At 35.9% G+C, this 144,179-nt stretch overlaps 5 protein-coding genes and 2 pseudogenes across 10 annotated transcripts in view; 6 read left to right on the top strand and 1 right to left on the bottom strand.

Moving 5' to 3' along the window:
- Nucleotides 1–2,166, top strand: part of LOC126715484 (codeine O-demethylase-like) — a 5,771-nt gene extending 3,605 nt beyond the window's left edge. For both annotated transcript variants that reach the window (XM_050416097.1, XM_050416096.1), the window contains exons 2-4: nt 656–903; nt 1,188–1,515; nt 1,761–2,166. In XM_050416097.1, coding sequence (XP_050272054.1) covers nt 656–903; nt 1,188–1,515; nt 1,761–1,997 — 813 coding nt within the window. In that variant the 3' untranslated portion in view covers nt 1,998–2,166. The remainder of the gene's footprint in view (nt 1–655; nt 904–1,187; nt 1,516–1,760) is intronic.
- A 6,278-nt stretch (nt 2,167–8,444) lies between these two features.
- Nucleotides 8,445–12,257, top strand: LOC126715483 (protein SRG1-like; annotated as a pseudogene).
- Nucleotides 12,258–12,924: 667 nt separating this feature from the next.
- LOC126715485 (codeine O-demethylase-like) lies at nt 12,925–40,536 on the top strand. Its single transcript, XM_050416100.1, has 4 exons — nt 12,925–13,335; nt 38,918–39,165; nt 39,558–39,885; nt 40,131–40,536. The coding sequence occupies exons 1-4, from the start codon at nt 13,069–13,071 to the stop codon at nt 40,365–40,367; spliced, it is 1,080 nt and encodes a 359-aa protein (XP_050272057.1). The 5' UTR covers nt 12,925–13,068; the 3' UTR covers nt 40,368–40,536.
- Nucleotides 40,537–65,246: 24,710 nt separating this feature from the next.
- On the top strand, nt 65,247–114,028 carry LOC126715482 (jasmonate-induced oxygenase 4-like). 4 transcript variants are annotated; one of them, XM_050416095.1, is made up of 4 exons: nt 65,247–65,304; nt 111,884–112,131; nt 112,916–113,243; nt 113,486–114,028. In XM_050416095.1, the coding sequence occupies exons 2-4, from the start codon at nt 111,899–111,901 to the stop codon at nt 113,720–113,722; spliced, it is 798 nt and encodes a 265-aa protein (XP_050272052.1). In that variant the 5' UTR covers nt 65,247–65,304; nt 111,884–111,898; the 3' UTR covers nt 113,723–114,028. The 4 variants fall into 4 exon arrangements, with proteins under 4 accessions (XP_050272052.1, XP_050272051.1, XP_050272050.1 ...); XM_050416094.1 differs by lacking the exon at nt 65,247–65,304 and adding an exon at nt 97,260–97,600; XM_050416093.1 differs by lacking the exons at nt 65,247–65,304; nt 111,884–112,131; nt 112,916–113,243; nt 113,486–114,028 and adding exons at nt 97,262–97,600; nt 98,247–98,494; nt 100,187–100,514; nt 100,730–101,121.
- Nucleotides 65,772–67,421, top strand: LOC126704581 (codeine O-demethylase-like; annotated as a pseudogene).
- Nucleotides 88,927–121,074, top strand: LOC126715486 (protein SRG1-like). Of its 2 annotated transcripts, XM_050416102.1 has the most exons (5): nt 88,927–89,298; nt 91,483–91,727; nt 92,576–92,903; nt 93,209–93,370; nt 120,796–121,074. In XM_050416102.1, exons 1-5 carry the CDS (start codon nt 89,059–89,061, stop codon nt 120,868–120,870), a joined length of 1,050 nt encoding a protein of 349 aa, XP_050272059.1. In that variant the 5' UTR covers nt 88,927–89,058; the 3' UTR covers nt 120,871–121,074. The 2 variants fall into 2 exon arrangements, with proteins under 2 accessions (XP_050272059.1, XP_050272058.1); XM_050416101.1 differs by lacking the exons at nt 88,927–89,298; nt 91,483–91,727; nt 92,576–92,903; nt 93,209–93,370 and adding exons at nt 117,970–118,343; nt 118,900–119,144; nt 120,001–120,328 and having other exon boundaries at nt 120,634–121,074.
- Nucleotides 121,075–122,094: 1,020 nt separating this feature from the next.
- Nucleotides 122,095–136,279, bottom strand: LOC126704575 (pyrophosphate-energized vacuolar membrane proton pump-like). Its single transcript, XM_050403578.1, has 10 exons — nt 135,898–136,279; nt 133,596–134,170; nt 133,124–133,503; nt 132,100–132,186; nt 131,677–132,007; nt 130,708–131,118; nt 130,379–130,438; nt 130,071–130,274; nt 124,129–125,315; nt 122,095–123,517 (listed from the first exon to the last, which is right to left on the bottom strand). The coding sequence occupies exons 1-10, from the start codon at nt 136,151–136,153 to the stop codon at nt 122,545–122,547; spliced, it is 4,464 nt and encodes a 1,487-aa protein (XP_050259535.1). The 5' UTR covers nt 136,154–136,279; the 3' UTR covers nt 122,095–122,544.
- Nucleotides 136,280–144,179: the final 7,900 nt, after the last annotated feature.

Below are 144,179 nucleotides of genomic sequence, written 5' to 3'. Positions count from 1 at the left end.
TATTAAAACCATAGTAAAAACCAATATTAGTTATGTTAGACCTTATATCACAAACGTATTCATATGATCAAGAGTCTTGTAACTCAACAATCAAGACTTTATATCATAAACCTATTCATATGTCCAAGAGTCTTGTAGCTCAACTAACATGTTATATTATTTCCAACAAAAGCATTCATGATTCAAATCTCTGCCTCCAACTATTGAATGCAAAAAAAAAAAAAAAAAAAAACACAAAAACTGTGCTTTCATGTACAAGGCCCTTGGACATATAAATAGTTATGTTAGACCTTATATCATAAACGTATTCATATGATCAAGAGCCTTGTAACTCAACAATCAAAACTTTAAACCTATTCATATGTCCAAGAGCATTGTAGCTCAACTAACATGTTATGTTATTTCCAAACAAAAGCATTCATGATTCAAATCTCCGCCTCCAACTATTGAATGCAAAAAACAAAACAAAACAAAAAAACAAAAACCGTGCTTGCATGCACTAGAGTCTAGAAAGAAAACAATTAGAAACTTTTCAGATAGACATTTGAACGTTTATCTGGATTGAATAATATGTTTAGATCCTAAAAGAAATGAATCGAATTTGTGCATTTCTTTTTCTATAAGAACTTGTCTTAAAGTTACCTTTGAGCCTCAGGCAATAGGTCATGGAATTCCAAGTTCACTACTTGACAAGTTACGCGAAGTCGCAAAACAATTTTTTGTACTTCCAGCAGAAGAAAAACATAAGTACTCCCGAGCAGCTAATGAGGTTGAAGGTTATGGGCAAGACCGAGTAGTTTCAGAAAAGCAAATCCTTGACTGGAGCAGTCGCTTATCTCTTAAGGTCTTCCCAGAAGATCAAAGAAGGCTCAATTTTTGGCCAGAAAATCCAAGTGATTTCAAGTATGTTTAATATACTTTTTTTTATTTCTATTCAGTTTATAAAAAAAGTAATTAAAAAAATTCAATTGTTACGTTGTTAATGTGGCACCAATCAGTCAATCACATTTATTATCATGTGAATTTTTAAACAGTTTCTAATAAAACTAGTAGTAGTATTAACATTTCACTTCGTTTTTTTATCCTTTGTCTAGCATTTTCTGACTTAGATTAACATGGTGAAGCATTTCCATAGATATAGTCCTTTTTCATATTGTTGGTGATTAATCCTTTATTTAATTTTACAGAGATATTTTACATGAATATGCTGTGAAGTTGAAGGGTGTGATGGATATACTCTTTAAGGCCATGGAAAAGTCTCTGAATTTGGTAGAGGGCAGCTTCTCAAGCCAGTTTGGAGAGAACTCAATGATAAAAGCAAGATTTAACTTCTATCCACCTTGTTCTAGACCTGATATGGTTCTAGGTGTCAAAGCTCATTCAGATAGATCAGCAACCACAGTTCTCTTGCAAGATGATGAAGTAGGAGGTCTTCAAATTTTCAAAGATGACAAATGGATTAACGTTCCTGTAATTCCTCATGCTCTTGTTGTCAATCTTGGGGATCAAATGCAGGTATGACTTAGCCAGTTGGAGGGTCACTTAGTAGCACTTAAGCAAGTTTTGCATGCAAAGAAATGTCACCTTCATTCAAAGTACTGTGATATTCATTCAATATTTAAAAATATTTAAACTAATAAAGATTCATAATACTGACATGTTATAGTTGCAATCAATTAATATGCACTAACACGCCTAACCTATAAAAGAAATTTACAAGTTTGATATATATGTAGTTTGTTGTATATGAATTCATGCAGATAATGAGCAATGGAATTTTCAAGAGCCCACTGCACAGGGTATTGACTAACACAGACAAGCTGAGGATATCTGTGGCCACGTTTAATGAACCAGAGCCGGATAAAGAGATTGGACCTGTGGAACAATTGATAGACGAGAAAAGGCCAAGGCTATACAGAAATGTGAAAAACTTCGCTGCTTTCAACTATGAATGCTTTCAGAAAGGGAAAGTAGCGCTCGAGGAAGCAAAAATTTAAATTTTCTTCCTGCTTATCTATTCTAGTGTTGAAGCAAGTTGATGGTAAAACTATGGAATTATATGGTATTCTGATACTTTATCTACATTTCTATGAATGTCAGAAGTGGCTTTAATTCACTTTCTGATATGTAGATTGCAACTTATGAATAAAGTGTCTTTCTTGTCTACTTTTTCAACTTTGGGAAATAGTTTAAGTTTTTCTATCCCCCTTTTCATTATTTTACTGGAAACTAGTCACGATGCATGGAAAAATTTAATAATTTATTTTCTTGTTAAGTAAAAAATGAAAATAGCAAAAGAGACTTATAAGTATTAGTCCCAAATCCTTCTTAAAATGATGTGATTATTTTCTAACAAAGTATAATTGATACAATATATTAGATTTTTTAAATTAAGCTATTAGGTTCTAAAGACTTAGGAACTTATGTATTTAGAACTCTAATGTGTATTGTTGGCAAACCATGATCAAAACAAGATATTTAGTCGTGTTTAGACTTGCTCAAAGTTGTGTCATTTATGTAAAGTTGGATCTAAGTTGATGTAGAATTAAAAGTGCAATTCGGCCTGGTTCGATCGATCGAAGCTTAGGCTCGATCATTCGAAATTCGGGCAGAATGCGTTTTTCTACAGAATTCCAACTCAGCCGTAGTTCATCTAAAACGTTTAGGGTTTTGTATTTTTGCTCTAAGTATATAAGGCAAACCCTAACCACGTTTTAAGGTTGCTCATATTGCTGTTTGTGTAAATCTCTTGTGAAATCTGTGAGGAGCTTTCCTTTACACAAGTTTATGATTATCAAGAAAGAGATTCGTTCAAGAACTTGATGATCATTCAGTTGCTGCCATAAGAACTTAAAGAAACACAAGCGGATGTGCTTGTACTTGCTGGAGAATCCAAGAAAGAAGGAGTCCGTGGTCTCGGAGCTTGCATATGGTCGTGTCAGTAAGTTTCTACTAGTGGGTAGCAATAAGATGTTAGTGGTCTAAGTCTTATTGTAAAACTTCGATTATTTCATAGTGGATTCAGGTTTACCATGAGGATAGTTAGATTAAATTTTCCCTAAGTTTTTACCTGTTTGGTTTCCTGAGCGATCATATCATTGTGTTATTTATCTTTCCGCTACTGTGCATGATATGATTGTTTGATTGTGATAACCTAGATTTGGAATTTGGACTAAGTAATAACTTGGCTAATTAACTAGGTTAATACAATTGCGTTTTAAGAGGTCTAAAAATTATCATAAGCTATCTATATTTGTTATTTGAAAATGTTTTAAATTTTGTAAGTTTTTATTTTTTATTTTTTATTTTTTTAAGGAAACATAATGCATTTTACATCAATTATTATATAAAGGTAAAAAAAATTGTAAATAACATAATGTGTGGTTGAAATTTGTTTTTAGTACTCCATATAAACAGTTCATTTTCTATACGTCCTGAATAACCTAAAGATGAAGCGGATATAAGTAAATCTATTATTTATTATATTACCAAAAAAATACAAAACTTTAAAGTTTTGTATTTTTTTAAAATGTTTTTAAATTTAAAAACATTAAAAAAAAATGTAATTTTATCAATGACTTACCAACATTACGTTGAGAATGTGACATAATTGTTAATAAAACATCAATTCTCTTTCTACACAAACCTCTCCTCCCAAAGCATCACTGAAGTGGACCGAAAGGATCAAATTGGACCGAATAGAACACTATGGACCGAAATGGACCGAACTAGACCAAATGTACAGAAATGGACCAAAATAAACTGAAATGTTACGCTATGTGACTCAACATAAGCGTAACAACAATAAATGTTATGTTTCAGTTTTTAAATATTATATGCCAAAGGCCTTATAACTGAATTGGCACCTCCCCATGCACAAAATGCTTGGAGGTCTAGGGGGAAAGAGTTTGAGCTGCGAGGTTAGCAGCATGTTGTAATTATTTCTCAAAAATTAAAAAAAAAAAAAATATATATATATATATATTATATAGATAGATTTAGGGAGAATATTATGGCAATTTAGTATAGGAAAATCCATGGAGTATAATTTTGTTAGATATAGATAGTTCCTTTCAAATTTTAATGAATTATTGATTTGAAGTACAGAAACTTTTTATAAATAATATCAAATCCATGTATTTGATTTATATTTTTAGTTAAAAGATTTTACATCTACTGATAAAAATCCTGATGCCACTGGGCGCAACAGATTGAGACATCAATGCATAATAAAGCGAAGGCATGTTACAAATTAAGAAAAAGGCCAGTCATGTTAAGTTGATATTAACACATTGGCTATTTGGTTTTTTCTTCCAAACGTGGAAACTGAACTGATATTGTGAAGGGAAAATCTGTGGACACAAGCACAACTATCATGAATCCCTGAAACCTAAGGCAGATCTGATTGCTCCAAATTGTTGGATAAGGCCTTTGACTTCTATAATGGCTTCAATGCCACTTGTCCTTCTTTTATGCACAATTACATGGACCAATAAATGCGACATTTGCATTTCATGTTTTTCCATGTTCTAGTACTTTTATATATACTACTATTATTATTTCAGTACATTGACATTCACAATTCATGTTTTTCCATGTTCTAGTACTTTTATATATACTATTATTATTTCCGTGCAATGCACGGCTAGGTGAAAATTCATATGTAAATTAATTTTTTAAAAATAATTAAAATAAAATTATTAAATAAATAGTAACAACAAATTATTAAATGCGTAAATAATTATAATTAAAAAATTGATTTAAGTTCTAATTGTTTAGAGTTTGGACTTTATTTGTGTTAATCTATTTTTATATTTGAAAATTCTCTTTGTACTTTGTGTTAATTTCTTAATATGAGATAATTCATATTTGGGTTATGTTTAATCTATGCTCTAGTTAGCACAAATAATAATAAACAAAATAGTTTCTCAATACAATTTTTTTCCTAGTGATAGTCTAATTACAAAAATCAACACACTCACAAATTAAATATAATAACCAAAACCCAAAATCAAAACATACATAAAAGAGTTCAAAATTTGAGAATATTAAAAAATAATAATAATAACTTACATAAGAGAACCAAAAACTTAAATGGGTGTCCATTGTTTTAGTTTTCTTTTTCTTTTTTTTATTGAAAATTCCTTTGGCATAATAACTAGGCTGTAAAATCAGAAGCAGAGAACAATAAGTAAGATTAATTTATCAAATTAAAACATAATTAAGAGTAAGTTGCATCTTGGGAAAAAAAAGTGAAAAAAAAATAAATAAATGCAACAATGTGGGAGTAGAATTTAAATTTCTAAAACGTATGTAATAAATTTTTATTAAAATTAAATTATTTTTTAAATCTTATCCCTTAGTCAAGAGTCCTATAGGATAATATCCTAATAAAGTACTAAGTTAATAAGATGCAACTTGAGGAAAAAAATTAAAACAAAAAAATGAGTTGTGTGGGATTTAAGCTTAGAAAATTTTGATGATAGACTTTTAGTTTTATTTAAATTAAAAAATTGTTAAATATTATCCCTTAATTTGAGGGAATATATCATAAAAATAATATAAAATTAATTTACTAATTAGTTGTTCTTAAAATGTTGATAGTAGACTTTTAGTTAGAGTAGAAGTCAAAAGGTTTTTTTTTTTTTTTTGAAAAAGAAAACATATGTTGTTATCTGAAATTTAAGTTTAGAATTTTTTATAATATATTTTTAGTTGGAATATAATTTAAATTTTTTAAAATATTTAAGTTTATAGTTTTTTGAAGATATAAACTTTTAGTTTGAATAGAATTTAAATTTTTTGAAATTTAAATGATAAAGTTTTATCTAAATTAAACATTTGTTAAATATTATCTCTTAATTTGAGTAAATATATCTTAACAAATAATATAAAATTAATTTACTGACTAGTGAGAGTAAAAAAATTAAAAACTTACATAAGAGAACCAAGAACTTAAATGGTGTCAATTGTTTTGCTTCTTTATAGTAAACTTCTTTTGGCATAATATCTTGCACGCAAATTAAGAAGCAAAGAAATCACTAAGATGAATTTATTAGATTAAAACATAAGCATTAGTTGTGTAAGGACACGTTTTGAAACCCAAACCCAAAATATAAGAAGATATAGGCCCAGTGAGCCCAACACAATAAATTTGTAGAGAGTGGGTTAGAGAACTAGGGTCTAATGAGTTAGACAACAGATAGAATAGATTTGAAAGATAATCAAACAAAAACCAGAATGATTGACCTAAATAAATTCACTCTTGGCCCGGTCCGAGGAGGTAAGTTCTAGTGTATATTAATTGGAAACAGTTACAAATACGATTTTGCTTGTTACAGTGCTTTCTTCTCCCTTTTTTCGATCCCCTATCCATGGAGGATCTCTTACATTATATAGTTCCCTTTTTCGTTATCTTGATCCTACACTTGTTGATCATTTGAGCCATTACTTAAGTGCTTGTCCCATTAGACACCTTCTCTGGCTCTCTGTGAGTTGCGGTAGCTAAGACAGCACTGTTAGGGGTCTTCTCCACATAAATGTGACCAGAAAGTTAGCTGTAGAGCATTCAATGTGATGGTAGCAGTTTTTCCTTAAATATTTCCTAGCTTCCACTCTTCCAGTACGTTCACGATGCACGTCCCTCTCAACGAAACTTCCTAGAAGGTCACTTTGAGTAATAGAATATATGTTTGACCTGTGCTTTGTTTATCCGAGGAGACACTCCTCCTTGGACCACATTTCCTAACTTTTCTACTTGCATGTTACTTTTAAGACTTTGAACTTAACACCCTCACTATTGTTTATTCATCCTTGGACCAATTAACGTCCTCGTCCAAAGCCCAAGGCCCAATATACAATTTTTGGCCCTTATCCCTACAAGTTGCATTTTGGAGAAAAAAAAAGTGAAAAAAATACAACAATATGGGGTGTATTGTGTGAGATTTAATTATAGGGATGACTTTATTGCTTAGGAGAGATTATATAAAAAAAGTCATGACTTTATATATATATATATATGAAAATTTTGAAAATAGACTATTAGTTTGAGTAGAATTTAAATTTCTAAAACTTAGATGATAAAGTTTTATTTAAATTATTTTTAAATCTTATTCCTTAGTGAAGAGCTAGCCTTGTAGCTTAATATACTAATAAAATATTTATTTAATATGATGCAACTTAAGGAAAAAAAAAAAAAAAAAAAAAAAAAACAAAAACAAAAACAAAAATGTGAGTTGTGTGGGATTTAAGTTTAGAAAATTTTAATGGTAGACTTTTAATTTTATTTAAATTAAATAGTTTTAAATGTTATCCCTTAATTTGAGAAAAATATATTATAACAAATAATATATAAAATTAATTTAGTAATTAGTTGTTCTTAAAATATTGATAATAGAGTTTTAGTTGGAGTAGAAGTCAAAATGATTTTTTTTTTTTTTGTTGAGAAAGAAAATGTAGGTTGTTGTTTGGATTTAAGTTTAGAATTTTTTATAATAGAAATTTTGTTTGAATGGAATTTAAATTTGTTGAAGTTTAAATGTATAAAACTAATTTACTAATTAGTTGTTCTTAAAATATTGATAATAGACTATTAGTTGGAGTAGAAGTCAAAACGTGGGTTTTTTTTTGGAGAAAGAAAACGTGGGTTGTTATTGTTTGAGATTTAAGTTTAAAAATTTTCATAGTAGACTTTTAATTTAAATAGAATTTAAATTTGTTAAAATTTAAATAAAAAAGTCTTAAGTAAATTAAAAAATTGTTAGATATTATCCCTTAATTTGAGAAAATATAGTCTAACAAATAATATAAAATTAATTTACTAAACTATGCTTAGAGTAGCCACTTGGCCCAACTATAACTACTAAGCCCAACTTTTATTATATAGTATATGATATGATATGATGTAACCTCCTTGTTGTGTTGCTTGTCTTGCTCTTAGCAAACCAAGAATTTTTAATTTAATATCAACTATTATTGGAAATTTGGAATTAGAGACCAAATTAAACTCTATCACATAGTTCAAGGATCAACTAAAGCTTTTTATTGCACAATTTAAATTATTAAGTTATATAGCATAGCACTAGAGTAAAACTAATTGAGAACAATTTTGTCAAAATATTGTCGATTATCATTAAATTAACAAAATTAATTATTTTTAATGAAATTGATTCTAAAGAGGGGGAAACAAATCTACCCTACTAGGAAAGTGTTAATACTTTTTTATAAGGCCATGTATGATTCACCTTCACTACAAAAATTTGATGATATTCTAGGCCTTTTTTATAGCTCTTAATAAGAATCGCCCCAAAAAAGTACACCTATAGCAGCAGTAATCAAACTGCCGCAATAAACTGACCGTATACCCTGAGTAATCTATAGCGGCGATTAAGAACCGCCACAAATGTGTATGCGGTACTTTTACTAAAGTTGTATCCTAGTGTTTTATGAGTATCCATGTTGCGTCATGTGCTTATCCTTAGAGATGACATCAACCAAGACTCTGTGTAAGTGTTCCTTAGTTGTATGTATGTATATGGCTGCTTCCAGCAGAGACATGGCTGAATCTCCCACTCCTAATAAGGCTACCAAGGAAGATTTACTATCATAAAGTGTCCAAGAACTGGTCATCAATGATGGACAGCCACCAGATAATTATGTTTATAAAAACAGTACAGGAGGAGTGGCTGATGTTCATACTCCTCTGAATGAAATTCCAGTCATAGACCTTGGTGTCCTCCAATCTTCGGCAACCACAGTAGCAGAAGAGCTAGAGAAGCTTCGGTCTGCTCTCAGTTCATGGGGTTGCTTTCAGGTTTGATTTCATAGCACTTACTGATTAACAACAACCTATATATGTATTGTTCTATAGAGTTATCAGGTTCACATAGTTATATTTGGACATGGAGACTCAAATTTAAATGACAATTTTAGGCTCTCTAACTAAGCTACAAGTACTTCATTGTTTAGAACCGCTAGCTTGTTTGTTTTTTTTGTTTTTTTTTTATTTTTTTTTATTTTTAATATATATATATATACACATATATTGATTATTTATTTTATATATTATGAATTTTGACACTCTAAATCATCTCAAAAATAATCAAGTATATATCTGAATGGAAGGAAATCAGTTCAAAGCTTAAAATTGACCATAATGATACTCGTATGCTATCTTAATTTAAGTAATAAGTTATAGATTATCAAAAAAGAGAGTAATAAGTTATGGATTCTATTTTTTCCACGCGCGTTTCATACTTCTAACTTTTGAAATGGTCTAGTCTCAACCATTGTCATCTTTCAGCCAAAAAATAATATAGACCTTTCATCACTCTTATTGTTTGCTTGTTTAGACCCCTTTAAAAACATTTTTAACCTAATGAATAAGTCAAGTGTTTACTTAGGTTAATTATGAGATCTAGATTAAACAACAAAATATCATATAATGCACAGCAGAAAAGAAAATAACACACAAATATGATCACTCAGGAAAACTAATAAAACAAACCGTCTCAAGGTAAAAACATGAGAATGATTTGACTTAACTATCCTCAAGATAAACAAACCCACTAGAAAGAATTGAAATTTACAAAAGATTTAACCCTAAATCTATTGCTACCACTAGTAGAACTTACTCACACGATCACGTTCAAGCTTTGACTCCAGGGACTCTTCTCTCTCGGATTTGTAGCATACAAGCTCCCATGCTTATGACTTTGAGATCCCACTCAAAGGTTTAGATCACCAGTTGTTGATCTTATAACAGCAACTAAATTCTACTAGCACTTGATTGAAGTTCTTGTTCAAGTTAGAAGGTTACAGAATCTCTTAAATCTCATAAGAGTAACTCAAAGTCTTCCAAGAGTCTTCAAAACGTAGTTAGTGTTTTCATTTTATACTTAGGAGTGTTGGACTGAAACCCTAAACGTTTTCGCGAGTGTGGACCTAATTTAAACTTTGCAAAATCTGATTTATTGCGATTTTTCGATCGGTCAAATTAATTTTCGATCAGTCATGCTTCACTGAACTTGAACTCTCCTTTCTGCAGCTTGAATGTTCTTGAAACTTAATTTGTACAATCTTGAGCAGTGTCTAACACCTCTTAGTTTGCCAACATAAACAAAATAGGAATCTAAACATTTAATCCTAAATCTTTAGAACCTAACATTTATAACATACTCAAGAGTTGGTTTTGGAGTTTCAGGCAATAAATCATGGAATAACAAGTTCATTTCTAGACAAAGTCCATGAAGTTACCAAGCAATTCTTTTCACTTCCAATGGATGAGAAGCGTAAATACTCCAGAGAAGCCAGCAAAATTGAAGGTTATGGAAATGATATTATCTTTTCAGACCACCAAATACTTGATTGGACTGACCGATTGTATCTCATGGTTAACCCAGAAGACCAACGAAAGTTCACATTTTGGCCTGAAAATCCCACAGATTCCAGGTAATCATATTTTGTTTCCTTCTGAATAAAGAATACAACAGCAATTAATGGTCATTCATTACAAATTTCAATGGCATAAATTTTGACACTTACAAAGTTTAAAATTATTATCACCGCACATCCTTAGTGCGATGGTTACTCCATAAATATAAATGCTTGTAAAGTGAGAGAGGCAAAGACCGGGATTCAAACACATATATGTATGAATTGATTAAGAGAGAGTTATATATATATATATATATATATATACATTTAGATTAGGCTAGAGTAGAATTTTTATCTTGTATTAAAATTTTTTTAATTATTTTCATTTTGATTTCTTAAGTTTGAAATTATGCATTTTAGTCCACCAAATTTGATTTCATTTTCAAAATGATTCTTCCATCTATCTCCTGAGTGACTAATATGGCTGTTAAGAGAGAAGAGAAATTTTTTTAAAACAAATAAAGAAAAAAGAAAACATTGTTTTGCTGACACTTATCGCTCTGATGAGTTATCAGGATGGAGGAAAGGAAAATTGTGAAATTGAAATCAACTTAATGGACTAAAATAAAAAAAATAAAAATAAAAATAAAAATCTCAAATTAAAGGACCAAATTGAAAACAACTCAAAATTTCATGGTGAAAAGTATAATTTAATCTTTCTGTTTTATTCTATCAATATTCAATACCACCACAGAGTTTTCACTAGTAATTATTTCCCTACATGTCTGAAAAATGATTTTAACACCTTTAGATCCCTAAAAACAATCATTTTCCCCTTACCTTGATTTTGTGTTCCATAGCATCCAAAAAACACTACAATCATCCATAATAACATATGGTTGGTGCCTTGGTGGCAGCAGTGAATGGCTGGCTCTCCATCCATAGAAAATGCAGGTTGAATACTATAAGTCAAACTGATTAGTTACCCAAAAAAAAAAAAAAACTGCAGGGATATTTTACTCAAGTATGCCATGGAGTTGAGCCTCATAACTGAAGTCATCCTCAAAGCCATGGCAAAGTCACTAAATTTGCAGGATACCTGCTTTTTGGAGCAGATGGGACAACAACCAACAATGTTTGCAAGATTCAACTTATATCCTCCATGTCCAAGGCCCGATCTTGTTCTTGGCCTTAAACCACATGCAGATGGATCAGCAATCACCTTTGTTTTGCAAGACAAAGAGGTGGAAGGTCTCCAATTCCTGAAAGACAACCAGTGGATCAGAGTTCCAGTCATTCCTCAGGCTCTTCTTATAAATATAGGTGATCAAGCAGAGGTAATAGCTACGTACTGAGATTTTCACATGTTCAACATAACCCCCAGTGTCTAGCAACTATATATTCTAAGCTATTCGAAAGTAATCAACATCTACACTCACACCAAGTTCACTTTTGATGACCCAAGTTGTACAATTCAGTTAATTTCAACTAGAAACTTTGCCTATGAGAATATGTAAATTTGTTTTAGAATTGGTTTCGTATGATACAATGGGTGATGCACAGATAATGAGTAATGGAATATTCAAGAGCCCAGTGCACAGAGTAGTGACAAATTCAGAAAGGGAGAGGATTTCGTTGGCAGTGTTCAGTTCTCCAGACTCTGATAAAGAGATTGAACCAATAGGCAGGCTGTTCAATGACTCAAGGCCGAGACTATACAAAAAGGTGAAGAATTATGTTGATACTTATTTCCAGTACTACCAGCAGGGAAAGAGACCAATTGATGCAGTGAGATACTAGTTTTTGTACCTTTGTCTCTTGTGGATTGTATTAGTAAAGATCCGTTCGTCCATTTAAATATTAATGATTGAATAAATGGATATATTTCTAATTATTGTATATTATTTATTTGGATTAAATGGGTTGATAAATGAAAAGATGAGTGAGTTTCAATCTTGGCAGTGGAGAGTTAGCAAATATTCAAATGAAACCTTTGAAATCCGAAGAGGGAAAATGTTTCATGTTTCAGAGTAAGGGTCACAAGAATAACAATCTAGTCCACCCAGCGTGATCAAACCCAAATCCAATCTAAACCCAATCAGGACAAATCATAAACCCATCGATCCGTTTATTAGTTCTATCTATGGGACAAAATGCTTGATCTATGGTCCAAGATTAGGTCCACCTGTGCGCATGACTAGTTTATTATTACCACAATAAGTTCAACTATATTATATTAACTACTTATTTTTCTCATTATTATTCAATTTGAGATTTTACTCATTTTCTCTCATATTTTCCACTCTTTTATTTTTTTCATCCTCCCTAAAACCCACCAAACCAAATATACTCATAGTAAATTTTAACATGAATTTAATGAATAAACTTTATTATAAATATTAAAAATAAAAAGATATTTTCTTTCGTACTTCGAAAGCACTTAAAAATTACTAATTAGGCAAATTATATTACTCCTCTATTATATTAATATTGTTAAAGTAATGATCAAAAGGATTGAATATTATATACATTATCATCTGAATGGGTACCCAATTTTTATCCATAATCATCAAAAGCTTTGAAAGGCATGTGCCTCCTTCTTGGTACTGTACTAATTTTGCTCCTATAGTCTTGTGAGCTGTAACCCCACGGACAGTGTACGTCACTGACAGAGTAGTCCTCCTTTCTGCTAAAATGGATACATTTTCCAAGAGTGTGGAAGAAATGTCCATCAATAGCGAAGAACCACCACAAGAATACATAGTTAAAGATTGCAGCTTTGGATCTATAGAGTCTTCTGATCCACTAGCCTCAATTCCTATAATCGATATCAGCATCTTCTCCCTATCTCCTATAATCGATATCAGCATCTTCTCCCTATCTTCATCACATGATCCTAAAGAAGTAGAGAATGAACTTGAGAAACTAAGATCAGCTCTAAGCTCAGGAGGGTGCTTCCAGGTTAGTACTTAATATTGTTCTCTACTTAATTAGACAGAATAGCTATTCCTATTGTTGCTAGGGATAATATTTCATCAAGGTACTTTAGATTTATTTTAGAACATGCTTGTCTTTTCCTCAAAAAAAGAAAAAAGAAAAGAAGGATTTATCATATCCTGTAAATATAGCATGCGAAAGACAATAGTAAAACAGATTAGTTTATGCCTGAATCAAGAATAATTGTTATCCTTGATTAAGGCATAATAAGGGGTTATGTTCTGGGAGGATAATGTGATAGGTTGCATTTGAGATTACAGTTTTTTTTTTTTTTCGTTCAACCTGTGATGTCCACGATGCTTTGGTGTGTGTGTAATCATTGAATCAATAATGTAATTTTGGTTTGTAGTGTTGTCGGGGATAGAAGACAAAGAAGTGGAAGAAGACTTGAGTTGGTCACCCAAGAGTTTGGATGGGGTCTTTAGATCATTTATTGGTTCAAGTAGGGTACGTGTGCCTTACTTGGGCCCACAATATGTGAGCCCTATTTTTTTGTTTAAGAACTAAAATGATCATCAATTTTTAGGTGTCATCTAACCATGTGTCCAAAATGTCTATTATTCAGGAGGTGGTTGGAATATCTCCCTCCATCTAAACATAGGGTTAGTCTTCTTCCTCTCATTTGTGATCTCTTATTCATCACTTTTCTTTTCCAAATCCATTATCGAGCCCTCACTTATCAATCAACTCTCATATGACCTTTTATTCACCACTTTTCTTTTCGACGAGCCCTCAATTATTTATTAACTCTAGTACAACTTGTTGGGGGTGATAAACATCTTGATTCCGTAAGTAGTTAATATATATAAAGAGGCATACTTAACCTAAAACTAAAAAACTTAAACCCAATGGGTACAAGCTCAACTATGTTATATTAACCACTCATTTTTCTCATTATTATTTGTTAGGATATATATGAATCATGTTAGGAACATATGTCAATATAGAATTGGCTAATCCTTTAACAAAACACATTTTACTTGTAATTTGGTAGATCTAGGATGTATTTAATACTTCAAGAAATAAGGTTTTAAATCCAAGTGTTAAAGTCATGCAAATCTGTCCAAGAATTAAGTGAAGAAGTGCTGGTTTTTAAAGCTGGACAGCTAGCTCAACAGATAGCATCTATCAAGATTTAAAAAGCTATGTAAGCTCAATGCTCGACAGCTGCTCGATAGATAAGCTATCTATTGATATTTATGAAAATCAGTTTTTTAGATCTAATTTCATACCAATACGTGTATACTTGTTTAGGTTTTCTTTTCTCACAACCCTAAACATATATAAAAATTATTTTAAGGGCCGTCAAAGGTTTCGTAAGTGTGAGGCAAAGTTTTGTTCATACAAATTGTGACTAGAGACAGAATTTGCCCTAGTTCATCTTTCTCTTGAAAAAGCTGCTGCGTTTGTAAGCCGTTGGGTTTTGTAACCAAGAAGTTTCGTGATCTTCATCGTGTTGATGAATTGAAGAACTTTGCAGCCAACATCTTTCTCAAATTGGTGAGTAAGTCGTGTATTGGAATCCGTGCATCAATTGATTAGTCACGTACTAGGAGCCGTGCATTGAAAAGAAGAGATTGTCACTACAAAACAAGTCTAATTGGGTATTGAGGTAAGAGTTCAACTGTAGGTTGGTATAAGGTATTATGATTCCTTTACTTGTAACCGCTTATTGTGATAATAGTAAATTCTAGGGAGTAATGATCTTAAAATCACCCAGTGAGGTTTTTGCCTTGGAGGTTTTCCCCATTCATAAATAATTCACCGTGTTAAATTTATTTTTCACTGCATATTAACTTAGTTGGTGATTTGTTTGTACTACCACACGTTTTGCATGTTAATTGAATTAATTAATTAACTAACTTGATTAAATCAATTGGTTAATTTATCACAAGGGGTAAATATATTCTTGGCCTATCAAGTGGTATCAAAGCAGGCACACTTTGATTAGAATTAATCTTTGTTGTGTGATCCATTGACCCCTGTTGTCATGGATAGAGGACAATCATTGATTATACCTCTTTTATTTGACGACACTAACTATGCTTACTGGAAAATATGCATAAAAGATTTCTTACAGTCATTAGATGAAAAGGTGTGGCAAGCTGTGGAGATAGGCTGGACTAAGCCAAAGGAAGCGCCGGCCAATTGGGATAATGCTAATATCAAGACGGCTAACTTCAACAGCAGGATATTGAATGCTTTATTCAATGTAGTCACGAATGAGGAGTTTAAGAAGATATCCTCTACCGAAACTGCACAGGAAGCATGGACCATTCTCCAGACAACGTATGAGGGAACCAAGGCTATCAAGGATTCAAAATTTCAGAGGCTCACTACAAGCTTCAAAGAGATTAAGATAAAGGAGGATGAGTCGTTCAATGAGTTCTATGTCAAGCTTAAGGACATGGTGAACTCAGCCTTTAATCTTGGGGAAATCATTCCTGAACCCAAGATTGTTAGAAAGGTGCTCAGATTTCTACTCGAAAGATTTCATGCCTAGATCATCGCAATTGAGGAATCAAAAGTTATTGACAAAATTCCTTTGACAGAGTTAGTTGGCAATCTGCAGACCTATGAGTTGGGTTTGACAAGGATTGGGAAATCTAGTCAGGGTAAGAGCATGGCATTGAAGGATAAGAGCAGTGACACAGATGAGTCTTCAGACGATGAAGATTCTAAAATAAAATCCTACATTACAAGGTGATTCAAAAAGTTTATGAAGAATGCCAATGTTAATGGATTTGACAAAGACTACAAGTAGTCTAGTTCGTCTCAATTCAAGAGTCAAGACAAAGGGAAGAAGGATGATGGCGATCAGTACAATGTTCCCTCAGGACCTAAGTATTTTGGGTGTCAAGATTTTGGACACATGAAACGAGAATTCCCTATGTATCTTAAGACCATTAGGAAAAGCAAGGCACTTGCTACTACATTGAGCAATATCAAACTTGAGGATGATTTGAAAACTGATGATGATGGAATCCTAAATGCCTTCACTGCCACTGTAAATCCTACTGAGGGGATTGTTGAAGATGTGGATGAAGAAGAAGACATGGTGGAGTCTAAGTTTGAAAAGATGGATGAGCAAGATGACATCCACACAGCCTATGCAAAATTATACAAAGTTTCCGAAAAGTATGAGAAGTTGTATAGGTTGGCCACCAAGAAACTCAGTGATGTGGAGCTTGAGTGAGAAAAAATCTCCACAAAGTTTGATGAAGCTTATCAAACTATTGGAATACTGAGATTTGAGAATAAATTCTTGGCTAACAAGACCACGAAGTTTGAAACGAAGCCATTTCAAGTTAGAGCATAGTTGGAGAGGACTTCAAGTGCAAAACTTGATGAGATGCTCAGCTTACAGAAATCTGCTTCTAATCGAACTAGTTTAGGGTATGATTTCTCTTTTCCTAATATTGCTTCCTCTATACTACTATTTTTGTTTCTCCTGCTAACAATATGAAATCTGAGAACACTGATGTCAAAACTGTTTTAGTTAGTGAAAACATAGATAAGGGTAAATCTATTTTAGGAGTGTGAGAGTGCTTTTTTCTTTAGCACACAGGCCCAAGGATCCTGGGCCAAATAGTTGTGTTTTGGTGGACTGGGCTTGGTTCACCGCAGCTAAATGGGGGCTGATTACGAACCAAGTTGTGCGCAAGTCACATAAATCTCCTCAAGGCAAAAATGCAATTCCTCCTTGGGCGTACTGTCGTGGGATCCCGGGACGTACTGTCGTGGGATCCCGGGCGTATTAGGCCTGTAAGAACCCAGAATCTCTAGTTCTCTGCACTATACAATCTTTCTCCATGCTTGTTATGCAATGGAGTTTTGTCCTTTCCTTTTACCTCTATAGGTCCTACACAAGAACAACCATACAAGGCACATATCTTCAAATAATTGTTAGTTTCTTAGATTAGGATATATATATATATATATATTTATTTATTTATATTAATACATATACATATATGTAAATGAATTTCATAAGGATGATTCAGCCATGAGGATCCTGGCCCCAATTCTCACAAACTTATGCTTTTGCACAAGACTTGTGGGATTTGGAACTCAAGTCTGAGTGGCTTTGCTTGGGTAGGGACTCAGCTTTACAAGCAAGAATATATATGTATTGAGCAGCAAGAAGCAGTAAAGAAATATGCAAAGTAATTGTTAGAAATTCTCAAATCAATATGAGATATTTCACTATTTTTCTTGATTGTGGATTACAAGTGTGCTCACTAAGACGTGATACAAGGTTCAAATAAACTCAAAAATTACAGACTTTGATGGCTATTCAAGCCTCTAAGACTTGCAAAGTTTGAATCCTTTTGAATCCAAGTATGTGCTATAGTGGCTGTTTTTGGGATACCGGGAGACATTCCTCTGTTTTTCTTAAATTTTACAGAGTTCTAAATACTCTGTTTTTGATATTCTTCCTTCCTGAAAATCCTCCCCCTTCAACATGGGTTTTCTCTTTCTTTTATAGCGTGTTTTCTAGGGCTCTGAGGTACTAGTGATTTCTCTCTTTTGCCCCTCAGAGCTCGTGCTGTGACAGTTGCTCAAGGGCTGATCTCTTCCCTTTTTTCTCATAGTTTTCATCTTTTATTGCTGTTTCTCTAAAAGTCATTTGCTGACTTTCCATTCCGGGGCGTCCTCAGCAATTAGCCTTCAATCTCTCTTCTTTCAAGGTTTCTCATTTAGCTGTCGGTGTTATTTCCTTGTTGTCATTATTCCCAAATAGTTGGAATCTTTTACTGCTGGGTTGAAAGTTCTCTTCCAATTGCTTCTACGTATGATTTTCTCATTCTTGATTCCTTGTGGTACAACTCCTTTGTTCATGAATGTTTACTTTATACTTTCTGATTCTTTGCTGCACCACTGGGTACTTGAGAAGGACATCTCTGTTCTTCCTTTCTTGTATTTCGTGGTGCCTCTCTTGAGCTGTTTCAATCCCACAATAACTGTGCTGCATTACCTGAGGATCCCGGGCCTCTAGCAGCCTCTGGGTATCCCGGCCCAGTTCTTTCACTGGACTTTGCTGGACTTTTTGATGACCTTTTTGCTGTAAATCTGAACATAAATTGGGCCTTAATGTTGATTCTTCTTGCTGCTTGAATTGGGCCTTCTTTATTTTTCATGGAATTGGCTTTTTGTAAAATTTTGACCTTCAACATTAGCCCCCCGAGCTCGTGGGTTACCTGTAGCCCACGCGCGAGAAAAAAAAAATTGTTTTTGGACACTTTTCTGGTTTGTAGAACGAATGTGTAGATCAAATAATTCTTGAGGGAAACTCCAAAGGAATTGCTACACTTCCTTCATGGGATGTACTAACATGTTGCGAAAGGTTAGAATTCACCTTCATATTAGTATTAGGCTGTAGATTGGTATTCAATAAATCAACTTTGTCAAACTATCAATAATATATGCAGATATATATGTATAACCAAATTATATTGGTATCGCATTTGATACTAAGAGTATATTTCTAGCACTAACATTTTTTGCTAGCAATTCTAGGATATGCCTTTTTTTGAAAGTAGCATACAAAAATCATGTTGAATGCATATTAAATCTTAATATAAGATAGCACAGCTTTGTCAACAAGATTTTGTTTGTTTTACAAAATAGGTTGAATGAGGGGATCCCCCATGAATTTTGCCAAAGATATTCTATGCATTGTAGTACATGCTTGCTATGGCTAAGGTGAATAACACCAAGATGTTTGCCCCATGAGATTTTTAGTCCATGAATAGTGACTTACCAATGGGACCATGATATCATAAATCATTGAATCATAAAAACATACTGATTTAAAGTCTAATCAAGGTTAGCTATTCTTCTTAAAATGTATTAAGAGATAGAAACTTTCCTGAGGACATGACTTAGAAGGCTTAGGAACATCTCCACGCCTTGCTTTAGCTAAAGACCTTGCTCTTCTGGTGGATGCTCTTGGTCTTTGCCTCATTCTTTTTCCAAATTGTGAGAGATTATCTAATATTTCAGGTTGCAGCAGATTATTCACATACCATGCCACCAATTATATTGTTGTTTGAATTGCTATATTCCATATAGTTCATAAGCCAAAGAAAATAACAGTGGCTAAACTTATGTACAGTAAGGTTCGCACTAGACTTCTTAATTTTCATCAAGTAAAAGATATATCTAAGGAAAATTTATAATCTTGTTTTAGCCCCCAGTGTATGCACTGGAAAAGCCAATTGCCAAATAAGATATGGCAATAAAAATTACTTCATGTATATGAAACCATGTGAGGATCTCAACCACACAAGAATTCCAAATTTGATTTTTGATAATTGGTCAAGTAAGAAGACCAAAATTTTTAGAATTTTCGTTTTAATCTATATGAATAAAATATTAGTGCATGGGTGATGCCTCTTGCACAACATTTTGCAGTGTTTTGATATATTCAAACATGGTAGTAATGAGTGGGCTTACCAAAAGGGTACCTTTCTTTTGTTAAGTCGAAATACCTCCAAGCCTTTGGTGAGTTTGCACCTTGAAGGAGGAGGGAAATGTCGCTAGCTGGTTTGCAATGTCATTGACTAATCTCTTTGTATAGAAACTTGCAAAAGTATCCATGCTTGTGTGGCTTCGAGTGATGTACTCTTAGAATTTTTTTTTTTAAGTTACGCCTTCCTTGCTTCCTTAGGCTCCCTTGAACCAATTCCTTTCAAGGAGGTCAATCTTGTGCACTTTACACACCCACTTTTGGGTTTTCATACCCACTCGAGGCTCTTTCTCTTTGTACCCCTCGTTGGGCCTTGCTTACAATTTGCATCCTTTGCCAGGATGTGCTACGGCTTGTACCTATTGCTGGTACGTGTTACAGTTTGTACCCATTGCTGGTACATGCTAAAGTTGTAGCCATGACTGGGATATGCTTACAATCTGCACTTTTACCTATTGCTGGTACGTGCTACAGCTTGTACCCATAAACTTTTGCTTTTGACCATTTTCTTGGTCGTAGTTGGAAACTTTTGCTCTTGGCCAATTTCTAGGCCATGTATTTAGAAAAATGGTTCTAGGCCAAGTTTTGGACCAGGTACATGGAAAGTTTGCTCTTACCAAGTCCTAGGCCATGTCATTTGGAAAAAATCTGTTTTGGTCAAGTCCTGGGCTAGGTACATGGAAAATTTTCCCTTTCCCAAGTCCTAGGCCATGCCACTTGGAAAATTTTTTTTTTTTTTTTTTTTTTTTTTTTTTTTTTGATCAAGTCCTGGGATAGGTACATGGAAAATTTGCCCTTTCCCAAGTCCTAGGCCATGCCACTTGGAAAAATCTGTTTTGGTCAAGTCTTGGGCTAGGTACATGGAAAATTTTCTCTTTCCCAAGTCCTAGGCCATGTCACTTGGACAATTTCTTTTTTTTGATCAAGTCCTGAGCTAGGTACATGGAAAATTTGCCCTTTCCCAAGTCCTAGACCATGCTACTTGGAAAATTTCTGTTTTGATCAAGTCCTGGGCTAGGTACATGGAAAATTTGCCTTTTCCCAAGTCCTAGGCCATGTCACTTGGAAAATTTCTGTTTTGCTCAAGTCCTGAGCTAGGTACATGGAAAATTTGCCTTTTCCCAAGTCCTAGGCCATGCCACTTGGAAAATTTGTTCATGACCATTGAATTTTTCAATCTTCAGAAAAAGTTTCTTTGTAGCCCTTCATTTTCAAGTGGGCTTACTGAACTAATTTATTTTCTTTTCTTTAAAGGGATGAGGATTTGTTTTCTTCTCCGAAGATTTTCTAAAATATCCTTTCTTGGCTGTGAACAAATTCTTTATGGAAAGAATCTTCTTTTATGAGTCATCTAAGGTTGCTCTCAATGGTAGACTGATGGCCAGAAGCTCCACCAAGATGATTCTGTCATGGTGTTTTCTTCAAGTGGGGGATCTTCGTACGGGGATCCTGGAAGAAGATGACTTCCTCTAGGCATGCTCGTTGAAGGCTTTCTTCACAAACCTCATAGTCTGTTTCTTTACAAGGATCTCTACCGCTACTACTTTTTTAGAGATCTTCTCACTTAATAGGTATTTCTCTTCTTCGGGGAACTGGGTCAGTGAGTTTGTTACAGCTTGGCTCTTGATAGCTCTGGGGGTCCTTCAGACCTATGTTGTATTGTGAAATTAATATTAACCACCTGGCTATTCTTCAAGATTGTAAGGGCTGATTGAGGAGGGTTTTTATTGGATGAGAGCTTGTCACCAACAAGATTTGGTGGGATGAAAAGTAATGATTCAGTTGTTGAGATGCATAACTGCCATACACGCCCTTTCTATGTTGGGATACCTCATTTCAGTGTCCTTCAATGCTTTGTATGCTTGGGATCAAGATCTCAGGTACAACAATAGTGATTTTGCCATGGATAGTACCCATATGGTAGGCAAATGACTCATGATCTGTTGAAGTTTTATGAAAGACATTTGGTTGCTCAACTCCCCATATGAAAACATTCCCCTTTTTCAACAGTTTGGATAGTCCACTAATGACCAAGGTTGGTCTTGGTGTGAACTTCCTAATGTAAGAAACTCTTTCTAAGAAGCTCTTGAGTTCCCTGATCGTGGTATGCCTCTTCATGGTTGATATTATTGTTGCCTTAGTTGGATCTATGAGGAGATTGATGTTTAGGCAAAGGAAATTTATCCTTTGGACGTGCCTTATTTAATTTGAAGGAGTTCACGCCAATAAATCTTCATATTTTTTTCAATAGCTCCACCAGTTGCTCTTTTTTTCTGTATTGACTGCTGATTAGGATGGGCCCTAGGTTCCTTGCGTTAGCCCCCAAGTTCACCTCTTCTAGTTTTTCCTTTGGTAGGATTTATGTCTTCCTTTCCATATCTGTAAGTTTCTCCAGGATCTTCGTAAACAGTATATTAGCCTTCCTCCTTTCTTTTTCTGTCCAAGGGATCCCTCAAACCATGGGCATTGCTTCCTTCTTCTAGGATGGGAACCCCTTGGGATCCTGGAGATGGGAAATTCTGACTCATCGTATCCCCAGGTTCCTCCAGGATCTCTTCCTGGGCTATCATGTAAGATGATGGTCCGAGATCCTCTTGTAGGCTACATTCAGGTCCCGCGTGCCTTCATAAGCAATATTCTGCTTTCCCTCGAGGTTTCTTCTTCTTCTGCGATAGGAACCCTCGGGATCCCAAATATGGGAGCTCCCCGGGATCCTAACAATGAGATATTCTTCAGCTGGAGCCGATTCATCATAAAGTATATTTTCCACAAAGTTTACTTTGTGCTGGATGAAATGACTAAGATTGGCAGTGACTTTTGTGGGCTTCCCATTCAATCCCTCTTTCACGTACTAGTGATACATTGAGAGGATTAGGCAATAGTTGTGATGTCATGGTTGGCCTTTAGAGCTAGTTGTAGGTGTCTTCCAGTGGTCTCTGTATCTCCTCCAAATCTTGTTATTTCCATAGGTGAGCCCAAATATTGAGCTGTAAGAAATGATAGATGTATTGTATAGTTGTTGAGCTTTCAATAATGTTGATTTTGCTACTGACTTGCAATATAGTGTTTCTATTGATTTTCTTCAAAATATATTTAAGGTCCACTATATAATAGGCTTTAGCCCCCAAGACATGAGGCGGTTGTTGAATCATGCTTGATCCACCTTCTCTTGATGCTATTATGGAACTTCTATCCATTTTCTGGATGCCTCCATTTTTTTTTTACAACCATTTTACTTTGCTGGATTCGTGGAAATACTTCGCCTTTGCTGGAACTAACAATCTTTTAGGCTTTGTTGAAATTGAGGGTGTACTTAGCCTTGCTGGAATAAAGGATCTCCTCAGCTTTGTTGGGATCAAGGATCTCCTCAGTTTTGTTGGGATCAAGGATCTCCTAGGCTTTGTTGGGATCAAGGATCTCCTCAGCTTTGTTGGAACCAAGGATTTCTTAGGCTTTGCTGGGATCAAGGATCTCTCAAGCTTTGCTTTCCTGGAGTCAAGGATCTCTTAGACTTTGCTGGAATTAAAAATGTACTCAGCCTTGCTGGAATAAAGGATCTCCTCAGCTTTGTTGGGATCAAGGATCTCCCAGGCTTTGCTTTCCTGGAGTCAAGGATCTCCTAGACTTTGCTGGGATTAAGGATGTACTCAGCCTTGCTGGAATAAAGGATCTCCTCAGCTTTGTTGGGATCAAGGATCTCCCAGGCTTTGCTTTCTTGGAGTCAAGGATCTCCTAGACTTTGCTGGAATTAAGGATGTACTCAGCCTTGCTGGAATAAATGATCTCCTCAGATTTGTTGGGACCAAGGATTTCTTAGGCTTTGCTGGGATCAAGGATCTCCAAGGCTTTGTTGGGATCATGGAACTACTCCATTTTGCTAAACCCGTGGGTAAAGCCAAGGAACTTGTCCATTTTGTTAACCTGCGCCATATGATATTATTATCAAGTTGCTGCAAAATTATTTAGCCCCACAGCGTGAGGAAATTGCTTTGCTATGTAATTTACATTTCATCAAATCTCTTTGATTCACTTATTTCTCTTTCTTCTTTTTCTTTTTAAACAAATGAAACAATATCATGAATTTTTTTTTTAAAAAGAAAGAATATATTAGCCCCCAAATGTGGGGCCATTTCTCTATTATGTAGCTCATACAATCTTCATTTCATCAATATATTTCATTTGTTCACTTCTCTATTTTTCTTTAAAGCAATGAGACAATATTATGATTGTTTAAATATGACTACATGACCCCCTGTTTTTCTTTTAAAAAGCAGGGCAATGATCCATTATGTTCAAATTGTAAAGCAGAGAAAATAATAACGCATAAAACTTATCTTGTGTTGGGAAATTCCCCAAAATTCTATATAGAGTCCCTCGGTAGAACATTTGTTGGAGGAACCCGCATTTTTGGGATCTTGATGTTGAATGCACTAAGAGGAACTTTTCTTCCTCTAGGTGTTTCGTAGCTTTGGAGCCGTGCTTGCGAAGGGACTGCTTTTTCCCTCTCCTTTTTCCCAGTCCCCAGTGGAGTCGCCAAAATGTGAGAGTGCTTTTTTCTTTAGCACACAGGCCCAAGGATCCTGGGCCAAATAGTTGTGTTTTGGTGGACTGGGCTTGGTTCACCGCAGCTAAATGGGGGCTGATTACGAACCAAGTTGTGCGCAAGTCACATAAATCTCCTCAAGGCAAAAATGCGATTCCTCCCCGGGCGTACTGTCGTGGGATCCCGGGGCGTATTAGGCCTGTAAGAACCCAGAATCTCTGGTTCTCTGCACTATACAATCTTTCTCCATGCTTGTTATGCAATGAAGTTTTGTCCTTTCCTTTTACCTCTATAGGTCCTACACAAGAACAACCATACAAGGCACATATCTTCAAATAATTGTTAGTTTCTTAGATTAGGATATATATATATATATTTATTTATATTAATACATATACATATATGTAAATGAATTTCATAAGGATGATTCAGCCACGAGGATCCTGGCCCCAATTCTCACAGACTTATGCTTTTGCACAAGACTTGTGGGATTTGGAACTCAAGTCTGAGTGGCTTTGCTTGGGCAGGGACTCAGCTTTACAAGCAAGAATATATATGTATTGAGCAGCAAGAAGCAGTAAAGAAATATGCAAAGTAATTGTTAGAAATTCTCAAATCAATATGAGATATTTCACTATTTTTCTTGATTGTGGATTACAAGTGTGCTCACTAAGACGTGATACAAGGTTCAAATAAACTCAAAAATTACAGACTTTGATGGCTATTCAAGCCTCTAAGACTTGCAAAGTTTGAATCCTTTTGAATCCAAGTATGTGCTATAGTGGCTGTTTCTGGGATACCGGGAGACATTCCTCTGTTTTTCTTAAATTTTACAGAGTTCTAATGACTCTGTTTTTGATATTCTTCCTTCCTGAAAATCCTCCCCCTTCAACATGGGTTTTCTCTTTCTTTTATAGCGTGTTTTCTAGGGCTCTGAGGTACTAGTGATTTCTCTCTTTTGCCCCTCAGAGCTCGTGCTGTGACAGTTGCTCAAGGGCTGATCTCTTCCCTTTTTTCTCATAGTTTTCATCTTTTATTGCTGTTTCTCTAAAAGTCATTTGCTGACTTTCCATTCCGGGGCGTCCTCAGCAATTAGCCTTCAATCTCTCTTCTTTCAAGGTTTCTCATTTAGCTGTCGGTGTTATTTCCTTATTGTCATTATTCCCTAATAGTTGGAATCTTTTACTGCTGGGTTGAAAGTTCTCTTCCAATTGCTTCTACGTATGATTTTCTCATTCTTGGTTCCTTGTGGTACAACTCCTTTGTTCATGAATGTTTGCTTTATACTTTCTGATTCTTTGTTGCACCACTGGGTACTTGAGAAGGACATCTCTGTTCTTCCTTTCTTGTATTTCGTGGTGCCTCTCTTGAGCTGTTTCAATCCCACAATAACTGTGCTGCATTACCTGAGGATCCCGGGCCTCTGGCAACCTCTGGGTATCCCGGCCCAGTTCTTTCACTGGACTTTGCTGGACTTTTTGATGACCTTTTTGCTGTAAATCTGGACATAAATTGGGCCTTCTTTATTTTTCTTGGAATTGGCTTTTTGTAAAATTTTGGCCTTCAACAAGGAGCACCCCCTAAACTTGATAAAAAATAGACTAAAAACCCTAGGACTAAGAAAGGTAATACCTAAAAGTCTAAATAGAAGAAGCAGCATCTCTATCATCACTATGGAGCAACCGGACATACTCGACCTAATTGCTATAAGTGGTTAGCCACTCAACAGAGCAACAATATGATCTCACTAGGAAACTAGAATCAATTTCCATCCTCTCTTGCTCCTCTTGGAGATCTTCTCAAAGCCCTCATGTTCCTTTCGAACTTGAATGGTTTTAATCCTTCCCCCTCACCGCCAAATCAAGGGTTTGCTAAACGAAAAGGTTCTTCCAAGGTGTGGAATGAAAAAGGCTTGAAGTGATTTTGTCACTTTTCTCTCTCTCCCTCTATTTTTTTATTGCATTACTTGTGTGTTTTGCTTTCTTGTTTTGAGATAGTCTAGTTTTCTGCTTTTCTTTGTTTAACATGTTTTTGTTTGTTTGTTTTCAGTTTTGCCTTATTTTGTTTTTCATAAAAAAAATAAAAAAAAATTGAAAAATCAGAAAAATACAATAGTGTGTGTTTGTGTATATTGGTACTTGTGTACCTTGGATGGCCATTGAAACAAAATTTTCTAAATTTTGTATTTTTTGCAACTTAGATGAGCATCTCTATGCATAACTAAGTAAGTGAGCTTTATGGCTCGTGTTTATGATAAGTAAGATTAACTAATCTCTTGTACTTAACACGCTATCACTCTTTTTGATGAGAATGACTAAAAAATCCTAAGAGAAAGGCATAAATAATCATCTCACTACTGTTGCCCGCTGTCGGAGGCGGTTTTTTGCGTGTAGCCATGTGCCTTTTGGAGGTGTGACTTTGCTAGGCCTGGATTTGTTTTGGGGAGGTCAACCTGGAACTCGACATTGGGCCGCATAGACCAATGGCTATCGATGTATTTTGTAAGCTTACAAAATAGATAAAACCCAAAGTCTTAGAATCATGATAATGGTTGAAATAAATAAATAATATGTTTAGCATGATAGTTTTGATTAAATGGTGAGTTGATACATTATTATTATGTTTGTTAAGTGATGTCCAATATTAGAAAGTGTTTAATTAGGTGTCCAATGTACAATAATGAGATGAGTTCAATAGTCCATGTGTAGTTGCAGTTCATGGTTCATGTTCAACATGATAAGGTATGTCCGGCAATGGTCCATATCCAAATAATAAATGTCCAATGGTAGTTCATGTCCAAAAAAGATATGTGTCCAAGGATGGTTCATGTCCAAATAATATATGTGAGATGATGATAGATTGATTTATTAATATGTATGTTCATTAATGAAGTATTAGTGAGATGATATTAAAATAACTTGCATCCAGTGGTAAAATAATAATGAATTAACATGTACTTAATAATGTAATATTGAAAATAGAGAAAGATTGACTTATCTTGTGTGTTTCTGACTCCAACCGTATAGCATCACTTTGTTCTTTATGTGATTTATGGCCCTAGCCATATAACAATAATAGGTTGATGACATTCCAACAATATAATAACATTAGTTGAGTGGTATAATGATAGTGAATAAAATAAACTTAATAATATAAGTTTGAAGGTAAAATATAATGACTTATCTTCATAATTTGGGGCTCTAGCCGTAACATCAGTGGACTTAGTCATTTCAGCAACCTTCAAACTTTGCAGCTTCAGCCGTACAACACCAGTGGGCTTAACATTTCAGCAGCATGGTGAAGTGAATCCTTTCATGGCGACTTCATGTTTGAAAAGGGAAAAATGGGTGCAACTGGAGGGAGAGAGAGCATATCCAGCCGTGTGCATCGGTTGGTTAGGTTTGTCCCCTTAATCATGCACTTAAATAATTTTCCTCATATAATGCTCTTTTAGTTTTTTAGTCAAGCATGAGTGATATTGCCTTCTATAAGAAGGGCTTTTAGCATTATAAATATATGTCTTCCATGAGAAAGGGCTTTTGTGATGTGTTCTTGGAAGAATATTTTGATACGTTTTAAGATGTGTAGAGATGGTAAGAAATATATATATATATATATATATATTGTGAGATATGGTGTTTGTAATATGTATAGGAATTGTATGTAAATACTTTGTTGGACATGGATCTTGTATGCTATGTGAGGCATGTAATTTAAAGATATATGATGAGTATGTACATGGTTTTAAAAACCGGTACGGTCAAAGAACCGGAATAGAGAGTGGTTCTCGGTTTTATGGTCGGACCGGGGTCGGACCGATGGTCAAACTGATGATGTCATAAATAAATAATTAATAATTATAAAATATAAATAAATAAATAAATAATTTTATAACTAATATTTTAACTAAAAAATTAAATTAAATAACAGTAAAACATTAAACCTTAACTTTAATTTATAAGAAATGATATGTCCACAATATTTTCACAATATTTTTACAACAAATTTTAATTGGCAAATTGTTACTAGTTGTTATTGTAAAAAAAAAAAGTAATCTTAGTATTAAGTTCAAATTTGAATTAATAACAATTAACCACCTATAATTTATTGTAAAAATATTATAAATATAACATCTCTCTTTATTTATATATTAGACAACAAAACTCAAGCTCACTACAAAAATTATTTTAGTTATTCTTTCATTTTTCAAATATTAAAAAGTCACTAATGAGTGACAATATCATTGCCCATTTCTTTTCCACCACATATCCCACCTTTAGTTCTTTACACGTTGATACTCCACCCACCACATATTTTGAAACCTTACATCCCCACCTTGGTTAACTAAAGCTCTATACTAGTTTCTTCTTTTATCTTTTTCTAATTTCTCATCTCTTTGCCTTCAATACTCTCTCTCTCGGTCAATATATGTGCATCAGTGCATGTGCAAGTCTCTAAGAGCAGCAGCAAAATTTTTCTCATTCTTTTTATTCAGCCAAATATATATATATATATATATATATATATATAAGAGCAGCAAGAAAAGCTCTTAAATTGAAGCAGACAGACTGTACTTGCGTGGCTGCATCTCTTTGGTTTGGGTTTCCTCAGTTCTTTTCAACTGTGTCAAGTCATAAATAGTAAATCTAATATTTTTGGTGTCAATGTGGGCATCTGAGGCTTCACAACTTTAGACTTAACAACATTTTCAAAATCAAAACCTCTCTTCTTCTTAAATTTGAAACAAAATCTCTTATTTATTATTATTTTTTTGGTCAGAAACACAGTGGCTGAAGTGTTAGTGAACAAGCTTAAAACCGGCTTAACCGTACTGGTTTCCGGTTTTTCGATTAAACCGGCGATTTTTCCGTTTTTTCCTTCATTTCCGGTTTTTAATCATAACCGGACCAAATTAAGGTCCGGTTCCCCATTGAACCAGTTGAACCGGCTGGTCTGGTCCGGTTTTTAAAACACTGAGTATGTATGGCTATTTTGTGAGGAAGGTGTTTATAAAATATATGGAAGTGTGAGATAGATAATATGAAGGTTGAATATAGTAAATACATGAGATTATTCGTGTTATGGGTTATGTTGCTTTCTAAGAAGGGAGATTTTGTATGGGAAATAAAGAATGAGATGAAGATGTGTTTTGGGCAATAAAAATGAGTGAAATTTCAGAATATTGAAATGTGGGAGAGATGGAAAGTGTGTAATGGTGCTATCTAGGAAGATATATTTTTGTAAGGGAGATGGAGAAGTATAGAAGAGTTTAGAGATCTTTAGAGATATGGTAGCAAAATGAATAGAGTTTCAGAAAATGGAAGATGAAAGAGGGATGAAGAAAGACATGGAGATCTTTTAGAGATATGGCAGCAAGATGAATGGAGTTTCAGAATTATTGAAGATCAAAGAGAGGGTTCAGACAGAGGGGGGGATGGATGATGTCTTTAGTGTGTAGCTTGGTCCTCTTTATATAGAGCCAAGTTATGTAACTAGATCAGAATTTAGTTGAAGGAAAATTAGCAAATAAGGGAAAATCTTTGACAAAGTAAGTGGTCTTTTGTTTTTTAACCAAAAGAAGAAATTTTGAGACTTAAATGTTTCTGACACAGCTGGATGATGTCATGTGGATGACATCCTTTGCTTGGAGAAAAAATATTTGGCATTAAATTCATGATTTAACTAAAGATGGTGAGATGATCTTTAAGGGATCCTCTTATTTCTGGTACCATAGCTGCTGGGATTGGGCATTTATGGGCGAATGACATCATTTTAGAACATGTGTCAACCTGCTGGAGCTGCTACAGATTTGTTGGAGCTGTTTCAGCTTCTACAAAAGCTATTGCAGCTTCCGCTAGAGCTGTTACAGCTTGTGCAGAAGCTGTTGCAGTTTTCGTTGGAGCCGTTTTTGGTGTTTTCGGCTAAGTTTCTTCTTTTGGAAAAATTATATGTTTAGTCCATATATAATTTTGGTAAGTAATAGACTAGTTGGTTGATATTTGATGAAGTTTTAAAGATATAAATATGATCTTTTTGTATTTTAACCAAATCTTGGAAAGTAAAGAGAGCATTTAATGCTAGGTATGAGATATATATTTAGCCATGTGCTTGGAATTGATTTATATGAAAATAATAAACTAATTAATATGGAATGATATGATTATATTTTAAAACTTATATTATATGACGGACATTAATTTTTATGTAAAAAGCATGGGGAGTTTTATCATTTTAAGTGCTTATGTGATATGAGAGGCTTACCCAAATGTTACCTTTTGCACACTGGCCCGTCAGAGTTCAGGGAATTAGGAAAGACATGCCAAGCAACATGCTTTCCTTTATCAACTTTGAATCACTGTAGCTTTACTGAACATACTTCTTGACCCTCTAAACCACGACTCCCAAAATTCCCCCGATGAGACTCATGAGCTTGGATCATGAGCCAAAAATGAGATGTTGTGCCATGAGCACGAACTATGGGCCTTGATGAGATTATATCGCCATGAGTTTTGGACCATGGGCTTCGGCATCATTATTGTGAATAAGGACTCTTTCGGGCTTTAAAATAGATTCTCCCAAAATCTATGATAATATTGATGTGATGCGGGTCGCCAATGAAATGAAGCCATGTGGTGTGAAAAATTTGTCCTCAACACCCACCAATCATGAAATGACATCTGTATGCTTCGGCATAGCAATGTCAAAAACTTAACATTATTGGGTAATTCTTTTCTCTCTCTTATATGCCCATGCATGATATATTTAACAAACAAAAAATGCAAAGAAAAATAAAAGCAAAAAGAATCAAAATGCTTTATTATTGATTGCAAGCGTGTCTTCTAAGAGATGTGGGAGTTATAGGATGTACCTCGAAGGTGATAGTCTCCATCAAGCAGTTATGATTGTGTATGAGTTAAAGTAATTTTCTCATATCTCAAATCGTCATAACGTGTAGAGACTTATACAATCTTGCGATATTTTTCACACACAACATGCAATATTCTTTGCTACTCTTGATACATGTACAAGTACAATGTGATTTGGCCATCACAAGGAATACATGTGTTACTGTATGCTCATTAAACTATTTTGACTTGTTTTTTAAATATAAAATTAGTTAGACTGGTTTAGTGTGTGAGTGTTTTTTGGATCTATATGCTTGACATTTTTCTTGTTGAGAGATGTTTTTAAGGGCTTAAAATGTTTTTTGGATCTTCGGTTGAGTAGCATGCTTGATTACATTCATATCTGTATTTTTCTCTTCTTTGAAAAACTGTTTTTAAGCAATCTCAACAGCTTCTCGATACCTCTCGACAGCTAGGCTATCTATCGAGCCTCTTGAGCTTCCTTTCTCGATAGCTGTTTTCGCATTTTCGATCCATCGAAGTTTTTGAGATTTTATCTCGATAGCTGCTTAACAGCTTCTCGATCTATCGAGGAAGTTTCTGTAAGCTAGATAGATGCTAGATAGCTTCTCAATCCATCGAGGTCACTTTGCTGAGGACTCTTCTCAATAACTTCTCAATAGCTCTATTTTTTGAAATTTAAATCTCAACACCTCTCGATACTTCTCAATCTACCAAGAATTGTGGATTTCTATATAAAGGGTCAGCGCGATTTCTCACTCATTTTTCTTGATCTCTCTCGACTCTTTTAGACTCCTTACCTTCCCAAACACCTCTTTCTCACTCTAAACTTCTTCCCTATTCATTTTTCGGCCTCAAGAGAGATTTCTTCCTCTAGTATGATCTCATTTCTCTCATCTTATCATGCATTTCATCTCTTTTGACCTAATTTTTGGGGTTTTTGAAATATTTTGGGGTTTTCAATATTAATGAAGTTTTTATGAAATTTTTGGGATGAGTTTTGTTTAAATGATTTTAAATGATCATGCATTGCATCACATTTGCATTTTAACAATAATTCTTGCATTTTAGATATGAGCTTACTCTGTTGAAATGATGTGTGCTAGTAGGGTTGGATTGGGTTGAGCCCATGATGTTTTTACTTTTGCACGTCACATGTTCATACATTTTTAATGCATACGTACCAATATTGTTTCTATCTTATTGATATTAAATTATTTGGTGCTTTTCTGCATGTTTCTCTCTCTCTCTCTCTCTCTCTCTCTCTCTCTCTCTCTCTCGGTTAGTTGCTCTATGGCATCTAAACGGAAATCTGCTCCATCCCAGAACCCTCTTCCTTCTGGGGCATCTACTTTTGTTGATCCTACCCCCTCTCATGTCAGGTTCCATGATGATAAAGCCCATAAGGACTTTTCGGAGAAATTTTATCAACGAGGCATTCATTCGAAACGCCAAGTCATCCTATTGGATTTTACCGATACTGACTTTCCCATTGTCATCTACAGTAGGGGTTGGGAGTTACTGTGTGGCATCCCAGTCACTTGTCCCTTCGTGATCATAGAAGAGTTTTACTCCAACATGCATGGATTTGATTATTCTGTACCTCATTTCTTCACTCACGTTTGGGGTACGCGCATTGTAGTCACTTCGGATCTTATATCTAAGGTGCTACACATATCGAGGGCAGCGCATCCTGACTACCCCAACTATGATCTTCTTAGGACTGTGTCTAAAGACGAACTCTTGTCTCTCTTCTGTGAGACACCATCATCTTGGAGTGACCGTCAAAACACCCATTGCATGGGATTTGCAAAAGATCTGCAGTTCCTTAACATGGTGATCGCATTTGTTCTTTATCCCTTGTCTCACTATAACTCCATTACTGAGCCTTGTGCTTAATTTTTGTTGTCCTTCATTAAGAGGATTACCATAGACTTTCCCTCTCACTTCATACTCTCCTTTATAGATGTCTATAGGGATACAACGACCAATGATAAGCTTATCTTTCTTTTGGCTATCACGCAGATCATTTGCCATTTCTCTATCTCCTATCCTGAGTCGAATCACTTCTTCGTTATGGGTGCCATCGATGTGGTAACCATTAGACAAAGCGAGGCCCAGCTTCAACCGAAGTGGCCACGGACCAAGATGGCACTCCTCTGGCCTCTTCTGCTCTTTCTTCTTCTGTGGGTGGTGTGACCCTCGAGGCAGTCATGGCGTAGCTTCAAAGCATGGATGCTCGCCTTGACACACTTAATGATGAGTTGTGTCAGGTGAACACCTGTGTCAGTCGTATTTCATAACAGTAGGCTCGCTTTGTTGGCTTCGTGGCATCTCCCTCTTCTTCTCCAGAGGCTTCAGAGGATAAGGACGATGATGGTGACTCCGACGATAATGAGGATGAGGATGCTATCTCTTCTGGTGATAACGAGATGACTGTTTGAGTTACTTGCCTTTTGTCATTCATGACAAAAAAAAGGAATAGTTTTGGATATGAGAGTAGTCATGTACTTTAGGGGAGAGTTAGTATAGGAGATATTTTTGTTAGGGGGAGTGTTTTCTTTTTGAGAGATGTAGTGAGGACTTTTTGTATCTTTTCTTTTCTTTCCTTTTTAGATACATTATGATAGCAAACCTTGTATTCGTTTTGTTATATATATTGAGGTTGTTATTTTATTCTTTCACCTGTCTCTACATGTGTTGTTTCTTTTCTCTCTCTATGCACATGCTTCTTATTAATTGTATGAAATTTTTTTATTTTTGTTTCACACTAAAATGTCTTGATGAGTTTTGTTTAAAGTATTTCAGAAATACAGGTTGTCAAAGTCTTTCTTGCCATGAACTCTCTTCTTGTAAAGTTTTTCAAGGGTTTATGTTAGGATAGATTTTATTATATTCAACAAGTGAGTATGAGTTGAGTGATTTATGACTTCTCTCATATGTTCATTTGTTTGTTGTGGTTTTGTCACGGATTGTCAAAGGGGGACATTGTTAGGACATATGTGAATCATGTTAGGAACATATGTTAATATAGAATTGGCTAATCTTTTGACAAAACGTGTTTTACTTGTAATTTGGTAGATCTGGGATGTGTTTAATACTTCAAGGAATAAGGTTTCAAGTCCAAGTGTTAAAGTCATGTAAATCTATCCAAGAATCAAGTGAAGAAGTGCTGGTTTTTAAAGCTCGACAGCTAGCTCGACCAATAGCAACTATCGAGATTTAAAAGGCTATGTAAGCTCGATGCTCAACAGTTGCTCGATAGATAAGCTATCTATTGAGATTTATGAAAATCAGTTTTTTAGATCTGATTTCACACCAATACGTGTATACTTGTTTAGGTTATCTTTTCTCACAACCCTAAACATATATAAAGATTATTTTAAGGGCTGTCAAAGGTTACGCAAGTGTGAGGCAAAGTTTTGTTCATACAAATTGTAACCGAAGACAGAATTTACCCTAGTTTATCTTTCTCTTGAAGAAGCTGTTGCGTTTGTATGCTGTTGGGTTTTATAACCAAGGAGCTTTGTGTTCTTCATTGTGTTGATGAACTGAAGAACTTTGCAGCCAACATCTTTCTCAAGTTGGTGAGTAAGTCACGTACTAGGATCCGCACATCGATTAGTTAGTCACATACTGAGAGCTGTGCATTAAAAAGAAGAGATCGTCACTACAAAACAATTCCAATTGAGTATTGGGATAAAGGTTTAACTGTAGGTTGATATAAGGTACTGGGGTTCCTTTACTTGTAACTACTTGTTGTAATAATAGTGAATTCTCGAGAGTGGTGACCTTAAAACGAGGAAGTCAATACCATACCAAAGGTTGTACCAGTTTGGTCATCGATACGATATATTTCGGATACCGGTCAATACCGATGTACCGTTTCGGGTTTACCGTTATTTTATATATTTAATATATGTATATATACACACACACCCACACAAGCACATCCACACAGACAAATCAACACAGAGATACACAAACACACCCAATGTTTTTGTAATTAAGCAAAATTTTGTCATATATTATTTAATAATACTAAAATTATTTATAAGAAAATTTTTATTGCACACACAGTATTACACATAATCGTACACTAACTATCACTATTCTATTTACAAATAAAGCCAAACAATTAAAGTGAGTTTGTAGTTATCTCAATGCTTCATTATAATAATTACACATGTTACTATTATTAAATATAATTTAACATAAACAAACATATAAGTATGATAATAAACAAATACAAATAACAATACATCATTATCAAAACTAATGAAAGTTCAATAAGTGTATAAAACACCTTGAACATTTAGACCTCCAATTTACAAATAACCAATTCAAGCTTAATATCAAACAATTAATGTGTGGAAAATGAATGTAAACTTAATACAAAATTGATAAAGAATCTAAACCAATTAAATTCACATCCACAACAGAAATTAAATGGAAAAGATTAAGAGAAGAGAGATGCAAACACAAGGATAACACTCGATGTGTTATCGAAGAGGAAACTGAAGCCCTCGGCGTAAAACCTCACCGCTGCCTTCCAAGCGGTAAACAATCCACTAAAGAATGTAGTTGGGATACATGAACAACAGAAAACCCTCCAAGCCTAATCTACCCAATGTACCTATGCCCTCCAAGCTCCTACTCTAACGAGGTTACGCCGAACCTATTTCTTCTTTAGCTTACCGGATTCTGCTACTTGACCATAGCATCTACTAATATGAAACTGGTCCCTTCTTAACTGCTTCCCAAACACCAAATGGCCTCCTCACAGATATGGGTATGGTGAGAAAAGATTTTGGTAATGTACTTCTCAAGGATTTAACAATGGAGAGGAAGAGAGTAGAAGAATTTGAAGAGTCTCTATGTGAAGATTGTGGATGAATCGATCTTTTTTTTCTCTAGGGTTTCTCTTTCAAAATTCTCTCTGGAAGCTCTCTCAATATTGTGGGTATAAGGGTATATATATAGTAGGGTGAGAAGGAATGTGAAAAGTCAATTTTTCTCAAACAGGGTGTTCTGGCAACTTGACCTCGCGACTGGGTTGAGTTGCGAGTTCAAGCCGCGAGCTAATGGCCTGGCCAGCCTAGGACTTTTGTCCTATAATGCAACAGCTGGCTTGACTCTTCAACTTCTGGCATGCTTGACACGTGTGCACCTTTTTGGCGGCTTGCAAGCCACGAGCCACCCGCGAGATCCAGTCGCGAGCCCCTGCTTCTTTGCACAATCTTGAGCATTTCTTTACACTCTCTCACACACTACCCTTACATGATTCCCACCTAAATATAGGGTTACTAATTGCTAAAATACAAACAAATTTGGCACGGAATAAAGAAAACAAGATGGTTGATAAAATTCAACCTTACAACTAAAAATAATATAAAATAGTAAAACATTAAAAGTGAAGTATAATAAAATATAAAATAAAATTTATTTTCAAAATAATAAAATAATACTACATGTGAGCTGTAAACCACAAGTATTGTTTGACTTTGTTTTTATTACTCGATTCTTTCAGATATTTCACTTATGAGCAATTGTGTTGTCTCATCAAAAACCAAGCTTTTACGTTTCTTTTACTTTCTTCTTTTACATTTGCTCCTCTCCTTTCTTTCACCCCGTTTGTAGCTTCAATGATTCTTTTTTCTTTTTCTTTTTTTCTTCACATCTATTGCTTTTTCTTTCTTTCTTTCTCTTCTTTTTTCATCTCTTCACACTGATGCTTTTGTGGGTTTTATTGTACTTTTTTATGGGTTTATTTGTTTTTGAATCAGTGGATTTTGTTTGGGCTTATGCAAATGAGGGAGAGACGGCGGCCGGATTTTTATTCATCGGTTGTGTGTTTGTGTAGTGGTTGATTTGTGTGAGTTGGGTTTTTAAGGGTTGGGATCGGTGGGTTTAGGTTGTCGGTAGTGGTAGGAGGCGGAGTGGCTCCGGCTCTGCAGCAGCTTTGGGTAAGTTCTGAAAATTCGTGAGACTTTTTCTTTGGGATTTCTCTATCTTTACCCGATATCCATTTACTGGCCGAAACAGCTGGATTTCGCCGGCACGGCCGGTATTTTTTTGGGTACGAAACAAGAGGGGTATCTATACTGGTGCACTGACTAGTATGGTATATACCGGGCGGTATGGTACGAAATTGACTTCCTTATCTTAAAATCATCAGGTGGAGTTTTTGCCTTAAGGGTTTTCCCCATTCGTAAACAAATCGCCATGTCAACTTTATTTTCCGTTACATATTAACTTAGTTGGTGATTTGTTTGTGCTACCATGCGTTTTGCATGTTAATTGAATTAATTAATCAACTTAGTTAAATCAATTGATTAATTTATCATAAGAGATCAATACATTCTTAGCTTATCATTATTCAATTTGAGATTTTACTCATACATTTATATTCTACAAAATGTGGTAATAGTATAGCTGTTTAAGGAACTGTTGTTGGCCCTAAAGCGGCTGTGTCACTGGTGATATGGGTTTCGACTTATGATTGTACAATGTAGATTGCAATCAACATAGGATTTAGAATAAGTGATGGGGAAGGCCAGTTAAATAATTCTGAGTAGAAAATGACGGTTTTGTCATCTTATTTTCTAAAGCGTTGTGACTGGTAAAGTTGACGTTTCTTTGAACTGCGAGGTGAAAATTGCTAGGTTTGTAATTATGTCAATGGGAATACTGAATGCAAGTTTTTCAATTTCTCACTGTGCTTATGATATGTTCTTTACTCTTCAGCGAGTTGATGGTAAAAGTATGGAATTGTGTGGTATTATGATGCTTGTTTAACAAAGTACATTTAGTAAAAGCTAACTCGCCTCAACTGTAAATGTTAGAAGAGGGGTTTAGTTGAAAATTAACATGGTTAGTAGATGGTAAATTGGTGTTTTTATTCTCAAGCTTTTTCTACTTTATGAGGTAATTCGTTCAGGAGGATGCTTCCAGGTTAGGACTTATATTTAACTTGAAATTTTTTCACCGAAAGTTCTCTGCTACATTAGGCAGAATAGCTATCCTTTTTTTTACTAGGAAAATTATTTCGTCAAGGCATTTTGTACAGAAGGTCTCTATAAATATACAAGAGAAGTTGAGCCCTGATTATACCTAAATAAATAATAATTGATATTTCTTGATTCAAGGCATAATAAGGATTATGTACTTGGGAGGGTAATGTGATTAGAATATTAGATGCATTTGAGCATGAGCCACTGCCAAATCTAGAATATGTAACGGTATTAAAATCATAGTAAAAACCAATATTAGTTATGTTAGACCTTATATCATCAACGTATTCATATGATCAAGAGCCTTGTAACTCAATAGTTAAGACTTTATATCATAAACCTTATATCATAAACCTATTCATATGACCAAGAGTCTTATAGTTCAACTAACATTTTATGTTATTTCCAACAAAAGCATTCATGATTCAAATCTCCACCTCTAACTATTGAATTTGAAATAAAATAAATAAATAAATAAATAACTGTGCTTGCCTGCACTAGAGTCTAGAGAGAAAACAGTTAGAAAATTTTCAAATAGATATTTGAACGTTTATCTGGATTTAATAATATGTTTAGATCCTCAAAGAAATGAATCGAATTTGAGTATTTCTTTTTCTATAATAACTTGTCATAAGCTACCTTTGAGCCTCAGGCAATAGGTCATGGAATTCCAAGTTCACTACTTGACAAGTTACGCGAAGTCGCAAAACAGTTTTTTGCACTTCCAGCAGAAGAAAAGCGTAAGTACTCCCGAGCAGCAAATGAGGTTGAAGGGTATGGGCAAGATCGAGTAGTTTCAGAAAAGCAAATCCTTGACTGGAGCCATCGCCTATGTCTTAAGGTCTTCCCAGAAGATCAAAGAAGGCTCAACTTTTGGCCAGAAAATCCAAGTGATTTCAAGTAAGTTTAATATACTTTTTTTTTATTTCTTTTCAATTTGTAATATCATCATGATGAAGAGATCAAAATAGAATTTACATAATTTTATTTGAGTGATGTTACAAATGTTACAAATTTTACTACATATAGACATTATAAATTGATGTGTCAACTTTTAACCATAACATATAAAAAGTAATTAAAAAATTCAATTGTTATGTTGCTAATGTGGCACCAATCAATCAATCACATTTATTATCATGTTAATTTTTAAATATTTTCTAATAAAACTGGTAGTAGTATTAACATTTCACTTCGATTTTTTATCCTTTGTCTAGCATTTGGTGAAGCATTTCCATAGATAAAGCCCTTTTTCATATTGTTAGTGATTAATCCTTTATTTAATTTTACAGAGATATTCTACATGAATATGTTGTGAAGTTGAAGGGTGTGATGGATATACTCTTTAAGGCCATGGAAAAGTCTCTGAATTTGGTAGAGGGCAGCTTCTCAAGCCAGTTTGGAGACAACTCACTGATCAAAGCAAGATTTAACTTCTATCCACCTTGTTCTAGACCTGATATGGTTCTAGGTCTCAAAGCTCATTCAGATAGATCAGGAACCACAGTTCTCTTGCAAGATGATGAAGTAGTAGGTCTTCAAATTTTCAAAGATGACAAATGGATTAACGTTCCTGTAATTCCTCATGCTCTTGTTGTCAATCTTGGGGATCAAATGCAGGTATGACTTAGTCAGTTGGAGGGTCACTTAGTAGTGCTTAAGCAAGTTTTGCATGCAAAGAAATGTCACCTTCATACAATGTACTGTGATATTCATTCAATATTTAAAAATATTTAAACTAGTAAAGATTCATAATACTGACATGTTATAGATGCAATCAATTAATATGCACTAACATGCCTAACCTATAAAAGAAATTTACAAGATTTATATATATGTAGTTTGCTGTATATGATATCATGCAGATAATGAGCAATGGAATTTTCAAGAGCCCACTGCATAGGGTATTGACCAACACTGACAAGTTGAGGATATCTGTGGCAACCTTTAATACGCCAAAGCCGGATAAAGAGATTGGACCTCTGGGACAATTGATAGATGAGAAAAGGCCAAGGCTATATATAAATGTGAAAAACTTTGCTGCTTTCAACAATGAATGCTTTCAGAAAGGGAAAGTAGCACTCGAGGAAGCAAAAATTTAAATTTTCTTCCTGCTTATCTATTCTGGTGTTGAAGCAAAACTATGGAATTATATTGTATTCTGATGCTTGTGCATAATGCTTTAAAATAAAGCATATGATATGTAGGGGAACTCTATCTTCATTTCTATGAATGTCGAAGTGGCTTTAATAAATGACAACTTAAGAATGAAGTGTGTCTTTCTTGTCTAGTTTTCAACTTTGTGAAATGGTTTAAGTTTTTCTATTCCCCTTTTCATTATTTTACTATAAACTAGTTCCAGACTTGGGCAATGTATGGAAAATTTTAATAATTTGTTTTCTTGTTAAGTAGAAAATGAAAATAGTAAAAAAGACTTATAAGTGTTAGTTCCAAATCCTTTTTAAAATGATGTGATTATTTTCTAACAAAGTATAGTTGATACAATAACATAATGTGTGGTTGAAATTTGTTTCTAGTACTCCTTACAAATAGTTCATTTTCTAACCATCTTGAATAACCTAAAGATGAAGCAGATATAAGTAAATCTATCATTTATTATACTACCCAAAAAAAATACAAAACTTTAAAAACATTATAAAAAAAATGTAATTTAATCAATAACCTACTAACATTACATTGAGAATGTAACATAATTGTTAATAAAGCAGTAATTCTCTTTTTACACAAACCTCTCCTCCCAAGGCATCACTGAAGTGGACCCAAAAGATCAAATTGGACCAAATGGACCATTTAGTATAGGAAAATCCACGGAGTATAATTTTGATAGGTATAGATAGTTCCTTTCAAATTTTAATTAATTATTGATTTGAATTTTGAAGTAGAAACTTTTTATAAATAATATCAAATTCATGTATTTGATTTATATTTTTAGTTAAAAGATGTTACATCTACTGATAAAATCCTGATGCCACTGGGCGCAACAGATCACTGAGACATCAATGTATAATAAAGCGTAGGCATGTTACAAATTAAGAAAAAGGCCAGTCATGTTAAGTTGATATTAACACATTGGCTATTTGGTTTTTTCTTCCAAACGTGGAAACTGAACTGATATTGTGATGGGAATATCTGTGGACACAAGCACAACTATTGTGAAACACTGAAACCAAAGGCTGATCTGATTGTTCCAAATTGTTGGATGAGAACTTAACTTCTATAATGGCTTCAATGCCACTTGTCCTTCTTTTATGCACAATGACATGGACCAATAAGTTGGATTTTTTAAACAGGACAAATAAATTGAGATTAAGAGAGTATATGATATGATAATGTAACCTTCTTGTTGGGCTGCTTGTCTTCATTTAGAAAACCAAGAAATTTTAATTTAATATCAACAATTATTGGAAACTAGTAAGTTGCCCGTGCAATGCACGGATAATGTTATAATGTTTTATGTAATTTTTTTTTTTTTTTGAAAATGTTATTCATATATTATAGCATATTTATCATTAAACTTCGTTACTAATGAGTTTATCATAAAAAGTAACAATTATAAATTGTACACACATATTTATTATAATTATTTTGTTCAACTAATGGGCAACAATTAAAACAACTTTGTTGTAATATTGTATAACAAAAGTTGATCAAAGCATATTAATTCTTTCTATATTATTGATTTTTATTATGTAATGTAATAAAAAGTTTCATTACGATTTTTTTTTTTCTTCAATGCTTTGTTATTGTAGTATGGTGACACTTATAAAGCTTGTTGAGGGGTATTTTTAGCTTTCATCACATTTCCTTTTGTTGCATCATTTGTGTTAATCACTAATGAATTGACACCGGGAGTTTCTTGATTGAATCTTACCAAGTTTGGGCTTTGCTAAGATTTTTCGAAGATATTTGCATTCATATTAAATTCCAATGATGTAACAATTTTTTGTAAATGTTTATATATTTTTTTTTGGTTAATTTTGGAATAGTGTAGCAAAAAGAATTAATATAGCATATTGAATTGTGTATTTTTTTTTTCCATACCTTTTTGTCATTTGAAGTACATCTAGCAACTATGTAATTTTCAAAACCATCCTTTAGATTGAATTCATTCAAATAAAGTAGGAAAATCCTTTTTTTTTTTTCCAAATCATGTGGGATTCCTTCTACAATATCAATATTTTTACAATAATTTAAATAAGTTGTACCTCAGTTTGTTTTTAAGCAAGATCTCCTGTAGATTTATTTAGGATTTTCTCGGCATCTCTATCAAATATCTCAAAAGTTGTTTTGTTAGTTGCATCAAAAACTTCAATTTGAATCTTGTCACTTAAGTAATTTGCAATTGTATATATATAGTAGTTATAGTGAGATGAATATATTATAAATATTTGGAGAGTATGTAGTTAATGTGAGTGCCTCTAACCTTGGGATAGAAAGATTTTTTTTTTTTTTTTTTTTTCACATTTTGCACACTAAGATGATTCTGTTTGTGGTTTGACATTCCTTTTACAAAGCATGCACGAAATGTAATACCAACCTATTTTTGGATCGATGTTATTTATTGTTGCAATACCCTAGCAATTCACATCTTGCAATGAACTTTGAAATTAATATGTATTTTTTTTTAATGTAAATAATATGATGTTTTTTTTTTTTTTTTTATGTAAATGATGAGTATAATTTGAAATGATTAACAAAATTATTTCGTAGGATCTCATTCAATGCATTTTATCTTTACTATTGTCTTCATATTCTTTAAAGATAAATCTTCCTATGAAAACTGTTTTGCATGTATTTTTGGTATTTCTTTATAGGATTATGTTTTTAACTATTCCTATCATTGAGTTCTTTTAAAAGAAAATATTAAGTAAATGACATTTTGTGAGATAGTATATGCTATTTATTACACTTTTTTCTTATTATAAATTATAGAAATATGCACTTGTCAATTATTTCAACAATCAAAGGGATCTCAAGATATATATATATATATATATATATATTTTGCACAGGTTGATGACAAAGAGAATTTGTCAAAATAAATTGTATAGAACATTTTTAATTAAAAAAAAAACATATTGAATTATAAAATTGGGGAAAAATGAAGACATGATTTCATGAGAATGAGAATTTCTAGAAGTATTAGCTATACAAAATGAAGACATAATTTCATGAGAATGAGAAATTCTAGAAGTATCATCTATATGTGGAGGAGGAGGAAGCAAGTTTGTATGTGGGTAAGAGTTTTGACTTTGATTTACATGTGGAAAGGGTCAAACTGGGGTCATAATATGTAAGGTAATAATTGGGCTTCGGTGATAAAAAAGGCTAATTTATATAATAGTAAAAAGTAGTTATTATGATTTATTGGGTAATAATAATAAAAAAAATTAATAAAAAGAGGTAAAAAATGCTAAATTTATATAATAATAAAAAGAAGTTACTATGATCTATTGGGTAACAGTAAAAAAACTTAATGAAAAAAGGTAAAAAATGTTAAATACAACGTTAGAGTGCTGCATGGCAGGACCTCATGCACTCTCATTTGAGGTCTTTGAAAAAAAAAAGTGAAAAAAAATTACCCAGTACTTTATTTCTTGAAAGTAAAGTACTATACAAAAGAAAAAAAATAAAGATAAATCATCCAATAGTTCATAATCTAAGTACTAATAACTATCTTAAATATTTATAATCCACTTAATAATATAAAATTAAAAAAAAAATTACTCAGTACTTGATTTCTTAAAACTAAAGTACCGTACAAAAAAAAAAAAAAAAGATAAATCATTCCACAGTTTACACTTTAAATACTAATAACTATCGTAAATATTTATAATTCACTTAATAATATAAAATTTACAAAAGAAAAAAAAAAGTTTACCTAGTACTTTATTTCTTGAAAGTAAGTGCCATACAATATATATATATATATATATATATATAAATCACTCCACGGTCCATACTCTAAAAATTAATTACTATCTTAAATATTTATAATCTACTTAATAATATAAAATTTACAAAAGAAATTTATCCAGTACTTAATTTTTTAAAAGTAAAGTACCATACAAAAAGAAAAAGAAAAAGAAAAGATAAAGATAAATAATTCCAAAGTCCACACTCTAGATACTAATAAATATCTTAAATATTTATATTTCACTTAATAATATAAAATTTACAAAAGGAAAAAAAAAAAATTCTAATACTTTATTTCTTGAAAGTAAAGTATAATACAAAAGGAAAAAATAAAATAAAATAAAGAAAAATTACTCCATGGTCCACACTCTAATACTAATTACTATTTTAAATATTTATAATACACTTTGTAGGGACACGATTTTAGTTAACCCGGTCCTGGATGGTCAGGCCTTGGCCCAAAAGGTCCCACACAACGAATTTTGTAGAGTATGGGCTGAAGAACTTGGTTCCAAATGGCTTAAACGGTTTGTTGCATGTGCTTAGTAAATATCGAAACAAGAATGAAGAAAGTGGATGTGAAGGGGGAAATTTTATTCATGGGCATGCATTCGTACAATGAACCTTTGCTCCTCTGTCTCTTCTCTCCTCTTTTCTCCGTCCCTTTCTCTTGGGGGACTCTTACATATTATATAGGCCCTCTTTTATCATCTGGGCCTTACACTTGTTGATCATCCAAACCCCTACTTGAGCACCTGTCCCATCAGACACCCATATCAGTTCTTTGTGAGTTGCAGTGACCAAGGTAGCACTGTTCAGGGGTCTTCTCTTCATTAATGCGGCCAGGAGAGTAGCTGTGGTGCATTTAATGTGGTGGTGACAGCTTTTGCTGGGATATTTTTGGGACTCCTTTCTTTTTGCATGCTTGGAAGGAGGACTACAGTAGCTGGAATGCACCTTTGACCAGGATTTTGGAATGTCCGAGGAGGAACTACTCCTCGGACGTGTTCTCTTTGCTCCAATGGGCCTGAGCAAGGATTCTGGGCCGCGACGTCTCCTCGGACAGAATGATCCTCGGACGGGCCTAAGGCCCAGCCAACCTGTTATTCTGGGCTAGTCCCCACAATAGCCCCTCAAAACTCCGGTTTTGATCTCCTTCCGAGGAGAAAAGCGGGGTTTTGACACTGACAAATGATGGAATTAATGAGGTATTGGTCCGCACGTGCGGGCGGTTACTTTTGACTCGCCACAATTTATGAGGCGCAGCCATTTACTCCAGGCAGCTTTATGTCTCCTTTACCCAACGGCGAGGCGTAGATCTGACGGCCAGCATTTTTTCCTTGAATTTTTGAGCGGGAGTGATTTTCTCTCTCCCTCCTGCTATATAAAGCGCGAGAGAGGCTTATTTTTTCTTTTTTATCTGCACATCAGAAGTCTAGAGAACTCCAAAGAGCTCCAGCGCCCAGAAACCTACGAGCACTTCCGTTCTTTGAATTTCCATAATCGTTTCCGCGAAGCGTCCTTCCTAGAACAGATTTTCAAGCATCTCACCAGTCATTTGTGAAGACACCCGTAAGTTCCGTTCGTTTTGTCGCTTCGAATTTCTCCTCGGATTTTACTTTTCTCCTCTGTTTTTATTTCTGTCCCTCCAGTTCGGCCTAGATGGGTAGATTCAAAGACCTAGTAGACACTCCGGCTGCCATAGAGGCCTTTAGGGCAAAATACCATATCCCGCCGGGAGTGGTTCTGCGGTACTATCCCCCAGAAGGAGTACTGTTAGATAGAGACGTGGATGAAGTGGTCATTCCTATGATTGCCTTTATACAAGGGGGAATGACACTTCCCATGCGTACGATTACCCGGGACTACTTGTTCCACCATAGGTTGACACCACACCAGTGCGCTCCAAACATGTTCAGGGTATTAGGCTGCATAGATGTCTTGAACGAGCGAATGGGTCTGGACCTGACCTGGCATGATGTGGTACACATGTACGAGTGCCACTACGTCGAGAAGGGAGGATATTACCTTAAATCTCGATCCGAGGTGGTTAGGCTAATCTCCTGTCTCCCCATATCCAATAAGACTATGAAGGATGACTTCCTCATTGCCTCAGGAGAATGGAGCAATGGTTTTCATTGTCCAACTTGGGCAGGAATTCCAGGTGCGGCGCCTTTAGGACCAATCCTTTAGGGGAGGGGCTTAGCTCCTCGGATTTACTCTCTTTTTTGCTTGAGTCATAAATTTTGTAGTTTAATTCTAATTTCCTTCTTGGTTGTATTGCAGATAGAGCTTTGGTTGCTCCTAGGCTGAGCTACGTGAACGTTCCGGCCTTAAACTACCTTATAAGGTCAGAAATCTACGTTGCCGAGGACGGGCAGCTACGCGCGTGTCATTTGGTTTTGGGCTATCAACCACTAACTCGTGCTTTCTAAGCCATTGGCCACGCCATCAGAGCTGGTAGTCCCAGGTTGGCTAGGATTGACGTATCCAAGCCTAAGTTTCTGGCCCGACAAGATCTTAAGCCAGTCGTGCTACCTGGTGTTCGGGATCCTCCACCGGCCACGCAACTGCCTCCACCAGACAACCTTGAAGTTGCTGCGCCAGTTAAAGGAGAGGCTGAATCATCTCGTCTTTCCCTTGAGGAGGAAATATACGAGTTCTATTTTGAAGAGGAGGTTGATAAAACCCCCCTTAATTGAGCTCTTGGACCCTGAAGGAGAGCAGGATCGAAACTTCGTGGTCGGCGCTTCGATTATTATAGCCTGCTCGGACGACTCTTCGGACGAGGAAATAGACAACATGGCTGGCAAGGGAAAATCCTTACGAGAGTTGATGTCCAGTTGAGGAAAGGGCCAATCCTCGAAAGTGCCTGCTCGGTCGCAGGCCCAGGACCTTCCTCCAGCTGCCCCTCAGGTTCCTTCTGACCTTGGCCTCAAGGTTAACCCGGACTTAAAAAAGAAAAAGTTGGTTGATGTTCCTGAGGAAGGTGAAGTGGCCCCCCGCTCGGCCAAGCAGCAAAAAACCACTCGGGGGCAGAGGAGTAAAAGGGCTAATTCTGTGGAAAGCCGAGATGAGGAGAATCGGGCTGAAGTGCGCGTTAATCCCCGCGTATGGAGTCCGAAGCTGGAGTTAGACGGGGTCGCTATCCCCTATACTGCCTCGGTTCGAGAATACAACAGCGGCAGAGCAGGTTACATAGCTGAGGCCCTGGAGCAGCCAGTGCTCCTTGCTCGGGACATAGAGGCCTACAGGCAATTCTCCCAGCCCGAGCTTTTTCTGTCCCTTAAGAGGGACCTTGCGATGGCAAGTCATTCTTGTACCTTTTCATTAAGTCATCAAACATTGTTGCATTCTAACATAATTTTGGTTTTGTTTTGTTGGCAGATCACTCAGCAGGTGTTTGTGGTTGAGGAGTTCTGTCGCAGCAACCGCAGTTTGGCTGAAGCTGAGGTCCAGTCTCGGACAGAGGTGGAGAAGACCGTGGGTTCCCTCAAGCAAGAGAACCTTGAACTTGCGGAGAAGTTCAAAGAGTCGGAGAAGCAGCGCCGGAGCGCGGAGTCTGGCCTAAAGAGTGCTGAAACCCAAGCGGAGGATCAGCGCCAAAAGTTGTTCGTAACCGAGACCAGTCTTGCTACTGAGAAGCAGGCGGTACTAGATCTTAAGGCCGCTCTACAGAAAGCTGAGGACGAGATACGACGGGTTAAAGAAGAGGCTCAGCTGATCCGGGAGGCTGTAGAGGCTGAAAAGAAGGCTGCTCATCAGCTCGGGATTCAAGAAACGGAGGCCAGGCTCTCCGAGGAAATTCCCGAGGTGTGCAGGGACTACTGCAGCATCTCATGGGCTCATGCCCTTGATGTTGCAGGAATTCCTACAGATTCGGCGCTGAGATTGCCTGAGAAGGTCTTCTACCCTCAGGAGATCCGAGAGAATCCTGACAGCACTCAAGCAGCTTCTGAGCAGGGCTTAGCTGTGCCTGATGCCATCCCTCTGCTTGATAAAGCCAAGGATCCTGCCAAGGACTCCATCCTCGAGGTTCCTCCTCCTCAGCCAGAGCAGAAAAAGGATCCTCCTGCTGAGGCTTAGCTTTTAGGTTTTTAATTTTTGTACTTTTTTTTTTTTGAATGAGAGTTGTCTTATTTTTGTTCTTTTGTAAAGACCTCTCTTTGTATTGACTTCGGAATATTAATATAGAATGTTCTCTTCGTTTTCTATGGATGTTTACTAACACTATCCCTTTATTTAACGTTCGCAATGATATAAATAAATCTAAACGAACAAGAAAGAAGAATGCCGCACAACGAATTTGAATAATGGTTGTAATAATGCTAGACTACGCACGTACCTTGAATTTGCACAAGAGTTCTAAGTAATAATTTCCCCTAAGTCTGTGGTCCGAGGAGCCATGCAGGGCTTAGGCTCTGTTTAAAACTTGGATAAATTGCATAAGTAATAATTTCCCCTAAGTCTGTGGTCCGAGGAGTCATGCAGTACTTAGGTTCTGTTTAAAACTTTGATAAATTGCATAAGTAATAATTTCCCCTAAGTCTGTGGTCCGAGGAGCCATGCAGTACTTAAGTTCTGTTCAAAACTTGGATAAATTGCATAAGTAATAATTTCCCCTAAGTTTGTGGTCCGAGGAGCCATGCAGGACTTAGGTTCTGTTTAAAACTTTGAATAGTTGCCATAAGTAATAATTTCCCCTAAGTCTGTGGTCCGAGGAGCCATGCAGTACTTAGGTTCTATTTAAAACTTTGATAAATTGCATAAGTAATAATTTCCCCTAAGTCTGTGGTCCGAGGAGTCATGCAGTACTTAGGTTCTGTTTAAAACTTTGAATAGTTGCCATAAGTAATAATTTCCCCTAAGTCTGTGGTCCGAGGAGCCATGCAGGACTTAGGTTCTGTTTAAAACTTTGAATAGTTGCCATAAGTAATAATTTCCCAAGTCTGTGGTCCGAGGAGCCATGCAGTACTTAGGTTCTGTTTAAAACTTTGATAAATTGCATAAGTAATAATTTCCCCTAAGTCTGTGGTCCGAGGAGCCATGCAGGACTTAGGTTCTGTTTAAAACTTTGAATAGTTGGAAATGGATCGGTGGGTACATGATGATCACAGAACAAAACACGGGCAAAGCCGTTTTCATTAATAATAATATCTTCTTAGGTTATTTACATTCCACGGGCGAGGTACAGTTTTTTCATCCAAATCTTCTAGATAATATGCACCTATTCCGGCCACAAATGTGATGCGATATGGTCCTTCCCAATTGGGCCCCAACTTGCCCCAAGAGGGGTTTTTTGCGCTGCCGAGAATCTTTCTCATCACGAGATCACCCGGACCTAAAGGTCGCAGTTTAACATTAGCATCAGATCCATGTCTCAGCTTCTGATGATAATAGGCCATATGGATCATTGCCTTTTCCCTTCTTTCCTCGGCTAAGTCTAGACTTCTCCCCAATAACTCGTCGTTATTGTTTGGGGTAAAGGAGCTAGACCTCAGTGTGAGAAAGCTGTTCTCGATTGGGAGCACGGCCTCAGCCCCATAGGTCATCGAAAAGGGGGTTTCACCGGTTGACCGTCGCGGCGTCGTCCAATAGGTCCATAAGACGTGTGGGAGCTCTTCCACCCATCTCTCCTTTGCTTCATCCAGCCTCTTTTTCAGTCCATTCACTATGACCTTGTTCACGGCCTCGGCTTGTCCATTTCCTTGGGGGTAGGCGGGAGTGGAGTATCGGTTAGTGATTCCAAACTCGCAGCAATACTCCCTGAAGTTCTTGCTATCAAATTGGAGTCCGTTGTCCGAGATGAGTATGTGTGGAGTTCCGAAGCGGGTAATAATGTTCTTCCAGATGAATTTCTGGGCATCCACGTCCCTAATGTTGGCCAAAGGTTCAGCCTCTACCCATTTGGTGAAGTAATCGGTTCCAACTATTATGTATCGTTTATTCCCTGCAGCTTTGGGGAAAGGACCGACAATATCAAGACCCCACTGAGCAAACGACCAGGGGCTGGAGAGGGGGTTGAGGACCCCTCCAGGTTGGTGGATATTTGGGGCGAATCTCTGGCACTGATCAGACTTCTTTACGTATTCTTGGGCCTCTCTTTGCATGTTCGGCCACCAGTATCCTTGGGTGAGCTCCCGGTGCGCTAGCGACCTCCCTCCAATGTGACTTCCACAAATCCCCTCATGTAACTCTTCAAGTAAGGACTCAAATTCTTCTGGATGTATACAAAGTAGGTACGGCCCAGAGTAGGAGTGCCGATATAGTTTGTGGTTTTCCGATAACCAGAACCGAGGAGCATTCCTCCGTATCTTCTCGGCCTCCAGTTTTCCCTCTGGTAGGGTGTCGTCTTTGAGGAAGTTCTTTATAGGATCCATCCAGCTGGGATTCTTTCTAATCTGATGGACCTGAGCCGGGTCTCTTCTAATGGGACTCGCCTGGACTAGATCTTCGACAAGGATCATTCACGGCAGATCATGCGCCAAGGACGTGGCGAGAGTGGCCAGCGAGTCCGCATGGGTGTTCGCACTCCTGGAAACGTGCGTCAGATTGAAGGATTCAAAATTCGACTGTAGGCGTTTGACTCGTTCGAGATATTCTTGCATTCTAGCATCTCTAGCTTCCAACTCATCCATCACTTGGCCAACGACCAATTTGGAGTTCGAGAATGCTTCCATTACCCTTCCGCCCAATTTTTGAACCACCGTCATCCCTTGAAGTAAGGCTTCGTATTCGGCCTCGTTGTTTGTAGCTGAGAACCCGAGTCTCAATGATTTCTCGATGGCAATACCGTCGGGCGATATTAAAACTAGCCCAATTCCGGATCCTCTTTGGTTGGCCGCGCCATCCACGTAGACCCTCCAACGCAAGGTTTCCCCTGCTGAAATTGTGCCAACCGATTTTCCATCCATGTCTTTCTTCTCGACTGTTGTTTTTACAGAGGGTTCAGCGAATTCTACGACTAAGTCTGCGAGGACTTGACCTTTGACAGAGGATCTGGGCATATATTTAATATCAAAGGCTCCCAAAAGTGCACTCCACATGGCGATCCTTCCGGTGTAGTCGACACTTCAAAGCACCGCTCGAAGGGGGAGTTGGGTTAGAACGATGTCCGTGTGTGCCTGAAAGTAATGAGGGAGCTTCTTTGTAGCGTGCACTACTGCCAGAATCGCTTTCTCCAATGGTAAGTATTGCACTTCGGCCTCATGTAGTGATTTACTCACGTAGTACACTGGTCGCTGTACCCCGTCGTCATCCCGTATCAATACCAGGCTTACAGCATGAGGGGCTACGGCTATGTATGCAAACAGTACCTCGTCTGCCTCAGGGCTAGACATGATGGGTGGTCACGACAAATATTCCTTAAGTTGCTGGAAGGCCCAGACACAATCCTCCGACCATTCAAACCCCTTCCACTTATTTATCAAGAGGTAGAAAGGTAGACATCAATCTGCAGATCGTGATATGAACTGGCTTAATGTTGCGATCATGCCAGTGAGCTTCTGTACCTCTTTTGGATTCCGAGGAGCCTGTAGGCAGTTAATCGCTTTGATTTGGTCAGGACTCACTTCTATTCCCCTGTGGATTACCATATAGCCTAAGAATTTCCCAGATCCGACCCCGAATGAACACTTGGAAGCATTGAGTCGCAACTTGTGCTCCCTTAAGATAGCAAAGATGAATTCAAGGTCTTTCATGTGGTCGGACACCATTTTACTTTTTACAACCATATCGTCTATGTAAACCTCAATAACTTTGCCAAGTTGTGGCTCGAACATCCTGGTCATTATCCTTTGGTAGGTTGACCCTGCGTTCTTTAGTCCGAATGGCATCACCTTATAGTGATAGTTTCCGACGGGTGTCATGAACGCCGTCTTCTCCTGATCTTCTAATGCAAGGGGTATCTGATGATAGCCCTGGAAGGCATCCAGGAAACTCATTCAAGGGTGGCCTACAGTTGCATCCACCAATCGGTCGATTCGCAGTAAGGGGAATGGATCCTTCAGGCATGCCTTATTCAGGTCTGTGAAGTCTACGCAGACTCGCCACTTCCCCATTTTCTTTCTTACCACCACCGTGTTTGCCAGCCATTCAGGGTAAAAGATCTCTTTAATAGCCCCTGCTCTTTTCAGTTTTGTCACTTCGTCTCTAACAGCACTAGCATGTTCCTTTGAGGAGCGTCGGGGTGGTTGTTTCTTTGGAATGGAAGATGGGTTAACGTTCAGGTGGTGACAAATAAGGCTAGGATCAACCCCCGGGGCGTCGTAAGCGTCCCATGCAAACACATCGACATTTCTTCTCAGAAATCCAACCAATTCCTCTTTTTCTTGAGAAGGCAACTCGGAGCCGACCTGTAAAAATCTCTCCGGGTCGTTGTCGACAATGAACTTTTCTAAACTTTCATACCTTATCTCCTCGGCTGGCTCATTGTCTTGCCCTGCCGAGGTGGCTGGTTGCTATAAGTTCCCAGAGGCCGAGGACTCGGCATGGGACCAATGTGAGATGGCGGCCACCATACACTGCCTGGCCATGGCCTGATCTCCACGAATCTCTTCTACTTGGCCTCTGGATGGGTATTTTACTTTTTGGTGAAGTGTGGAGGATACAGCTTCTAGGGCATGGATCCACGGCCTGGCTACTATCGTTGTGTAGGGTGAGTAGGCATCGACCATGATAAAGTTCACCTCCACCACCTCTGATCCAGTCTGTATGGGTAGTCTGATCTGCCCTTTTGGTGTAATAGTCTTCCCTTCAAAGCTGATAAGGGGAGAGTCATAAGCCGTTAAATCCTCCGGCCTCAGGTTCAGCCCCTTGTATAAATCAAGGTACATTACCTCCACTGCGCTTCCTGGGTCTACCAACACCCTTCTCACATCGAAGCCTCCGATTCTCAGTGTAACCACTAATGCATCGTTGTGAGGTTGGATAGTTCCCCTCTTATCCTCGTCCGAGAATCCTAGTATCAAAGAGCTTCCCTTTTTAGACCTTTTAGGTTCCCTCTGCCTGTCCTCGGAGGGGAGCCGACCAATAGTCAATACCCTGGAAGGAGGTGGCCCAGTTTTTCCTGGTACTGCGAGGATGACGTGTATCGTTCCGGTGGGCGGTCTTAATGACACATCCTTTTGAGGCTCTTGTATTGCCTGACCCGGATGGCCGCTTGATGGGTGCAAAAGGTGACGTAACTTCCCTTCTCGGACCAACTAATCTAGGTGATTCCATAGATTCCTGCAATCCTCAATGGTATGCCCATGGTCCTGATGGTAGTGGCAGTACAGGTTCTGGTTACGTTTTGAAGGGTCTCCAGCCATCTTTCCCGGCCACCTGAAGAAGGGTTCGTTTCTTACTTTCTCCAGCACTTGTTGTACCGGTTCCCTGAACATGGCATTCACCGTTTGCATGTTACTCTGTCCAGCCTATCTCGAAAAATCTCTCATCGGCTGGTTATGGTTATATCGTTCTAACCTGAAATCATTCACTTTGGGAGGAATGATCTTCTCCTTTCCCTTTCCTTGTAGCTGATCTTCTTCCACCCTTTTATACTTGTCGATCCTATCCATCAACTGATGAACGTTGGCAACTGGTTTACCAATGAGAGATTTCCTTAGGCCATGCTCGGTGGGGAGGCCGCTTTTGAATGTGCTAATAGCAACATCATCATGGTTCTCATCTAACTCGTTATACATCTCCCAATATCTATCCGAATATGCTTTCAAGGTCTCCCCCTCGTGCATGGACAAAGACAATAGCGAAATGAGGGGTCGAGGGACTCTGCTATTTGTAATAAAGCGGGAGCAGAAAGCCTGAGTGAGCTGCTTGTATGAGCCTATGGAATTTGTCTTTAGGCTGTTGAACCACCTCATCGCCATTGGTCCCAAGCTGGATGGCGAACGCTGGTTGATTAAAGCGTCGAGGCAACTTAGCCCCTTCAAATATGGTCTAGTGCCCTATTCATAACATTGTTTCCCGAACCCTTGCTGGATGGGCTCTCATATTTTCGTACAGGGCGTGGTTCCCTCTCGTAAGAAAAGGTTTCACTTGGGGGGGTTCTCAACCTCCATCAATAACTAGCGTCCTCCCCATTAGAGGATTCATCCAAGCTAGAGGGAGATCATTTTCGCTGTACACGTCGTAACTTCCTTTTGAGGTCATCTATCTCTCGCTGCATGGCTTGATGACTATTTCGCCTCTGGGATACGTGACTACCTATCTAGGTGTGACTCTGGCTCGTCTGGGTGGTATGCACGCTTCCCTCATGATTCCCTCTGCCGCTTGGGTTGGCAGGGTTATTTTGCCGCTGGAACTCAATGGGCTCTGTCTGTTGAGGGTTAGCCTGGTGAGGATTCTCCTGGTGTGGACCTAGGTCTGCCATGCTCGACCGTTGTGCTTACTGATACTTTAGTTCTTCCCACAGACGCACCAATTGTAAGGACACAATTTTAGTTAACCCGGTCCTGGATGGTCAGGCCTTGGCCCAAAAGGTCCCACACAACGAATTTTGTAGAGTATGGGCTGAAGAACTTGGTTCCAGTTGGCTTAAACGGTTCATTGCATGTGCTTAGTAAATATCAAAACAAGAATGAAGAAAGTGGATGTGAAGGGGGAAATTTTATTCATAGGCATGCATTCGTACAATGAACCTTTGCTCCTCTGTCTCTTCTCTCCTCTTTTCTCCGTCCCTTTCTCTTGGGGGACTCTTACATATTATACAGTCCCTCTTTTATCATTTGGGCCTTACACTTGTTGATCATCCAAACCCCTACTTGAGCACCTGTCCCATCAGACACCCATATCAATTCTTTGTGAGTTGCAGTGACCAAGGTAGCACTGTTTAGGGGTCTTCTCTTCATTAATGCGGCCAGGAGAGTAGCTGTGGTGCATTTAATGTGGTGGTGACAGCCTTTGCTGGGATATTTTTGGGACTCCTTTCTTTTTGCGTGCTTGGAGGGAGGACTACAGTAGTTGGGATGCACCTTTGACCTGGATTTTGGAATGTCCGAGGAGGAACTACTCCTCGGACGTGTTCTCTTTGCTCCAGTGGGCCTGAGCAAGGATTCTGGGCCGCGACGTCTCCTCGGACAGAATGATCCTCGGACGGGCCTAAGGCCCAGCCAACCTGTTATTCTGGGCCGGTCCCCACACACTTAATAATATAAAATTTGCAAAAGAAAAAAAAAAGTGAAAAAACAATTTACCTAGTACTTGAATTCTTGAAAGTAAAATACCATACAAAAAAAAAAGATAAAGATAAATTACTCCACAGTCCACAATCCACAGTCTAAATACTAATTACTATCTTAAATATTTATAATCTAATTAATAATATAAAACTTACAAAGAAAAAAAATTCTTAGTACTTTATTTCTTGAAAGTAAAGTACCATACAAAAAGAAAAAAAGAAAAATCCCTCCACAGTCCACACTCTAAATACTAATTACCATCTTAAATATTTATAATTCACTTAATAATATAAAATTTACAAAAGGAAAAAAGGTGAAAAAAAAAATTATCTAGTACTTTATTTCTTGAAATTAAAGTACCATACAAAAAGAAAAAGAAAAAAATAAAGATAAATCACTCCACAATCCACATTCTAAATATTAATTACTATCTTAAATATTTATAATCCATTTAATAATATAAAATTTACAAAAGAAAAAAAAAAGTGAAAAAAAAAATTTACCCAATATTTGATTTCTTCAAAGTAAAGTACCATACAAAAAGAAAAAGGATTAAAAAAAAAGATAAAGATAAACCATTCCATAGTCCACACTCTAAATACTAATTACTATCTTAAATATTTAGAATCCACTTAATAATATAAAATTAACAAAAGATAAAAAAAAAAAAAAAAAAAAAAATGTGAAAAAAAAATTACCCAGTTTTTTATTTCTTGAAAGTAAAATACTATATAAAAAGAAAAAGAAAAAGAAAATAAAGATAAATCTCTCCACAGTCTTCATTCTAAATACTAATTACTATCTTAAATATTTATAATTCACTTAATAATAAAAAATTTAGCTACATAGCACTTTAAACTTTTTTGAGGATAAACGGTAGACACAGAGGTTTAACCTTTGATTGTACACAACTGTGAGGGTGGATCAGACCTTGTAGGTTTTGAGCTGCAAATGGGTGAGAGAGTTCAGATTTGGGTCATAAATCATAATGGCTGGGCTTGGGCTTTTTGTCTATTTTGAGAAGGTAGTCATTTGTTTTTAAAGAATTACATTTGTTTGGTCTAATTGTCAACCTCAGCACATAGCAATAACTAATAGTAAAAATAAGTTACTATAAGTTATTGGGTAATAGTTTAAAAACATAATGAAAAAGGTTTAAAAGACTAAATAGAAGCTTACAGCGTCATATGGCAAGACCTCATACATTCCCACATGAGGTCTCTACTTTTTTTATATTTATAATCTACTTAATAATATATGTAAGGACTCAATTTGTAACGACCCCAAAATGATGTTGGGTTCGCACGTTAAGGGCTCAAACAATATAATTTGTAGAGCGTGGGCTTGAAAGGCTAGGCTTTGGTCACCGGACGATGGTTAGTCATGGTGTTCGTACAGAACTAAACCATGTTCGCTCGAGAAGTCTTTCTCCTCGGTACGGCCTGGGAGGCTCTGGTTATTGGCCTTTTTTTCCAGCCACCTTCTCTGGACTACTTACTTCTCCTTTTATATTAGCCTTTACCCCTCCTCCAACGTCCACGTGTAGGTTCAACTTTCCAAGGCTGATATTTGTCCCATCAGCCCTACCCAAAGTGGCTGGAGGTGGTTGTAAAAGCTGAAAAGCATTGATCTGTCTGGCGCAGAATATTTAATTGCAGTAATGGCAGCCTTTCCTTTGTCCTTTGTCACCATATTGTCCAGGGCTCCTTTCTATATCAACGCGGATGTATTTGGCTCTTCCCAAAACTGTTCCTATGCCATTCTTGCCCTTTCTTTTAGGAGTGCTTTGGGGATGCCGAGGACAGAGTCATCCTCGGCTATGTCTCAAGGCTATTTGGACTTTCATTGTAGGTCCTTGGCTATATCCCTCCTCGGCTTGGGCCTTGGACCCTAATGTAAAGTGGATCAGGGTCACAAATCCTCTAGCCCCATAATAGCCCCTTAAAATCCTGCTGCCCGACCTCTTGGTTGGGGAGGAGGATTTTGGTGATGTCTGGCCTATACCATGACTTGCCCAGCTTTATCCTTCATTAATATCGGTGTCTTTTAGTTTGCCTGGGAAACGGTCCCGATCATGAGACATTCCTTTAGTTTTACTCACGTCGCGCCTCTGCCGTTTCAGTGTACGAGGCACGTTTTTAATAAGTTCCTTTTACGAGGCGATGCCCATCCAACGGTTGTAGACGGCGTTGGGAGTTGAGTGGGAATTATCTCGTTTGTAACTTTTCTTGGAAATCTGTACAGATTAAATGCCACCAGACTTGCCTTCCGTATAAGAAGTAAGGGAGGAGGTCACTTCCTTTACGTACAGACCCTTCAGTCTTTTCAAATTCCTAAACCTCTAGCTGCATTCAAAGTTTTCATTACCAGTGCAATTCAAGCCTTAGTGAGTGATATGTTTGAGGCAAAAGTGGGGGTGAAGGGACCACACCCTCTCCAGAAGCACTGGGTCTCTCCGAGACTCAAGATGGTGCGGTCAGGGCAAGGGAGCCAGAGACTCAAGACAGCTCTCCCCTTTCACAAGGTGGGGGAGAAGCCTCCTCCTCCTTCAGCCAAAATCCGAAGCAGGTGTTGGTCGCATCAGATCTTTAATGCGACAGCAATGGGGTTTCTCATCGTCGGTACCATCCGCTTTCTCTCGAGCATTGCTAATATGACACTCGCGTGTTAGGAGTCAGAGCTGATGCGGGGATTGGGTATCCTCGCTTCCTCCTCTCCTCCTTCTCTGGTGCCTCCTTTTGCCTCCACTTCTTCTTCTCTTCCATCACTAGGGACACCCTGGTATTCCTGCTGCTTCTTCTTCTGCCTCTTCTCCCCTTCCATCAAAGGGGCCATCCTGACACGCTTAGTCGCCACAAGAGCAGAATTTTGAAGGATTTATCGTTCCCTTGTGTCTTTTTCCTTTTTTGCTTTTTTTTTTTTTTGCCTTTGTAGTTAGCTTCTGGTATAGGCTTGCTTAAACTCCTCATTATACGCTGTACTATTTCTTGGTATTTAATAAAAGATGACTTTATCTTATTCTAAGTATTCTTTCTTTTCTGCAATAGTTATATTGTGAATGGATGTGCTATATATATATATATATATTTTTTTTTTTTTTTTTTTTTTGAACGATACTTAGGGCCGAACCCCCTGTTAACAAAAAGTTATTATTTTGAACTAACTGAGATTAACCGACACAATAATGCCGACCTGAAAAAGGTTATACATATAAGACTAACCGAGATAGCAGCTAAACATTCTGTATTGCGTATGAGGCGATCATCCGTGGATGGGTAACCCAACATGAACTATCCGAGATGGTCGCTATGTACTAGGATGCTTTACCACCTTCCTAACAACATTCATGACCTTGACCATTTTTGGCATCCGGTCCGAGGGCTGAGGTATGACTGTACCGGGCCTAAATACTCGTTTACATTAGTTTCCATTCCGTCTAAGACTTAATCCATTTTCTAATGACTAATTTCCCCATAGGTTTGAGTCCGAGTACCATGCAATACCTTGGTTCTGTTCAAAACTTAGATATTTTCATTAAGTAGTTGGTTTCCCCATAGGTTTGAGTCCGAGGACCATACAATACCTTGGTTCTGTCCAAAACCTAGAATTTTCTTTAAGTAGTTGGTTTTCTCATAGGTTTGAGTTCGAGAACCATACAATACCTTAGTTCTGTCCAAAACTTAGATATTTTCATTAAGTAGTTGGTTTCCTCATAGGTTTGAGTCCAAGGACCATACAATACCTTGGTTCTGTCCAAAACTTAGATATTTTCATTAAGTAGTTGGTCTCCCCATAGGTTTGAGTCCGAGGACCATACAATACCTTGGTTCTGTCCAAAACTTAGATATTTTCATTAAGTAGTTGGTTTCTCCATAAGTTTGAGTCCGAAGACCATACAATACCTTGGTTCTGTCCAAAACTTAGATATTTTCATTAAGTTTGGGGGGACCAGCCCCTCGGCCAAGATGTGGGACGTTGATCTGACGTTGGAAGCCCCTAGAACTGCCCGTGCCACTGGTGCTTCGAAGCGCAGCCCCTAATGGAATTTTATGTTAGGGCACAACAACGGGCTGTTGAAAGTGATGGAGGGGCTTTCTCGATCCACCGCTTGTGCCAACGCACAAGCCTCCCCACAGACGTCGCCAATTGTAAGGACTCAATTTGTAACGACCCCAAAATGATGTTGGGTTCGCACGTTAAGGGCCTAAACAATATAATTTGTAGAACGTGGGCTTGAAAGGCTAGGCCTTGGTCACCGGACGATGGTTAGTCATGGTGTTCGAACAAAACTAAACCATGTTCACTCGAGAAGTCTTTCTCCTCGGTACGGCCTGGGAGGCTCTAGTTCTTAGCCTTTTTTCCTAGCCACCTTCTCTGGACTACTTACTTCTCCTTTTATATTAGCCTTTACCCCTCCTCCAACGTCCACATGTAGGTTTAACATTCTAGGGCTGATACTTGTCCCATCAGCCCATACCCAAAGTGGCTGGGGGTGGTTGTAAAAGCTGAAAAGCATTGCTCTGTCTGGTGCAGAATATTTAATTGCAGTAATGGCAGTCTTTCCTTTTTCCTTTGTCACCATATTATCCAGGGCTCCTTTCTCTATCAACACGGATGTGTTTGGCTCTTCCCAAAACTATTCCTATGCCGTTCTTGTCCTTTCTTTTAGGAGTGCCTTGGGGATGCCGAGGACAGGGTCATCCTCGGCTATGTCCCAAGGCTATTTGGACTTTCATTGTAGGTCCTCGACTATATCCCTCCTCGGCTCAGGCCTTGGGCCCTAATGTAAAGTGGGCCAGGGTCACAAATCCTCTGACCCCACAATATAAAACTTACAAAAGGGGGAAAAAATCCCAGTACTTTATTTCTTGAAAGTAAAGTATCATACAATAAGAAAAAAAAAAGAATAAAGAAAAATCCCTCCATAGTCCACACTTTAAATACTAATTACTATCTTAAATATTTATAATCCACTTAATAATATAAAATTTACAAAAGAAAAAAAAGTGAAAAAGAAACAGAAAAAGATAAATCACTCCATAGTCTTGAAAGTAAAGTACCATACAAAAAGAAAAAGAAAGAAAAAAAGATAAAGATAAATCACTCCATAATCTATATTCTAAATACTAATTACTATCTTAAATATTTAGAATCCATTTAATAATATAAAATTAAAAAAAGAAAAAAAAAAGTGAAAAAAAAAAAATTTACCCAATACTTGATTTCTTGAAATTAAAGTACCATACAAAAAGAATAATAAAAAAAAAAAAAGATAAAGATAAATCACTCCACCATCTACACTCTAAATACAAATTACTATCTTAAATATTTATAATCCACTTAATAATACAAAATTTACAATAGAAAAAAATGTGAAAAAAAAAAAAATTTACCCAGTACTTTATTTCTTGAAAGTAAAGTACCATACAAAAAAAAAAAATATATATATATATATATATATAAATCTCTCTACAGTCTATACTCTAAATTCTAATTACTACCTTAAATATTTATAATCTACTTAATAATACAAAATTTAGCTGCACAGAGCTTTAAACTTTTTTGATGATAAACAGCAAACACAGAAGTTTAACCTTTAATGTACACAACTTTGGGGGTGGATTAGACCTTCTAGGTTTTGAGCTACATGTGGGTAAGAGAATTCAGACTTGGATCATAAATTATAATGGCTCGGCTTGGGCTTTTTGTCTATTTTGAGAAGGTAGTCATTTATGAGAATTCAGACTTGGATCATAAATTATAATGGCTCGGCTTGGGCTTTTTGTCCATTTTGAGAAGGTAGTCATTTGTTTTTAAAGAATTACATTTGTTTAGTCTAATTGTCAACCTCAACCCATATCAATAACTAATAGTAAAAATAAGTTACTATAAGTTATTGGATAATAGTTTAAAAACTTAATGAAAAATGTTTAAAAATCTAAATGGAAGCTTAGAGCACCACATGGCAAGATCTCATGCATTCCCACATGAGATTTTTGCTTTTATATATATACTAGTATTATGCCCATGCGATGCACGGTTTAATTAAGAATCATATATAACTTAAATAAAAGATAACAATAACTAAATTTTTGTATTTATCTAAGAATTGATAGAGATGTATATAAAAAATCAATAAGAACAATTATAATTTTGCTATCCATGAGGTGTTTAAAAAAAATTAAAAAATAGAATTAAAGGTTGATATTAGTAGTTGTATACGTGTACTATGATTTTTTTTTTAAAAAAAAATTAATGTTGATATGAACAATTAGTGTGAAACCAAAATTCTAATCCCCTAGAATGCTAAAACTCATAAATCATAAATGAAGTAGATCTCCTATTGCTAATTAAATAAATCACTTAGAAATTATAGATAAATTAATAATAAAAGGATTAGATGAAGAATTAGGATTTTATTCAAAATAAAAATTTTATCAACTTAGAAATTATAGGAGAAGAAGATAAGAACAAAAAAAAAATTATATATATTTTTAAAAATCTAACAAAATTTCTACAATTTGGTGAACCCACATGGCACAATCACGATTTATAAACCCAACTTTTATTATATAGTATATGATATGTAATGTCCGTGCGTTGCACAGTTTTATGTTAAAACTTGTAGAATATATATAATTATTATAACCAAATAAGTAATTATTATAACAAAAGGAATAAATTGCATTGGTATAACAACCATCAAATATAAAATGATAGCACCTTAATACAAAATTATCTTCTAACATACCAATAGTGCTATAATATCATTTGTAGTTACATGTATCAAACTATTCGCATATGAATTTTATATCTAATGAATCCATAATATAAGTGATTTGTAGTATTATTAACAATAATATTAATGATTAAAATTTTTAGACAAACTAACATAAAATTGGCCACTTTTTAAAGATAGAACTATTCGAGGGATAAAACCTTTGTTCTAATTTTTTTTTTTTTTTTTAAATGTAAAGTTCTACATCTAGATTACAAACATTTCTTAGGATGCTTGAAATCTTCAAAAAAAAAAAAATTAAACAGAGTTTAAAAAAAAGTATCATATAAATTGCAAAATTGTATGTAAATTTAATAGTCTATGATTGGAATTTACTACGACAATTTACATATATATTGGACAACAAAATAATTAAATTGGATCAAACCATTAACATTTGAATTAGATCAAACATAGGGAAATTACCCCCTCAAAAAAAAATAAAAACATAAGGAAATTAGCTTAAACAAAAGGCAACAAATACATAAAATGTAGTTAATTGATTATAATAAAAAATCAGAGTAAAAAAAAAACATACCTACATGATTGGAGGTAGAAAAATAGAAGCCTAAATAAAAAAACTGTACAATAAGTTGGAGAATGAAAAACTACATGTAGCCTTGGTAGGTGTGGCTGTATCTGTGGCTTTGTGTGCAACGAGCAACGATGTCGAAGACCCACGGCGTCCTCACTGCGGTGAGGTGATGGTCAGTGCATCCTCATGGCAACAAGGTGAGCTCCTCAACGGCGGCGATGGAGGTCAATGGAGAACAGTGGAGAGAGGGAGAGTGTGAACAGCGCAAAGAGAGAGGGAGAGTAAACAGTGCAAACTGAAAGGGTTTGAGAAAAAAAAATCTGAACTGGGTTTATTTATAGTATTGGCTTTAGCAACGAACATTTTCATCGCTATTGCTTAATTTTCCATCGCAAAAGATCCCATATTTCTAGTACGCTTTTAGCGACAACATATATTTCATCACTATAATATACTTTTAGTGACAAATGTTGATTTCGTCGCTAAAACTCTGTAATGAAATACCTATTTTGTATCATTATTTTCAGAGACAATTATTTTCTGTCGCTAATGCTCCCTTTCAGCAATGAAATGATTTTCTTCGCTGATACTATTCATAGCAACACCTACTGTGACGAAATTGTTCGTCACTAAAAATTTCAACTTTTAGCAACGAAACATTTTGTCGCTATAGAGTAATTAAGTTCGCTCCATAATTTCCCTCGCTGGTGCCCAAATTTCAAATGACCAATAGCAACGAAAATTACTTTTCGTCGCTAAATGTTATACTTTTTTTCATTATTAGCGACGAAATCTATATTTCGTCACTAAAAATACATTTTGTTGTAGTGACACCAAAATCAAATACTCTAAAAATCAAATACTCTAAACTTCTTGAAGTTACCTAATCAAGAAGTTTAGGTTATTTACATATTAGTTTTTAAAAAAAATACTTTATCCCAAAAAAATAGTTAACATTATCAGCTAGATTGTTATTAGATTTTTTTTTTTTTTGTTTACGTTAAAGTTAATAAAAATAAAAAAATAAAAAACTTACGGAAGTAGTTTTTTTTTTTTTTTTTTAAAGATACACTTACTTTATGATAACAATAAATTAGAGATAAGAATGAATTAGAATCCTGATTAATCTAATATTAATTTACATACAATCTTTCATGAAGCAGCTTTTATTTTACGCTTACTATATAATATTTTTTTTATTAATCTAATATTAATCTATACCTACAATCTTACATGAAGCAGATGTGAAGCAATTTTTTTTTCTTTATTTTTTCTAAAGAGATAAACTACTTAATGATAAAAATGAATTAGAGTCCTGGTAGTATACTATTCTTTTTTAATTCTTTAAAAATCTAAAAATATATTAAAATTTCTGTAATTTGGTGAAGTCATGTGGCATAACCACAGCGACTAAGCCCAATTTTTATTATATATAATATGATATATTGATATTGATATTAATTGATTGATAGATATTGATGATTTGGAATTAGAGACCAAATTAAACTCTATCACATAGTTCAAGGATCAACTAAAGCTTTTTATTGCACAATTTAAATTATTAATTTATATAGCATAGCACTCATGGGAGGAACGAATCTTTCTCCAATCAGGTACCCTCCCACAAAAAGGCGCCTTTTGGGGTTTAAGGGGGAACCTTAAAAACAATCACATGAAACACCAAGTGTAGTTTTTGAGACTCGCTCACTTTGTGATCTACATATGATTGGTACACCCTTCATTAGGCTCAATGCTTATAAGGCAAGAGTGAGAGGTATCTCTCCCTAATGTGGGATTAAGCAAATCTGTGCGAGTGGGAGCAAGGGTCGACCCTGCCCATCCCAAAATTAATGGACAATACCTTATTGGGGATAGATTTGTTCCTCCCACAACACTAAAGTAAAACTAATTGTGAACAATTTTGTCAAAATATTTCCGATTATCTTTAAATTGACAAAATTAATTATTTTTAATGAAATTGATTTTAAATTATTTTTAAAGCATAGCTAGCCAAAGAGGGCAAAAAAAAAAAAAATACCCCACTAGGAAAGTGTTAATACTTTTTTATAAGGCCATGTATGATTCACCTTCACTACAAAAAATTTATGATATTCTAGGCCTTTTTTAATAGTAGCTCATAATAAAATTATGAATCGCACTAAAAAAAGTACACCTATAGCAGCAGTAATCAAACTGCCGCAATGAGATGACATATCCTGAAAAATCTATAGCGGCGATTAAGAACCGCCACAAATGCATATGTGGTACTTTCACATTAATAGTTGTATCCTAGTGTTTTATGAGTATCCATGCTGCGTCATGTGCTTTTCTTTAGAGATAACATCAACCAAGACTCTGTGTAAGTGTTCCTTGTGCTTATAAACAAGGAAGAGTTACTGTCAAAAAGTGTCCAAGAACTGGTCATCAACGGTGGACAGCCACCAGATAATTATGCTTATAAAAACAGTACAGGAGGAGTGCCTGATGTTCATACTCCTTTGACTGAAATTCCAGTCATAGACCTTGGTAACCTCAAATCTTCGGTGGCCACAGTAGTAGAAGAGCTAGAGAAGCTTCGGTCTGCTCTCAGTTCATGGGGTTGCTTTCAGGTTTGATTTCATTGCACTTACTGACTAACAGCAACCTATATATATAGAGTTATCAGGTTCACATAGTCATATTTGGACATGGAGACTCAAATTTAAATGACAATTTTAGGCTCTCTAACTAAGCTACAATTACTTCTTTGTTTAATACTGCTAGTTTGTTTGTTTGTTTTTTTTTTTTTTTTTTTTTTTTTTTTTTTTTTTTTTTACATATATTGATTGTTTATTTTATATATTTAATAATAAAATATTATCTATTAAATATTTATTATATTAAAAAACCAACAATAAAATTGATTCCACTAAAAACCAACCTTCCTCTAAGTTGACGTTCATGTCATCTTTCAGCCAAAAAATAATATAGACCTTTCATCATTCTAATAACATACTCAAGAGTTGGTTTTGGAGTTTCAGGCAATAAATGTTGGAATCACAAAGTTCATTTCTAGACAAAGTCCATGAAGTTACCATGCAATTCTTTTCACTTCCAATGGATGAGAAGCGTAAATACTCCAGAGAAGCCAACAACATCGAACTTATCTTTTCAAGCCATCATTTTTTTTTTTTTTTTTTTTTTTTTTTTTTTTGAGAATACTAAGCCATCAAATACTTGATTGGACTGACCGACTGATTCTCATGATAAACCCAGAAGACCAGCGAAAGTTCACATTTTGGCCTGATAATCCCACAGATTTCAGGTAATCAAATCACGTTATGTTCCTTTCTGCATAAAGAATACAACAGCAATTAATGGTCATTCATTACAAATTTCAACAGCATAAACTTTTGACATGCACTTATAAAGTTTAAAATTATTTTCATTTTGATTTCTTAAGTTTGAAATTTTGTATTTTAGTCTACCATATTTGATTTTGTATTCAAAATGATTCTTCCATCTCCTGAGTGACTAATATGGCTATTAAGAGAGGAGAAAATTTTAAATTTAAAAAAAAAAAAAAAAAATCGTTTTGTTGACACTTAACGCTGAAATGAGTTATCAGGATGGATGAAAGGAAAATTGTGAAAATTGAATCAAACTTAGTGGACCACAATAAAAAATCTCAAACTAAAGGAAAAAGTATAATTTAATCTTTTTTGTTTTATTCCATAGAGTTTTCACTAGTAATTATTTCCCTACTTGTCTCAAAAATGATTTAAACACCTCTAGATCTCTAAAACACAATCACTTTTCCCCTACCTTGATTTTGTGTTCCATAGCATCCAAAAAACACTACAATCATCCATAATAACATATGGTGGTGGCAGCCGTGAATGGCTGGCTCTCCATCCATAGAAAATACGGGTTGAATACTATAAGTCAAACTGATCAGTTACACATAATAAAAATAAATAAATAACTGCAGGGATATTTTACTCAAGTATACCATGGAGTTGAGCCTCATAACTGAAGTCATCCTCAAAGCCATGGCAAAGTCACTAAATTTGGCGGATAACTGCTTTTTGGAGCAGATGGGAGAACGATCAACAATGTTTGCAAGATTTAACTTATATCCTCCATGTCCAAGGCCTGATCTTGTTCTTGGCCTTAAACCACATGCAGATGGATCAGCAATCACATTTGTTTTGCAAGACAAAGAGGTGGAAGGCCTCCAATTCCTGTAAGACAACCAGTGGATCAGAGTTCCAGTCATTCCTCAGGCTCTTCTTATAAATATAGGTGATCAAGCAGAGGTAATAGCTACGTACTGAGACTTTCACATGTTCAACTAATTAACCCCCCAGTGTCTAGCAACTATATATTCTAAGCTATTCAAAAGTAATCAACATCTACACTCACACCAAGTTCACATTTGATGACCCAAGTTATAAATTTGTTTTAGAATTGGTTTCATATGATACAATGGGCTTCATATGATGCACAGATAATGAGTAATGGAATATTCAAGAGCCCAGTGCACAGAGTAGTGACAAATTCAGAAAGGGAGAGGATTTCGGTGGCAGTGTTCAAGTTCTCCCGACTCTGAGAAAGAGATTGAACCAATTGGCAGGCTGGTCAATGACTCAAGGCCGAGGCTATACAAAAAGGTGAAGAATTATGTTGATACTTATTCCAATACTACCAGCAGGGAAAGAGACCAATTGATGCAGCGAGATACTAGTTTTTGTACCTTTGTCTCTTGTGGATTGTATTAATAAAGATCCGTTCGTCCATTTAAATATTAATGATTAAATAAATGGATATATTTCTAATTATTGTACATTATTTATTTGGATTAAATGGGTTGATTAATGAAATTCTATTATTTTTCATGTTTTTTCCTTACTTAAATACATTCAATTATGATCATTCCATTAATTCATTTCAATTTCCTCAGTAGTTTGTAGAGACTTTGCAAATATTCAAATGAAGCCTTAGAAATCCGAAGAGGGAAAATGTTTCATGTTTCAAAGAAAGGGTCACAAGAATAACAATCTGGTCCAGCCAGCAGGATCAAACCCAAATCCAATCTAAACCCAATCAGGACAAATCATAAACCCATCGATCCGTTTATGAGTTCTATCTATGAGACAAAATGATTGATCTATGGGGTCCACCTCTGTGCACGACTAGTGTTTATCATTACAATAATTCACTGTTGAAAAATCTTTCTAGTCTTTCAGTCTACTTCCTATTTTCAACGTCCGCGATGGCCAGACGCCAGGCACTGTTTCAATTGTATTTTGTATGTGCCACTGACCAAAATGAATCTTGATATTAGAGTATCAGCACTGGACAAAGCTAAACCCAAATGTAAGGAAAATTTAGCATTTTAAGCTTTAAAATCCTCTCCATCAAAAAATGCTACTGCCAATTATTGCAAATTTTTTTACAATAGTGCTACAGTGCAATTCTAAAACAAAATAATATTTGTTTATTCACATATTTGACTCTCTTTCTCTCTCATCTCTTCTCTGTTTCTCATCTCCATTCTCTCTCCACAACGGCCTCTTTCTCTCTCTCATCACATCTCTCTCTCACGGTGGGCTATTCTGGTGTGGGTCGTGGATCCGGTGTGGAGGTGAGACTGGGGAAGTCGAGATCGGCATGATATGGTGGCAATTTCTGGGTTTTTTGGGTCCAAATCAGCATGGTATGATCAGCGGCTTGTTTAAGCTTTTTCCGACGTGGTTTCCTCTCAACAAGTGCAGGCAAGCCGAGTTGTACCTCTCATGGAAGTGCGAGACTAAGCGTCGGAAATGAACCCCACTAGGAAATGCGAGACTGGGCTATTCAATGGTCTTTTTCTTGAACCTCGCCAGAAACGAAGGCTCCGACGGAAGTTCCAGATAGAAATTTAGGATTTTTTTGTTTGTGGGTTTTGTTGATTGATGCGTTTTTGGTTGATCTATGAAGTTTTGGGTGTTTGAGTTGATGTGTTATTGCTGGATTTTGTTTGAATGATTTCTGGGTTTCTTGAAAATATTCAATGGTCTTTTTCTTGAACCTCGCCGAAAATGAAGGCTCCGGTGGAAGTTGCATATAGAAATTTAGGATTTTTTGTTTGTGGGTTTTGTTGATTGATGCATTTTTGGTTGATCTATAAAGTTTTGGGTGTTTGAGTTGATGGGTTATTGTTGGATTTTTTTTGAATGATTTCTGAGTTTCTTGAACCTATTCAATGGTCTTTTTCTTGAACCTCACCGGAAATGAAGGCTCCAGCGGAAGTTGCAGATAGAAGAGAGCTAAAAATGAGAGAGAGAGAGAGAGAAGATATAATTTTGGGATATATTATTTTATTACGTAGATATATTATTTTAATGAGTAGAATAGGAAAATAAAAGTTTGGGATATTTGAGGTATTGTAAAATGGTATGGTATAATGATAAAGTGACTTTTTGGAATGGTAAAATAGAATAGAATTAGAATTGTGGGATGCTGATACTCTTAGAGTTTAGAATTGAAATGGCAACCTTGACATTAGAGTTTTAATTTGACCCGACAAGACTATATCTCAACTCCATAATCTATCCAAATCCGAAAGAGAAATATGAGTTCTTCTACTACCATAAATAAACTCACAATTTTTGTCACAACTCTCTAACATAATAAATTGATTGACTGTTTGTCACTTTCACTTAAACACACAACTTTTTTAGTACCAATCACAATCAGCAACATGGAGTATTATAGCAAAAATTGTGCACTTTTTTTTTATGGTACTAGATTTTTTATAAGAATTTTTTGCACCCGAAAAAACAGATCTAACAGAATGAAATGGCAACCAGGTCAGCATCGCCAGATCATATGGGTTGAGTCTTTTTTTTTTTTTTTTTTTTCAAAGGGAATTCTTTTATTCTTTCAAACATTATAGATTATTTCCTTAATGAGCAGGGATTTGAAGGCTTCAATTTAGTGAACATTAAATTTTATAAACTTAAGAATTTATGTATTATATTTAACTTTTTATTTTTGAGTGTTTTTGTTTATTTGTTTCTCTTATTTGTATCGAAAAGATGATAAACACAATATTATCAAGGTTTTTTTTTTTTTTTTTTTTTTTGCATGCAAAAAAATACATATCATATTAGAAATTGACCCAATTTTGAAAAAATTGAATAAGAGTCATAGGTCATGCAACCCATTAATTTGTATAATCGACCCGACCCGTTTGTCATGTTTAGGAAAGATTTGAGGCTTGAAAGATTATAGTGGATAGTAGTTTAAAATTATCTATTTATAAAGTATAAATAAATCCTTGTAATTTTTTTTTCAAAAGTTCCAAATTTGAAGTTAAAAAATAAATAAAATAAAGAGTTTGTATAAAACTTATAACTGATTTCTACAACTTTCCTTTTCGCGTTAAAAATATCTTTAGACCCTATCAATACCCCATTTGATGGGCAAAAATAGCCAAATACCACTATTTTTCGAAATTATTAGTGTTTTACCACTATTTGAGAAATATTTGGTTATGTACCATTTTTTGAAACTCGAGTTTGACATGGAACTCAAGTTTATGAAAATTGAGTTTCTTAAAAAAGTTCACTTGGAACTCGAGTTCTGCCTGTGTTTCAAACTCTTTCACTACCTTTTTCACTACCTGTTCCCACGTGACCTTGACAAAAGAAAGAAAAAAGAGAAACCCACAGCCACAATTGTTGATTGTGTGAGTGCAATCACATAGCCACATTTGTTGACTGTGTGAGTGTTGTGGAAGCGGGAATTGTTCTTACATAATACACGAGTGTCTTAAACTCAAGTAACACATTGCAACGAACTCGAGTTCCACATAATCAAGTTCCGTGTGGCATTTTTTTTATGGTACTCGATTTTCTTAAACTCGAGTTCCATGTCAAACTTGAGTTATAGAAACTCGAGTTTTAAAAAAGTGGTAGATTGCTAAATATTTCTCAAACAGTGGTAAAACACTAATAATTTCGAAAAATAGTGGTATTTGGCTATTTTTGCCGCATGATTGGTTTGGATCAGGGAGTTGGATCATTATAACAACTAGAGATGAACATGTGTTAATCCAACATGAAGTGCTTAGCAGATATAATCCCAATGGATTAGATAAGGATGATGCTTTAAAACATTTTGAAAGCCTTCAAAAATGAGCAACCCCAAGAAGATTATATGCAACTCTCCTTAGAAGTTGTGAAATATGCTAATGGCCTTCCATTAGCTCTTGTTATTTTGGGTTCCTTTTTGGTTGGAAGAACAATAGATGAATGGCAAAGTGCACTGCCCAGTTTCAAAAAAACTAAAGGAGAAATATTTAATATGCTTAAAATAAGTTACGATGGACTAGAGGAAATAACGAAGCAAATATTCTTAGATATTGCATGTTTCTTCAGACATTGGAAGAAAAATCAAGTAATAGATATATTAGGGAATTGTGGTTTTCATGCAACAATTGGCATAAGTGTTCTCATGGAAAAATCTCTCATATCCGTGTACGGCAACGAACTTTTGGGGATGCATGATCTACTACAAGAAATGGGTGAAAAAATTGTTCGTTTTGAATCAAATGGAAATCTTGGAAAGCAGAGTAGGTTGTGGCTTAATGATGACTTTGCATCATGTATTGAAGGACAATATGGTAAGAAAAATGACAAAACTATAATTTATTTCAGTGAATAGGATTGAGTAGGTATAGTAACATAATTTTGTTCAATGAATTAGTTCTTTAAAATAAAATTCCAATAGGTAAGTGGTTACTTAAGTATTTATGTAACGAAATCAAGAATAAAACATTTATTTACCATACTAATATATTGTCAATGATGACTTCTTATATTTTAAAAACAATAATATCTTTTGATTGTGCAAATCACCAATCCTTTGCTTTTGAAATCTGTGAGGGTGTCTTTTTCGGGATACTCAGGCCCAAGGATCCTGAGCCTGAATGAAAAGGAAAGGATTTGGTGGACCGGGCCTTGACTCACCGCAGCTAACAAGCTGTTTAAGAATCAAGTGAATGCAGAGAATACTCCTGACAACATACAGAAAAAAAAAAATGACAAACAAGGATATCGAAGAGTGCCAAAAATTAACAACGTAAGTTCAGAAAGAATGGAAAATAGGATTACCAAGACGATAAAAAGAGTGCCGTGGGGATCCTGGGAATTATGAAACAGTATTTCATTAAGACATTATCTGTTTGGTTACAGAAAGCTCACTAGGACGTGATACAAGGTCCAATCAAGCTCAAAAATTGCAGTCTTGAATGGCCATTTCAGCCTTCAAAACTTGCGAAGTTTGATTCTCGTTGAATCCGAGTATGTGCCATAGTGGCCTTTACAGGATATCGGGAAGCAGTATTTGTTTTCCCTTAGTATTTTCTTTCTGCACAGATTTTTCTGATAGTTTTTCCTAGAGAATTTCTTCTTTCTTGTGTTTCTTTCTTTTTTTCTCGCTGCCTTCTTCACAACCCATCCCCTCCTTTTATAGTGGAGTTTTCTGGGCGTCCCGGGGAACCGTTGGTTCCCCTGTTTTGTTCTTTTGCAAACAGAGCATGCTCTGTCTCCATCGCCTCGGTAAGTCCCTTTTCCGTTTTCTCTCATTCTTTCCTTCTCTTGGTTCTGATTCCTTTGAAAGCTTTTGGTTGGCCATCCTCTTTGGGACGTGCTGAGGTATGCCCTTCTCGGCATCCCCATTTCTGGCGTCTTCCTCTTTTCCCTTTCTTTCCTTTTTGGGCGGAATCCTGTTCTGCCATTTTTGAAAGTCATTTGTTACCATTCTTCTTCCCTGTCCTGGTTCCCCGAGGTCCTTTTCTGTCTGTGCCATTGAGAGGTCGCTCGCGTCTTTTATTTCTTGTTTTTCTTCTTCTGTCTTCTTTCTATCGATTTGTCCAGTCTTCCTTTTTATTTGTGCTTGAAGGGATCTGCGCTTATTGAGGATCCTTGCTTCTTTACACTCTGCCGTGGTTTCTTTTTTGGACGTTTCTTTCTTTTCTGGGCTCCAGGATCCTCTGGGCCTTCCTTTTATTCCCCCATGAGTCATCCGTATCTATTGCTTTGGGCTTAGCCTGAATTTTTTCTTTTCGGCTTGACTTGTTCTTCTGTTTTGGGCTTATTTTATTATGGCCCTTTCTTTTTCAGACCTCAACAAAATCTTAGGCAACAAATGCAATTGAAGCCATAGTCATTGAATACAAGAAAAAGGATTTCAAATTTGAAGAATTTCTTGAAGTGTTAACAAAGATGGGTGAAAATAGCCAAATGCCACATTTTGGCAAAATTTGGGGCAAATTAGCACTGTTTCGGAAATATTTAGCAATCTACCACTTTTTTAGTACTCGAGTTTCACAAAATCAAGTTCTAAATAATACTCGAGTTTCGTAAACTTGAGTTCCTAGGTGAGTCACTAGTAATATGATACTCAATATTATAAAAATCAAGTACTTCTTTATGGTACTTGATGATGCCGAAAAATACCACCAGTGAGTCACACGTTCTTTCGTACGTCGCCAATGGTACCTGCACAACGAAAAGGAAGAACCTAGCGGGGAGTACCGGTGTGGTACCGGCCAAACACCCTCCGAAGGTCAAGTTAGAACTATTCTCACTGCTCTAGAGTGCTAGAGAGGGTAAATTATGCGTACCTTGGTTTGTGAGGGAGTATGGTTTTTATAGTAGTAGGGTTCTCCCCCTTTTCCTTGGAGTAAAAGTCTTTTCCTTATAGGAGTCCTCTTGGGCGTATTTTGCGGGATTCTTTCCATATAGGAATCCTTAGATTTCGTGAGGCGTGGGGAGCAAGTTGTTTACTTACACATGCAAACGTGGCGATCACGCATCTCATGGCTGATACCGTCAGTATTTGTTGTTCTGTCAGATTAGGCACCGTCAGCTTCAGGATGTCTAGCGTCACAGTACTCTACATGTGGAGCTTCTTCACTCTATTTCACCGTCAGCCCTTCAAGAATGCCGACGGCAAAAACCATCCCGTCACCCATGTCCAAAACTTGTACCGTCGCTTTTGTCCACATTTTATCCTCATCACTTGCCCCCTACTCCATGACTCCGTCAGTCTTCATACTGACGGGTTATGGAGTTGTTTTCCAGAGGGGCTGGGATATCGTTCACCTGGATCTGTATTTAATGCTTCGGACACGTGGGTCGTTCCTATTGGCTCTGCTTCTGACAAGGCGTCGCTTCGTCTTCCGCGCCCTTTTTTCCCATATATAAGCAGCACCTCCCCTTCATTTTCCACTATTTCAACCTTGCTGATCCTTTGGAGAGAGAGACCGTCGCTCGCATTCCGTCAGTTTTTTTGGTCCGTTAGCCCAAACGTCACTGTCATTAGAGCCATCCAGAAAGTCATCATACTGGTAAGTTTTCATCTCCACTTCTTTCTTCTCTCTCTTTTTTATTTTTGCCTCATTAGCGAGAACGTCAGTCTAGGTACTTAGATCGGATCCGTCACTTGTAGGTAGTCAGATGTCAAGTGACGCGTCTTGTGAGGAGTCGTCAGTCCGCGAAGGAGCGGGCTACGACGAGACTTATGGTTCTGGAGATGAGTCAGACTTTTCCCTTCCGTCAGAGAGAGAGACGTTGGCACAATCTCCTAACGTTGATGAGAGTTTGGCTGAGGGAGATGAGGAAAGAGGGGATGGAGATGTTGGGGATGAAATGGATGTTGACGGAAAGGAGAGCGACGGGGATGAGGGATCCAGTGAAGGAACTTCAGAGGGTCCCGGAGATAACCGTCCCTTCATTCTTCCTGAGGATTGGGCCGTCAGTAAATTTTCACCTAGGATGAGTGGTAAAGTTTTTAGGGAGTTACGTGTTCGTTATCAAATCCCAGACCACATCCCAATCCGTCTCCCTAGAAAGGACGAGAGATGTTACTCTGGGAGGACAGCTGACGTTGGTATGTATGATACCATGTTTGCTGCGGGACTTAGGTTACCCTTGACGGCCCTACACCGTCAACTTGCAGACTTCCTAGGCATATCCGTCACCCAAATTGCCCCTAACGCCTGGAGGACTTTTATAGGAGCTGAAATCCTATGGGGCAATCTTAGTGGGGGCCACCGTCAACTTACGCTAGACAAATTCTTTTATTGCTATAGGCCCCATCATATCGCCTCGTCCAAGGGGACATATCATTTCAACGCTAGGGAGAAAGGGTTACGGCTTGTATCGGACATGCTAGATTCAAATAGGAACTGGAAGAGTAGGTACTTTTTTGTGGAAGGGACGGATTGGGTCTGCCATCAGGAAGAGTGGGCGACGATGCCTCGCGGCTATTTTGACAACACCTGGGCCTTTGTCAAGGACTCAGGTTGATCCCGTCAACTATGTTCCTTCTGTTTCTTTTTGAAGTGACGTTACTAACACTTGCTTTTTGTTTCTTTCAGCTTATACCCGTCCGCACATAACTGACGAGCAGAAGGAGTTTATCCAACAGATTTTGGAAATCCCTTTGGAAGATCGTAAGTGCAGGGACTTGATCACCCTTGACACCTTTCATTTATATTGTGGGGGTCCAGAATTGTCAGCGGCAGCTCGAAGGTTGGAAGAATTTGCACGCCGACATGAGTAAACTTTTATTCATCCCGTCAATTTCATTCCCCCGTCACTTGTCCCTAACGGTCTTCTTCGTATTGTAGAAATGGAATCTGCAAAGCAAAGGATAAGGGCTGCCGTAGCTCATCAGAAGGAGGAGAGAAAAAATAAGGAGGCAGGAGGAGAGGCCTGGTCAACCCCAAAGGCTGTCGCTAAGGTGACGAAGAGGAAGCCTGACGGGGGTGACAGTCGTCCCACAAAAAAGGTTGCCGTCACTCCTGGGGACAAACCACTGAAGGAGAAGTCCCCTCTTAAGCCTAGCCATGGCGCGGGCAAAAGGGTGATGACCTCTACCGGTCCCGTCAGCGAAGGCCCCTGTCGTCTCCTGACTCACAAGGACTATGCCGTCGGGGAGGTTGAGTCCCTAATAAAACCGACGGACATTGAACCTTGCGACCAGGTGGGGACGGAGGACCTAAGGGCGTCAGCCCTCTTCGACCTCACCAGGGTATGTTTACTACAATTTTGTTTGGGGAAGTTTTGCTTTGCTTTGGTATATTTTTCAACTGACGGATATGTTTTCTTAGGCCTTGGTGCGCGTCAAGGCCCTTCAAGACCGTTGTGCAGCGAAGGAGGGGGTCGTCACCCGAGTTCGTAAGCATAATACGAACTTGTTGAATCAGCAAGCTCAATACAAGGAAGCCGTCTGTATCCTCAACAAGGAGCTGCAGGAGGTTAAGGAAAAACTGACGAAGGTCAGCGATCAGAATGACAAGCTCCAGGGAGAGGTGACGGCTCTGGGGGAGAAGTTACAGACGGCGGAGACTGACTCGATTAGAGACTTCAAAGCGTCGCAGTCTTTTATTGACTCATGTGCTCAATATTACGGCACTGGGTTCGATGATTGCCTTCGGCAGGTCGCGTCGGCCTTCCCGGAGCTGGACTTGTCTAGGATTACCATGGATGATGGAGACGACGGCTCTCCTCAACCCGACCCTACTCCGAAGCATGACAGTAGTGTAGTCCTGGCACAGCCTGCTGCTAATCCTGCAGCTTCTGATTCTCCAACCGTGATTGTGGATGTTGAAGACCATCAGGCTGACGGCGACCCTGCTGACGTTCCTGCTGCTTAGTTTTTATGCTGCATTGTAGCTATGTGTTTAAGTGCCCTTTTGGTTTTCTTCGTTTATGTACAGTTACGTATGTGTTTAATTTCCGTAGCTTTTATATCTCTCTATTGATGATGACCTTAGAAGAAATTTTGGTAAAAATTCTCGTCTACTTGGAATACGTCAGTTCTTTGAACTGTTGGAAACCCTCGTTGGCACGACATCGTGCCTAGTCTCCGAGCCCCGTCAACTTCGTGACCGTCGGTTTACAGCTCTCGGTTGGTCGCACCTTTTTAAAGTCGTCAATCTCTTGAGACCGTCAGTTTTTTTTTTTTTTTTTTGGCCTTGATGACTGTCATTATTGTAGGTCTTTTTATTTGAGGGCCATGTCCATATGATGGTAGCTTCATCTGTAGGACCGTCAGGTTTCTGGCCTAAGGTTTGGCTGACCTTGTTATCATAGTGGGTCTGTTGGTTTTAGGACCCCGTTTCTACGATGAAAGCCTCATCTGTGGGACCGTCAGCTTTTTGGCCTTGGCTTTGCTGACCTTGTCTATGTGATAATGGCTTCATCTCTTGGACCGTTAGTTTCTTAGCTCTAGCCTTTCCAGACCGTCATTTTCTCGGCCTTAGCCTTGATGACTTTGACATCTTTTTTGGTCCGTCAGTTTTTAGGTGTTGATGTCTTTGACATCTTTGTTGGTCCGTCAGTTTTGAGGACCTTGTCCATATGATGGTTGCTCCATCTTATTGGACTGTCGACTTTTTAGCTTTTACCCTTTTCGGACCGTCATTTTCTCGACCTTAGCCTTGATGTCTTTGACATCTTTGTTGGTCCGTCAGTTTTGAGGACCTTGTCCATATGATAGTTGCTTCATCTTATTGGACCGTCAGCTTTTTAGCTTTTAGCCTTTTCGAACCGTCATTTTCTCGGCCTTAGCCTTGATGTCTTTTGACACCTTTTTTGGTCCGTCAGTTTTTGGGCCTTGGTGTCTTTGACATCTTTGTTGGTCCGTCAGTTTTAGTCTGTGTGTTATGGACTTAGTCGTTTTGGGATGTGAAATTAGTGGATCGTAGAAAAAATAGATACTCCAGCAATTTCTGAATAAACTCTTCTTATTGCCATGCATTTAAATAAAAGTAATTAAAACCAAATCCTGCCCTTCGGGCTAAAAAGTATTTGTTGCAAATAAAAACTAAAGTAAATGATAAATCTGAGGAGTAAAACTAAAGTTTGCTGGAATAAAAAATAGGTTGGTCTTCATGCTGCCGCTCCTATTGGTAATACTTTCATAGGTGCTCGGTGTTCCATGGGTGTGGTAGCTTCTGTCCTTCCAATGTTTCCATGTGGTAAGTACCTTTTCTCTGCCACGACGTAACTCGGTAAGGTCCTTCCTAATTGGGGCCGAGTTTCCCTTGAGTAGGGTCTCTAGTGGCGCCCATGACCTTTCTAAGAACAAGGTCTCCAACTTGGAAGTCTCTATGTCGAACTCGAGAGTTGTAGTGTTTGGCCATGCGGTCCTGGTACCTAGCGATCCTTTGTTCTGCTGCTGCTCTGATCTCGTCCACTAGGTCAAGCTGTAGTCGCATGGCCTCGTCGTTTTTGTTCTCATCATGGTTGTGCACCCTGTAGCTTGTGAGTCCAACTTCGGCCGGGATGACTGCTTCACCTCTGTACGTCAGTCGGAACGGTGTCTCTCCTATGGGTGTTCTTGCCGTCGTCCTGTATGCCCATAGTATACTTGGCAATTCTTCGGGCCATATACCCTTTGCCCCCTCGAGCCGAGTCTTGATAATCTTGAACAAGGATCGGTTCGTGACTTTGACCTGTCCATTAGCTTGAGGGTGGGCGGGGGAGGAGTAGTGGTTCTTTATTCCTAACTGTGAGCAAAAATCCCGGAAGGGATCGTTGTCGAATTGTCTCCCGTTGTCTGAGACAAAGACTCTAGGAATGCCAAACCTGCATATGATGCATCTCCAGACAAAGCTCCACACGTTCTTTTCTGTAATCGTTGCCAAAGCTTCAGCTTCCACCCATTTCGTGAAATAGTCGATGCCTATTACCAGGAATTTCAACTGTCGTACGGCTATAGGGAATGGTCCCATAATATCTAATCCCCACTGTGCGAATGGCCATTGGGCCGTCATCGGGGTCAGCTCTTCGGTTGGTTGTCTAATAATATTGCTAAACCTTTGTCATTTGTCACAGGCCCTGACATAGGCTTCAGCGTCCTTCTGCATGGTGTGCCAATAGTACCCTGCTCGCACAAGCTTGTGTACCAACGATCTAGACCCTGAGTGGTTTCCGCAGATTCCTTCATGTACCTCTCTCATGACGTAATCTGCCTCTTCCGTACCCAAGCATCTCAGATATGGTCGGGAGAAACCTCTTTTATACAGGATGTCTTTTATCAGGACGAACCTCGCTGCCTGGACTTTAAGTTTCCTTGCGGCTTCCTTTTCGTCTGGTAAGACTCCATTTTTTAGGTATGAAACTAACGGCGTTGTCCAGCTACTGTTGGAGCATATTTCCTGCATGTTGCTGAGATCTATTAGCGGGGAAAGCTGTACGAAAGAGAGTACATTGCCAGGGATGACCATTTGTTCAGCTGAAGCGGCCTTCGCGAGACGGTCGGCTCGCTCGTTTTCTTCTCTGGGAATTTGGACGACTTTGGCTTCTAGGTCACCCACTCTCGCCCTTACTTCATCAAGGTACCTCTTCATCTTTTCGCCCTTGCACTCGTAGTCTCCATTTATTTGGTTAGTGATGACCTGTGAATCGCAGTAGATGACTACCCTCGCGGCTCCTGCTGCTTTGGCGAGGTCGAGCCCTGCTATCAGAGCCTCATACTCTGATTCATTGTTAATGGCAGGGAAGTCGAGACGGACCATACATTCAATGGTGTCTCCTTCGGGTGATAGTAGTACAATGCCGGCCCCTGCGGCTTGCCTGTTGGACGATCCGTCTGTATATATGCTCCATTGAGGGGACTCTGCTGCCCCCTTGTCTTCGTCATGAGTGAACTCAGCTATAAAGTCGGCGACGATCTGTCCCTTGATGGCGGTCCGTGGGCGATACTGAATGTCAAATTCGCTCAGCTCTATAGCCCGTAACGCCAATCGTCCCGCGGCCTCGGGGCTGCTCATTGCCCTCCGTAAGGGCTTGTCAGTCAGGACGTTCACCGTATGAGCTTGGAAGTACGGTTTGAGCTTGCGAGCTGCCGTAACTAATGCGAAGGCAAGTTTTTCCATGGGCGGGTATCTTTCTTCGGCACCGTGAAGCGCTCGGCTTGCATAGTACACGGGTTTTTGCACTTTCTCTTCTTCTCTGACCAAGGCCGCGCTAACGGCTGCGGGGGAGACGGCTAGATAGAGAAAAAGCTCTTCTCCTGGTTGCGATGGGCTCAGCAATGGTGGGGAGGAGAGGTAAGTCTTCAATTCTTCGAAGGCTTGCTGGCATTCGCTAGTCCACTCTATGGATTTCTTCAATGTTCGGAAGAAGGGCAAACATTTGTCTGTCGCCCTTGACACGAACCTATTCAGTGCCGCTATCTTTCCATTGAGGCTTTGCACCTCCTTCACATTTCTTGGTGGTGCCATATCCATAATGGCCCGGATCTTGTCCGGGTTTGCCTCGATTCCCCTTTGAGATACCATGAATCCCAAGAATTTTCCTGCTGTTACTCCAAAGGCACATTTTCCTGGATTGAGCTTCATGTTGTAAGAGCGAAGTGTGTCGAATGTTTCTTTGAGATCTCCTAGATGATCTTCCTCCCTCCGGCTTTTGACTAGCATGTCGTCCACGTAGACCTGGACATTCCTCCCAATCTGTTGCGCAAACATTTTGTTCATGAGCCTTTGGTACGTTGCGCCTGCGTTCTTCAAGCCGAAGGGCATGACCTTGTAACAGAAGAGGCCTTGGCTGGTCACGAACGACGTTTTCTCCTGGTCGGCTTCGTGCATTCGAATTTGGTTGTACCCCGAGAAAGCATCCATGAAGCTCAGCAACTGGTGTCGGGCCATAGAGTCTACTAGGACATCAACCCTCAGGAGGGGGTAGCTATCCTTGGGGCAGGCCTTATTAAGGTCGGTGAAGTCCACACACATCCGCCATTTCCCGCTCGCTTTTTTGACCATTACTACATTTGCTAACCAGTCAGAATAGTATACTTCCCTAATGAAGCTCGCTTCCTGTAGCTTTCTGACTTCCTCTGCTATGGCTCGGTCTCACTCGAGGGCAAACACCCTCTTCTTTTGTCTGATAGGTGGGAAGGCGGGCGATACATTCAACTTGTGCACCATGACTGAAGGATCTATTCCCGGCATATCTTCATGACCCCATGCGAATACGTCTCGATTGCGTCTAAGGAAGGTTATGAGCTCCTAACGGACCGTGGGGTTAGCGAGCGTTCCAATTTTGGTCGTCTGGCCAGGATCGGAACTGTCAAGGGGTATCTCTTCTAACTTCTCAACCGGCTCCGTTACCGTCCGGTGCTCTTCTATACTTAAGGCCTGAACCTGATCCTCCATTTCCATCATGGCTATGTAGAATTCGCGCGCGGCCATCTGACTCCCGCGCAGCTCCCCTACTCCGTAGTCAGTTGGGAACTTTATCATCAGGTGGTAGGTGGAAGTTACCGCCTTCCATGAGTTGAGCGTAGGTCGCCCGAGGATAGCGTTGTAGGCTGACGAGCAGTCAACTACCAAGAATGTCACGTCCTTGGCTATCTGTTGAGGGTAATCACCCACAATTACGGATAATGTGACCGCGCCTAGTGGGAATACTCGGCTCCCGCCGAAGTCAATAAGCGGGGCATTTGTTGGGATTAGTCGCTCCCTGTCGATCCTCATCTGCTGGAACGCTGTGTAGTACAAGACATCTGCTGAACTGCCATTGTCGATCAGCACCCGGTGCATATTGTAGTCTCCTACACACAAGCTGACGACGAGTGCATCGTCATGTGGATGGTGAAGGCGTCGCGCGTCTTCTTCTGAGAATCCGATTACGGGACCTTCTCTCCGTGCTATCTTCGGCGCGACTCCCATCAGCTGAACATTTTGTACCATCCGAAGATAGGTCTTGTGGGCCTTCTTGGATGACCAGGCGGCAGCCGTTCCTCCTACGATCATCCTTATATCCCCGATCAGGGGCCTCGGTCGCTCATTGTCCCGTCGGGGGTGTTGGTCTTGTGCGGGGGGATCCGCTTTCTCCTTGCTAACGAATCTCTGCAGCTTTCCTTGTCTGATAAGGGCCTCAATCTGCTGCTTGAGGTCATAGCAATCAGCCATGTCGTGGCCGTGGTCGCAGTGGAATCGACAATACTTGTCCCGGGAACGTTTGTTAGGGTCACTTTTCAGCTTTCCCGGGAACGTCAGAGCCTCTTCGTCCTTAATTTGCATAAGGACTTGATCTATCGGGGCTGTTAGCGGAGTGAAGCTCGTGAACCTTCCCCCCAGGGGCTTAGGGCGCCTTTCGTCCCTTCGGTCTCCTGTTCTTGCCTTCTTTCGGCCTTGGTCCTGCCGATTGTCTTCCTGCCTTTCTCTTTTCCTGGGTCTCTCTTCCCGAGCTAACAGCGCATCTTCAGCGTTCATATATTTTGTGGCGCGATAAAGTACTTCCGACATGGTTTTTGGGTCGTTTTTGTATAGGGAAAACAGAAACTTGCCCTTCTTCAAGCCATTCGTGAATGCCGCAACAAGTATCTTATCGTCGGCTTCGTCAATCGAGAGTGCCTCTTTGTTGAAGCGAGAGATGTAGGCTCTTAGAGTTTCATCTTCTCGCTGCTTCATACTCATCAAGCAAGCCGTAGACTTCTTGTATCGATGGCCTCCAATGAAGTGTGCGGTAAACTGAGCGCTGAGTTCTTTGAAGGTGCTGATGGAGTTTGGTGTCAGTCGACTGAACCAAATTCTCACTGCACCCTTCAGCGTTGTAGGGAAGGCCCTACATATGATGGCGTCCGCTACTCCTTGAAGGTGCCTTAGGGTCTTGAAGGTCTCCAGGTGGTCCAGTGGGTCCTTGACCCCGTCATAACTGTCTATTTGTGGCATGCGGAACTTACTTGGTAAAGGGTAGGAGTTGACGGTGGCGGTGAACGGCGAGTCAGTTCGGTTGACAAGGTCGTCAAGGTCGCTTGATACTCGTCCCTTGAGAGCATTCATCATAACCTCCATTTGTTCCTTCATGGCTTGCATCTCCGCGATAACAAGTGGCGGAGTGGTTTCTGCGAGGGAGGGGATGCTTGTGTTCTGTCGTTCTGGTTTGCTCGGGGCGTTACTGGCCTGGGGTCCTTCCTGGTTTCTTCTGTCGGTGCTAGTTCCTTCTTGATCTACTCCTTGGTTGTTGGGAGCTACATTTTTCTATTTCAGTTGCTCTTCTAGGTCGTGGTTCTGTTTGGTGAGGCGCTCCACGGCAGTGGCGAGTGTCCTCACCTGTCTTTCAAGCGCAGTCGTAGGGGCTTCTTCTTCTTGAACGTCGTTGATGGTCGCCATTGAGCGAGTGAGTACCATGTAACTCTTTTGTCTAGGAAGCGAGAATGTGCTACGATTCCCACAGATGGCGCCAACTGATGATGCCGAAAAATACCACCAGTGAGTCACACGTTCCTTCGTACGTCGCCAATGGTACCTACACAACGAAAAGGAAGAACCTAGCGGGGAGTACCGGTGTGGTACCGGCCAAACAACCTCCGAAGGTCAAGTTAGAACTATTCTCACTGCTCTAGAGTGCTAGAGAGGGTAAATTATGCGTACCTTGGTTTGTGAGGGAGTATGGTTTTTATAGTGGTAGGGTTCTCCCCCTTTTCCTTGGAGTAAAAGTCTTTTCCTTATAGGAGTCCTCTTGGGCGAATTTTGCGGGATTCTTTCCATATAGGAATCCTTAGATTTCGTGAGGCGTGGGGAGCAAGTTGTTTACTTACACACGCAAACGTGGCGATCACGCATCTCATGGCTGACACTGTCAGTATTCGTTGTTCCGTCAGATTAGGCACCGTCAGCTTCAGGACATCCAGTGTCACGATACTCTACATGTGGAGCTTCTTCACTCTATTTCACCGTCAACCCTTCAAGAATGCCGACGGCAAAAACCATCCCGTCACCCATGTCCAAAACTTGTACCGTCGCTTTTGTCCACATTTTATCCTCATCAGTACTCGAGCTTCACAAAGTCGAGTACTTTGTTTTTCTTTTCTTTTCTTTTTTTCCTACTTTTTGTATCTTACTGACTTCCTAACAAGGTTTAAGGCTGGCATTGCTACATAATTTCTTGAAGATCCATCCTAGACCCATCTTCTTCTATACGGTCTTCTTTCCTTTTCTTTTCTTTTCTTTTTCCTTTTTTTTTTTCTTTTTCTACCACCTGCTACCATTAATTTTCTTTCGAGATGAGGACAACACCACATGTGATATTTGAGAACTTGTTAGGCCTCAAGCCTAGTCTATTTGACCTTTCCTATTCACCTAAATCTACACTTTGGTAACTTATGCAAAACTGAACCCAAAAGCCTAAAAATCTGCAGCTTCTTTTTACACTTCACCCACTGGATTAACTTCTTTGTTTAAATTTCATGTTCATGTTAATGTTAGCGTTCTTTAGTTTAGCTGTTTAGGTTTTTTTTTTTTTTTTTTTTTCCTTATAAAAAAAATTAATATTTTATTTCTATTTTGGGAAATTTAAATAATGGTTTTTTTTAATTTTTATTTATTTAAAAAAAAAAAAAAAAAAAAAAAAAAAAAAAAGAAGAAGAAGAACTGGGTTCAGATATTCACATTGTGTGGAAAAAAAAAAGTCATGAGCTAATACTCTGTCATTTTTTAATGGTGGATAGCTTTCATGGGTCAAAAACAAGCTTTTTTTCGTCTCTCTCTCTCTCTCTCTCTGACTGTATGTTCTTTTTGGGTTCAAAATTGAATTTGGTCTGGCATTCACATGTTAGATACTGCTGGAGTAATAAAGGATTGGGTATGGGTTTTGGGTTTTGGTATTTGGCTATTTTCACCGCGTGTAGACAACATATTTTGGTTGTAGTGGATCGTGAATTATACAAGTCTTACACATCTGTAATAAATTCAGTTAATTATGTGATTAAGAATATAATTTTGGAAAGGTTCAACTCATAATACTGTTGCTGAAGTTTTTACCTAAAAAAAATTAAAAGAAGAAGCTAACCTCGGTCCTTGGAGTTGGAGGTATCACATACACTAAAGCAAGTTGTTAGGTTTTCATTTGAGTTACTTGTAGTTGTTATTATTGGAAATACGTGACCATTAATTAGTTTTAATAATCAATTTAACTATCGAGTGCAATTTGTATGCTTTGTTTAAGATTAAAGCTGTGATTTTGAGTTTTATTAATTTTGGATGTTAAGTACAAATTTCCTTATGCAGTTATCACTTCTAGGCAATTGACTATATTGTTTTTAAAGCCTGTTTGTGTTATAATTTTTAAAACAACAATAATATGAATGATTGAGAATAATGAAGATAAAGTTATTGGCCTATATAAAATGATTATTTACTAATCACAATAGCATATATTATCAAGTTATGTAAAAATAATCGTAGCAAATTTGGTTATCCAATAACCAACCTCACTCAAAAAATAACCGCTGAAATTTCAATATATGGAAAAAGTACTGTAAATCCACTTGTAATTAGGCTTATTTTAATAGTTTCTACCCTTAATTTGAACTTTGTTATTTTATCTACTTGAGGTTGCCTCCATAGGCTTCCATAACTCACCTGTATTAAAATTTAGGATAAATATGTCTTTTTGTACTTTTTTTAAGGTCTCTTTTCTCCCTTTTCCCATCAAATCATAAATAATTTAAAAAAAATAAAAAAATAAAAAAAAAAAACCATAAAAACACTAAAGAAAACAAGATAAGGAGGTGCTATATATATGTAAAAAAATCCATGCAAAATCTGAGGGGGGCCAGTAGGCAAATTTTTTTGTTATTTATAATTTTTATACTACTTTTAACAGAAGATCAGAAAATTTTTTGAAAAGTCAGGGGCGCCATGGCCCCCCTCGCCCCCCTAATCAGCCTATACTGCAACCTAGTCGTTGTGCAAGTAGTCTGCCCATGCCCCATGCACTTGATCAAGATGTAAAGTGTATGTAAACACAAATCCACCATAAACATTTACTTCAAGCCTAGCGTAATAGACGGGCCTCATCTTTTCCTCTGCTTTTAATTAGTCCAAATGATAGTTAACTTGCATGTTCAATAATTCATGAAGACTTTGCATGGTCTCGAAGAATATGATGTCATTTGCACAGTTGTTGGTCCACCATTTGTGGCAACTGTGCCTTCAAGGAGACTTCCTCTCTTACCTCAACTCACTGGAAGTTGTATTCCTTGGGAATTCGATAATTGTGCCTTGCTTTCATATTTTCTGATTACTTGGAAACAACACATGGACAAGATTTGGACAAGATTATATTGGTGAAAATAGTCAAATACTACGTTTTGACAAAATTTGCGGTAAACTGGCATTGTTTTGGAAATATTTAGCAATCTACCACTTTTTTGAAGAATCTGAATAATGTAATTAGCAAATGGTTTAATAGTCACAATTTATTTCTTACACTAAACTAGATTAGCATTGCCCATTCCGAAAATGGTTTCTAGGCATGGAATAAAGGCTCCTTAGGAAACGTTATCTAGTTTGATTTCAATGTACACCTTTGGTTTTCTTCTCTAAGGATTTTTCCTACAAATTACTGTTTACTGATTGAATGAGTCTATATGGTAGCTGTAGGAGATAATATTTGTCCCTGCATTCCCATGAGTATTTCAAAGTTGCCAGGAAACACACACACAAAAGAGGGGGTGGGGAAGACTTAACTCAACATCGTGAGGCATGGGTCTTCATAGTCCAGTCATTTTTCTCTGCTAAAGCACTAATGTCAAGCCACTAAATTTGACTATTCAAGTTATTCCAACAGGAAAAAAAAAGTAGGAAAAAAAAAAAACCAAGGTACTCAACTGAACTAAGATTGAGTATTATAAAGAGATACTCGATTTCACTAATATCGAATACCACATTATTTTTTTTTTTAATTACACAAGTTCCAGGTCAGCAATGCCACGCTAGCGACTATTCAAGTCATTCCAACAGGAAAAAAAAAGTAGGAAAAAAAAAAAAAAAACCAAGGTACTCAATTGAACTAAGATTGAGTATTATAAAGAGATACTCGATTTCACTAATATCAAATACCACATTATTTTTTTTTTAATTACACAAGTTCCAGGTCAGCAATGCCACGCTAGCGACTCACTAGGAACTCGAGTTCACTAAACTTGAGTACTATTTAGAACTCGATTTTGTGGAACTCGAGTACTAAAAAAGTGGTAAATTACTAAATATTTTCAAAACAGTGCTAGTTTGCCACAAATTTTGCCAAAACATGATATTTGGCTATTTTCACCACAAAAATGTCTAATCTTAGATTAATGATACTTAATGATGTTGAAAGTTCAAATATGTGTATAAACACCCTTGAACGTTTAGACCCCCAATTTACAAATTACCAATTCAAGCTTTATATCAACCAATAAATGTGCAGAACATGAACAAAAGCTTAATACAAAATTGGTAAACAATCTAAGCCAATTAAAATCACATCCACAGCAGAAAATAAAAGGCAAAGATAAAGGGAAGAGAGATGCAAACACAAGGACAACACACGATGTATTATCGAAGAGGAAACCGAAGCCCTCGGAGTAAAACCTCTCCGCCGCCCTCTAAGCGGTCAATAATCCACTAGAAAATGTAGTTGGGATACATGAACAGCAATAGACCCTCCAAGCCTAATCTACTCGATGTACCTAAGCTCTCCAAGCTTCTTACTCCAACGAGGTTGCGCCAAACCTTTTTCTTTTCTAGCTTACCGGATTCCGCTATAATCCATAGCATCCGCCATCCTTGGCATCTTCCAATGTTTCCCAAAACTCCAAAAGCACTCAACACTCTAAATGGGTGTGGGTAGTGTTTGAATAGAAATCTCCTCTCAATAGGTATGACAATGAGAGAGGGAATGAGAAGAGACTACAAAGATTTCTCTCTAAGAATGAGTAGCTCTCTCTAATTGGGTGGGTGTTTTGAAGAAACCTCTCTTAGGGTTTTTCTTTCTGAATAGCCACGCATATTTTGTGAGAATGAGGGGTATTTATACTGGTGTGATAATGGAATGCGAAGAGTCAGTTTTTTTTTTTTTTTCCCTAAACAAGGTTGGTTGGCGACTTGACCTCGTGACTTAACTGAGCCGCGAGTTCAAGCCACGAGCTAGCTAAATGGCCAGTCTGGATTTTTGTCCTGTAGTGCTCCAGCTGGCATGACTGTTCAGCTCCCCTGCATGCTCTGCGCGTGTGCAACTTTTGGCGGCTTGCAAGCCGCGAGCCTCCCGCGAGTCCTAGCCGCAAGTCTCTGCTTCACTGCACTGTCTTGAGCATTTCTTCACACTCTCTCGCACACTATCCTTACATGATTCCCACCTAAATACAGGGTTTCTAAGTGCTATATTACAAACAAATTTGTCACGGAATAAAGCCAACACATGGTTGATTAAATTCAACCTTACAGATGTGACGTACGACTTTCGTTTTCCTAATAGCCAAAGACATCTTGATGTTCCTAATCAGCTAAGACATCTTTCATGGAACTATTGTCCTATAAAATGCTTGTCATTTAGTCCCAACCAATGGAGCTTGTTCAACTCAACTCAAGTATTATGCAAGAACAACTCCCACTTCTACAACATTCACATAGTCAACAATTGTGGTTGTCTGATTGCACTCACACAGTCAACAATTGTGACTATGGGTTTCTCTTTTTTCTTTCTTTTGTTAGGGTCACGTGGGAAAAGGTAGTGAAAAAGGTAGCGAAAGAGTTTGAAACACAGGCTCACACAGTCAACAATTGTGACTGTGGGTTTCTCTTTTTTCTTTCTATTGTTAGGGTCACGTGGGAAAAGGTAGTGAAAAAGGTAGCGAAAGAGTTTGAAACACAGGCAATAAGTTATATATCACAAGAAACTCAAGTTCCATAAACTCGAGTTCCAAGTGAACTTTTTTAAGGAACTTGATTTTCGTAAAGTCGAGTTCCATGTCAAACTTAAGTTTTAAAAACTCGAATTTCAAACAAGTGATACATTCCTAAATATTTCTCAATAAAATGATAAAACACTAAGGGTCTGTTTTAATAAAACTTATTTTGCTGAAACTGAAAACTGAAAACACTGTAGCAAAATAATTTTTAAATGTGTAAATAGTACCGTGGAACCCATTTTTAATGAAAAAGTTGATAAAAAGTGGAGTTTGTGGGACCTATGAACAGTACATTTATGCACTGTTCACAAAAGACCGGTCAACAGTTGCGGCTGGAAAAAAAAAAAAAAAAAAAAAAAAAGAAGAAAATGCAAAAGCAGCACTTAAATGTGCTATCCAAACATACACTAACAGTGGTAAAACACTAATAATTTTGAAAAATAGCGGTATTTGGCTATTTTTGCCCCATTTGATGAGTACAAGAACCTCATCCATTTATAAGATCGACCCAAGTTACCCAACTACCAAAAATAAAGCCTTTAGCGCTTTGGAGTTTGAAATACATACAGTAGTCTATACTCCAACCCACACTGAACATAACCTCAATATTGAATAGACAGCATCTGCTTTACTCTTTTAACATGGCCGAATCTGCTCCTGCTTTCAAGACACAGATGGTATGGAAAAGTGTCCAAGAAATAGTCCTCAATGGCGATGAACTTCCAGAAAACTATATTCATAAGGATAGGGATGGTGGAGACTTGGATGTTCCATTGGTGGAGATTCCAGTTGTCAATCTTGGTCAGCTTAAATCTTTGTCAACCAGCAAAGAAGAGCTGCAGAAACTTCGATCAGCTCTAAGCACATGGGGCTGCTTTCAGGTCTTAATCCCAACACTCAATATTACTTCTATACTATCCAATTCAAGCCATCATATTGACATCCACTAAATTTTACTATCTGGATCTATCATAGTTCACAAAAGCAGAGTTCTAAAGCTGGTTAAGTCAACTCCAAACAAATCAATAAATGAATATAAACAAAACTCAGTTCTATAGCTAGCTCAAGAAACTTCTAGTAATTTGCAAATACCTGTACTATTTTGATATACTTATAGACAATGATTAAAAGCTACATTGCAATTAGTTTGTTTGTTTAAATCTGTTGAAAATCAAAACCCAGTTTCTTTTTTTTTCTTTTCTTTTTTTAAGATGTTTTTCAACAAACACAAAATTCCTTTCACCGTAAATCACAACAATAAATTAAAGAAAATCTGCTTTAAGATTTTGTAGGTTTGTCGCGCAATATCTTCTTGTTTTTTCTATAAAGTTAATGGTCGTTGTCTTTTTCTACGATTTGGTATCGGTTTGATCAACTTTTGATATTGTTTCGTTGATTTTTGTGTTCCATGGGTTGAATTTAGATATTTGTAAAGAATCATGTAATACTAACTTATAAGCCGTGCATATGCATAATACACTTAAAAATATACAATAAGATAACCCAATGTATATGCATGATACATTTAAAGATATACAATAAGATGCATGATATAATTCCTATATATATATATATATATATATATAATTTAAATACTATTGATAGCCATTTTTATATTTTATTAACTCTTTAAAAATTTTGTAAGGATATTATTAGGTATAAAATGTATATATTAAGAGGATTCAGAAAGTTAGTTATTGCTTTTTTTCTTATCAAAAATACTCCTAAATTAATTAACCAACAACTTAAAAATGGGGTTAAAATAGTAAATTGGAAAAAGAAAGTTAGTTATTACTCCCTCCGTTCCACTTTGTTTGTCTTGTTTGAAAAGTCAAATATTTTAAGGGAACATCATTTATTATCTTATCTGCCTTATAAAAATGTATAAGTTTACAAAACTACCCTTAAATAAATTTATCATCTTTTTTAAAAAAGAGTTATTCTTAATGAGGCTTAGGGGTATAATAGGAACATTAGTAAACTAATAGCTTTTACTTTTAGAAACACGACAATATTTTGGGACATCCCAAAATGGAATAGAGGACAAACAAAGTGGGACGGAGGAAGAACATTTTTTACTGTCAAAAATACCCTACCTAAAACCTAAAAATGAGGTTAAAATAATAAATTTTTACTTTTACGTTGAAATATCTTTTTACTTCGAATAAACTCCTACTTTTATGTTGATTTAAATTTCTACTTCTACATACTAACTTCCTACAAAATAGGATTACTCTTTTGTTAGTTTTAAAACTCCTCCAATCTACAAAACTCACCCAATGTATTCATTTTTTTTTTTTTTATACTTTATCACGATGTATTTGTTTCTTCTGTCCTCCTTTTTTTTCAATTTTTTTAAAAAACATTTCATTACACCCTTAGGTTTTTTTTTTTTTTTTTGTGATTGAAAAAAGTAGAAATCTCAAATTATAATAAATGCAAATTATTAATTTTTATTCTAGACCCTTTGGTTTTTGTACTTAATAACTCACTTTGATAAATATTTATGATATAGTCCTACATTTGATTCTAAAATTAAGAAACAAAACTCTTTAAAAATAAATAATTTAGAACACATGGTGCAAAATTGAAACTCTAATTTGAAATTCTAATTTGAGTTTTTCTCCGCTTCACTTATTATTATATATATATAGATTAGGCTATTTTTGTCTCTTTCAGATTTTTGCTTGGCTAGGCATTATTTAGTTTCATTTGTTTAGTGTGTTCGATTTGCCTGTTCTAACATTTGATTTACAAATAGTTGTTTTGACTTTCCTTTTGCTTTATCACAAAAGTAAATTGTTGAAATATATCCAACAAAATCTATCCATGATATTATTGAGTTCTTAACGTTTCCTCCATTTTGCATCAATACTTGATTCAAAAACATTATCTTGAACTAAATGGGTATTGATTTTGAATAGCCAAAATAATTGGAAATGAATCCTTATTTTCCTATGATTTACCAATAGGTTATATCTTAGATTATGCTTATTTTGTATGCCATTTATTTTTTGTTCCAATCATGTCCATACATGCTCAAATGGTTGTTTAATGTACTTCAGGTAATAAACCATGGTATGACACCATCATTTCTAGATGAAGTTCGTGAAGTTACGAAGCAATTTTTTGCACTTCCAATGGAAGAGAAGCGAAAATACTCCAGAGAAGCCGATGGCATAGAAGGTTATGGAAATGACAAGATCCTTTCAGAGAAACAAATACTCAATTGGTCCGACCGATTGTATATTACTTTAAATCCAGAACAGCGAAAGCTCAAGTTTTGGCCTGAAAATCCCAAAGTTTTTAGGTAACCATATTAAGTATTTGCAAGCAAAGTACATTTAGGAAATTGTCAGTTTTACCAACTGAATTATTTTTTTCCTTGGTGATTATTCATCTATTCACAATATAAACAGTGAATGCTTGTTTCTAACAGAATACTTATGAGAAAAAGTATAAAATGCCTTCAGACATTCAAGTTCTGCATAAACTCTAATGAAAAGTACATTTAAAAGCATAAAGTGATTAAAAATGTTAAAATCACTGAAGGTACTTTCCCTATGTTGTAAATTTCATCTACTTGGTCTCTCAATTAGACCTCTCAACCTTCAAAGAGCAAGTTCTTTTCCTATTCCTGTTGTTGCTCTCAGTCCTACCTACTGCTATTACAGCTAATGCTCCTCTGCCTGCTTTGCCTTCAATCCTAAAGATTTGAAAATGATAATCTCTTGCAATAACAAAAGAAAAAAACTCAAATGAAATTTTGTAACCACAATGACGTAGTGCATCATATACATCATTGGTAGGTTTTATTTTGTATTGTAATTTTCAGAATTTTCTAGAATAGGTTATAATCATTGTTTTGGAGAGTTATGGGGAGTATTTTAGTTAATTTGAGTCCATATATGATGGGATGTTAATTAGGATGTTTTTAAGAATATTTTTGTTTAAAGATAAGTTTTTTGGAGCCTTTAGATATGCCTTAAGTTGTAAAATGAAAATTGAAGATTCAGTATCAACAAATCTTTTGTTGTCTATCTTTTCTAGTGGATTTCAAATCTTATATGCATTAACCCTTCTCTCGCTAACATGCTGCTTCACACACCTAGAAAGGATATTTGAGTACTCTAATGAAATTGCTCATGAACGCTGCAGGGATATTCTAAATGATTATACTATCAAGTTGAGCATTGTGACTGCAGTCATCCTTACGGCCATGGCAAGGTCACTGGACTTGGAGGATAACTGCTTTTTGGACCAATATGGAAAAGAAGCAACAATGAGAGCAGGATTCAACTACTATCCAAAATGTCCAAGGCCGGATCTTGTAATTGGGCTCGAAGAGCATGCAGATGCATCAGCAATCACTTTTCTCTTGCAAGACAACGAAGTGGAAGGTCTTCAATTCCAGAAAGACAATCAGTGGTTTAAAGTTCCAATCATTCCCGAGGCTCTTCTCATTATTGTTGGTGATCAAACAGAGGTAACCATGACTGAGATTGCATCATATTTACCATGTTCCAGAGTCGTTTAATGCACTCACATTTTAGGTATGCCATTAAGCCTAATGCAAATTAGATAGCTTCCAGGTTTGTGATGTGCACCCTTGACATCAAATGCAACAGTAACACAATATTCACTTTAATGACTTATTGTTCAAATTACAATTTTAACTAGAGGTTCTGCCCCAAAGAATAAGTTTTTGTTATAAAAACTAACGATATAGACCTATAAAAGCCGATTAATAAAATGAATTACTCATATTAATTGGTTCCGTATGGTACGCAGATAATGAGCAACGGAATTTTCAAGAGCCCAGTACACAAAGTGGTGACAAACTCAGAAAGGGAGAGGATTTCTTTGGCTGTGTTCTGCCTTCCTGGATTAAATGAAGAGATTGGACCAATTGATAGGTTGGTTGATGAATCAAGGCCAAGATTATACAAAAAGGTGAAAAACTACGTGGGTATTTATTTCGAGTACTACCAGCAAGGAAAGAGAGCAATTGAAGCAGTGAAAATTTAATTTTTGGTATCATTCTTTCTTGTGGTGTGCATCAGTGCATTTGAAAATGATTGCATCAGATTCAATAGACACAATGTTACCAGGTTGAAAGCAGTTTTTCTGAAGCAATGTAATAAATCCTTGAGCATCTGTGCAAGAAGTCAAGGAAGATTCATATAATCATTCTGATTTCATAAGTGGATAGCATTGGACAGTTTTCCATTGTCTTTTTTGTTTCTTTTTTCCTTGGATACATGTTACTTCTTGTATTTCCAAAATTTGAGTACCACATATTTTTAAGGAGACATGAGAACGGGTTTGACCTGTGCAGCTAAAGTTCCAACCTGATAGCAGAGATGAATACAGTTGCATCTTATGCTGGTTAATTTGATGCTTCTCAAAGAAAGAAAACCTTCATTTTAAGTGAGATCCTTTTGCCGTGGTCTCGGTGATCCACAGTATCATAAGTCCTTCCCCAATAGCTAAGACCCAACCCCTCAACCTCACAATGTTTTACAGCCATTAGCTAACACTAGCCACGAACCAGCGTGATAATTTTTTAAGAGTTGTCTCATTAAATTTATTTTTTACAAATTGGACTAATTTAATAAAAACTAATGAATTTTATTATCGTATTTTTATTTATTTTAGGAATAATCATAAATGTAATAGAGAAACAACCATAAATCATAAATATAAATTTGAACAATCATATTTTTATTTATTGTAGGAACAATCATAAATCATAAATCATAAATTTATATTTTGTAGTATTAAAATGAAAACAATACAATTGTTCTTAGAAATTCAAAAGGGAAATTAATGAAAATATTCATTTTTTAATAAAAGTTATTTATAACATTTTGTAAATCATTAAAAGGAATATAAAATTTGAAAATTATTCTCTTAGTTTTAAACAAACTTTCTCAAACCCTATTTTTTTTCCTAAACATAACTAAAAAATTAATTAAACTTAACAATGATTAATTGGATCAATTAGGAAAACAATTTGTTGTTAATATTCTATTAAGGTATTTTCTTTGTGGAAATTACAATTTCATCCTCCCAAAACATATTATCAAAAAAAAAAAATTATTAGCAAAAACTAAGAACTAAATTTCTATATATGCAATATTATAAAATAATAGTAATTATTAAAATACAATTGCAAAAGCTAAAATATGTTCCCCATCCGATTATTTTCATTTGACTAACCTTTACTTTTCTCTAAATAAATGGCATTATGGAGTACTTCTAATACAACTATTAAAAATACTTTGTTCACCCCCTAAGGATTAAAAAATAAACAAAAATTAATAAAGTCTCATAGTTTAACATTGAAATGATCATTGTAAAAAATCAAATTCTAACTTGCAAAGCAACTAATTAATAACCCAAATCAAATCAAACTAATGGGATAAAGAAAAAGAACTTGTGATCGAAAATTGGAATACCAAACTACCTAAATATACATAAAAGTCAATAAAAATTTACCAAATAGATAAACAAATGTGATGTGACAAGTAAATCAACAATAACAAAAAGAATCAGCAACCCTCCTTACAGAACACAGTTGCGTTGATTCCATATCAGCCAACATTGCACCCAAAACAGCTCCAGTTCTTTAGTTGAAAGCCTGTCCACCAAATGCACCATCAGTTGCATGACATCTATGAAACCTAAGACTCCATTCTGCAATTTTGGAATGCTCCTTGCCTAGACATCTTGCACCGCAGCATAGCGCTATAAAATTTGGACTGCTAATTCCACCTCCTTGGTACAAATTTGGCATTTGTCTTCATTAATAATTCTTCTCTTTACTAGATTGCACTTTGTAGGTAAAATGTCATTGCATGCCCTCCACCCAAAAATTTTAATTTTGTTTGGTATACAAAGCTTCCACAAAACCGGCCAGATGAGTTTCCCAACACAGCCCTCTGAAGATTTAGCCTGATTCCCATTACCTCGCAATCTTCTTGCTACCTTATATGCAGACTTGACAGAAAACTTCCCATGTTTGTTGTGTAGCCAAATGATTGAGTCCGAAACAACCCTTCTGCTAAGAGGAATCTTGGTAATTACATCAACATCTTCTCTATGGAACAATGTCATGATCATATCACCTCTCCAAACATGCAACTCTAGATCAATTAATTCTGAAACAGCCATCTCATCAACTAGCTCATGAATTGGATGAAGAACCTTGTTTGTGGGATAATTGGGGATTCATTTATCCCCTAACACACTTATTGAAGACCCATTACCAACCCTCCAACAATAACCCGATCTAAGAATAGGAAGTGCAACCATCAAACTTCTCCACACATAAGAACATCCAGGAGATTCTTTAGCCTTAAGAAAAGAGGACCTAGGAAAATACCATACTTTGAAACAATTGGATAACAATGAATCATTGCCTTGGATCTTTCTCCAAACTTGTTTAGTCAACATTGCTAAATTAAATCTCTCAAATCCCAAAATCCCATACCACCCTCCATCTTTGAAGTTGAAAGCTTATCCCAATTCTTCCAATGAATTTTCCTTTCATTGCCTACTTGACCCCACCAAAATTTGGCACATAAATTATCCAGTTCATCACATAATTTCATAGGAAGTTGGAAAACACTCGTGGTAGATGTTGTTATGGATTGAGCAACTACCTTGATGAGAATTTCTTTCCCAGCTCTACATAATAGCATTTCTTTCCATCCATGCAACTTCTTCCATATTTTGTCTTTTAAATAAGAAAAGGTGTGGTACCTAGCCCTTCCAATCAAGGTTGGCAGCCCTAGGTAAGAGTCAAATTTCATCACTTCCTTGACACCCAAAATGTGCAACATCTGCTACCTCTGAGCTCCTGTTGTGTTAGTGCTAAAAATAAACAGAAGACTTCTTCAAATTTATATTTTGACCTGAAGCCTTTGCATATGTTTGGAGAATCTCCATAATGGCCTCCCCTTCATTCTGTATAGCCTGACAAAACAACAGAGAATTATCTGCAAACAATAAGTTAGTAACTCTAGGTGCTCCTCTACAAATAGAAACTCCTTTTATCCTCCCTTCCAGTTCTACTTTTGCCAACAAAGCCGTAAAGCCTTCTGCACATAACAGGAAAAGATACAATGACAATGGATCTCCCTAGCGTATTCCCCGTGAAGGATGTACCATACCATAGGGTTTGCCATTCACCAAAATAGAGAAGGATGGAGTGGTAACACAACTCATCACCCTCTCTGTCCATACTGCTAGAAAACCCATTTTCTCCATAATCCTTCATTCCACACGGTCTGGCCCTACTGATATCTAACTTCAATGCCATGGTCCCTTTCTTGCCCTTCTTCCTAGCATGCATTGTATGTAGTGTCTCATAGGCCACCAAAACATTGTCTATAATCAATCTTCCCGGTAAAAAAGCACTTTGTGTGGGCGAGATAATATGTGGAAGTACCTGTTTCAATCTGTTGGCCAAAACTTTGGATTGTAAATTACATTACATAAACTTATTGGCCTAAAATCAGACATTTTTTCTAGAACTTTCACTTTAGGAATAAGAACAATATTTGTGTGATTGATCTCAAGTAACATATTACCATTATTTAAAAAATCCAACAAAGCAAAAACAACATCATCACCCACTATGTGCCAAAAATTTTGATAGAAAAGGACATTCATACCATCGGGTCCAAGGGCTTGAATGACATTTTGATGTTGCTTGTAACTTCTACAATGACTTCAATGCCATTTGTTCTTATTTTATGCATTATTACGTGTACCGTTAACTGCCACATTTGTATCCTAGTGTCCTATAAGTATCAATGCTGCGTCATGAGCATATCCCTAGACAACATCAATCAAGACTCTTTTAAGTGTTAATTAATTGTATGTACAATGTATATGGCTGCTTCCAGCAGAGATATGGCTGAATCTCCACCCCCTCCTAATAAAGCTACCAAAGTAGAGTTACTGTCAAAGAGTGTCCAAGAACTGGTCATCAATGGTGGACAGCCACCAGATAATTATGTTTATAAAAACAGTACAGGAGGAGTGCCTGATGTTCATACTCCTTTGAATGAAATTCCAGTCATAGACGTTGGTAACCTCAAATCTTCGGCAACCACAGTAGAAGAAGAGCTAGAGAAGCTTCGGTCTGCTCTCAGTTCATGGGGTTGCTTTCAGGTTTGATTTCATAGCACTTGCTGATTAACTGCAACCTATATATTGTTCTATAGAGTTATCAGGTTCACATAGTTATATTTGGACAGGGAGACTCAAATTCAAATGACAATTTTAGGCTCTCTGACTAAGCTATAATTACTTCTTTGTTAGTACTGCTAGTTTTATTTTATTTTATTTTATTTACATATATTGATTATTTATTTTATATATTTAATAATAAAGTCTTATCTATTAAATATTTATTATATTAAAAAACCAACAATAAAATGGTTCCTACTAAAAACCAGCCTTCCTCATAGTTGATGTTCATGTTGGATGCCGATTAATGAATATTATGAATTTTGCACTCTAAATCATCTAAAAAATAATTAAATATACATCCGAATGGAAGGAAATTAGTTCAAAGCTTAAAATTGACAATTATGATACTCCTATGCTCCCTTAATTTAAGTAATAAGTTATGGATTATCAAAAAAAAAAAAAAAAAAAAAGTAATAAGTTATGGATTCTATTCTTTCCACGTTTCATACTTCTAACTTTTGAAATGGTCTAATCTCAACCATTGACATCTTTCAGTCAAAAATAAAAATATAGATTTTTCATCACTCTTATATAACATACTCAAGAGTTGGTTTTGGAGTTTCAGGCAATAAATCATGGAATAACAAGTTCATTTCTAGACAAAGTCCATGAAGTTACCAAGCATTTCTTTTCACTTCCAATGGACGAGAAGCGTAAATACTCCAGAGAAGCCAACAACATTGAAGGTTATGGAAATGATATTATCTTTTCAGACCATCAAATACTTGATTGGACTGACCGATTGTATCTCATGGTAAACCCAGAAGACCAGCGAAAGTTCACATTTTGGCCTGATAATCCAACAGATTTCAGGTAAGCAAATCATGTTATGTTTCCTTCTGAATAAAGAATACAACAGGAATTAATGGTCATTCATTACAGATTTGAAAAGCATAAACTTTTGACACTTATAAAGTTTAAAATTATTTTCATTTTGATTTCTTAAGTTTGAAATTTTGCATTTTAATTAGTCCACCAAATTTGACCTTGTATTCAAAATGATTCTTCTATCTCCTGATTGACTAATATGGCTGTTAAGAGAGGAGGAAAAAAAAAATTTAAAACATCGTTTTGTTGACACTCAATGCTCAAATGAGTTATTAGGATGGATGAAATGAAAATTGTGAAAATAGAATCAAACTTGGTGGACTAAAATAAAAAATCTCAAACTAAAGGGAAAAGTATAATTTTTTTTTTTTTTTACTCCATAAAGTTTTCACTAGTAATTATTTCCCTACTTGTCTCAAAATTGATTTTAACACCTTTAGATCTCTAAGGTGTTAAATGATGTTAAATGGAAAATTTGGCATATCTTCTGGCACCAAGGCCAAATTTGTCATTTAACATCATTTTAGAAACTATTTAGTTAGTTAGCATGTTTTCTGAACAATTTAGCAAACTAGCATCTCAAGTATTAGAAACTCGAGTTGAAAGAAGGAACTTGAGTTTCTAAGACTCAAGTTCCAAGTGGTGGCAGTTTAGGATGGAAAAAAAGTACACATGGAACTCAAGTTTTAGATACTCGAGTTCCACAAAACAAAACCAAAAGAGAAAAGCACACCAAACACAAAGAGAAAAGCATCAATTTTGAGCTCGTTCCTTCATTTCTCAAACATTTCTTTTTTTCCTCCATTGCCACAGATAGAGAGAGAGAGAGAGAGAGAGAGAGAGGCAACTCACTTGATTGTCGGCCGAAGAACAAAAAACGATCTTGCTAAAAGAGGTGGCTCTCTTGATCAGAAACGATCCTTTCTATTATGTTGACGTTGCCAAACAATCCGCTACTTTCCGCCTCATGAAACAAATGATACTCTCCTCTTCTCTGCCTCTAAACCTCTCTTCTTCTCTCTAGCCTATTCTCTAGATCAAGCCCAAATCAGACCTCCAAGGTCGAAGCTCACCACTGAGATTCTCTCTCAATCTCGTTTCCTATCTCTCTTGAAATTTTCTCCCTCTCTTTACAAGTTTCGATTGGGATGAGGTGGTGCGTTTGGTGGGTGAAGATCTAAAGGTGTTTGTGAATCTGGTGGTGCGTTTGTTGGGTGAGGAGCTAAAGGTGTTTGTAAATCTCGTGTTTTAGGTTTTTTTTTTTTTTTTTTTTTTTTTTTTTTTTTTGTTGAACTCAAGTTCCACATGTTTCCACGTGCACTATTTTTACACGTCAAATTGCCACCACTTGGAACTCGAGTCCTAGAAACTCAAGTTTCCTTTTTTGAACTCAAGTCTCTGAGACTCGAGATACTAGTTTGCTAAAATATTTAGGAAGCATGCTAACTAACAAAAATAGTTCCTAAAATTATGTTAAATAGAAAATTTGGCACTAGACACAATCACTTTCCCCCTACCTTGATTTTGTGTTCCATAGCATCCAAAAAACACTTCAATCATCCATAATAACATATGGTGGTGGCAGCAGTGGATGGCTGGCTCTCCATCCATAGAAAATACAGGTTGACTAGTCAAACTGATCAGTTATACATAATAAAAATAAATAAATAACTGCAGGGATATTTTACTCAAGTATTCCATGGAGTTGAGCCTCATAACTGAAGTCATCCTCAAAGCCATGGCAAAGTCACTAAATTTGGAGGATAACTGCTTTTTGGAGCAGATGGGAGAACGATCAACAATGTTTGCAAGATTTAACTTATATCCTCCATGTCCAAGGCCTGATCTTGTTCTTGGCCTTAAACCACACGCAGATGGATCAGCAATCACATTTGTTTTGCAAGACAAAGAGGTGGAAGGCCTCCAATTCCTGAAAGACAACCAGTGGATCAGAGTTCCAGTCATTCCTCAGGCTCTTCTTATAAATATAGGTGATCAAGCAGAGGTAATAGCTACGTACTGAGATTTTCACATGTTCAACATAACCCCCCAGTGTCTAGCAACTATATATTCTAAGCTATTCAAAAGTAATCAACATCTACACTCACACCAAGTTCACAATAGATGACCCAAGTTGTATAATTTAATTGATTACAACTAGAAACTATGCCTTTGAGAATTTGTAAATTTGTTTTAGAATTGGTTTCATATGATACACAGATAATGAGTAATGGAATATTCAAGAGCCCAGTGCACAGAGTGGTGACAAATTCAGAAAGGGAGAGGATTTCTGTGGCAGTGTTCTGTTCTCCAGACTCTGATAAAGAGATTGAACCAATAGGCAGGCTGGTCAATGACTCAAGGCCGAGACTATACAAAAAGGTGAAGAATTATGTTGATACTTATTTCCAGTACTACCAGCAGGGAAAGAGACCAATTGATGCAGTGAGATACTAGTTTTTGTACCTTTGTCTCTTGTGGATTCTATTAATAAAGATCTGTTCGTCCATTTAAATATTAATGATTAAATAAATGGATATATTTCTAATTATTGTATATTATTAATTTGGATTAAATGGTATGAAAAATGAAAAGATGAGTGAATTTCAATTTGTTAGTGGAGGGTTAGTAGTTTGTGCTCTAAATAGGGCCAAAATGGCCTAGTACCACTATTTGCTAAAATATGGAGTGTTTTATCATTGTTTGAGAAATATTTAACAATTTAGCACATTTTTGAAACTCGAGTTTGTGAAACTCGAGTTCCATAAAAATAGCCACCATGGCACTCACTAAGGTGGATTTTTTTTTTTTTTTAAGCTTTAAGCCCCGTTTGGTAACGGTGTTTAAACAACAAAAATTGTTGTTTAAACACCATAATACGTATTTCCATACACTTTTTCACCCACATGTATTTCCACAAAACTTAAACAGCATTACTAGAAATCTCTTACCAAACAGGCCTTTAATGTCAACAAAGCCTGAATATCAAACATAGGAAAAAGTGAGAACCTAGTGCTGTAAGGGAGTGAGTGTAAAAGTCTAACTTTGCCATGTGAGTGTAAAAGGCTACCTACTTCTTCTTTTTTTGGCTGAAAAGAAAGATTTTATTGAAAGCATAAACAAGGCTACAAACAAAAGGCTACCTACTTGTCTTAGTAGCGTAGGAGCACTTAGGTTCAATTTGGTTAGAGATTTTTAATACCGTGGTTTAAGTGTTGTGGAAATACGTGTTTCAATATTTAAACACTAAAAACTGTTGTTTAAACACCCCTATCAGACACCCCCTTAGATTTCCATAAACAAAAGTGTTGTACCTTTGGTGAATTATTTTTCTATCAATAAAAGTGTCTTTGTTCACATGTTCTAGTCAATAGTTAAAGCATAGTAAGAGACAAAACATATTTATCTGGAGCGTGTTGTATTTTCCTATAAAAATGTTTGTATCAAATTTTAAAAGAACTCTTGAAGCTCGAGTTTCATACTATAGAGAACTCAAGCTTCCAAAACTTGAGTTTTGTGTCACATTTTTTAATTAAAATAGTCCACATCAGCGGCATTTTTTATGGAACTCGAGTTTCACAAACTCGAATTTCAAAAAGGTGGTAGATTGCTAAATATTTCTCAAACAATGGTAAAACGCTACATATTTTAGCAAACTGTGGTATTTGGCTATTTTGGCCCTCTAAATAGTCCTCTTTAAGTATGAATCAATAGTCATGTAATTCAACTAATTGGCACTTATATAGGACATCAAGGGTTCTTATCCCCCTCATCTGTTGTAACTATCAACAGAAAAGGGGACAAAAGTGAGGAGGATAACTAAAGAGTATTGACCTTTTTGTCATAGACAACTTGGAAGGAATAGGTGAGAGAGGTTGAAATGAAGTAAGAAGAAATTTATATAAAAATTAAGATGGAAGAAGAAGGGTGGAAGTAAATGAAATGTTAAACAACGTGAAATTGTAGAATTTAAGAAGATATAAAAGAATAAATTTAAAAATTTAAAGGGAATCAAATGAAAATTTAAAAGAAAAACTTATTGGAGGGGATAAAAGATTGAAATAAAAAGACAATGGTTGAAGAAGAAGAAAAGTTGAACAAAGTAAGAATTACCACCAAAAAAAAAAAAAAAAAAAAAAGATGAGAAAGATATAGTACATAAAGAACTTTATAAAATTTATTACAAAACTTCCATTATTACATCTAGTATAGATTTTTTTTTTTTTTTGTTGGTTTTTGATTCTTCATCGATTTCATTATTTAGTTATAAACATCTAAATTAAAGTAGGTGAATATGTAATGGCAAAATTATATGTAATGTCAAAACCACCAAATATGAATGTGTAAAATCAATAATTTATTTATATTTTTTTGTAAAAAAAAAAGGAATAAAAAATATATTTTAAATTAAAAATTAAAGTAGATGAATATGTAACTGCAAAATTATATGTAATGTTGAAACCACTCAATATGAATTTGTAAAGCCTACTATCTATTTTATATTTTTTGTAAAAAATAGGAATAAAAAATAAATAAGAAAAATAACAATTATGTGACCAATGGCATGGTAATGAGGTAGCGCAATAGGAGTTTAGTAGTAATAATACCATGCTATAGCTTATATATATATATATATATATATATTATGTTATCACTCTAAACTATACCCCAAATTACACTTTGCACCTTAAACTTTTTTAATGCACGTTTTGTATCCTAAATTATGACCATTGGTACACGTTGCACCCAACGTCAAATTTGATGTTAATTTGGATAGGAATCCAAAGTTTAGAATGCAAAGTGTAAAGTTAGAGTGTAAATAGTAATAAAGGCCATAGTTTAAGGAGCAAAATATGCATTGAAAAATTTATGTTGCAAAGTGTAATTTGGAGTATAGTTTAGAGTAATAATTAAAATGTAAATTTCCTGATTTGAACCCAATATTAAAGCTTAATTTTGTCTCTAAACTATTGACAGTGTAAATTTATTCTTTAAAATTTTTTTTAAAAGGTTTCAATGTTACGTTTGCTCTCACTTGCAACCAAAGTTGGCATCCATCATAAACCATTTTGATAATATCGTAAAAGATTGAAGTTTACTACACGTTTAATGAAGTAATTTTATGGAAATCACTCTATTTTCTGGGAGAGAGGTGAGGATAAGGTTAACATATTAGCCCCCTTTCAAAACTTCAAGTACTAAATTAACATAATTGTCTGAGATGATTTTAATTTTTACTTGTTCTATGTGATTACAGGTTGATCGATGTCTTTTGTCAAGCTTCAATTTACTTGTTCTCAAACACTTTATTAGCTCCACTTACCCACAACCGGATTTAACCTAAAATAAACTAAACATATTCAAAAAATTTCTCAAATGCTTAACCCTATTTGCCTCTTTCTTCCTCTGTCCCTCTAACTCTATTTTCCCAATATCTCTCTAGAGAAGATATTGGTCAAACCCAGCCGATACACTCCATGATTATGCGGAGCCCAGATGGGTGGCCCGTCGGATTCGTGTAGCGGAACCGGGAAATGTCCTCAAAAACCATCACTGGCGGCAACAACAACAACGATCCTATCTCCCTGCTACTGCTTCTTTTGCCTCTTCCTCTAACCACACGTGTCCCGGCATACACTATATAGATCATGGAGGATATATCTAAAGAAATCTCGTCTGTAGAATATCAAATTTTAGAACTTAAAGAGGTAGTTAACAAGATAAAAGAAACCTCAAATAGCCCTAAACTATATAGATCTAAAACTGAAAACAATAGAAGATATAATAAAAGAAGAGATAACTCAAATTCACATGCTTTAGAAATAAGTCTTAAGAACTTTAAGACAGCTATAGTTAATAGATTTCAAATTTGATTGATAACAACAAAGATTCAAGACCACAGCTGGCACCCTTAGTTTCTGCAGACCAGTAAGGATAGTGTGATCTCCTCCCACAACTGGCACCCTTAGTTTCTACAGACCAGCAAGGATAGGCGTGATTGAAAAAGGAAGAAGGAAATCTCTCTATCTCACCAGTGATTGATACAAAATGTTGCTAATTTTGTATCACTCCGTCTCTCTTCCACAAACTTCCTTCTTTGGAAAACACAAATGCTAATCCTTGAGAGTTATGATCTTCAAGGATTTATTACAGGTGAAACTAAACCACCATCACAGTTTATCATGGATGCTGAGTCCAATCCACATCCAAACCTTGCATTTGTGAAGTGGCGAAAATCTGACCGTCTGGTCAAAGGATGGTTGACAGCCACTCTATCTGAAGAAGTCCTTGGCATTGTTATCGGTCTCAACACTTCAGTTGAGGTCTGGAATGCACTTGTACATGCCTTTGCATGAGTTTCATCTGATCGTAGCCTTGCACTAAAGCAGCGGCTCACTTCTATGACTCGGGGTACTGACACTTTCGCTGTGTATTTACGTCGATTCAAAGTTGTCTGTAATGATCTTGCTACCATTGGCAAACCAGTTACAGATCAAAAAAAGTCATGGTGGCTTCTAAATGGACTTGGCAAGGAATATGCAATGTTCACCACCACTATGCTTCGCCCTCCCGTTCTACCATATTCAGAAATAGTTACTCTCCTAGAGAGTTATGCTGAACGGCATAATCTTGATGCACAACCAGCTCCTCAAATGGTCTTCTATGGCCAACGCAGCAACAAGAACCGAAAAAATAATGGAGGGAAAATATCATTCAATTCCAAAGGACGTGGCTTTGCTCAAGGTCACCAAACTACTCCTAAGACTTTTAATTCCTCACAGTCCCGTAACCAGCCAGTTGGTAGTAAGGATGAGGTTCCTATTTGTCAGATCTATAACAAACAGAATCATACAGTTCTTAAGTGTTTTAATCGATTCAACCATTCATTCTCTCTAGATGATATCCCAAAAGCACTTGCAGCTATAAAGATTGCTGATAGTCAAGATTCTAAATGGTTCCCAGATACTGGAGCAACAGATCATATCACAGACGATCTAGGTAATCTTGATTCTTTAACTCCCTATCATGGATCTGATGGTGTAATGGTTGGAAATGGACAAACTTTGCCCATTACTCATGTTGGTCAAGCAACTATTGGTACTAGTGTTTCTTCTATCAAATTAAATGATGTTTAGTTGGTCCCTGATATAAAGAAAAATCTACTCTCTATTAGCAAGCTTACAACTGATTTTCCTTTCACTTTTGAATTTGATGGTCTTGGTTTTGTGATAAAGGACATGACAACCAACCAAATAGTAGCGAAAGGGTGTAAACGAGATGGACTGTATGCTCTTGATGGAGGTGGACCATTTGCTGTTGATGGAGATCCAAAGGCCTTTTTCTCTTACAGATTTCGACAGGCTAATAATGATTGTTCTCATCACCGACTTGGCCATCCACACCAACGAGTTATAGATCATTTACATTCAAGCAATCTTATTTCTTTTAATTCAAAGTCCAAGTCTTTCAAAGTTTGCACTAGCTGTCAAATGGGAAAATCTTGTAGGCTGCCTTTCTTGCCTGTTGAAAATGAAATAAAGATTCCATTCTTCAAAATTCATTGTGATTTATAGGGACCAACCCCAGTAAAATCAAGGGAACATTTTTGTTTTTATGCAATCTTTGTTGATGATTATACACACTTCACATGGTTTTTTCCTTTACGCAAGAAGTCAAATTTATTTGCTTCTTTTGAACAATTTTACAGATATGTAAAATGTCAGTTTGATGCTAAATTTTGTGTTTTCCAAAGTGATGAAGGGGGAGAATTTGCATCCAATGAGTTTAGGCAGAATTTAATCAACTTAGGCATTCACCGTCAATCTGCCTATCCCAAAACACCAGAACAAAATGGGAAAGCTAAGTGAAAGCATCGTAATATCACAGAATTAGGCCTAACCATGATGTTTCATGCTCGGCTTCCACCTCAATTTTGGGTGGATTGCTTTTCAACAGCTGTTTTTCTAATTAATCGATTGCCATCTCAACACCTTGGAATGCAATCTCCATTCTTTCGACTTTATGGAAAGCATCCTGATTACTCTACTTTCCGTGTGTTGGGTTCCAAATGTTTTCCTTATCTTGGTGATTATCGGACTAACAAATTGCAGCCAAAATCTCTTCCTTGTGTGTTTATTGGTTACAGCACAAAGCATAAAGGCTATAAATGTCTATATCCACCAACTGGACATGTGTATATCTCTCGACATATTGTGTTTGAAGAAGCAATCCTACCTTATAGTGAGCCCACTAAACTCTATGACAAAGATTCAATTGAAGGGGAGATGTGCACCTTTTCAGATTGGGAGCTAAACACCCCTATTGCATCTTCAGATAGCAATTCTCCAGCCAGCAGATCTACATTACCATCTTTGTCTGCACTAGCACCGCCAACTCTCTCAAAGCCTTCAGTTTCAAATTCCATCATGGAGCCCACACTTGAGTCATTTGCCTCACCTTTCTCATCTGGGGCTAACTCTTCTCCAAGTTTATCTAATGTTGCTCAAGTCTCCAACCCATCAAATGTTATTATGGAATCCACTTCTCAAGATGTGCCCCCTCCTTCTGCTTCATCACCTACCCCTATTGCATCAAACAACCATACTATGGTCACTCGGTCAAAGGCTAGAATCATTCGGCCTAATCCAAATATCATGGTTTTCATGTTGCATGGGCTTCACTTGACATCCCACAAGAACCATGATCCATCACAGCTGCAAAACGTCATCCCGGTTGGGCTACTGCCATTGATGAGGAACTTGCTGCCCTTGCAACCAACCACACTTGGACTCTTGTTCCTTATCAACCTGATATGAACATGGTGGGTTGTAAGTGGGTTTACAAAGCTAAGCTTAATCCTGATGGCTCTCTTGAACGTCTCAAGGCTCGTTTAGTAGCCAAGGGCTTCAACCAAGTAGGATGGTGTTGATTTTTCAAAAACCTTCTCCCCAGTTGTCAAACCTGCAAGTATTTGACTCACTCTTACAATTGCTGTTGTGAAAGGCTGGGAAATATGTCAACTTGATGTCAAGAATGCATTTCTTCATGGGCATCTCTCTCAACCTGTGTATATGCAACAACCACCTGGATATGTTGATCTGAAGCTTCCAACACATGTCTGCCAACTAAGTCGTGCTTTATATGGTCTTAAACAAGCTCCTAAAGCTTGGTTTGATAGACTTAGTGAATTTCTTCTTACTCTTGGGTTCTATTGCAGCACAACCGACCCAAGCTTGTTCATTTGTCACTCCCAAGGTGGTATCCTTATTTTACTTCTCTACGTAGATGACATGGTGGTCACTAGTGATGATCCATCTCGAATCACATGGCTTATCTCTCAACTAGCACTTGAGTTCTCCATTAAAGACCTTGGCTTTCTTCATCATTTTCTTGGTATTGAAGTCCATCGAATCCCCACAGGTCTTTTTCTCTCTCAACACCTTTATGCACTAGATCTCTTAGAGTGTGCCTCAATGAGTTCTTGTAAACCAATCTCCACACCCATGCCATCCAAAGGTCGACATTTGCCAAACTATAATGAATTGTACTCTGATCGTACTCATTATAGGAGCATTATTGGTGGTCTTCAGTATCTCACATTCACAAGACCTGACATTTCCTATAGTGTTAACTTTGTATGTCAATTCATGCATGCTCCTACCTTGGCCCATTACAAGCTTGTTAAATGTATCTTGTGCTATGTTTGTGGTACTACTCACCTTGGTATGTGCATTTTAGCCTCTAGCACCCTTTCTTTATGCATTTTTCGATGCAGATTGGGCAAGTTGCCCTACTAGTCGTCACTCTACAACTGGTTTTTGCACTTTCCTTGGAGGTAACTGTATATCTTGGAGTGCTAAGAAACAATCAACAGTTGCTAGGTCCAGTGCTGAAGTCGAGTACCACTCCATGGCATCTACTGCAGCTAAACTCACATGGCTTTCCTTTCTCTTGCGAGACCTTGGCATACCTCTCTCTTACCCTCCAATTTTGCACTGTGATAACCTAAGTGCCTTGCACATGACAGTCAATCCAGTCTTTCATGGTCGTACCAAACATATTGAATTGGACTATCACTATGTTCGTGAAAAGGTTGCTCTTGGCTCTCTTGAAACATGCTTTGTATCCTCTACCAATCAGCTCGCTGACATTTTCACAAAGCCACTATCTAAGCTTCCATTCTTAGCATTACGGATCAAACTTGGCCTCTATCCTGATCCACAGCCTAGTTCTAGGGGGAGTGATAACAACAAAGATTCAAGACCACAGCTGGCACCCTTAGTTGCTGCAGACCAGCAAGGATAGCGTGATCTCCTCTCACAGCTGGCACCCTTAGTTTCTGTAAACCAGCAAGGATAGGCGTGATCTCCTCCATATTTTCTTTATTCTTTCCTAATATATCTCTTATTACATTTACATCAGTTATGTTGTACAAATCCCACCTTGTAACATTTTATCTATATAAGTAAATACAAGAAATCTCTCTATCTCAACTGTGAGATAGAGTTCTCAAAATTCTTTATTGATCAGTCTAAAAACAAATCTAAGATTATAGAAAACCTTCAAGGATTGATAGATTTCCTACTTAAACAACAAAAGTATGAAGGAAGAATCCAAGATTACAAACTAGAAGACAGATTCTCACCCGTAGAAATTAAAGAACTCGAATAATGTCTCTATAAGCTACACTAGATATGATCATAGATTTGAAAAAGCAACTTGAGGAACGAATAGAGATCTTAGAACTAAAATTAGAGTTACTAGGAGTAAAAAATAAAAATAAATAAAAAAATAAATACTGAAGAAAAGATTCCCAAGAAGAGAAAATCTATTTAGAATTTAAATAGATAAAATTCTAAAATAATTTTACAAATCTTTTTACTGTATAATGGTAACTAGTTTGTTTCAAATCTAGTATTAGGTATTTTAAACCTAATCTTTCTTGGTTTTCAGAAATTGGGTGAGAAGTGGCTAATTGATTTTGGGGTCACACGGTTTGATTTTGGGTTTCCAACTATGGGTAAGTGTAGTTGAGTTTTAACTTTAGTTTGGTTTTGCTAACAATAGTTAAGTTAATGGAAAGTGATGATGTGGAGCTGAGTTTTAAAAAATGACCACGTGGCATTTTCTTATTGGGTGTTGGGACCTGGGAGGACCACATCCTCTAGGAGGTCCCATTAATTTCTTATAGATCTCTCTCTCTCTCTCTCTCTCTGACACTTTCTTTGGCTTTGTTTATGTTTTAGTTGGGGGGAGTGGGATGTATCATATATGTTAAAGTTAATAACCGTGTATATCTAAAATAATATTTGATAAATGTGCATTGATTTGTGTTTTACAGTTGGCTTGCACTTGTAATGTTTAAATAATATTAAATATAATTTTTTGTGTTTTGTTTGTTTTTTTTTTTTTCTTTTTTATCTTTTTTTTTTTTTTTTTTTTTTTTTGCTTGGCGTGTAGCTGTAGATCTCTAGATTGTTTAATACGTTTGCAAATTGAATTCATTCGTGAGTTACAACTAAGGGTCCGTTTGGATACAACTTATTTTGTTGAAAATTAAAAACTGAAAATACTGTATTAAAATAATTTTTAAATGTATGAATAGTACTGTGAGACCCATTTTTAATAAAAAAGTTGCTAAAAAATGAGGTTTGTGAGTCCCGTGAATAATGCACGAACCCACTGGTGTGCACTCCATTGCTTATTTTGCTGTGAACAATGCACGGGTTAAAAAGTGAACAGTGAACAGGTCGAAAAGTCAAAAACAACGGCAAAAAAAAAAAAAAAATGCAAAAAAGCAAACACAGGAATTATAATTCCTATCCAAACACTCACTAAATTTTAAGATTTCATTAATTTATTTTATTTATTTTGTTTGATTGATAAGCATACAATTTATTATTTATATGCTTTTTTAAAATAAATATATAACTAGTGCATAAAATTTAATTATTTGATAAGCATACAGTTTATTATTATATATTTATGTTTCATTTAATATCTTTCTTTTTTTTTTGAAGCCTCATTTAATATCTTATTAATCAAGAACTATCTTATGACTTCTCAAAAAAAGAACTATCTTATGAAAAAAAATTTCTTTTTTAAAAATTTAAAAAAAATTATTAAAAAAATAACCTTAAGAATTTTATTATATTAATTTGGTCCCTCTTAAAAAAAATTTCTGACTCCGCCGCTACGGGTTCCTTTACGTGTCTCTCTTTTTGGGCTTAATGACATTTTAACGGTGCTTGTAACTTATACTACGACTTCAATGCCATTTGTTCTTATTTTATGCACTATTACATGGACCGTTGACTTCCACATTTGTATCCTAGTGTTTTATGAGTACCAATGCTGCGTCATGAGCATATCCCTAGAGACAACATCAATCAAGACTCTTTTTTTTTTTTGAGAAGAAATCAAGACTCTTTTAAGTGTTCCTTAATTAGTTGTATGTATATGGCTGCTTCCAGCAGAGATATGGCTGAATCTCCGCCCCCTCCTAATAAGGCTACCGAGGAAGAGTTACGGTCAAAGAGTGTCCAAGAACTGGTCATCAATGGTGGACAGCCACCAGATAATTATGTTTACAAAAACAGTACAGCGGGAGTGCCTGATGTTCATACTCCTAATTTGAATGAAATTCCAGTCATAGACCTTGGTAACCTCAAATCTTCGGCAACCACAGTAGAAGAAGAGCTAGAGAAGCTTCGGTCTGCTCTCAGTTCATGGGGTTGCTTTCAGGTTTGATTTCATACCACTTGCTGATTAACAGCAACCTATATATTGTTCTATAGAGTTACCAGGTTCACATAGTTATATTTGGACATAGAGACTCAAATTTAAATGACAATTTTAGGCTCTCTAACTAAGCTACAATTACTTCTTTGTTTAGTACTGCTAGTTTTTTTTGTTTTTTTTTTTACATATATTGATTATTTATTTTATATATTTAATAATAAAGTATTATCTATTAAATATTTATTATATTAAAAAACCAACAATAAAATTGATCCTACTAAAAACCAACCTTCCTCTAAGTTGATGTTCATGTTTGATGCCGATTAATGAATATTATGAATTTTGACACTCTAAATCATCTAAAAAATAATTAAATATATATCCGAATGAAAGGAAATTAGTTCAAAGCTTAAAATTGACAATTATGATACTGCTATGCTATCTTAATTTAAGTAATAAGTTATGGATTATCAAAAAAAAAAGTAATAAGTTATGGATTCTATTCTTTCCACGTTTCATACTTCTAATTTTTGAAATGGTCGACTCTCAACCATTGACATCTTTCAGCCAAAAAATAATATAGACCTTTCATCATTCTTATAACATACTCATGAGTTGGTTTTGGATTTTCAGGCAATAAATCATGGAATGACAAGTTCATTTCTAGACAAAGTCCATGAAGTTACCAAGCAATTCTTTTCACTTCCAATGGATGAGAAGCGTAAATACTCCAGAGAAGCCAACAACATCGAAGGTTATGGAAATGATATCATCTTTTCAGACCATCAAATACTTGATTGGACTGACCGACTGATTCTCATGGTAAGCCCAGAAGACCAGCGAAAGTTCACATTTTGGCCTAATAATCCCACAGATTTCAGGTAATCAAATCATGTTATGTTTCCTTCTGAATAAAGAATACAACAGCAATTAATAGTCATTCCTTACAAATTTCAACAGCATAAACTTTTGACACTTGACAAATTTTAAATTAGAGTAATGTTACAGGCACAAATTATTTTACAACATTTTTACAAAATGTAAAAATGTTGATATGGCCAACTTTTTATTGGTTTTCATCTAAATCTATCATTAACATCACTTTTTCATACTAATAATCACTAACCACATCAGTAGTTTATAAAACTTTTTGTAAAAAAATTTTATATCTCTAGCATTATTCTTTAAAGTATTTTCATTTGGATTTCTTAAGTTTGAAATTTTGACCAAATTTGATTTCTCCTGAGTGACTAATATAACCATTAAGAGGGAGGAGAAAAAATTTAAAAACAAAAAATAAATAAAAAAATAAAAACGGAATCAAACTTAATAGACTAAAATAAAAAATCTCAAATTAAATGGACGAAATTGAAAAAACCCAAAATTTCATTGTGAAAAGTATTATTTAATCTTTCTGTTTTATTTTAACAATACCACCATAGAGTTTTCACTAGTAATGATTTCCATACTTGTCTCAAAAATGATTTTAGCACCTTTAAATCTTTAACCACAATGACTTTCCCCTTCCCTTGATTTTGTGTTCCATAACATCCATTAATTATAACATATGGTGGTGGCAGCAGTGAATGGCTGGCTCTCCAACAATAGAAAGGTAAAACTATTAGTCAAACTGATCAGTTACCAAAAAAAAAAAAAAAACTGCAGGGATATTTTACTCAAGTATACAATGGAGTTGAGCCTCATAACTGAAGTCATCCTCAAAGCCATGGCAAAGTCACTAAATTTGGAGGATAACTGCTTTTTGGAGCAGATGGGAGAACGATCAACAATGTTAACAAGATTTAACTTATATCCTCCATGTCCAAGGCCTGATCTTGTTCTTGGCCTTAAACCACATGCAGATGGATCAGCAATCACCTTTGTTTTGCAAGACAAAGAGGTGGAAGGTCTCCAATTCCTGAAAAACAACCAGTGGATCAGAGTTCCAGTCATTCCTCAGGCTCTTCTCATAAATATAGGTGATCAAGCAGAGGTAATAGCTACGTACTGAGATTTTCACATGTTCAACATAACCCCCCAGTGTCTAGCAACTCGTGCCTACATATATTCTAAGCTATTCAAAAGTAATCAACATCTACACTCACACCAAGTTCACTTTTGATGACCCAAGTTGTACAATTAGTTAATTACAACTAGAAACTATGCCTTTGAGAATATGTAAATTTGTTTTAGAATTGGTTTCGTATGATACAATTGGTTTCATATGATGCACAGATAATGAGTAATGGAATATTCAAGAGCCCAGTGCACAGAGTAGTGACAAATTCAGAAAGGGAGCGGATTTCTGTGGCAGTGTTCTGTTCTCCAGACTCTGATATAGAGATTGAACCAATAGGCAGGTTGGTCAATGACTCAAGGCCGATACTATACAAAAAGGTGAAGAATTATGCTGATACTTATTTCCAGTACTACCAGCAGGGAAAGAGAGCAATTGATGCAGTGAGATTCTAGTTTTTGTACCATTTTTCTCTTGTGGTTTGTATTAATAAAGATCTGTTGGTCCATTTAAATATTAATGAATAAATAAATGGATATATTTCTAATTATTACATATTATTTATTTGGATTAAAATGGGTTGATAAATGAAAACAGGGGTGAGTTTCAATTTGTTATTTCCAGTACTACTAGCAGGGAAAGAGAGCAATTGATGCAGTGAGATACTAGTTTTTGTACCTTTTTTCTCTTGTGGTTTGTATTAATAAAGATCTGTTGGTCCATTTAAATATTAATGAATAAATAAATGGATATATTTCTAATTATTATATATTATTTATTTGGATTAAAATGGGTTGATAAATGAAAACAGGAGTGAGTTTCAATTTGTTAGTGGAGAGTTAGTAGCTTGTGCTCTAAATAGACCTTTTAAGTATGGGACAAAATGTCAATAACTTTATAACTCAACTAGTTGGCATTTTTGTATATCAAAATTATAAGGTAAATCGACTAGGCACAAGTAGAGGTAGGACCCACATGCTTTCTCTAATTTTTTTTCTAAATATATAAACCATTGATTGATTGCTTAATTGAGTAACATAAAAAAATATATAAATAAATAAAAATTAATAAAACTATTAAATATCCTTATTAGTTTTTTTTTTTTTTTTTGAGAAATAATTACAACATGCTGCTAACCCCGCAACTCGAACATTTTCCTCCCTAAACCCCCAAGCACTTTATACATGGAGAGGTGTCAATTTAGCTATAAGGCCTTTGGCTAAATATCCTTATTAGTAAGTGGTCTATATTAGTATAATTCACGATCATTCAAGTCAAATAAGTTTAGTGGGATCCAATTAGTTCAACTGGTAAAGTTTCTGATGATTTAATAAAAGATTTGTGGTTTAATCTCAGCCTACACCAAAAACCTATTGGTGTCTTGGTCTAGTAATAAAGAATTAGCATTATGAAAGAACGTCATAGGTTGAAACTCTTTAAAAAAAATTCAAATAAGTTTAATAAAGAACGGCTAAAATGAGAAAAAAAAATATACACAAAATCATAGTTGTAAAAGTGAAAATTGTATCACGAATTTTTTTTTTTTTTTTTTTTTGGAAAAATGCTAAAGGTAATACAAGTTTTACTACATGAAACTAACAAACTAATGTGACAATAAATACAATTGATAGATTTCAACCACCTCATCAGTTTGTACGACCAATTTAATAAAACTTGTAGTACCTATTACACTACTCATTTTTATTTAATCACATATATGACTTATAAATGATAATCAAATATATGACTTATGAAAAATGAACACTTTATGAAAAGTATAAATATATCAAAGCAATATTTGTTACAAACTTATGATCTATTTAATAATTTATTTTGTCATCACTTTTGCAACAACAAGAAGCAAAATTTAGTTTCAAATTTGAGTTCAATTATGAATTCTCAACAAATTAATTAAGATCGGTCATATGTTTTTTTCTTTTTTGGCTATTCTATTATGTCTAAAATCATACTCTATTATTTTCCTTAAAAAAAAAAAGTTATTTTTTACTACGTACAATTGTTATTTTTAGATCTCTCTACTATTTTTTGTTCACGCAAGTTGAATCAACCTCCTTTTTTTCTTTCATCAGAGAATTAATAATTTTACCCAAAGCTTCACAATTTTTTTTTGTGCGAAAACACAAAAAAAAAAAAAAAAAAAAAAAATCCATGTTATTGACCCGTACAACCCAATATTTTATCCTATATATTTTAAGGGAGTACTAGTATTGATTCAATAGCCATTATGGTAAATAATGCCAAGAGAATGCAACATTCGCTGCAAAACTTGGAGTGCAAGTTTGGGTAGAATGACCATTGATGTAGATCTTGGTAGTAGTAGCAAATATTCAAGTGAAACCTTTGAAATTCTAGGAGGGGAAAGGCTCTATGTTTCAAGTAAGGGTCATGGGAATAATAATCCATTTTAGTCTAATAAGTTTCTTATTGGGTTTTGTGGAGCCTAATTGTGTTTGACCCGAATTATGACCCGTCCGATATAAAAGTACTACTAGTTTTGTATTTACTCTAGGTGGTGCAGCTATATCTTTGGCTTCAAATCTACAAAAGATTGTTATTCTGTCTAGTACATAAGCTAAAAGAGATGATTTGGCTACATAGTTCTTGGATGAATTGGGAAAAAACAAGAAATGGGCATTCTACACAGTAACAATCAGAGCGCTATTTTTATTGCTAAAAATTCTTCTTTTCATTTAAAGTCAAAGCATATACAAATGAGATATCACTTTATTCGTTATCTTGTTGAAGATGGACTGTTGATACTTGAGAAGATTTGTAGATCTAAGAATCCGACAGATATGTTGACTAAGGGTGTCACCATTGAGAAGCTGAAGTTGTGTGCAGCTTCAATTGGTCTTCTAGCTTGAGGACAAGAGGATGAGTTGCAGTGATGAGAGATTGTGTTTGGACGCATGCTGCTGATATTGGTGATTGAACTAGTCTCCAAGTGAGAGATTTGTTGGGTTTTATAGAGCCTAGTTGTGTTTGATCCGAATTATGACCTGACCCAATATAAAAAGTGCTACAATTTTAATGGGTTATATTTTTAGGCTTAGCCCATGGAACAGAGGCTTGGGCCGATAGTTACAAAGCCGGAGCGCTCATTTGTAGCCCATTGTGAATCTTATGCACAAGGTAGAAAAATTGTTGTTTTGGAAATTAGGCTTCTGAGATTTGTTTTGAGAGAGAAAATAGTACTACCGCATCTTGTATTTTTCACTGTGAATAGTGAAATATCTACAACCTGCAACTTCATGGATGTAAGCAAATTGTCCAATCACGTAAATATTGTCTTGTGTGATTGTTTTCTTTGGCACATTTTTTTTTCTATTTTTGCATCTCACATGTCTAGAAATTTTGTGTATATTCTCTACATTTCTAACTCAACCCAGCGGGATCAAACTCAAATGGGCCAAATACAACCTAAACCAATAAGGACAAATCAAAAACCCATCGATCCGTTTATCAGTTCTGTCATCTATGAGTCAAAATGCTCGATCTATGGTCCAGGAGGTCGACCTGTGTGCACGACTAGTAGTTTATTATTACAATAATTCAGTGTTGAAAAACTTTCTAGTCTACTTCCTATTTTTCAACTTCGGCGATCTCCAGACGCCAGGCACTATTTCAATTGTATTTGTATGTGCCACACTGCCACTGACCAAAGTGAATCTTGCCTTAATTGGCATCTTCAGCTTAAGCTTAGTTGTAAATAAATCATTGACCCTTATTTTGGATTTTTTCTCAACGCTTCATGATTAAAGTATTGACTATTTTCTGTGCAATTCAAGTTATCACTTTTCCAAGCCTAGATGTCCGTTTGGAATTGAAATGGCACCTTGACAGTAGAGATTTAACTTTTAATTTGGTCCGACAAGATTAGATCTCGACTCCATAATCTATCCAAATCCAAAAGAGAAAAATGAGTTCTTTCTACTACTACTATAATTAAACACTTAATTTTTATCCCAACTTTTTAACAGGATAGATTGTAACTGATTATTTGTCATTTTTATATGTTTGTACTACTTTTTCTCTACCAATCACAATCAACAACATGAAAAAAAAAATGAAGAAATTGTAGCAAAAATTGTGCACTCTTTTTGTGGCACTAGATTTTTTTCAAAGGATAAGGGTTTATATAAGAATTTTTTTAACCCAAAAAAAAGGATCTAACCCGATGAAATGGCAGCCGGGTCACCATCAGCAAATCATATGGGTTGAGTCTTTTTTCCCTTTTTTTTTTCCAAAGGGAATTCTTTTATTCTCACAAACATTATAGATTCTTCCTTAATGATCAGGGATTTGAAGGCTTCACTTTATAAACTTATGAATTTATGTATTATATTTAACTTTTTTATTTTTGAGCGTTTTTGTTTAATATGTTCTCTTATTTGTATGGAAAAGATGATAAAGGCAATATTATAGTGGATAGTAGTTTAAAATTATCTATTTATAAAGTATAAATAATTACTTGTAATTTTTTTTTCAAAAGTTTCAAATTTGAAGTTAAAAAATAAAATAAAATAAGAGTTTGTATAAAACTTTTTTTTTTATAAAACTTAAAAAATTGTTTTCTACAACTTTCCTTTTCTTGTCAAAAATAACTTTAGACCCTGTCAAATTGTCAATACCCCATTTGATGAGTACAAGAACCTCATCCATTTATAAGATCGACGGTATGTCGACCCAACGACCAAAAATAAAGCCTTTAAGCGCTATGGAGTTTGAAATGCATATAATAGTCTACACTCCAACCACCCTGAACATAACCTCAATATTGAACATACAGCATCTGCTTTCTTTCATACTCTTAACATGGCCGACTCTGCTCCTGCTTTCAAGACACCGATGGTGCAGAAAAGTGTCCAAGAATTAGTCCTCAATGGCGATGAACTTCCAGAAAAATATATTCGAAAGGACAGGAAGGGTGGAGACTTGGATGTTCCATTGGTGGAGATTCCAGTTGTCAATCTTGGTCTGCTCTCATCTTTGCCAACCAGCAAAGAAGAGCTGCAGAAACTTCGATCAGCTCTAAGCACATGGGGCTGCTTTCAGGTCGTCTCTTAACCCCAACACTCAATATTACTTCTATACTATCCAATACAAGCCATCATATTGACATCCACTAAATTTTACTATCTGGGTCTATCATAGATCACAAAAGCAGAGTTCTAAAGCTGGTTAAGTCAACTCCAAACAAATCAATAAATGAATATAAACAAAACTCAGTTCTATAGCTAGCCCAAGAAACTTCTAGTAATTTGCAAATATCTGTACTATTTTGTTATACTTATAAACAATGATTAAAAGTTACATTGCAATTAGTTTGTTTGTTTAAATACTTGATTCAAAAACAATATCTTGCATCAATACTTGATTCAAGGGATCTACCAATAGGTTTCCTCTATTTTGCATCAATACTTGATTCAAAAACAATATCTTGAACTAAATGGGTATTGGTTTTCATTGGCCAAAATAATTGAAAATGAATCCTTATTTTCCAGGGTTTCACCAATAGGTTATATCTTAGATTATGCTTATTTTGTGTACCATTTCTTTTTTGTTCCAGTCATGTCCATACATGCTCAAAAGGTTGTTTAAGGTGTTTCAGGTAATCAACCATGGTATGACACCATCATTTCTAGATGAAGTTCGTGATGTTACGAAGCAATTTTTTGCACTTCCAATGGAAGAGAAGCGAAAATACTCCAGAGAAGCTGATGGCATAGAAGGCTATGGAAATGACATGATCCTTTCAGAGGAACAAATACTTGATTGGACCGACCGATTGTATATTACGTTAAATCCAGAACAGCGAAGGCTCAAGTTTTGGCCTGAAAATCCCAAAGCTTTTAGGTAACCATATTAAGTATTTGCAAGCAAAGTACATTTAGGAAATTGGCAGTTATACCAAATGAATTATTTTTTTTCCATGGTGATTATTCATCTATTTACAATATAAACAGTGAATGCTTGTTTCTAACAGCGTACTTATTGAGATAAGTATAAAATGCCTTCAGACATTCAAGTTCTGCATAAACAGAAGTGCTGAAACTTCTAATGAAAAGTACATTAAAAAGCATAAAGTGATTAAAAATGTTAAAATCACTGAAGGTACTTAGCCTATGTTGTAAATTTCATCTACTCGGTTTTTCAATTAGATCTTTCAACCTTCAAAGAGTAAGTTCTTTTCCTATTCCTGTTGTTGCTTCCTGTCCTACCTACTGCTATTACTGCTACTGCTCCTCTGCGTGCTTTTCCTTCAGTTCTAAAGATTTGAAAATGATCCTCTTTTGCAATAACAAAAGAAAAAAACTCAAAGGACACTTTCCAACCACAATGACGTAGGGCATCATATACATCATTGGAAGGTTTTATTTTGTATTGTAATTTTCAGAATTTTCTAGAATAGGTTTTAGTGATTGTTTTGGAGAGTTATGGGGAGTATTTTAGTTAATTTATATGATGGGATGTTAATTAGGATGTTTTTAAGAATATTTTTGTTTAAAGATAAGTTTTTTGGAGCCTTTAGATATGCCTTAAGTTGTAAAATGAAAATTGAAGGTTCGATATCAATAAATCTTTTGTTGTCTATCTTTTCTAGTGGATTTCAAATCCTACATGCATTAACCCTTCTCTCGCTATCATGCTGCTTCACACACCTAGAAAGCATATTTGAGCACTCTAATGCAATTGCTTATGAACACTGCAGGGATATTCTAAATGATTATACTATCAAGTTGAACATGGTGACTGAAATCATCCTTACGGCCATGGCAAGGTCACTGGACTTGGAGGATAACTGCTTTTTAGACCAATATGGAAAAGAAGCAACAATGACTGCAAGATTCAACTACTATCCAAAATGTCCAAGGCCGGATCTTGTACTAGGGGTCAAAGAGCACGCAGATGCATCAGCAATCACATTTCTCTTGCAAGACAAAGAAGTGGAAGGTCTTCAATTCCAGAAAGACAATCAGTGGTTTAAAGTTCCAATCATTCCTGAGGCTCTTCTCATTAATGTTGGTGATCAAGCAGAGGTAACCATTACTGAGATTGCATCATATTTACCATGTTCCAGAGTCGTTTAATGTTCTCACATTTTAGGTATTCCATTAAGCCAAATGCAAATTAGATAGCTTCCAGGTTTGTGATGTGCGCCCTTGACATCAAATGCAACAGTAACACAATGTTCGCTTTAATGACTTATTGTTCAAATTACAATTTTAACTAGAGGTTCTGCCTCAAAGAATAAGTTTTTGTTATAAAAACTAACGATATAGACCTATAAAAGCAACTTAATAAAATGAATTACTTATATTAATTGGTTCTGTATGGTACGCAGATGATGAGCAACGGAATTTTCAAGAGCCCAGTACACAAAGTGGTGACAAACTCAGAAAGGGAGAGGATTTCTTTGGCTGTGTTCTGCCTTCCTGGATTAAATGAAGAGATTGGACCAATTGATAGGTTGGTTGATGAATCAAGGCCAAGATTATACAACAAGGTGAAAAACTACGTGAGTATTTATTTCGAGTACTACCAGCAAGGAAAGAGACCAATTGAAGCAGTGAAAATTTAATTTTTGGTATCATTCTTTCTTGTGGTGTGCATCAGTGCATTTGAAAATGATTGCATCAGATTCAACAGACAATGTTACCAGGTTGAAAGCAGTTTTTCTGAAGCAATGTAATAAATCCTTGAGCATCTGTGCAAGAAGTCAAGGAAGATTCATATAATCATTCTGATTTCATAAGTCGATAGCATTGGACAGTTTTCCATTGTCTTTTTTGTTTCTTTTTTCCTTGGATACATGTTATTCTTGTTTTCCAAAATTTAGAGTACTAACCACATATTTTTAAGGAGACATGAGAACAGGTATGACCTGTGTAGCTAAGGTTCCAGCAGAGATGAATACAGTTGCATCTTATGCTGGTTTTGATGTTTCTCAAAGAAAGAAAACCTTCTTTTTAAGTGAGATCCTTTTGTCGCAGTCTCGGTGATCCACAGTAGCATAAGTCCTTCCCCAATAGCTAAAACCTAACCCCTCAACCCGACACTGTTTTACAGCCATAAGCTAACATTAGAACTTTGTAGACACAATTGAGACTTTGTCCTCACAAATGCACAAAGCAGTAAAGCACACCCTAATGACTTCAGGGCCAAATGACATCTCCTTCCCCCAAAAACAGGGGGAGTGCAGTGAGATTAGTGGGGCAATCCTGTTTGGGTTTGTGAGTTATGAGTTATATATTTATATTTACCTAGTAAAGAAAAGTAGAAAAGAGCATAAACCACAGGTTTTTTGACAAGCACTGGACTTGATTGATCCTTAATTGTAATTACAACATGTGGCAAAAACGATGATATACTAGGATTGATTTCACTGCAGAAAAATGGAAACAGCATCCTTATTTGGTATCAGCAACAAATGAAGCCTAAATGGGAGTACTCACTTAGTGTTGACATCGCGTTCAACATTGTCTCATTCATTAAAGAAAATAAAACAAGTGCATTTTTGACACTCTGTACTAAACATATCTAGTGAGACTTCAAGCTGGCCTAAATTTCATTTAGCTAAGCGAGGTACAAATCATTCTCTTGCATCTAAAACACTACACTGAAGCAAGTCAAGAGCCTCCTTTTCCAAGCAGGCTTTATTTATCTGTATGTTTGCCTAGCATCTTGATATCCTTGTTTTGGTACAAAGAGATGCTATGAACAGGAAAACTCCACATTAAAACCTTTAAGGCATATAAGAGGACTGCGAAAGACACTAGGATGCTTAAAGGAAGATGAGACTCCATTTATCCACAAACTCTTTATTTATTATTATCATTTTCTGATAATTCAATAATTACAACAATAGGGAAAGGGGACTTCAATTCAGACATCTCTGTTGGAAATAAAATTATTGAACTAACCAGGACAAAGAATAAGAATTTCTTCACAGTCAAGAGCTCACAAAATGGGAACAAGAAACGTGTCAAAGGATCACTCCACTTTTCTAAATTACCCATTATAATTACTCTAATAAATGATACAACAAACAGCAATTAGTTGGAAACTAAATGGAGGAGTCGCCAAAAAATCCTCCAGTGAACCAACTAATCAAGACTTGGGGCAAAAATGCGATAACCAACTCAACTAATCAAAACATGGATAAGCCAATAGCTTTTTGCCATTCTGCTCCCTCAAGGGCCATGTCTACCTTGACTTTACAGCCTTATAGGCCACCAAGGCTGGAACATTGAACTTAGTTGTTTTGGACATGAAGAGTATCTGAAGAAGATGGCAGTGCAGCACTGCTTTGAGAAAGCTTTGGCAACATGGGTTTTTCCCTTGAAACTTGGAACTTCTCTGCAGTCCCAAAAAGCTGCTTCCGAAGAACCCCATGCAAACGCCCAAATAGCTGCTTCTTCAATGATTCAAAAGAATGATCCAACCGCTCTAGTTGCTCCATAGCATTTGCATTGTACATGAACAAGCCATAGTAAAGATCAAAGCTATCCCCAGCAGTATTCTCCACCAAATTCAACAAAGTCTCATAGCCTCTTGTGTTAATTGGCGTAGACTCCAACCCAAACTTTTCCAAAACCCTTCCCATCGTGTGGGTAATGAACTGTGACCCTGCTGCATGCCAATCATGTTCTGCACAAGACATTTCCACCATCCGGCACCCTTCTCGTGCAAAAATATCAAGAAACCTGTCACACCGTGACACTCTTGATTCATCACTTCCAACCCTAACCTTATCGTAAACAAAAGGAAGACCATTCCATCCATTTTTACCACTCTCGGGTCCAAACATTGGATGCGTGCAGAGAACATCAAAATATGATGGCAGATATTGAAGAAACAAACTTCTTGGAAATTCTTTCACAGAAAGTACATCAACAAACAAAGTACTTCTCTTCAATCTCTGAAGTGGCAATGACTTGAGAACTTGCTCTGTCGAAAGAATGGAAGTACAAAGGAGAATCACTTCAGGATGTTCTTCACAAAGATCGTCTGCATCAGAGAAGTAAGAAACACCTAATTCTTGAGCCGCATCAGAGTAGTTTGATCTAGAATAAGCCAAAACTGTGTGTCCTTGGCGTACAATCGTCTTCGCAAGGAACTGTCCGAAGTTTCCAAATCCAACTATTGCAACTTTTAGCTTTGAGCTATCATCAATAGGTTGGGAGATCTGACCTTTGTACTCATAGGGTTGAGTGACATCCTGAGACCTGAAAGTTTGAATCAAAACATGTGAATAAATAATTATAAATATGGTTTATGCAGCATGACTTCAATCCAAAAGACTTCTACTCCAATTATTTATCCATGTTGACTAATCAATTGATGATGTGATCCCACCAAAATCACAGATTTTAGCAGCCATATGAGGGGAAAAATCATTTTTACCACCATGATCTTGGTAAGTATCTCTTTTAGCAATAAAAGGTTGGAACCAATGCACAGACTCCCACTTTAGCGGGGTGTCTAGGAGGCATGATTGGTAGGCAACCTTAACCACCAACCCCCCCCCCCCCCCCTACCCAAAAAAACACCCCCTTTTTTTTAATTTTTAGGAGGCTTATACCCAATTCTTCCAATAATGAACACCAAAACTAATTAAATAGAAGTAGCTAAATCTTAATCATCAAGCATAAATAACGATGATCAAAATCTCTCCACACTCTGGTTAATAATCCTCTTGTTGTTTCAATTAAGATAGCTTCCTAATGCTTGAATTAAAGGAATCAACCAATGATATATCGGAAAAACAAACCAAACCCACAATTAATTCAGAAAAACAAAATAAAACAAACCCGGATACCAAAATTTGAGAGTTTACCTCGTAGCCAATGAAGTAGATTGCAATGCAGCACCATTCTGAGTCCAGTTGTGGCAGGCGCCATTGCCATTAAACAAGGAACTCTTCGCCTTCTGTGCCTTATCAAACAACTGGTTCCTGACCACACCATGCAACCGACCAAAAAGCTCACTCCTCAAAGCCTCGAAAGCCAAATCCAACCTCTCCAACATCTCCATGGCACTCTTATTGTACATAAACAAGCCGTAGTACAAATCAAAGCTATCTTCAGCCGTGATCTCCACCAAATTCAACAAAGTCTCATACCCTTTTGTGTTAATCGGCGTAGACTCCAAGTTCAACATCTCCAACACCCTCCCAACCGTGTGAGTAATAAACTGCGAACCCGCCGCGTACTTATCATGCTCTGCACAGCTCATCTCCACCATTTCACACCCTTCTCTCGCAAAAACATTGAGAAACTTATCACACCGTGAAATCCTCGAATCCTCATTGGTAATCCGAGCTTTCTCGTACACAAAGAAAAGACCATCCCATGTCTGCTTAGCACTTTGGGGACCGAACATTGGGTGGCAACAAATGACATCGAAATAAGGAGGTAAGATATCCAGAAGAAGACTCTTTGGGAACTCTTTGACAGAGAGAACATCGACGAACAGAGTGCTGCGTTTGAGTCTTTGAAGAGGGAGAGAAGCGAGGACGCGCTCGGTGGAGATTATGGAAGTGCAGAGGAGAATGACTTCTGGGTGTTCTTCACAGAGGTCATTTGGGTCGGAGAAGAAGGAAACGCCGAGAGATTTGGCGGCGTGGGAGTGGTCAGAGCGAGAGTGAGCGAGAACGGTGTGGCCTTGGGAGACGAGGGTTTTGGCTAGGAACTGGCCGAAGTTGCCGAAGCCAACGATTCCGATTTTGAGGTGGTGAGTGGTGTGGAAATGGGTTATAGCGAGCTTTGTTTCGTAGTCGTAGGGCTGCGCCGCGTCTAAGGCTCGGATCCGGAGAGGTTTGCGGCGGAGATGGAGGGTTTTGGGGGTTGTGGCGGTGGTGGTGGGTTTGAGAGAAGGTGAAGAAGAGAGAGAAAGTGAGGAGGAGGAGGAGGAGAGCGAAGGGTTGTTGAGTTGTGGTGGTGAAGAGTTGGGGTGGAGAGAGGAGAGAGAGAGCATTGTGGTGAGAGATGGGTTTGAGTTTTGAGGTTCTGACTTCTGAGATTTCTATTTAAGAAAACTATTAGTTAGAAGTTCTCGTGTTGGGTTCTATGTTTGAGTTTGAGACCGGTTTGGTTCTTAAGATGAAGTTATAAAATCTGGACCCAGCTTGTATATTTGTTGGATGCAAAGTGTTTATTATTTTATCTTCTCTTATTATAAATATTAAATAGTAAATATAGACTACAGAGGATATAGTCACATGTGTTTGTTGATTTGTTGCACATGTAGGTTTGACAATTGGGACAAATGCACTAAGATACGAAATCAATATTTGAATTCCTGCTGCTCTAATCACATGCTTCATGTAAATTGTTTTTGTGTTTTGAGTTGTCTTCTATGTTATAGTTTATTTGCAAATTATTTGGATTCAATGTTTAGGCTCTCATTGTTTAAGGTATTGATTTCAAATATAATCACATGCTTCACGTAAATTGTGTTTGAGTTCCCTTATATATTACCAGCCTCATTGCACCACTTCGCATATGCGATGAGACTTTTTTTTTTTTTTGTAGTCCTATTTTATAGAAAAAAAAAAAAAAAAACTGTGTTTTATTTTGTATATATAATTTTTATTTTGAGAATCTAATTTATATGTAGATAAAGCAATTTAAAAATTGAAATGAGAGTAGTCCTACTTTTTATGCAATATTTTAGTAGGAGTTAGAATTGTATTTTTATCAAATTGTCATTTAGTTTTGTTTCTACTTAAATATAGGGATGTAGAGATATTTTTTAACCAAAAAAATGAGGTCCCAAACAAGGAAAGCCCCTTAAATAGTAGTAGTATAGATACTTTCTTTACAAACTACTTGGTTACAATGTTTTAGGCTCTAATTAAGGTATTGATTACAAATATAACAATTTAATAATTTTAAAAAGTGTAACTTATTTCTCCTATTTTACTAAAAATTTATTACAATTACACATATTATTACAATTCTTATATGTGATTAATTTGTTCAAAATTAGTTCATTTTATTGAGGTTTTAATACGCCCTATTTGTGACAAGGAAAAATCTATTGATTATTGTGTATGTATGTGCAACGACCACTATAAATTTAATTTAATTTTATGTAGAAATGAGTTCGCAAAATACAGCAATGGTGAATACCGATGACATAAAACGTCGTCAAGAATGATGGAGATATTATGCTCGCTTGAGAAGACAATGAAAGCAAAAATATTTGATTGGCAAGATGTCATGCTAATTACTCAAGACAAAGACAACAAACTTTGGATGGTGATCACATTTTAGTGGGAGGCCCAGCAAATTTAAATGAAGAAGATATTGTGCATTCTAATTCAACATCAACAAACCAATCACTAGTACCACCTAATCACGAAGCTGAACGAAGTCATCGACTTACACATATCCGTAACTTGGCACGCAATATGCCAGTTAAGCATAGGGCTATGCAAGAAGTCAATGGTGAGAACGTCATCGAGAACGATGGAGATATTATGCTCGCTTGAGAAGACAACGAGAAGACAATGAAAGCAAAAATATTCAATTGGCAAGACGTCGGGCTAATTACTCAAGACAAAGACAACAAACTTTGGGTGGTGATCACATTTTAGTGGGAGGCCCAGCAAATTTAAATGAAGAAGATGTTGTACATTCAAATTCAACATCAACAAACCTATCACTAATACCACCTAATCACAAGGCTGGACGAAGTTGTCAGCTTACACATATCCATAACTTGGCACACAATATGACAATTGAGCATAGGCTATGCAAGAAGTCAGTGGTGAGAAGGAGCTTCAGCTTATAGATGGAACGTGTTTATTATTTTATCTTGTCTTATTATAAATATTAAATAGTAAATATAGACTACAGAGGATATAGTCACATGTATGTATGTTTGTTGAGTTGTTGCACATGAAGGTTTGACGATTGGGACAAATGCACTAAGATGCGAAATCAATATTTGAGTTTCTGCTGCTCTAATCACATGCTTCATGTAAATTGCTTTTGTGTTTTGAGTTGTCTTCTATATTATAGTTTATTTGCAAATTATTTGGATTCAATGTATAGGCTCTCATTGATTAAGGTATTGATTTCAAATATAATCACATGCTTCACATAAATTGCGTTTGAGTTGGCTTATATATTATACTTTCTTTACAAACTACTTGGTTACAATGTTTTAGGCTCTCACTAATTAAGGTATTGATTACAAATATAATCACATGCTTCACACAAATTGTGATTGAGTTGGCTTATATTTATTACTAATTACTTGTGTAGAGAACATGGTTTTATGGGGGCCCAAACCCAAATAATATTGGGCCATAAGCAAAAATAAGCTAATTACAAGCCACCCTGCTTTAAGACTAGGCCTCCCTAAAAGAACCAAACCTTGGACCACAAACTAGATAGAGTGCCACCTTGGATTCAAGGATGAACTTACAGAGGACTACATCCGAAGTCAAGATCCATGCCGAGTTGATAGAGACAAAACACCTTCCGAGCTTCCAAGGGAGAATTCTAGAAGGTGTGAGATTGTCCAAGGAAGCTTGCTGAAACTTCTTGATGAATCTACACTCACCTCCACATTAATAACGGTCAACTACTTGGCACAGTCTCATTTAATGTTGAATGATCGACCTGAACAGTACAAGAAGCCCCAAAAGTCTCCATTCATGATGAACATAAGGAAGGAAGAGCCTAATGGGACACAAATATCTCCAGCTATACAAGGACAACACATCATTGGACTGAAAGTAGAGCAAATATAAGGAAAAGAAGAAAGAAGAAGAGGGACACAGAAAATGTACATAGGCTCTCACTTAGATTAAGTTATGATTAAATTTGTAATCAAACTATTATTATAAAAATAAAATAATTTTTATATAAAAAAAAAATGTAACCAACACATAATGTGATTTTGTTGATTTTAGGCCCCTAGCCAACCATTAATTAACCATGAACCTATCATCACCCATATGGCCAAATACTATAGTTTAGTTCTTTCGTGGTGGTTTCGAAAAAAAAAAAATGTAATTGCACTTCCCTCCCTTGCAATTTGAGAAACCCCAAACATGAAGAGAAAAATACTCTCTCCCCTTAAAGTTTAAAGAAAATAAACACTTCCCCCCTTTCGAAATATTCCAAAATTTTAAAAGAATCTTTATCAAAGTTTAATCATAATTAGCAAAAAGAGCATATTATAAACTCAATTCTATTTGGAATGTCTTATTTTTTTCAGTAACAATTAGGCTTAAATTGAAGACTAAGCTACATACACAACTAATATTATTCTCATTTGAATTGTATATATATATATATATAAATTTTAGTAAAAAAAAAAAATATATATATATATATATATTGCTTAGTAAATATGTAAATATATCTTTAACAACCCCTGCTCCCCAAAACACGAATTGCAATTTATAAAATAAAAATTAAAAAAAGGGGTGATGAGTTTTGATTTTTCAGTCATATCTCACCAAAGGCAACGGGCAAGTAAGTTTTAGAAATTTTAACTCCGAAAGGAACAATAAGAACAATAATTTTGGAAGCCTACCCTTAGCCAAACGGTCAATTAATACACAACATTCTTTAATATCAATTTAACATAATTTGGTTATTCAGCCAAAAAAAAAAAAAAAAAAAACCATATTTTGGTTAAATAGATGTCAAGAGAGTAATTTTCTTTCCTTTCAAATTTGGGATGAAGGACATTACATTATTGACCTTTCATTACATTATTGAACATTATTGACCTTTCATTATTGAACATTATTGACCTTTCGTACTGATGTGCCAAAGCATCAGTAACGGACAAACAGCACTTTAATGTAAATCTCTGCATCCACCAACACCTACACCAATATGAAACAAATCATTGGCATCCAACCTAGAGATTTGCAAAGATCTCCACCAACACGATCCCATATCTATCGCTCCTTTTTTTCACATTGGACTTTAATTTTACACTCATATCTGCCAACTTACTAAAGTACAGAATCTATAATGTTAGGCCAGGGGAATCATTGTATGCAAAAAATAGAAACCTTCATATACCCAAAATCTTAAAAGAAGTTAACAAGACAAAAAGAACCTGCTTCTCAAAAAAAAAAAAGCTTCTCAAAAAAAAAAAAAAGAACCTAACTATTTGCACTTTCAAGGACTGAGGTATTGAAAGATTTAAAGTTCATTTTAATCTAAAACCCTTCAGTCAAAATCTTTTTACCTTGATAATTCTTCACTCTCACCGGATCCAAATCTTGGCCCATACCAACCCTAATTTAGCAGTAGGGTTGAATAAATATGTGACAAAACACTATAAATCTGTCAAGAGTTTAACGTGCCAGCTGACCTTAAAAGTGAATACCTTCACAGACATCATAAACTTTACATTTAAACTCAAAAAGTTGATAGAGGAAACATCAAAAGAAAGTATAACAGAAAATGGACAATTATCTGTCTTTACTAGATAATGAACAACAAAGCAGTCCCAGCTTTCCACAGATCCACCACTACTACCATTATCATCATCATCACCATCATCACCATCACCATCATCAACATCAACCCCTAAAAAGGACATATTTCTCCCTACCAGTTCAACTATAAGAGATATAATTTCTAAAGCCTAACACCCTCTAGAAACTATTTCATAAGAGGAGGAGAAGAAGAAGAAGAATCGACAGAGAAAGAGCCCATGCGAATTTAGGAGAGATTGAAGATGGGAGGTCGTAACAGAGGGGAAAACCATCCCCATTGTTTTCTTCATCATTGTGTTTTAGAGGAACTTGAAGAGCAGGCCACCATGTGTAGCAAAGAAGGGAGCAAACACAAGTGACTCAACGGCCATTAGCTTGATAAGAATGTTAAGTGATGGTCCAGATGTATCTTTGAGTGGATCCCCGATGGTGTCACCAATAACAGCTGCCTTGTGTGGATCAGATCCTTTTGGACCAAGGGACTTCGCATGCTCTGAAACACCAGCCTATCATCCCAGAATGGAATTCAAAACATGAGTTTTACCATAAAACAATAGGTTTTTATAGCTGGTCAAGAAAAAGAATTCCTAAAAACCAATTAATTGTGTACCTCAATATACTTCTTGGCATTATCCCAAGCACCACCAGTGTTGGACGCAGAGATTGCTATCTGCAAGTGTAGACAGACGAGGAACTTTTGTTTAGAGCACTCTTATCATTTAAAATAAATAAATAAAAAGCAATGCTTTAATTAACTCTTTTTAATAAATCTTGACTAAATTGTCATGAATTATAAAACATGCATACCATATCAAATGACTACTAGACTGTTGTGACCAAAAAATAACACCTTCTATTATTATATTGTTTAGGAAATATGCTACTCAAGAGTGCAACAAAAATGGAAATCTTATCAAAGCAATGAGGTTAAATTGTTACCTGTACACCAGAAACAAGGGCTCCAGCAAGTACACCAGAGAGAGTTTCCACACCAAAAAAGATACCAACAATAAGTGGTGTGAGCATGACAAGGGCACCGGGTGGGATCATCTCTTTAATTGAAGCATCAGTGGAGATTTTAACACAGGTAGCATAGTCAGGCTTGGCAGTGCCCTCCATGAGACCTGGGATGGTGTTGAACTGTCTGCGGACTTCCTCAACCATCTTTAGAGCTGCACTTCCCACACTCTTCATTGTCATGGCAGAGAACCAGTAAGGAAGCATCGCTCCCACAATCAGTCCAATAAACACTTTTGGAGTCAAGACATCAACTGTTGAGATTCCTGCACGGCTCACAAATGCACCAAAGAGCGCCAGGGACACAAGGGCAGCAGAACCAATTGCAAAACCCTAGAGCAGAAGCACAAACATTAATTAAGGGTTTGCATTTAGATGAATAACTATTTCTGTTTGGATTCCAGTTTATTGTAGTTACTCAGACTCATGTATTTAACTATTTACAATAAAATGATTTCCCTTTTTCCCCTAGGTAATTATTCAAAACCCCACCCTCATCCACCACCCCATACTCATAATAAAATGAACTTGAAACTCTATTATAGAGCAAGGAAATACATAATTTTCTTAAGCAACAAAACAGGACAAAGTAAAAGCTATCACTCAAGAAGGCTGCCCATTTCTCTAGTCAACTGAGCCACTTGGGTGTTGTAAATCCACACAAAAAAAAGTCAAATATCAACACATCAACATCCCACGAGATGCAGTGAGGTAGATATTACCTTTTTATTTTATAGGTCAGTGACCTGTATTGTACATTACCATGCATCTATAATAATACCCCCCCCCCACCCCCCCAAAAAAATATATATATCACAGACCAGCACCAGTAACAGATACCAACAAAGTAAAAGGGATACAGATAAGGTTTGAAAGAAGAAATTCTCAAACCTTTCCAATAGCAGCAGTGGTGTTTCCAGCAGCATCAAGAGCATCAGTTCTCTCTCGGATTCTGTGGCTCATGCCAGCCATCTCAGCAATGCCTCCAGCATTGTCACTGATGGGACCATAAGCATCAATTGCCAATCCAGTAGCTATTGTGCTCAGCATTCCAAGAGCAGACATCGCAATACCATACATAGCAGCAAAGCTGAAACTAACAAAAATACTAATAGCAATGGCAAAGATAGGAATAATGACTGATTTGTAGCCCAATGCAAGGCCAAAAATGACATTAGTAGCAGCTCCAGTACGGCAAGAGTCAGCGACGTCTTGTACAGGGCTGCAAGGAATAATGCAAAGCAACATTTAGGTTATAATATCACTGAACAACAAAGGAGAAACATAAATGTTGCCAGAAACCAGAACTAGTACCTGTATGCATTGCTAGTATAATACTCAGTTACAAATCCAATAATAAGCCCAGCCCACAAACCAACAGCAACACATAAGAACAGCTGCCTGCACACACAAAACAAAGCCAACATGCTTGGATAATTAGCCATTTAAGCAGATATTCTGAAGGGCACACACAACCAAAACAATTCCATTCTTTTATTTTGGGGTAAGTTATATACACAAAGATTCAAATTGAAACTTTGTCCTCAGAGCATACTTCAAATTATGTTACATTTATTTTGCAAATGCCTAATTTTAACTTATCAAAAAACAAAATCTTCCGCATTTTCTTCTGTTCATTCCATCCCCAATTTTATTTTGTATTTACTAAAATCCATTGTTCTGTAATGTAAGGTAATCGTATTGGACAAAATATGGAAGAAAGAGGTGCTTCCAGGACTTTACCAAGTAACAAACTAACTTCCATCTATACCAATCTGACAAACCTTTTGAGTCTACCCACTCCCAGTGTAAATGCTTGAGTAAGCTATCATAAAGTTGCACCCTATAGCCATATCCCATCCAAATATAGATCTATAATTACCAACAACCCAAAAAATAAGAACCCTCTACAGTTGGAGAACTCCAGACTCCTTTAACTTATAGATACAATTATGAACATCCAACAGCAAATATTTGCTTCATACAGAACGTGTTTGCAACCTTTCATAAAATCAGCAAAAAATAAATACCATCTTACAGCCTTCAAAATAAAAACAGGTGTTATTCAAGGCACTCTAAATAAGCCTAACAAACAGTATCATTTACTGGTGAAACTAGCATTCAATGGGCTCATCAGATTTCACTGAATAGTGTCCCACTACTAGAAAATATTCCTATAGAAGATTCTGTATAGGATACTCTCTCGAAACAATAGTGGTCATTAAAAGAACTAAACACATTTTAACAGTTCCAAGGAACAGCAAAATGCCTCCTCATTTGAGGCAACAAATGGCATCAAAACAAGCAATAAAAGAACTAATGAGCCAAAAGAGCTTACCAATTATGGACAACTTTCTGAGTTCCAAAGTTGAAGATAGTGAAGGAAGATGGGAGAGCAACCCAACTAATAACTGCAACTCCAACAGTCATCAGAATGGTTGAAATGATGAGTTGCCTCTTCAATGCTGGCTCAATTTCTTTCACAACCTTGATTTCAAAGAAATCAGTTGCAAATAAGGTGGTAATCAAACAAACAATGATACCCACAGAACTGACAATAAGAGGATATAACATCGGAGTGAACTCATGATTGATCCCAAAGGAGGAGATGGAAGCTACAACAAGGGCAGCACAGGAAGACTCAGCATATGAGCCAAATAGATCAGATCCCATGCCAGCTATATCCCCAACATTATCACCAACATTATCAGCTATGACCTGAAAACATGGAAGTTATTTAAATATAAAAACAAGAAGAAATAAAATCCATTTCAGAAACTAAAAATTTTCTGAGGTGTGAAGATCATTACAGCTGGATTTCTTGGATCATCCTCTGGAATGTCCCTTTCAATCTTGCCAACAAGATCAGCACCAACATCAGCAGCTTTAGTATAGATACCCCCACCAACTCTTCCAAAGAGAGCCATGGAAGATCCACCAAGACCATAACCAGTGATAGACTCAAAAAGACCTCCCCAATCATCACCATAATACATCTTAAAGAGATTGATGGCAATGAAAAGCACCAAGAGACCATTCGCAGCAAGGAGAAAGCCCATGACTGCACCAGATCTAAATGCAGTGATAAATGCCTTCCCAACACCCTTTCTTGCCTCCAATGTGGTTCTGGCATTTGCATAGGTAGCAATTTTCATTCCAAGGAAGCCAGAAACAACTGAAGTGACAGCACCAAGCACAAATGATATGGTACTGAAGAGAGCAGTTGCAAGAGCAGGCTTGCAAGTCTTGGTTTCGTCATATGTGCAAGGCTGATTTTTGGTGCTGAAACCCTCCACAGAGCCAAGGAAGAGGAATATTAATACAGCAAAAGCCGCCATAAAAACACCAACGTACTGATATTCGGTAAATAGAAAGGAGGTTGCTCCTGTAATATTCAGAGAAACAAAATTAGTGAAACATAATGCACTCTTAAAAAATTGAAGACAAGGTTCAGAACTAAGGAAAATGCAAAAATTGCCAAGCTATAGTGGTAAACCATAATTGATATCATGACTTTTATTACCACATCAAGTTGAAATGAAAAGACAACAAAAAATTGTTAAACTTATTTACCGCATCAATATCTCTATACAATAGAATATAAAAGTCCTTCAAATCAGATTGTTAAACTTCATCCAGTACAAACAATGCCTGAAAAAATGGTCCCTGAAAGAAATACCTCCAGGGCAGGGTCCATTACCAATATAAATGCAACATTTTGTTTTACATTGATTGAGAGGCCATCTTTAGATATGTGACCAAGATAAATGGGACTCCTCAAAAACCTTCGATTGGTAGCATTATTCTCTTCCGTGGTCCACATAATATGCTCATCTCAAACTAATTAACAATAACTAAAAGATTTTTTTTTTTCAGTGAAATTTGGGGATATAATCAAATTAAACAACCATTTACACCCTCTAATCAATTGTTGTATTCAATTCAAAGGCATCTGTAGTTAAAAGTTCAGATCAAGAAAGTCTTATAGCACAGATGGCTCGGTAAATACATCCAACCACTATCAGACTTTTTCGAAATCTAGCATAATTTCACTGATGCTGTCAAAAGTGGCTAATCAGCACAAACATCCTGCAGACGGAAAGTTCTGTGTTCATCATATGGGAAGATAAATTATTCAGTGCTGGTCCCACTATAATACTCCTTCCTCTTAGGAGTGTTGTGACCCCACCTATTACACCTATTGCTATTTGAGAGTTTGTGGACACCACCTATGCAACCCAAGAAAGGAGTACCACACACACGGGAGCATACTGAATAATCTCTCATATTGAGAGAGAGGGAATTGACATAAGATTGAGATAGATATGTTTGAGTTTTATTATTTTTAAAAGGCACTGATTACTGCACGCACGGAGTGTACATTAACGAGTGTAAGTATCTTTTCCCTTTGAAGAATCACAAAATATCTCCAAAAAAAAACAAAAAACATGAATATTTAATAAGTCTAATTATGACAAGGAGTCCAAAATCTCGTGTGGTTTGGCATCCAGAGTACCCATTTGGCAGATTTAATATATGTTTGTCTGCGAGTCTGTGTGCATAAACACAGGCTCACTCACGCACATAGATACATACATATAAAACACACACACATACAATCATATATAAAGAACAAATATTGGGATCTAGTTGAAAATTTCCAACGTACAAACAACAAGATATAATACAAATGAGAATCAAAGTTGGTCACAATATATAAGATAAAATATGTCCCAGTGGGCCCAGATTCCAGAACCAGCCACCACTACCAATATCACACATATCTAAACCATATATAATAATGGTAAAAAAAAATCTTAAACATGCTCAGATTATTCCCACCTTAATCAAAACCCACCTAAATTATACCAACACAACCAAAATTAAATCTTTAAAAATCAAAACACTTTCCAAAACCAAAACCCATTAAAAATAAATTTTTTTTTTTTTTTTTTAAAAAAACACTGTTTTCTTATCATCACCATAAAAGAGCTAAACCACAATAAAGAAGAAGAAGAAGCAGATCTATCAGGAAAAAAAAAAAAAAAAAAAAAAAACATGAAAGAGACGTAAAGTTTGGAAATTTAGAAAGAGAAAGAGAACGGAAAAGACCTTCAGAGATAGCGGTTTGGATTTCGGCGCACTTGAGAACGATGCTGTGGTCGTTGAGTCCTTCCTCTTCTTCGATGAGGTGGTCGGCGAAGCCATTCTTTCCGGCGCCGTTGTTGGCAGAAGCGTGCTCCGACGAGGGAGTGACCTTGACTTTCGAGACGATCAGCCACTGGATGAGCGAGAAAGCGATTCCGACGACCGCGCAGGCCGGAATCAGAATCTCGGTGCCGAGATCTGGTAGGAGCGTCACACCCATATCCGAAACTCAGAACAACCAAACAAAAGAGAATGAGATAAGAAAGAGAGAGTGAGAGAGAGAGAGAGTTTTCACAGTGGTTTTGTGTGTATTCGGTGATGAATGAGAATGTAGAGAGTGGGGTTTGTGCTATATATATATATAGGAGGAGAGAGAAAGAGAAGCGTGTGTTTGTGGTGGAAAGTAGTACAAAATATATATAATTGGAGGTGGAGGTTACCATAATTGATTGCTACTGCCAGATCTGTTTGGTCCTTTTCTTGTGTGTCCTAAATCCTAAAAAATACTTGTACAACTGGAAGAGGTTAATTTTAGTATTTGGATTTGACTCGTACAGCTCAATTTAACTGGGTATCTATCTCTTTTTTACTATATTTGTGTGGTAAGGTAAATGTTAATAGAGTTCGGTTAATGTCTGTCCTTAACGTACATATTAAGCTATCTATTTTTAGTAATATCTTTTCGAAAATTGAAAAAATTGTTAATATTTTTTCAATTTTCAAAAAAATATTTCTAAAAATCCATGTTAATAATGTAATATTCTTTTTTTTTCTAAAAAAAAATAGTAGCAATATTCCCTATATATATAAAGTCATTCAAAGAAAAGAACCCCATAGACACAATTACGATGGACACAATTTTTGAAGTGACCTATGTTAAAATAATTATCCACCACTCACAGTTAATATGTTATAACAAAAAATTGTGGCAATATAGGAAAGATTTAGATGGGGGCATTCGGTGCAAATGTAATTATCCATTTCCCAGTCATAAAATATTTTTTTATTTTTTAGCTTTATCTTCTTTATTTTTTTTATTCAATAGTGGATTGAAATTAAAAATTACTTCTTTTTTTTTTTTTAACTTTCAATTTCATTCATGGAGAGCTATTGGGTATTCAATCCGTATATGAATGGAAACCTGTTTGCTTTTGTCAGAAATGAAGTTCATATTTTACATCTGGGTTGATGTGTTGTGGTGGTTCTAGAACTGGGTTACGATGAAGACAGGTGACCTATAGATCACAGAGTTTGTATATACAGAGTTAAACTTTGAAATGACCAAAGTAACATTAACACTTGTTAAAATAGTTTGGTTCATTCCAGAACTTGATTTGATCATAGAAGAATAGAAAAGCTGGAGTTATCTTTGTATATCTTTTAAACTTGAGTTGGGTTTGGCCTTTTTATCTTTGTATATCTTTATGAATTACACATGCAATGACGTTTTTAACCTCAACTCTTTTTGATTTTTCACCATTCTCACCATTTTTTTTCTTAAATTATCTTTTTGTTTAAGGAATAATAAAAAGATAGTGGCGTACCAAATATGAAACCAAATTCCCACCTTCCAATCTATGATTAAAACACAAAAACATTCACATCAACAACAGCAATATCTTCCTTCTCAAAATAATAATAAAAAACAAAAAATATCTTCTCCCTAAAAAAATATATCTTCAACTGAGGTGGCCCCTCTATTTCAATGCTAATTGGATGCCAACATAATTCTCTTGCTTAATTATCAAACTTATTATTGTACTTAAAAGTTTTACCAAAAACAAGTCACCAAGAAACTATTTTTTTTTCAACAAAAGATTACCAAAAAAAAAAAAAAAAACAATGATTACAGTCGATATTATAGGAATTTATTTTAATAATTTTTGTTTTGGGTAAATACGATATTACAGGATTTGATATTTTCCATTGTTGCTGTGGGTATGAGAGATAATGTGGATTATTGGATAGGACCAGGGAGTGTGAAAATGACGTGTTGTATTGAGTAACAAATCTTATCAACACAACTTGGTCTAGGATGAAGAATGTCTCGTCACTGTGTCTGTTATGTTGTGCCCTTGAGAATTTTAAGTATTTGTTGTCTTCTTATGATGTAAGTCTGAGGTGGCTTTTTATTCTGGATAACTTTTAACACAGTGCGTATTTTACACGCATTTCCTGCCCAAACCGAATCCACTATTATTGTTATTCCCTAATTTTATTTTTTTTATTTTGTTTTATCTCTTTTACTTTTACCTTTTTTTTTCTTCTCAGAAAAAAAAAATTTTACCTTTTTATATTTTTTTTTTACTTTTCAAATTTTGACTTGATTTCGTGATTGATGGAATTTCACCATCATTAGTTACCTAAAATAAATAAACTAAATAAATTTCGCCATCATTCGCTGCATGGTGCACCAAATCAGGGCCTTTAATGGTGGCCCACCAATTATATTCTTTCTTTCTTTTTTTTTATATTTTTTGGATGTGACCAATTTTGTTTTTTTAGAAAGATGTGAGAATTATTCAAAAATAGAATAATATCAGTATGTTGAACTTCAATTGAACGGTAGTGCCATTTTACTATTTTTAGCACCTATATTGAGAGAAAGGGTGAATATAAAAAAACAAAATGGGTAAAAATAATACTCCCTCCGTCCCACTTTGTTTGTCCTCTATTCCATTTTGGGATGTCCCAAAATATTGTCCTATTTCTAAAAATAAAAGTCATTAATTTACTAATGTTCTTATTATACCCCTATTTTATTAATAATTCAATTTTTTGATAAATTTATTTAAGGGTATTTTTGGAAACTTATACATTTTTAAAAGGTAGACAAGACAATAAATGATGTTCCCTTAAAAAGTTTGACTTTTCAAACAGGACAAACAAAGTGGGACAGAGGGAGTATGTAAAATACATTTTGAATGGGAATTATTGTTACAACAATATAGTCTTAGTGTAAAAAATTTTTAAGTTAATTATAAATCTTCAACAAGATTAATTAGAGTCAGTTACATGTATTCTTTTTCTCTGTTTATTTTATTATATTCGAAGTTATAGTCTCAGTTACTCTCTTACTTGACATTTTCTTTTTGATAAATTATAAATTATACTCCTAAAGTTTGAGGTTGAATGAATTTTACACCCCAAAGTTCTGAAAATTTGATTTTACACTCTGAAATTTGGTTTTGTTAGCAATTCACCACCCACGATTAATTTCTGCCATTAAATGACACATCATTATGCTCATGTGTTTTATTTTTGACAAGTCAACCTTAAAATTATGCCATTTTAGTAATGACCAAGCAAAAAGCTGGCATGCATCAAAACTACATACTTTCAAAGCTAAACTTAAAACAAAAACCTACCCCTAAATGGCACAATTTCAACCAAAATCCTAAAATCTAAAAACAAAAACTCACCACAAAAAACCAAGTTCCCACAAATGTTCAACCACTTCAAAATGGGAACTACAAGTCTAGACGTTTGGCTTTATCCCGTAGGGAACTATGAAAACTGTTCCAACCACCTAGGATTAGCCTTGTTTTGGGGAAAAATTACAGGAAATACAACCTGAATTTCCCCAACACACAATTTCCATGAAAGAATGAATTCAAAATTTTCATCAGTGTCGTCTTTAACTGCCAAAGTAACGATTACCCTTCTACAACAAGATGTGGAGTACAGCAAGACCAACTGCAGATATTGAGACAAGGGTACCTGTGCAATATTTGATCACATCGTACTTTACAGCTTCTAATTGGGCTTTTAATGAATGAATTTTTCCTATTGACAAGATTCAAAGAAACATACTTTGTGGGAACTGAGTTTTTTGCTGTGAGTTTTTGTTTTTAGATTTTAGGATCTTGGCTGAAACTGTGCCGTTTAGGGGGAGGTTTTTGTTTTAAGTTTTTAGCTTTAAAACTATGTAGTTTTGATGCATGCCAACTCTTTGCTTAATCATCACTAAAACGATGTAGTTTTAAGGTTGATTTGTCAAAAATAAAACACATCAGCATAATGATGTGTCACTTAACGGCAAAAATTAACCAAGAGGTGAATTGCTAACAAATTCAAATTTTAGGGTGTAAAATCAAGTTTTCAAAACTTTGGGGTGTAAAATCCAGTCAACCCCAAGTTTTCTTTTTAGCTAATTCTATTAATACTATTTCATCAAAAAAAAAAAAAAAAACAAACAAACAAAAAAAAAATCTATTAATACTATACCCTCAAAAAAAAAAAAATATCTATTAATACTATTTTTGTCATTCCCCTACCTTTGTTTGTTTCCTATACTTGAATCAACTAGTAAGAAATATAAATTTCTAAAATTATCGTTAAAGGTTATTAAATTATAATCAACTAGTAAGTAGCTCTTGTAATGGACGGAAAGTTCAACAAAAAACAATATTTTCTTTATTTAATTTTTTTCCTAATTAAATATTACTTAAAAAAGTTTCTAAATATAAATTTGATATCTATGGTAGTTATAATTATTTATTATAATTGTGTTTCTAAAAATATATTTATTAGACTATTTAAAGAAAAAATGATATAACAAGATTTTAATAAAGTGTATAAATCCTTATATAATATAAACTCAAGCAAAATTTTCAAAATTAATCGCCTTAATATTTTTATTATTGACTTGTTTGAATGGTTTAGACTTATAAAAATGTTTACAAATTTATACAATCTAATCTATTTTAAATGAACAATATGGTAAAAAAATCAATTTAAAAAAAAAAAAAAAAAAAAAAAAGAACTCGTGCACTTAAGGTTGATATATCGTATAGTGCTAATATAGTATAATATATACATATGCAAAATGTTCCAGTTAATTACATTTGTTATTTGTCCAATCAAAGTTGCTAAAGATATATATTTCTCAACCCAAAAAAAAAGTTGCTAAAGATACCATACCTCTTTTTGGTTAAATTCACTTCCATTAATTTTTAATGTAGTCATTTCTTTCATACCAATAAATCCATTTCGTTTTGGAAAGTGGAAACTAAAATTAGCAGCAAGATTGGACAGAACTAGACATAAAGGAGAAAAAAAAAGTGAATAATTGAATATATGTTAGAGTTTTTTTTTTTTTAATAAAAAAAAAAATATGCTAGAGTTAAAGAGTGTAGTTTGTAATTTAGTATTTTTTAATATAATGCTGAAATTTTATTATAATTTAGGCCATTAAACAAGTTACGCATCTTTTATATGTTACATAAATTATTGAAAATTATAATATTTAATATTGTTTTTATTAAAAAAATAAAAATGGTGTTCTTGCTCATAGATTTTTTTAAATAGTTTATTCTTGCAAATAATGCGATTACTATACATATAAAAAGGGTGTGATCCCATCAAGTTGATTGACTAATTATTATTATTATTATTTTGCTAGTTGACAGTTTGCTGGAAGATTGTTATACACGTATTTTCCACATTAAAATATGTGAGATATTTTCATTTTTTTCTTATAATAAGTATTTAAGACTTTAAATTAATACAAAATATATAACGTACCATGCCATACATGCTAGTCAGACAGATACATTAATATATTTAAATATATATATATATATATATAGAATAATGATGGCTTATAAATTTATAAATTACAAGTAGTATTTATCCAGCAGTTTTTTTATTTTTTATTTTTTTGGGGAAAGTATCCAGCAGTTTTAAGTGGGGTCAATTTGGAAAGGCTTTGAATATTAAAAGCTGTAAGTTTTATTTATGAGAAGCTTTTTAAACTTTAGATTAATACAAAATATATAACGTACCACGCCATACATGCTAGTCAGACATATACATTAATATATTTAAATATATAAATATATAGAATAATGATGGCTTATAAATTTATAAATTACAAGTAGTATTTATCCAGCAGTTTTTTTTTTTTTTTTTTTGGGGGGGGGGGGGGGGGGTGGGGGCCAGCAGTTTTAAGTGGGGTCAATTTGGAAAGGCCTTGAATTTTAAAAGCTGTAAGTTTTATTTATGAGAAGCTTTTGTTTTAAGGAGCAGATCTCTTTTGACTCTTAAACCAAAAGCAACTCACCATTGGATTACTGAACAGTCTACCAGCAACTCACTGCTTTTTATTTCAAGCACCCTAAACTTATTGCTTTTTATATGGCATTGCATGCAGAGTAAAACAAATTCATATAAAATTTTATTTTATTTTGAAGAAAACAAATTCATATAATTGATAAATGTAAATTGTAGAATGTTTTTCACTTCATGGCATGGCCATTGACATACCATGTCTATGTAATGTAAACATTATCATCATTCATCATAACAAGAAATTCTTTTTTATCATACACATAACAATATGACAAAATTATGTATAATGTCTTAATGTAGTGTGATTCTCCACAGCATGTAAAACTCTTGCTATTCTATATAAGTTGATACAATTGATCCCACAAGATACCTTTTTTATATAAAAAAATTTTAAACGCCTATTACATTCTTCATAGTTCATATATACAACTGCTAATTGTGTCAATAAACTACATGCATGCCAGCTAAACAAATCTGATCATGTTATTAAAATCTATTTTTAAAAAATAAAAATTTTGTCGCATGCATTTCATTCATTATTTTCAGAGCCTGGTGCGTTGCAAATTGGATCCTATTAATTGCGAACTTTGTCTCTATAGTCTTGATTCTTGAATTGTAACGATAGGCACAAGACCACAGTTGTGCCAAACGACAACACCTAGTACCAACAGCATATATAATATGCAATATAAAGATGGTACTTTGTAATATGTTAACAAAAAAAAAAAAAGGAACAACTTTGGTTGGGTGAGTGTGAAACTGAAGGTTTAGACTCTGCTTTCATGGTTGGTTAGTGGTCAAGGTGGACCCTATAGACTATAGAGTTTTATGTCTCTTTGCTCAGCTTGACACCATTCCCACTATTTCCCAGATCTCACTTTTCCTTTTTGGCATGACCTTGTGTATACAAAAGTTCTTTAAGACTAGGTGATATCTAAAAACAGGTGGGAATTATTAATTTTTTCTTTCTGTTTTGTTCTGTGTTTTTTAATTAAAACTTACAGTTTAACGTGGTTTGGTCATTTCCCTTTTTTTTTTTTCTTAATGATTATGCATTGCTCAAGGGGCCTCCCTATCCATCTCTATCTTCTGATAACAAAAATTACAAAACCCAATCCAGAAAATAGCAGAGGTGACGTTGGGCCCAAAGGGTTCACAACTTCACACAAAAAACAAAGTCCCTTATCCCCAAATAAACGGTTCACAACTTCACATACACCATTTAAAAAACAAAACAAAAAAAAAAGGGTCCACATACACCAAAAATTAAATGATGACTTCGCCACTCATAAATAAATAGAATATAATAGAACTCATCAGCTTCTCATATAAATCAAATGTTAAAACTACGACAAATTTTACTAAGTTAATAGATGTTTACAAATTGATGTATCAATAGTATAATTGGTGCCACTTTAATTTGTAAATTTTATATTGTAAAATTTTTAGTGTTCCTAACATCGTGAATTATATTTATAATTAATAACATGTCAGTTTGTGAAGTTTATATAGTAAAATTTGTAATATCTTTGACACTATCCAAAAATTATATATTGACATTAATGAAGATTGAAAAAAGAGTATGCCATTTTTTCCCAAAAGAAATAAAGGAAAAAAAAAAAAAAGAGAATTTTTTTAGAATGATTTATTTTAGGATATTTTTCCGAAGCAAAAACCTTTATATTTTTTGTAGTACACAGGTTGCAATAATACATTTATATAATAATAATAAAACAAAAACTTATAACATATTTTATTAAAAAGTTTTTATTTTTTAATTTGTATTTCTACTATGAGTTTTTCTTCTTCATTTTTTTTTTTTTTTTTGGAGAAATTCTCTTGTGAGTTATATATACACAAAATCGTGAATATTGAACATGGCAAGTTGAGGGCTATATTGCATTTGGTTAATGGGAAGAGTAGAAAACAACCAAATAAGCTTTATCAGGAAACCTTGATGTTTATGCCAAAAGACCCCTTCAAGTTTATTATTTTGTTGTTGTTGTTAAATTCATTATTTTCAAGAAAATCCTGAACAGAAAAATTACCAACATCAATAAAGTATAACCTACCATAGTCTCTAAAAGGTTGGAGCTTCCCATACTACGATGAATTCTATGTTAGTGTCTTTAATGATTTGACATGCCTAAAGTAAAGGTACTATTTAACCCTGC

This window comes from Quercus robur, chromosome 2 (assembly GCF_932294415.1).
Source record: "Quercus robur chromosome 2, dhQueRobu3.1, whole genome shotgun sequence".
NCBI lineage: Eukaryota > Viridiplantae > Streptophyta > Magnoliopsida > Fagales > Fagaceae > Quercus > Quercus robur.
Note: the sequence above shows the minus strand (reverse complement) of the source record. Positions and strands in the feature narration are given on the sequence as shown.

Excerpts from the sequence above, each read along its gene's own strand:
- LOC126715485 (XM_050416100.1), top strand. The coding sequence starts at position 13,069 with ATGGATACATTTTCCAAGAGTGTGGAAGAAATGTCCATCAATAGCGAA. Across the intron at positions 13,336-38,917 it reads GCTCAGGAGGGTGCTTCCAG|GCAATAGGTCATGGAATTCC; the intron begins GTTAGTACTTAA and ends TTTGAGCCTCAG. Across the intron at positions 39,166-39,557 it reads GAAAATCCAAGTGATTTCAA|AGATATTCTACATGAATATG; the intron begins GTAAGTTTAATA and ends TTAATTTTACAG.
- LOC126715486 (XM_050416102.1), top strand. The coding sequence starts at position 89,059 with ATGGCCGAATCTGCTCCTGCTTTCAAGACACAGATGGTATGGAAAAGT. Across the intron at positions 89,299-91,482 it reads GCACATGGGGCTGCTTTCAG|GTAATAAACCATGGTATGAC; the intron begins GTCTTAATCCCA and ends AATGTACTTCAG. Across the intron at positions 92,904-93,208 it reads TTGTTGGTGATCAAACAGAG|ATAATGAGCAACGGAATTTT; the intron begins GTAACCATGACT and ends TATGGTACGCAG.
- LOC126715482 (XM_050416092.1), top strand. The coding sequence starts at position 110,861 with ATGCTGCGTCATGAGCATATCCCTAGAGACAACATCAATCAAGACTCT. Across the intron at positions 111,254-111,883 it reads GTTCATGGGGTTGCTTTCAG|GCAATAAATCATGGAATGAC; the intron begins GTTTGATTTCAT and ends TTGGATTTTCAG. Across the intron at positions 113,244-113,485 it reads ATATAGGTGATCAAGCAGAG|ATAATGAGTAATGGAATATT; the intron begins GTAATAGCTACG and ends TATGATGCACAG.
- LOC126704575 (XM_050403578.1), bottom strand. The coding sequence starts at position 136,153 with ATGGGTGTGACGCTCCTACCAGATCTCGGCACCGAGATTCTGATTCCG. Across the intron at positions 130,439-130,707 it reads CCCTTGTTTCTGGTGTACAG|ATAGCAATCTCTGCGTCCAA; the intron begins GTAACAATTTAA and ends CTACACTTGCAG. Across the intron at positions 125,316-130,070 it reads GCCTGCTCTTCAAGTTCCTC|AAATCTCAGAAGTCAGAACC; the intron begins TAAAACACAATG and ends TTTCTTAAATAG.